Below are 122,420 nucleotides of genomic sequence, written 5' to 3' on the forward strand. Positions count from 1 at the left end.
ATAGGCAGAACAGAGAAGTCAGGTAAGGTAGCTGAAGAGCTGAGGGCCCAGCGCCAAGTCCTAGAGGTGACTTTTGGAAGAAAGATGAGCAGAAGGTGGCTGTGCTGGTGGCATTAGACTGATGCCCCAAGTCAGAAGCCTGGAGCTCAGAGAGCCGTCTGGGGATTGAGAACAACCTCCACGGTGAAGGGGTGAGGGCAGAGTGTAGGTGTACACAGAATCTTACAGCTGGGAGACCTTTCAATGTCATTTAGTTCAACCTCCCACCCCACGAGATCTTTCAGTCTTCCAGAGCCCACCTGATGGTACCCAACTCTACTTGGACACCTCAAGGTAGGGGGAGCTCACTCTCTTCTAGGCAGCACATCTGATAGAGGTGCTTGAGCCTCTGGGGAAGCCTGGAGGAGGCTGGCGCGCCGACCTTGGCCCTGTTGAAACGACTGGACGCCACTCCGGCGGCGGCACCTGGCTGGGGATTGCGGCTCGGACGGGCCAGCGCTGCTGTCCCCAGCCCCAGTGCTGAGGCAGGCAGAGTGCAGTGGGCTCTGGTGGAGGTCGGGAGAACTGCAGGGCGAAGGCCGCCGGGGGCTCAGTGGGCTGCGGTGTGGGGGGGGGGGAGGCACTTGACACCGGCCCGGGAGAGGAGGGGCCGCTGTCCCTGCGGCCAGTGCTGGATGCGGGGACCCAGCGCAGAAGCAGCGCCAGGTAGCGGGGCGCTCTGCGGGGGGAGGCTGCAGCAAGGCCCTGGGCTCAGCTCCTACCCAAGGGGCCCTGAGTGGTCGCGAGCGCGTCAGTGGCGGGGTGCTCAGGCCCGGCGCACCGTCGAAGCGATGCGGGGTTTGGCCCTCGGTCTCGTAGCGTGCGGGGACCCCGGTGGGGCCGCAGAGGCCAGCAAGTCAGACTGAGGGCGCTAGGACCGGCCGCGCGCCCAGGCCGCTCCCGCCGCGGCGCCCCGGGGCCCCCCAGCCGACGCTGCCTCCCGGGCCGGCTCCGCAGTGCCGGGGCCCGGGCCAGCGCGGCCGCGGGGGGCGAGTGGCGGGCGGAGGCCTGGGCCCGCGGGCGGCCGGAGGGAGGGAAGGAGGAAGGCGGAGAGAAGGGGTGGGAGGGGGGGACCCGGCGGAGGAGGCGGAGAGAGGGAGCGCGACAGCGAGCGGAGGGAGGGAGCGAGCGAGCGAGCGAGGCAGGCAGGCAGGCGGGCCGGGAGGGAGGAGGGCGCGCGGGCGGCGGCGGCGGCGGCGAGAGCAGAGGACGAGCCGGGACGCGGCGCCGCGGCACCAGGGCGCGCAGCCGGGCCGGCCCGACCCGACCGGCCACACGGTAATGAGCGCCGCTGGTGGCGGCCCGGGAGGTCGGCCCGGAGGCGGGCTGGGAAGAGGGAGGCCGGGCGAGGGACGCGGCGGCGGGCAGTGCCCGGCTCGGGGCACGCTCCTGGACCCCTGCAACTCGGCACCGGGCGCCGGAGGGGCCAGAGCTGCGGGCGGGGACGGCGGGCCAGGCTGGCCGGGGCGGCGCGGGGGATTTGAGGGTTTGTTTATGTCCCCGCGGGCTCGGCAGGCGCCCCCTCCCGTCCTGCCCGCTCCCGGCGCGGACCCCCCTCCCCGCCCCCGCCCGGCTCCGGGCTCAAGTTCAAGTCTATACAATGCTGCGGGGGGCCCTCTCCACCGCGGGCCTCAGCCGCGGTGCCCGGCTCCGCGCTGCCGTAGGGGCCCCGGCCCGACCGCCCCCGCCTTCCGGGCTCTGCCCCCGCCCCGGGGCCCTGCTTAGGGCCTGAGTCCAGGGCGCTGGAGGGCGCGGACCCCGACCCGGAATAATCGGCCCCCGCCGCGGCCCACAGGGAGTGAGGGAGGGGGCGGGGGCCGGGCCCCGCGCAGGCTCCGCGGCGGCGGCAGAAAATGGCAGCCTGGCACGACCCGGCCCCCCGCCCCTCCCCCCGGCTCCCGGCCCTCCTCGGCCCGGCGGGGCGGGGGACCCGGGAGGCCCCCGGAGGCGGGCCGGGGGGCGATCCGGGGGCCGGGCCGGGGAGTGCTGCGCAGCGATCCTCCTCTGGCCACCTGTGGCTGGGGGTGCGGGGCTCCAGGAGATCTGGGAGGGGCAGCGAGGGTGGGGAGAGTGCCCATTCGGGGGGCACACCTTCCAGCCGAGGGCCGGGCGGCGCGGAGTGGGGGGCGTCGTGGCTGGCTCCTCCCTGCCCCCGCTGCGGGCCGTGGGAGCCGGGGCGGCGGTGGTGGCGGCGCCGCAGTGTGGGGGCGGGGCGGGGGCGGGCGAGGATCCCGGGGCCGGCCGCGGGGGCCGGAAAACGCGGGGGTGGGAGCATCGGGGCTGGGAACCGCGCGGGTGGGGACGCCGGGGTCGCCCCCTGCAGCAGCCCCCCCGCACACACTCACAGGCACGCGGACACACTCACGCACACGCACCCCCGCCGGGCCGGTGCAGACTGTCCTTGAAAGCTTCGCATCTGTACAGTGAAGGACGAGGCCTCACCGAGGCTGCGGATCGGGGTCTTTGGCCCCACGTCCCCGGGCCCCGGGAGACCCCGAGCTCCAAGCCGCAGGCGGCCGCGGTCCGTGTCCCGCCCTCACCCCGGCTCCGCTCCCCAGGCCGCCCTGCCCTCCCTCCCCTTCGGCGCGGTCTAAGCTGGCCGGTGTCCAGGACCCGCCCCCGGCCTCCCCCAGCCCCTCAACGCTGGGGCCCGCGGTCCTCTGGCTGCCAAACTGCATTTTGCTTTCCTGCAGCCTGCCTTGTTGGGGGCACCCACTCCCTTCCCTCCCCACCTCTGCTGTTTTCCCCCTTCTCACAATCCCCTCCGTCCTTCCTTCTCTCTCGCTGCTTCAAAGCCAGGGTGCAAGGTGTGGGCACCCTGGGTAGAAGTAGGGGGCGGCTAGTTCTCAGGGGCTCTCTCCCAGGCTCCCAAGTGTAGCCCCCTGTGGCTGCACCTTGACCCAAGATGGCGTTCAGCACCCAGTTGGGCAGCTCAGGCCTGCGTCAGGCAGGAGCGGAAGGGCTGGAGACGGGAGCCACCACGTAACTGCCTCCTCTCAAACTAGCAGGAACAGGAGACTTTGGGGAGAAGCACCCTCTGCCCTGTGACCCAGCTTGCCCCTCACTGCCCTGCCCAGAGACTGCCATCAGCATCCCTGGGGACAGTTCAGTCTTCATGTTTCACCCTGGGCTGCCAGAGGCTGAACCGCCTCCTGGGCAGGCTGTGAAGGGATCCTGGGATCAGGTGCTGCTCCAGTGTGCCTCCTCCCTCCAGGCAGATGTGACAGCTGCAGCCTAGGGAACTATTCTCCCTGAGTGGTTGGGATGTTAGTACTGGCCTGTGGGATTTGGGGAGCCCAGCTGTCAGGCAGACCCTCTTTGGGCTATCCCCTCTGCTGGCAGGGGCTGCTTGCCTTTGGAGAGTTAGGTTGCTAGAGTTCCTGCTGCGTTTCTGGGGCAAGATGGCCCCCTCTGCTTCTCTAGGCTCCACTGAGGCGCTGGTGGGACTGTTGACAGGCAATTCTGTCACAATGTGTGCATGTGGAGGTGTGCAGGGGGACTCCAGGCTAAGCCAAGCAGCCAGTGTGCCACCTGTTTGCTCCCTTTCCTTGGCTCCCTTCTACTCTGGGCCTGAAGTTCCCTCCAGCCTCTCTTCCTGCTCCTTGGCGCTTGTGTTCAGCTCCTCATCAAATACGCAGCTGCCCACGGCTTGCTTTCTTATCCCATGGAGGCTCCAGTGCCTTCAGTGAGAGGCTGACCTCAAGGGAGGTGAATTCCTTCTAGACTCAAGGAGTGACCCGGCCACAGTGCAAGGGCTGCCCTTCCAGGACTGGAGGAGCTTAGGGGAGGCCGCCAGTGGCCATCTGTCAGGGTGTCTGCGGACAGGATTCCTCTGTGGGGTGGGGGTTGGACTGGAGCTTGGAGGCCCATTCCAACTTTGAAATTCTATGGCTCTGATTTTGGCGGTGGAATTTCAAACCCAGAATGGGGGTGGAGTGGTCTGTTTTTCACCACAGATGTAGTCAGGGTAGACTTCCTGGAGAGGAGGTATAAGAGAGAGAGCAGGACCTCCCAGGGGGTGGGCCTTGGAAAGGAGGGTTGCTGCAGGGAAGTTCTGCAGGGAGACAGGTTTGTCACATCCGACTCTGCAGAGGGTGTGAGAGTGCAGCTTCATTAAGACCTCATATGTGTGTGTCCTTCTGTAGGCTCCTGTGGAAATCTGCGTGTGGGTGATGTCTGAAATTCCTTCCTTCCTGAGTCCAATTTACTGTAAGCCCCTCAGTCCATGAAGGATATTTTACTATCACTTTCATACCTCTCTGCCGTTGGTCCTCTTAAAAGCCAGCCAGGAAGACAGGATGAGCCATGAGACCCTGGCTTGCACTCTGGGCGACCAAGGCTGCCCCAACCACAGCTGTGTCCTGGGCTGCCACTGTGGGTCCAGGTCCCCTATCAGTTTGAGAAGGCATCTTGCCTGGTCGATCTGAGTCTCCTGTTGGACATTTAGTGTAGCCTCCCTGGGTGTTCTGCGAATGAAAAGAAGCTTACTTGAAGTCCCTGCCCTCTCTCAGGAGGCAGGTTTATGGTCAACTCTCTTTTGCCTACTGTTGCTGTCCTTGTGTCCAGTGGCCATCACCTACTTATAGGTCAGTTCCTTAGGTTTCCTGAGAGACCCCAGCTCTTCCCATGCTCCTTTAGAGGCTCCTCCGCAGGGAACCAAGTAGAAAAGGGAATCTGAGAGCAGCCTTGCTGTCTCTAAAGGGTAGATTGAAAATGGATCTTGTCTCTCCACCCTTGGGTTCTGAGCTGTTACGTTAAGATTCTAGGCCTTAGAGTTTGGGATTGAACTGTAAGCCCTGACAACACTCAGACCTGGTTGAGGACTGTGGGGAGGGTCAGGCCCAGTTCTTCCTACAGTTGGTACAGAGCCTGAGTCAGAAGAGCCACTTGAGTACCATGACATGCTCCTGCCCCTCACCACTTCTGCGGCCTTTAGCTTGCTGGCCTGAGGTCCCCTCCACCCTGCATGTACTGCTGATAGTTGAGCATGTGTCTGGCTTTTAGCAGGTACGGACAGGGCACTGCTCTTGGGAGTCGCGTCCACTTCCATCTTGGTGTCTAGTAGGTGTCAGAGGCCGTTGGCCTGCCTGTCAAGACTGGGTTTCTACTGGGACTGTGTTGCTCCGAAGTGGGCTTTAATTGTAAATAAAGAGTGCGGATTCCTTTCCTCTTCAACTTGGAGGGCTTATTGTCAGTTGTTTGACTTTTTGACTACAGTATGTCTACCTTAAAAACTACCAAATCTCAGATCAGTTTTCAACCTGAGATTTGTGTTTGTGTCTGAGCTGTCTCCACTTGGTGAAGTGTGGGTGCACATGGGTCTGTGCAGATCTGTGTTCTTGTGGTGTATGGCTGCTTGTGGACAGACAGGACTTGCTTCAACATGAGCTGGTTTCAAAGCAATGTTAAGGGAGAGCCCTGAAGTCAGAAGGAGCTGAACTTCCCAGCTTCAGCATGGGAGCAGGTTGTGACCACTTTCTTCCTTTGGGCAGTAGGCAGGGACTGACACCATGGGAAGTCTCCTAGAAGTCCTGTCTGCCCTTTTGCCTCTTTTGCAAAGTCTTGGTCAGATATGCCAAATATTGATTCTGATTGAAAATCTGGAGGGATGGGAGCCTCCCCAGGGCCACTTAGCAACCTGTTCCAGGGTCTATATATATATATATATATGTTGTAGATGGACACAATACCTCTTTTATTTTTGTGTGGTGCTAAGAATCGAACCTGGTGCCTCACATGTGCTGAGTGCTTTACCACTCAGCCCCAGCCCCAGCCCCTCTTATTTTGTCTTGAAGTCAATACTATCCCCCCCACATTTGCTTCCTTTTTTCAGAGGTTTGCTGAGCATTTCCTGTGAGCAAGCCCTGTGCTGGCTTTGAGGGAACATTGAGCTGAATATGTACCCAACTAATTAATGCTGCAGTATGAGCATCTTGGGAGAAGTGAAGTGCTCAAAGGAGAGGGAGGCCATAAATAGCCGAGGGGGTCAAGGAAGGCTTCTTGGAGGAGGGGACACTTCAGAAGGGTCTCAGAGCTCCGAAGGGCCGGGGGAAGAGTATCATCTGAAGCAGCCACAGTGTGGGGACAGTGGCTGGGGAAGTGGCTGGGGCCTGGGGTATGCTGGAGGTCAGATTGAGGCCCTGAATTGGTTTGGAGAGAAGGTTCCTGGGACTCCTAAAGTCTGTGTGGCCCCTGGAGCAGCTCTGAACAGCTTGCATCTGAGGGTGGGGGCAGGGTGGAGAGAAGGCAGAACAGAAGGGGGCAGCTGGAGGGGCTGACTGAGCTGCTCTTTGGGAATAGGATATTGATTCTTTATATTCCATAGACAAGAGCCCAAGAGTTCAGACTTGGAGAGGAGCTGAGCAGGCTTGAAGTGCACAGCCCCAGGGGGTCATGGCCACTGAATGCCAGGGCAAGTGCTAGTGTCCATGTCTGCGATGGCAATCACAGTGTGGTTGGAGGCAGAGGGTCCCTCCTCTGGTCTTTCAAAGGTTTCCATATCCCCCACTGATCACTCTCCAGATCTAGATACCCCAGCATCCAGGACATTCCTACGAAGGGTAGGAGGGAAATGGGATTGGAATGGCAGATTCGAGCCTCTACATGCAGACTCCCCTTGCCCTCTTCTACCTCCCCCACACTCTGAAGAGCTCAGCTGCCTACTCAGAGGGGAGGGGCCTGGGCAGGCAACAGTGCCCCCAGGTGTGGGGGCAGGTACCTAGCAACCTTTGGTGAGGACAGTCCATGGACAGGGCCCACTGTCCAGCCAGGCCACATTTCCCTTGCTGATCACATCCATGGCCACTGCCTGTCTGGAGGACAGAGGTTGGGGAGGAGATGCAGATGCCTGGAGGTTTCCTGGCCAAGTCCTGGTGGGGAGTGGATTAATTTTCTAGCAGCAGAGGTGTCTGCAGGCCCCCCTCCTATTCTGCTCTGCTCCTCTCTGACCCCTAAGCCTTCCCGACCTTATTTAGATATACGACCAGGTTCCTATTTTCTCTTTCCTGCGGTCATCTGTATTGATCCTGCTCCTCTGTTTCTGTTTCAAATGTCAAGGTCATATTTAATTCTCAGCCTGTTGTTAGCACCCCATTTGGGTGCAAAGAGGGGATGGACGGAGGACCATCTTTTCTAGCCAGCAACAGGGAAGCTGGGATTCAAGTCTCCTGGGTCCTAGATCAGTGTTCTTGTTATAGATTAGTTGGGGGTCAGTACAGAAAATGCTCCAGACCTACTCAGCTAGATCACAGCGTTCCAATGACCCTTACTTGAAAGTGTTAAAAAAGATGCTTAGAGTGAAGATTATGGGATTGAGGGGTTAGATTTGTGGTTGACTGAGCTATTGGCAGGACATGAACCGTGTCATCGTGATGTCTGCAAGGCCCTGGAGTGTGCCTCCCTTCAATTCCCCAGAGGACCCTGGGAGGCACAGGGGAGTGTGCCCCAACTTGTGCCAGACCAGGAATCCTCCAACACGCTAGCAAGCAGCATCTTGGAAAGGAGGCTTCTTGAAGGGATGGTCTTGTGTGATTAATTTTATAGATTCTGGAAGGCTAAATAAATTTATAGATAAAGGGGAATCTAAATAGATCCTCCAGAACCTTTTAAATGAGGTAGGAAGGGTGTCTATTCTGACTTGTTAAATGCCCATGAATTGGTATTGGTTTACCCAAAAAGCAGCATGCATAGTATATTCTCATTTTTGTAAAACTCCTTTAAAATAAATACAAATATTAACATGTATGCGTGGACCAGTATGCACATAAAAAAGTTGTCCTGGAAGGATATACACCCAATCTGTCAGCAAGGATTTTGCCTTCTTACTTTATACATTTTTGTATTCTTTGAAAAAATGTAAATGAACATGTGTTTGTTTCTTAATGATAACAACAAAAATAAAACTATACCTTAAAAAAAAATAAAAGCGGTTAAAAACAGATTTTATTTGGGAACTTTTGCAGCAGGGGGAAAGAGTCCATAGTGTAGAACTGGGCTCCATTCTGAATAGCCTGAACCAGTGTCGATTCTTAGCCAGGAGCAGGGCTAGAGGTCAGGATAAGATAGGGAGCCTGGCAAAGAGACATAATAGGATTCTTGCTAAAGGCAGCCAGGGTGATTGGATACCAAGGATGGGAATGAGAAATTTGATGAGTTATTGACAATGATCAGATATCAAGGGAAAAAAATCACATATATTGAAAGTTTATGGATATTATTGTGAAAAAGAATTTTAAGTCATCCTAGTGGGGAGAACAAAACTGTTTTTCATAACGGATAAGAAATTGATCTACAGACAAGTCAAGGTTACTGGAGTAAACTAAACCTTTGCAGGGAGTATCTTTTCTAGAAAGTTTTCAGGGCAAAGACCTGGACTGGCAGGGACTACAAGTAGAAAATAGGCAGCTGCCTGAACTCTGTCCCCCAGGGACAGTGGACAGAGTTAGCTTTCTAGAATGGTGACTCAAAACTGTTCCTACCCAGGGTGAGAAACACATCATTGAGGATCTTCCTGAAAGACATCAGTTTGGTGCACTGTTGAGGCCCAGATGTTCTCCAGGAGCTGAAGACACGACTGTGGCCTGGCCCAGGCGTTCATGCAGGTGATCCAGCCCAGGCATAGAGATATCAGACCACTCCCCTTCTACAGTCTTCTCTCCTCCCCAGCCATAGGTGTGTCTTAGAGCTCCCGTCCTCTCTAAAGCTCCCCGTGTTAAACAGCACAAGAAAGGGTCTTTGCCAGCCTCCTCTGGAAGAAGGCAGAAGGAGAAATGAATGGCTCCCAGCAGGGAGGCAAGCAGAGCCAGTCCCTGGTCTCTCTGCAGAACAGTCCCTTAGTTCTAGGCTGGTAGGGACAGATGTGCAGGGCAAAAAAGGAACTGGGTAGTGGGACAGACCTCCCCTACCAGGGGATTATCATATTGTATTAGGCTCAGTTGCTGGAGCCCTGAACAGCTGTGAGATGCAGGGTTTTCATCTGTAGCTCAGGGAGAAGGGTGTCCTCATCTTACCAGAGTTGAACAAAATGCAGACGCTGATGGAAACAGCCCGAATGTAGTGAGCTGCCAAGGAGGTACGCACCTCTTCAAGTAGGGGTAGTTCCTGGGTGGCAAAGAGTGAGGACAACCCCTGTGAAGGCTCTGGTGCAAAGGTGACCTGTCCTCATCACCCTTAGGTGAAAGGAAGAGAGAGTCACGATGAGAATGATCCCCAAGCCCACAGTGGATTCTGGGCTGGAGGGAGAGCCGTGGCATGGACAGAGAAAGATATCTCTATCCACCAGCTTTCATTGTCTGACCCAGGTCCCTTTTCCCAGTGCCAACAAGGAGTTTGACCTTTCTGGACCTCCATTTCTTCCTCCACAAAGCCAGGATTTGACTGTATAGAGACCCCTGCCCACATAGTATCTGCAACCCCTGGGCACTCTTTCCCTCCCTGTCCCCTGGTCTCCTTGGGGCCAGACAGGCCTCTGCTCTGGGTTCTGGGTCTGCTGGCAGGCTGGCTGTGCCACGGCCTGGAGGCATGGGAGGGTCTAGACCACAGCGGCCTGGCAGCTGCACTCAGCAATGGCTCCTAATGGTTTTATTACCGGCAACAATGCGCTGCTTGTTGCCATGCACTCGCGGCCTCACTTCCCAGCCTGACTGGTGGTGGCCTGAGGGCCCTGCCTGGTACTGAAAGCTCAGCTGCAAAGCCCACTGGGGCTGGGTAGTTGCCTCTCAGTCTTCTTCTGTCAACACCCTCCCAGCAGCCTAGCATCTGAGAGCTAGTGGCAGGCCTGACGGCTCCTGAGCTGCTTCTCTGGAAGTCCCTTGCCTCAGACCACAGAGGGCATTTATGAGGAACCTCTGGGTACTGGGCATTGGCCACACAGAGGAGAGACCCAAGGAGCCAGTGGCTTAGGTGGGAGTGTGGCGAGGCCAGTCACAGTGCGGGCAGCTGGGAGAAGCCCTGACTGGATCTCAGAGGGGAGTGAAGGTCCGGAAGAGCTTTCTGAAGGATGTGACACTTGAGCTGAGTTGAAGAGCAGGGAGCAATTAGTTAGGTGGTCAAGGGCATGTTCTGGCCCGATGTGGCTGGAGTGTAGGGAATGCCAGGATAGAAAGCCCGAGGCTGGGCTGGGCCAGGCCACCGGGGCTGGGATGTTATCCATGAGGGATGTTGGGCCAGGAGCTTCGTGTTTATATGTGAGAAAGATCATTTGGGGACATCAAGGTGGAGAACTGGGACAGGTAAGTTTGGTGACTGGGAGCCCAGGTGGAAGGCTGATGCAGGAGCAGGGGCAGTGGTGTGGGCTTAGAGGAGGGCATGCTTTGAGGGACACTCAGGAAGCAGAGGCAGGAAGGGCTGCTCATTGATGGGAGTGGGGGCAGCTCAGCCAGCTGCGTGGGGGAGAGGTGGGGTGCTTCCCAGGGAAGCAGCATTGAAGTTGGGGCTGGAGGGTGGGTGGGATTTCCTCAGAGGAGCCTGGACAGGGGCCAGGCTTGCAGAAGGAGGAGAGAGCCTGAATCACAGGCCTGGAGGGGGCGTCCAGTGGGATGGCTGAGAAAGGGGCATGTGGTTCGTCACTGGTAGGCAGCCCTGCAGATGCTTTAGGGAGGCAGTGACTTAACCAGGCACTTGCTGATGTTGGGGACCTGTGCTGGGGCTTCTGCTTCTCTGTGGTTCCCTCCAGAGATGAGCAGCAAGGCCTAGACCCTGTCACTCCACTCTCTGGCTGCGTGTATAGGTAAGTCCCACCACCCTGTGAGAATTATGTGTAGACTGGAAATTGAGGTAAAGCTGTCGGGCCTTCCAGCCACTGTCCATGGAGAGGCTGTTTGGCCAAGATAGGAGGGGACAAGCTGGGGACAGCATTTTTGCTAAGCGAACAGAGAAGATATGAAAACTGTTTCTTTCAAATAGAAATGAGTCTTTTGTGTGTCACATGTAGAATAATCTGAAAGCTGTTTCCAAAGAGTTTCTAGAAAAATGACCTGAGCCACATCAGCAGCACCGAAGCCAGGCAGAGGCAAGGGCCAGCGTGGCATCATGCTGGTGCCATCAGTCTCGGGCTGGACAGGCAGTGGTATCACCTTCCCTGTGCCGCCTCCCAGCCGTGTATCCTTGGGCAGACCTCTTAACCTCTGTGGGCCTTGGTGGTGCCATCTTTGGAGCGGATGTAACATCACAGATTTGTGTGTGTGTTTGTTTGTTTGCTCGAATGTTGCATCTTGTGCTAAACCTGGATATTTTATTTCACTCATCTTTTAAAAGAATTCTTATCCAGTTGGCCTCACAGGTGTAAGAAGATTAACATTCTGCCATGTAGGTTCCCTGTTTAGCAGAGGCGGTATATACGCCCCTCCCTCCCCCTCCCTCCCCTCTATCTAGCTGAGTCTCCTCTGGTGCTTTGCCTCCCAAGAGGCCTGTCCCCCTCCCCCCCCATCCCCGGTCCCATAGTCATAGTCAGTTTTGAGCTCCCTGTTCCTGCAAAGATCCTTTTGTGAGGTCCCAGTGACTCTTATTCCCAGTTCTTTTCCTTCGACTTGAGTCACCCTGGTGTGTGAGGAGCTTCTGCTGAGCATGGGAAAGGGAGTCAGCTCCTTTCTCGTTTTAATAACTGAGAGGGAGCGTGGGTGCCGAGCTGCCTAGGGCTGTGTGGAGAGCAGAGGGTTCAGGGGAGTCAGGGCGGATAGTCACAAGATTCAGTGGGACCACCTCTGGGACCTCCTCCTGCAGCTGGCTCAGTGTGCCAGGGGAAAGGGGTGAGAGCCCTGGTGGGGTTGGGGAGGTGAGATTGGGGGTGACTTGGCCTGGACTTGGGGTGGGCTGTCCTGCTTGTGCAGCCAGATCTCAGGAAACAGTGGGGCCAGAATCCTCTGTGAGGGACACACATGGTGGCTCTTTGCCATGTTGTGGACCTGTGATCTGCAGCTACTCTGGTGGGGGAGATCTTTGAAGCATCCCTGCGTTCCAGAGGTTTGGGTTTGGGGGGGGTGGCTTTTCAGCAGGGGCTCTTGTGCTGGTGATGTGGGCCAGGAGGCCTGGCAAGTATCAGGCTGTCTCTGGCTAGGGCTGCGACCTGGGTGGGGACTGCTGCTTACTTGAGTGTGGAATCCATTTTTCTCTGGTTTGAACAGAGAGGACCCAGGCCTTAGCCTGCCCCTCTGGAGGCTGGGCCTATCTGAACCCAGGGTGTGGTGCTGTAATCAAATGAAATGTACAGCGTAATTAATCTGGCATACCCTTAATGATATGCATAATTGTGCTGCATGGTAATTAGGTGTAAATGGTAAGCAGTTCACATAAATGTTTTTGTAATTGGTATTAATTTTGCAGAGGCAAACCAAGTTTATGTGGTTTTTCTCTTCTTGCTCTGTTAGTTTTCTGGTACAGGCAATTCCCAGCTTTTGGAGGAATTCGATTGCAAATGTTTGTTTATAGGGCAATGTTTTGTATTTTCTCTCAGAACAATGTTATGAATGGTTATGAGCTTCCCAAGCTGGTTTCCAAATGCCTCTTTGGCCCATACAGTAGGTGAAATGTGCAAGCATGTGCCTGTGTGGGGGTGGCCACCAGCCCCCTGCTCCAGGTGCCCCCAGGCTTGCGGCTCCAGGGGGGTGCGTGCCTTTGTGGGTTGCTCTCAGCGTGTGCACGTGCATCTGCGTGTGTCTGCGGGTGTTGTGTGTCTCTGTAGCTGGGTGCACATGTGCTTGTGCTCATGTGTCTGTTTCTGTGTATCTCTGCGTGCTCATCTGTGTCTGTGTTTGTATCTGTGTCTGTCTCTGTGTGCATCTGTGTCTGTGTGTTTATGGCTGGGTATTTGTCTGTCTGTGTGCTTGTGTGTGTATGTGAGTCTGTGTGGCTGCGAGAGACTCCTAAGGCCACAATGATGGGTGGAAAGTCATCGCTCTGGGTGAAGCCACAGCTTTTATTCTAGGAGCACGTGCCAGCACCCTTGGATGGAGTATTAAGCAGGAGTCTAGGTTTCCTGAGAACCATACTGGCTTTTCTTTCTGAGCCATGTAACGTCTTAAATGAACATTTACTGAGTGCCTACCACATGCCAGCACTGTGCCTGTTTTACAGATTGGGAAACTGAGGTCCACACTTCTGAGTGACAGAGCCAGAGTGGGGTCTGGCTGAGCCACCTGAGGGTGGAAGGGTGGGTGGGCTGCAGCAGGGGTCTGGGGGAGGGGCTGGTGGTTCTGGGACTTGCTGCTCAGAATCCTGGAGCTCTTCCTCCTTGCTTGATCCCCTCCACAAATGGCTGGGGTGGAGGGTGAGGGGAAAGCAGCTTAGGGTGCCATGGATAGTTCTGAGAGCAGCAGCTCCGTTCTGCCTTAGTGGGTGGGGAGAGGCTGAGCCCCAATAGCAGCTTCCAGTCCCTGAAGACCCTTGGGGACCTCCTAGTTTTGACCTTGGAGTGGGTCAGCTGGGTGATTGAGGGTATCACTTAGCCTAGGGAGTTGATGACACAATCGGGGTCGGGGAAGCGTGTCCGTGGGTACTTTTGGACAGGGAGGTCACAGGAGAAAGGGACTCACCTGCCCTCTGTTTCCTGTGGATCACTGGCACCCTGGAACCATCATGACCCCCTTCGGCTTTGCATCTGGGGACAGGAGAACCTGTACCCCCCTTGCCAGGTGTCAGTTCTGTCCTTGGGGTTCCTGAAAATGGCCTTTCCATTGGTACAGTGCCTGGGGGCCCTGCCAAGTGACCCCTAGAATGGGGATTGTGGGGGGTCACTCTAGGCACCGCAGCACTGTGCTGGGGATGTTGCAGCTGCCTGGGAGTGACTTCACACAGTCCTCTCCGCCTCAAGGGTCACCCGGAATTGGGGGGGCAGGAGCAGCCCCAACTATGGGCTGCAGGGTGAGGAGAAGGCACCAGGAAAGGGCAAGACATGAATTCTGACCTCATCTATTTGGGAAAATAGAAACATCCACATACACGTGACATATTGAGCAACCCCCCACAGAAGCTGATTAAAGACCCCAGGTGGGTAGACAAGGAGAAGGGGGCAAATGGAGGAAAGAGAGATGTCAGACTGAGGGTCAGGGAGAGAGGAACTGGGGGACTTCTGGGAGGAGCCCCATTTTGGAGGAGAGAGTGGTGTGGGCAGACACTGTGTGGAGCAGGGGATGTCAGCTGAGAACTATGACTAGACATGGAATGGGGGGGTTGGCTGGGAGAGATGGAGGGTGAGGCCAGAGGTGGAGGCCGAGGTCTTTCTGTAGCCACCCACTGGTGTAAGACAAGACCAGAGTTTAGATCTTACCGTGTGTGGAAAATATTGGCATCACAGAGTTCAAATAAATAGAGATGGAGAGCTAGAGATATGTATCAACTTTATTAATATATAATCCGTGCCGGGTGTGGTGGTGCACACCTGTAATCCCAGTGACTCGGGAGCCGGAGGCAGAAGGATCACAAGTTCAAAGTCAGCCTTGACAATTTAGTGAGACCCTCTCAAAACGAAATTTAAAAACAGGGTTGGGGATGTGGCTCAGAAGTAGAACACCCCTGGGTTAAATTCCTAATACCACAAAAAAGAAAAAGATATTATTCACTGACTCTATCAGTGAGGGCCCATTCAGGAGACAAAAACTACATGGGATTTTGCACAAGGAAAGTTTAATATAAAGAATGATCAGCTACACCAGGGGATTGGAATAATGAGGGATTGGCCAGTGCCAAGAACTCTGAAGAGTACAGAAATAGAAGCTATAAGAACATTCCATACGAATCACCCATGTATATGTACAATTGGATGGTCTTAGTACACAAACAGAATTGTGTGGCCATTGTCAAAGTCAATTTTAGAAACTTCTCATTAGGCATCAGGTGTTTGGTTGAGGAAGCTGCATGTGAACTGTCTGCGCTGAGCGGCTGGGGAAGAGGGGGAGACACCAAAGGAGGGTGGAGGGAAGGGGGAGGAGGAGGCCACTGGCTTGTGAGCTTCCAGAAGCAGGGGTCCCTTGTTCACCCCCGGCCGACACAGCAGTGGCACTGGATATCTGATTGGTGAGCAAGTGCTTGAAGCAGGGCGTCATTAGCTACCAGGGCTCCTGAATTGAGCTCAAGGACCACAAGGATAGAAAAAAGCCCTGGGAGGCTGTGGGTGACTTCAGCGAAGGCCCACACAGGAGACAGAAACCACATGGTGTTTTGAACAAGGAAAGTTTAAAGAATGGTCAGTGGTACCAGGGGATTGGGATAATGAGAGATTGGTTAGTGCCAGGAACTCCAAAGAATACAGAAATAGACGATATAAAAATAGCCACTACCACTACCATTGCCATAGAGTGCCCAAGAAAGAGGCCCCCAGGGCTCAGGTTCAGACCAGGATGGAGAGGGCATGCTGTGGCTCCCTGGATGGCAGAAAAGTCATTGGAGCCATGTTGGTGGAACTTTCTAGAAATCTGCACTCTGGGACTTATTGGAAGTGCATCCTTTGGGTCCCAAGGGAAGTTGTTCAAGGGGAAGGATCTTACTAGAGGCACTGCTCCTAAACTCCCCAGGTGAGTGCTGGGTGAAGCTGCTGGCTGTGGGGTGCTGCTGGTTAGCCCGCACTGCTAAAATCAGGTGTTGGAGAAGCTGGGCTGTGGGAACCAGGTGCCAGAGCAGCTGCAACGGTAGAGCTGGGTGCTGGGAGCTCACCTCCTGCAAGAACCTAATGCTGGAAAGCATCCAGGCTGCAGGATCTGGCTGCTGGAGGAGTTGTGTACAATGTGGAAGCCCTCCAGGAGAGCAGACTGGGTCTGGGAAGGAAATCTCCTTCCTCCTTCAATGTCTCTGCAGTGCCCCCCACTGACAAAGTTAATGTTGTGCCAGCCAGGAAAGGGGAAAAGTATTTAAAGGGCTATGTAGCCACCCCTTTGGCTACATAGCTTCCCTCTGCACCCCTTACACTCATCCAAACTCCTGTGCAGCAGCAAAATGACTAGATATCTACTGTCAAGACATAGTTATCCTTGTGACATTCTCATCCTCTTGCCCAAGTAGAGTCCCAATAATCTGTGTACCAACCCCTGGCTACAGAAATAACTTCTCAAACTCAGCCAGAGTCCCCTGACTCTTGTTACCTAACAAGTAAATTAAAAAGTTAACCGCTAACAATTTACATAGAAAACAGTGGGAAGAAGAAAAAAAGAGGAAGACAATTGGTAACTATATATGCAAATGAATACACATCCCAGTAAATAGGAAATATGCACAAATGCCTCAGTCCCCATTTCTGCCTTTGTTCACAAGGCCACACTGGCTGTCCGGTTTCCCTCTCCCATTCCCATTCTGCATCTCTGCTCTCAGCCAGTGTCTCAGCAAGTCATGCTGCATTAACTTAATGGAGTGACCCAAACCTCCATTCCTGAAGGATCTGAGCCGTTGTCTTGATTCTGTTGTTACTGTAGTTTTCCATGAATCCCTACTTTAGAGCACAGAAGTTCTAAGAGTCACGTGGGAGAACCTCCCAGGTTCCAGACTTAGCCTTCTTTGGCTTTACCGAGTATCAGCAATCAGTTTCTCCTTGGTAATCGTCACTCCCCACAGTAGAGTAACTCCTTTATCTGTGGTTTCAATGGCCAGGGGGTCCAAAAACAAAACCCAGGAAGATATCTCACTTTCCAGTGGAACCATTTTGGAATTCCCTGGTGGAAGCATTTTTCCTCTGGGGGTTGAAGGCAGTCTGTGTCCCCACAGGGTTTCCGAGGTATGGGGTAGGGAGCAGGGGCCAAACCCAGGGAACTAAGGGGAGAATTCATGAAGAGGGTCTGGAGTTGGCAGGTGTGGAACATTCTTTACACCAGAGAGGCACACGGGGTGGCTCTTGGGCCACACCTCCTGGGGAGGATAAGGTCAGATTGGCACTCATGACTGCCACGAAGCCTGCCAGCGACCACATGACTGATTTTTCACATGGACTTTCAGCCCCTGATGCCTGAGCCGTGGAAACCCACCTGACCGCCACAGCACACATGGCCCCTTGTGGGTACACCCTTGGCAATGGAGACTCCTTTATGGAAATCTCTGGTGGCTCATTTTGGCTCCTGAGAACAATTCCAACTCCTTAACAGCATCTATTTTGGGTATAAACTTCCCCCCACACACACTTTTGGGGCTGTGTCATGGTAACCATTAGCGTGAGCAGAGGAGTCTGACTCAGACTCAGCCCGCCCCGTGGCGGCCATCCTGGCTGCAGGTGTGGAGTTGTCGTAAATGCTCCTGCAGGCAGTACCTGTGCAGGCACAGTGACCTGGCCTCCAGGGGTGTGCGAGAGCCAAAGTCACCTTATTGTGACTCCCAAGCCAGACTAATGGGCTCCAAAATTGGGACAGGCTGGCAGGACTATTAACCTGTCACCGGTGACTTTTGGTGTTCCGTGGGCAGTGGGTGGGTGGATACAAGTGGTATTTCTGAAAGAGCAATGGGTGATGATGTCATCTCACTCTAAAGTGGCACTGAGCCTCCCCTTGCCCCTCCTCCTTACCCAGCCTGACTCAAGACGCAGAGAGGCTATACTTGAAGGAAGGGGGTTAGCAGATAGACATCTCCCTCTAGAAGTCCGTGGGGTCCCCTTCAGCCTTCTGTTGGCCCCCAGTTTACAGCAACCCAGAGCCTGTCACTGCTCTGGGAGACGATGGGACAGGTAGGGGGAGGGGACTCACGATGCTTTCCTGCCTTTCATCACCCACTGGACCCATTTGTACCTCTTCCCAGCTCAATAGAAAGCTCTGTTATGAGGCTGTTATTTGTGAGCTGGGGTCACCCCAGGGGCACAGAGCACTGTGGAAGTGGCTTTGAGGTCTGTGCTTAACGTCCCCATCTGAGAGCCGCTGTGTTTGCAAGGGCTCCAGGTTGGATGGACCTGGATTCATAATCTCGCCCTGGAACTCTCTAGCTGTGCTGTCTTAGAGAGGTAATAAACCTCTTCATTTCCTCTTCTGTAAGATGGGAATAACGATGGGACGTACTTCCTAGGCTTCATAGGATTGGTATGAGGATTAAATGGGACAGCGTGTCCTGGAGCACTGTGCCTGGCAGACGGTAGGTGTTCAGTGAATAGTTGAATGAATAAATGTTTGGGGCTGGGGATATAGCTCAGTTGGTAGAGTGCTTGCCTTGCATGCACAGGCCCTGGGTTCAATCCCCAGCACCGCCAAAAACAAACAAACAAACTAAACCTTTCACTGGCTTAGAAGGGTTTTGTGATTAGAAGGTGGCAAGCCCACCGCCACCTGCTTCCCTGCCCCAGTGCACACCAGCCTAACCAGAAGGGGGCTGGCTGGAAACTGTTCTGACCAACCATGCCCACAGTCACTTGGCAGTCACGAGGGACTAAGATGGAGGGGAGAACTGGCTTCTGAACAGTATAGGCCTGGGTCTGGGTTTGGACCGCCTCTTACTGTGTTCAAAAAAACAGTTTTTATGAACCTTTCTGTACCTTATTTTTCTCATCTGGGAAATGGGGATAAAAATAGCACCCACTTCAGAGGGCACCAGTGAGGCGTAAGTAAGCTGTTGGCATCGCAGAGCACGGCTCACGCCTGGCACAACCAGGAGCATAATACACACACGCTCCGGCTTGAGCGACGTCCACTTACAGGCACTCCAGGGATTTCGAGAAAAGAGAGGAATCTGTGGGTGGATGAGTCAGGCACTAATAATCGTTAAGCTTTATGGGGTTCTTTCTCTGTGCCAGGTGCTCTCATGAGCACTCCCAGTGCATTTTGAGCTGACCCTCCCCATGACCCTGTGAGGCAGTGCTATTATGCCCCCACTTTACAGCTGAGAACACTGCACACTCCAAGGTGGTGATCAGCCCCAGTCAGGCCCGTGTCCGCTCACTACCGAGTGTGAGAGTTAGGACACCCACAGCCGGGAGCTCAGGGATGGCCACCACAGGTACAGCCAGGTGCAGCGCCCCCCGTGCCTGCCACCTTTGATCCCTGTCTTCACCTCTTTGCTCTTTGTCCTCAGCCCAAATTGCCCTCGCGGCCACAGGAAGTCTGCTGGTAGCCCCTGGCTCACGTGCCACCCTATTAGCATCTTTCATAGCATCAGTGAAGAAGTTCCAGGGAGGCCTCTGATTGGCTGCGCCTGGACAGGCCCTGACTCTGCAATGGGGTGGCGTGGGCTCAGCGGGGCACAGCCAAACCCCCAGAGAATGTCCTCACCTGCCTTCCCATAGAGGCCTGGAGATGGGGAGGAGGCTCTTAGGATGATGCCATTGGGATTTTTTTTGGTGGAGCGAAGCTTTTGGCCTGTGGGCACTGATGGATTTGACGGTGGTGCCAAGGGCTGCTGTGAGGGGCAACCTAGCTGGAGCTGGTTGAAGCAAGGAAGAGCTGAGGCCGGGGATGGTCAGCTTGCCTGTGCTGGGGAGACTGGGGTAGGTGAGGAAGGTGGCTGACCTTGGGGACAGTGGGTGGGTGCTGACTCTTTGAGTGGGACAGTCCTGAGGTGGGGGGTGGGGGACATTGAATTGCGGGTCCTTGGCCTGAGGCAGGCTGGTGAGGGAGCCAGTTTGTGGTTGGAACTTCGCAGCCCTGACACCGAGTTTGGGAGGAACGGAAAGGAGGTGCTCAGCATGGGCTGCCCTGGGGAAGTGATGTCACTGGAGGGGTGAATATTTCATGAGGGGGCGGGGTGGGGGCGGAGGGAGGCACCGCTCCTGTAGCTGGTGATGGAACTCTGCGTAGGCTGAGGAGCTGGTGAGGTGCCTCTGTGGGATGTGCTGGTTTCACTGAGCCACGGAGGGGCGATGGCCGTGGCCACTTTCGTATTGATAGGGGAGGAAGCGGAGGCAAATGCCACCGTGGCTGGGTGGGGTGAAGCGTTTTCCCATCCCCATTCCCTCTTTCCAAAAATTAGTTTGTATTTACAGCAGCACAGAGCGCGATCTAAGGAGTCCAGTGGTGCTCACTGCCCTAACAAAACGCAGCTCCTCTGCCCCTCCTCAGGGCGGCCACTCTCAACCCTGGGAGCCCGCTCTGCCTGCAGTTTTACGTCTCCTGTTTGTTTGCCTTTCTTTATCTCTTTTCCTTCTTCCTTCATGTTGGGGGCTGAACACAGGACACTCTACCACTGAGTTACACCCCTACCCCTTTTTATTTTGAGATCTGGTCTCACTAAGTTGCCAAGGTTGGCCTTGAACTTGTGATTTTCCTGCCTCAGCCTCCAGAGTAACTGGGAGGCTGTCACTATTTTCATAAGTGGTGGCCTGGCTACATCTCATTTCTGAGTAATTTGCACATTTTCAATTAATCTATGTAGATGTTTTCCTTTGATTTCCTATTTGATAGATTCTCTGACATGGCCAATCTTTCTCTCCTCCAGCCATCCTCCTAAATAGCTTTTTTTTGTGTGTGTGTGCTAGGCTTACTCCTATAGTCTCATTCCAATATTCTTTCAAAAATGAGTATGCATATGTTGATGTATATATGTGTAAACATGTAATAGGCAGAATAAGAGCCCCTCAAAGATGGCTACATCTTGATCCCCCGAGCCTGTGAATATGTTGCCTTACATGGCCAAAAGGCCTTTGCAGATGTGATTAAATCAGGGCCCTTGAGACGGAGAGGTTATCCTGGATTATCTGGGTGAGTCAGTGGAGCCACAGGGTCCTTAAAAATGAAAGATAAAGAAGCCAGGCACCGTGGTGGTCTATGCCTGTAATTCCTGTGGCTCTGAAGGCTGAAGCAAGAGGATTACAAGTTCAAAACCAGCCTCAGCAACTTAGCAAGACACAGTCTCAAGATTAAAAAATAAAAAGGGACAGGGATGTAGTTCAGTGGTGAGTTGCCCCTGGGTTCAATCCCCTGAAGCAAAAAGAAAGAAAGACATGAAACATAAAGAAAGTCAGAAAGAAGTAACAAACGCAGAGACAGAGTGGCATGATGGGAGAGAGAATGTCCATCAGTGACTTTAGAGATGGGAGGGGCCATAAATCAAGGAACAGGGACGGCCTCTAGAAGCTGGGAAAGTCAGGAAAATGGATTCTTCCTAGAGCTTCCAGAAAAGAACACCTGGACGTTCACCTGGCCAGGAGAACCACTGAGAACCGCTGTACCTCCCACGTGCAGGATAATTGCAAGATAATCAACTTGTCTTGAATTAAGCCATTAATTTGGTGGCACATGCAACATGTATGTGTGTGTACATATACACACACATGTGTACACACGTTTGCTAGATCAGCACAGTGTGTCCACTATCGTGTTGGTACGAGCACTGTTCTCAGCGGAGCCTCCTGGTGTAGTAGGGTGGTTTCTGGTCTTTCCGTTGCCTTCTACCCCCTGAAGTTAATCGTTACCTTGTTTGTTCCCCTGCCTTGTTTTCTTTGTACCTGTTGCTAATTCCTCCCACACCTAAGAGCCTCAGTCTGGTGGTCCACAAGGACAGCCACAGCAGCTAAGAAAACATGTTTCAGTTCTAGGTTTCACTCTTTCTCTCCGGCCAGCCGCTCTAGGCACGTGCCATGTGGTAGCTGCTGTTCTGTGACTTCCTGTTTTGTGCCTGGGTTCAGACTGCGGAGTCAAGCTGTGAGCTGTCCCTGTGCTTTGCCAGGTTCTGCAGCAGAGGGAATGGTGATGGTCGCACCCCACAGGCCTCAGACTGGTCACACCGCTTAGGTGGGCGTGGCATCGCCTGCGGCTTGTGGGCTTGTGCGGGTGCACCAGGCAGCCTCCTCACCTTCTTCCCCAGATGCACTTCCTTCTCCTCTGTGCTGTGTCTCCTGTGGCTCAGAGGACATCTTCCCTGGCTTCCAGAGAGAAGGGCTTGAGACCTAATTCCACTCGCACTTAAAGATAATTTGTCAGGGGGAAGAATTTTTTTTAATTTTTTTAATATTTATTTTTCAGTTTTCAGCGGACACAACATCTTTGTTGGTATGTGGTGCTGAGGATCGAACCCGGGCCGCACGCATGCCAGGCGAGCACGCTACCGCTTGAGCCACATCCCCAGCCCCAGGGGGAAGAATTTTAACTGGAGAATTAAGGTTTGTTTCATCTTTAAGAATTTTTGAGGGGGCTGGGGTTATGGCTCAGTGGCAGAGCGCTCGCCTCACACGTGCGAGACCTTAGGTTCCATCCTCAGCACCACATAAAGATAAATAAGTGAAATAAAGGTATTTTGTCCAACTACAACTAAAAAGTAAATATTTTTGTTTTTAAAGTTTTTGAAGGGAGCCGGGCATGGTGGCACATGCCTATAATCCCAGCTCTCAGGAGGCTAAGACAGGAGGATCGCAAGTTCAAAGCCAGCCTCAGCAAAAGCGAGGTGGTAAGCAACTCAGTGAGACACTGTCTCTAAAATAAAATACAAACCAGGGCTGGGGATGTGGCTCAATGGTCGAGTGCCCCTAAGTTTAATTCCCAGTACCCACCCACCCCCCAAAAAAAGAGTTTAAGGGGAGGGCTTTATCATCTTGTTTTCAAGATTGCTATTGAGCAATCTGAAGCCATTCTAATTCCTGACCCATTTTATATCACTTTTCTCCCTCTCTGGTAAGGGGTATGCTCTTCTCTCTGTCTCAGTGTTCTGAAAGTTCACAGTGTGGCTTTGGTGTGGGGCTGTGTTCATCTGTGTGTTGGACAATTAGGCTTTTCAAGGGAGCAACTCCCATCTTTCAGTTTTGGGAAATTCTTTACAGTTATTTTATTTCATTGGTGATTTTCCCCCCACTATTCTTTCTTTCTGTAACTCCTGTTTTCAGATGTGAAAAATTTCTCACTAAGTTGCCCAGGCTGGCTTTGAAATTGTGATCTTCCTGCAGATTACAGGTGTGCACCACTGCACCCAACTGTCTACTCGGTACTTCTATGAAATCAACATTTTTAGCTTTTACATATAAATGAAAACATGGTATTTTTCTTCCTATTCTTGGCTTATTTCACTTAACATAAAGTCCCCTAGGCTTTTCCATGTTGCTACAAATGACAGGCTTTTGTTCTTTGTATGATAAAATAATATTCCATTGTGTATCTACATTGTGTATTTATCCATTGGTAGACACCTAGGTTGATTCCATATCTTGGCTATTATGAATAGTGCTGCAATAAACACAGGAGTGCAGATATATCTTTGACATACTGATTTCATTTTCTTTGGCTATATACCCAGTAGTGGAATTGCTAGATCATATGGTAGTTCTATTTCCAGTCTTCTTTTGAGTCTTATATTTCTATTAGTATGATTTTTATTTCTAGGGGTTCTTTTTTAGTTATCTGACTATTCTTTTTTAGTAGCATCCCATTCTTGTTTCATGGATATAGTATCTTCTCTGTGCATAAAGTCTGTTTCCTCCAAATGGTTTTTGTTATTGTTGTGTTTGGTTTGGGCTTAGTCTTGGTTTATCTGTTCTGGTCTCTATCTTCTACTTCCCTTGAATGTCTGGTAGTCCTTGGTTGTCCTTTCTGGGTTAAGAATAAGGAACTGAAAAAAGCTGATTGTAAGCTCTCAGCACGATGGTGGGACTTGTCAATTTTGAAATCCACATTGGTTGACCTGAGCAAGACATTTGGAGCCCATTTTGATACTGATGTTAGTATTGGCATCCTTAGCCCTTTCTCTCTTGGTCAGTTTAGATTCTCCAGAGGAGAAGGTCAGGGTCAGGCTCCCACTGCTCTCCAGCCCAGCCTGGGAACAGCCTGAGGGATCCTACATCAGCATTTCCATTAACCTTCTTTTCTTTGGCTTCATATACCATCTTTGCTCTCTGTTCTGCCAGTCAACTGTCTGTGCCAAGGCCCCCTGTTTTATTATACTCCCTAGACCTTCAGACTTCTCAGGGGTGGGGAGGGATTTCACTTATTTCATTGACCCTTTATTTTCACACACGCATCCCTTCACCCGAGTCCCAGAGTACCTGGTGTGATCACGTCACATATCTGTTGAGGACTCTGTGTTCTAGACTGGCTTTCACTCTCCTGCTCCAAATTTCACTGTCACAGGTCTGCTTTCTAGATCCCCAGATTTTGTTAGTAGTGTCTCTTCTCTCTTTCAGCCCAATCTTTTGATTTTTTACGTCTTCTTAAAAAACCTTTCTACGAGGTTGGACAGAAGAAGGTGGTGAAGTGTGTATCTTCAGAATCCCGGATCTTGGGGGGGGTGCGGCTGTGGCACAGTGGTGGAGCGCTTGTCTATCGTGTGTGAAGCACTGGGTTCGAACCTTAGCACCACATAAATAAACAAAATAAAGATGTTGTATCCATCTACAAAAAAATATATATATATATTTTTAAAAAAAATCCCGGATCTTTTGGCAGAGCTGCTTTGTAACTGAAGCGGTGCTGAAGGTGACTGGGCTAGTGGCATTGCTGAGATGTTTCCATGATGGGATTCTTTATACTTCTTTTAAGTCATCGTCATAAACATTAATAGGGTCACCGTAGAAATGGAAAGTACCAGAGAGAAAGTGAAAGCTGCTGGCTGTGGCGGCAGGGGTCTTAGCAAGGACTTTTTTTGTGGTGGTGGTTTTTGTGGTGTAGCTCTTGGCCTAGGGGAGGCGCATGCTCTGGTGCTGGGGGCAGCAGGGCCGTGAAGCATGGGGGACACGGGCTGCTGGGCTGGGACAGTGGCCCCGGAGCTCCCTGCAACCAGACTGCCTGGGAGAAGATTGCTCCCAAGATCTGAGTGCTGCGTGAAGGCTTGGGACCTGGGCCACCCAGGGGCCCCTCGATTGTGCAGTACAAGCCTGGTCTGGTCACATGCTGGGTGATTTTGAGAGCCCCCTTTGGTCACGGCTGGTCCATTGAGTAACACAAAGAGACTGAGTCTGACCCAGTCAAACTGCATTTTCTGTGAGGACAATTTATGCAGCTCAGATGTCAGAGACTGGGGTGGAGGAAGATGAGGAGGAAGAAATATCTTCTTCCCTTCCGGGATGTCTCCCTCGGGGTCAGTGCCCTGTGATGCTCTGCGTTCCCATCTGCGTTCCTCCTCGCCACTGGGGACAGAGGTTCTCTGAAAGGGCTTCTCTCACTGCACCTCTGGTGTCACAGGCCCTCACTCCCTCGTGTCTCTGGGCCCCAGAGCAGTATTGAGACTAACTCCTATTTGTTTACTTTGTGCCTGGGTCTCCCTGTCTCCATTTTGGGGCTCCCAAGGTGCCTGGCCTTGCCTGCCTCGCACCTGTGCTCCTTGTTGCCCGTGGGGCCTCCACAGTGTGACAGGTCAGGGTTAGAAGAGGTCCTGGAGGTCAGCCAGACTAGTTTCCCCATCTCACTGACAAAGATCTGAGGGCCAGAGGAGAAGCCCAGGCAGAACCGGGCTCTGATCTGCTGGCTTTGGGCTAAATGTTCCTTCTAGCCAGACTCTGCATCCTTTGAAGTTTTTGACTTGGGGGTGATTGGAGATGATTGCTTGAGGACTAATCAATGACCGAGGACCTATCAATGACTGATAATGGCTGAAGACTCGGGGTGCTCGGGGTTGGGTGAGCTCTCCACTGGACTCTGCAGTTGCTTCTGTGGGGTGGTGTGAGTTGGGGGATGTAGCTTCCCAGAGAAACCCGCCCCTCGGAACACAGGAGTCAAGAGATCTGCCTCCTGCCTCCTGCCTCCTGCCACCCATTGCTGTTTTGAGCCTTAGATTCCACATAGACCAGGAGGTACTGGCAGCTGCCCACATGAGGAACGCCGTCCTGGGCTTAGCACAGGATCTGGGGGCGGGGGGCGGACCACTCGTGGTTGCCATCCATACTCTCAGGGATCCAGCAGCTGACCCTCATGGAGCCCAGCAAGGTGCCGAGCTCCCGGATGTGGGAGATAGGGTGCATTGCCCCCCCCCCCAGGCCTCCTGGAGGGCACAGCTGCCCATCCACCCTACACCCAGGCTTTCCATCCTGTCTGGGTTTGTAACTGAGGGACCCTTCCTGTCCTTGCCCCAAGAAGGCTCCTCCCACCTGCGGCTTGCTCAGGCTACCCCAGGGCAGAGCTGGACAGGAGGCACCCACCTCCCAGGCTTTGCACCCAGACCCCTGAAGAAGCTGGGCCCATGGGAGAGCCCAGGCTGTGCTGTCTCCAGCTCCTGGTTTTCCAGGGAGCCCTGGCTGGAGGGGGAAGGGAGGAAAAGCCCAAGAGGGAGGAGAGCTGGGAAGCAGAGCCGGGAACTGGAAGGGGAAGGGTGTGGATGGCCCCGATCCAGCCTGCCTCCCACTTTCCTGCTGTTGCCAGTCCCCTCCCGCGGGCCAGCACTCGAGGCAGGGGCTTGGCGCTGTCTCCGGGGGTGGGAGCGGAGACCTCTGCTCCCTGCGGGGGGGGGGGGGGGTTGACACAGCACCCCTACCCAGCTGTGGCCCAGGCACCAGGCTTTGTTATTTCACTGGCTTGAAGCCCACACCTGGAACAGGGAGGAAGAAAAGCCCCTAAAATTCAGCCTGGGGCTCGCTGGAGCCCACCAGTTCTGCACGCAGATGGGGCCTGTCCCTGGGCGGCCAGCGGGCAGCCCGCACCCTCCCTGGACCGCGCCTCGCCCCGCGGGGCGCCCCCTGGACCGCCAGCCCGGCCTGCGCCAGGCCCCCGCTTTCCCCGGCCCAGGCGCTGGCCCAGGCGCTAGCCCCCGACGTGAGGTGACATTCATTTCACTACATCCTGTGACTGCCACTCACTTCCTCCACGTGGCAGGAGCCGTGGGGGTGGGGTCGGGTGAGGACAGAGGAGAAGGGAAAGGCAGGGCCGGGGGCCTGGGGAGGCTGGGGTTTCCCAGGGCTGTCGCAGTGGGAGGGGGTGCGGGAAGCTTTCAAAGGGAAGGACGGATGTGAGAGCAGAGGAGGAGGAGGCAGGAGGCCTCTGGAAGTCCCAGAAGTGGCACCCACGGCCACAGCAGCCTGGAGGCCACCCTGGTGGGGAGGTGCCCGAGGGGCACAGGTGCTGGCCAGCCAATCGGCCTCGGTGTCCCTGCGTCTGAGGTGCTGGTGAGGCTTCGAGGGGAGAGCAGGGCCAGGGGGTCGCAGGCCCGGCTGGCCCTGGGGCTCAGGTGGGAGCGGGCCTGGTGCGCCACCCTGCTGACGCTCTCTTCCCCCCACAGGTGGAGGCACAGAGGCCCAGACCCACACGCCAACTGAGGCCGCGTCTCCCCGAGGCTCCAGCTGGGCTCTATGCTGAGTCTCAACTCTCGCTGACCAAGGCCACGATAATTCCCTCCCCGAAGCCCGGCAGCCCCCCAGCCCCGCGCAGCCCCAGCCTGCCTCCCACCGCCCAGCTGCCCGCAATGCCCTCCAGCGGCCCCGGGGACACCAGCAGCTCCGCTCCGGAGCGGGAGGAAGACCGGAAGGTGAGCAAGTGGCTCTCCAGGACACCCTCTGGCTGGTGCCTGGGGAGCAGGAGGACCCTGTCCCCACAGAGTGACCATTCGGCTGTGCTGAGCACTGCTCCTGTGCGGTCAGGCCGGCAGTTCGCTTGGTTCTCCTCCGCAGGGTGGTCTGGACCCTTGACCCCCTGTTTTGGTGATGAGGAAGCTGAGGGTTGGAGAGGTGAAGATCTGGGGGTGGGACAGGAATTTGGACCCAGTAGCCTGGCTCCAGGGCCCCAGCTTTCAGCTGCCATGGTGATGGGCACAGACTCAAACCCCCAGTCCCAGCAGCTCTAAAGGGAGTCCCACAGCCCGATCCCCTTTTAGAATCTGCCTTTTATTGCTGTGAGTCCTCAGGTGAGTCACTCCACCTCTTTGTTTTAGCTGCCTGCTTCCCAGGGTGCTCAGTGACTTCCCGAGGGCCATCACCCACACAGGCACACTGCTATGTTCAGATACTAAGTGGCTGGGGACAGCAGCATCCCTTAGAGGTGGTGTTTCCTCACCCACCACCCGGGCTCCGAGAGAGTGTCACTGCATGATCTTTGATGTAGCTTCTGGCCATGGAGCTGGTGGCCCCCCTGTTTTCAGAGTCCCACGAGGGTAACCTCATCATTCTTCTGCTGAACTCCAGGTTTAGCCTGAATCGGTTGAAGGGGCTTTCATCAGAATTCACAGGCCACCTTGGGACCTCCTAAGCTGTGACCACCCATGGGAAAAATGACTTCTGACTCCAACAGTGGGACCTATTTTCCCTCTGTCAGCGGGTAGTCAACTCCATGGTCATCCTCCAAGGGAGCCACAGTGGCCCTTCCTGGCCTGTCTCCACAGTTCCCTCTGCCTTCTGAAGGGTTGGGATGCTGGGTGGTGTCTAGCAGTGGCAGGGCCTGTTCTTGGGGGCAGCAATTTGTTCTTCTGGCACAGGGTGGACCCCTGGCACCAGGTATGGGGGGCCCCCGAGTAGGCATCCTGGGCACCCATCCCAAGGAGGGCAGCTCTGCCTACCTTGCATGCCATGCTGAGAAATCTCTCACATGCTCACCTCTTTCCTGGACTTGCTTGTTCTTAGAGTGTGTTTCTGGGTTTGGGTGGTTTCCATCCATTGTTCCATTTGTCCTCAGGGACAACCTTTGAAACAAGCAGGGCACGACAGATGGCCCTGATGTCCAGATAGGGACACTGAGCCCAGCTAGTCAGCGGTGGGTCCAAATGAGAGCCTGGTCTCCTGCCCCACCAGATCTGAGCCCTTCCAAGGCCACCTGCATGGTTCCTGCTGTGGGGACACACACACACACATACACACACACACACACGTGCACATGAGGCCAGGAATTCCTAGCCTGGAACCCTGCTGAGTCCCAGGGGTGTGTGGGCACAGTCAGGCAGAGCATGCAGGGGCGTCAGTGTGTGCTGTGGCCCTGTGCAGGGCCCTTGGAACTACAGGTCCATTCCCTTCTTTCTAATCCCACAAGCAAAGAACTGACAGTCCAGGTGGTCCTACAGACCTTTCGGGGTACCCTTCCTTTCTCTTTTGTTAGTTGAACCCAGGGGTGCTCTGGCACTGAGCTACATCCCTGACCCTTTTTATTTTCTGAGACAGGGTCTTGCTAAGTTCCCGGGCTGGCCTGAAACTTGTAATCCTCCTGCCTCAGCCTCTGTAGTCACTGGGTTACAGACAAGTACCACCCACCTGGCTCCCCAGGGTGCTCCTGCTCAGGACTCAGGCAGCACAGACACCTGGAGCTTGCAGCCGCAAAGTCAGGGACCTGGGTCCACCTCTGCTCAGGGCTGGCTGTGGCTCTGGATGATTCCTTCCCCTCCTGGGGTCTGGTTTCATTTCCCTAGTGGATTGGGTGGCTCTGAGCCTCCTCCTACCCTGAATCCCATGTTCTGACAGATGTTAGCACACCTTCATACCAGTGCTCCTGCAGTTACTGGCCAGCCATCCCCCACAGGTGGACAGACTCCTCCTGTGACCGGACCACAGAGCTCTCCGCCCCCATCCCCCCAAACAACAGCAGATCAGCTCTGCGTTGTGACAGTTATGGATAGAGAAGGAGCACCGCCCCAGGAGTCAAAAGTCCCCTGCCCAATCCCAAGTCTGCCACTTACGGGAGAAGTGACTTCAGGCCATCTGGGCTTGTGTTTGCTCAGCTGGAAAATGGGGATAGTAACTCTAGCCTCGCCTGTCTTACAGGGTGGTTGTGGAAGTCAGATGAGGTCATGGGCATGGAAGTGCCCTGCAGACAGCAAAGTCTGGTCCAATTATGAAGGATTACGATTGCTATTATTATCTACCCATAGTAACTGCTCTGGCTCCAATGGCAACAAACACACCCCAGCTCCAGATGCTGGTGCTGATAAAGCAGGCGCACTCACAGGCAGCAGGGCAGGTGATCATGCCAAAAGATGGCAGTGATCCAGGTAGACAAGCGCCGGGGCACTGTGTGCCTCCTCCCCACCACCATGCTGGCTCACCTGGCACACCTCCATGGCACCTCTGGGCTGGCTCCAGCAGAGCCAGGGAGCTGCCTGGGGCGGGAGGATAGAGACACTGCCAGCTGCCGTTAAAGCCAGCCCTGGGGCAGGGTGCTGCAGAGGGGAGACATGGGTTGGTCTGTAGCCCAAGAGCCTGGTGAAGCTTTCGGGGGCACCTGGCACAAAGGAGTTCTTTGGTGAGCCAGAGAGAAGGGGTGTGGCTGTCCACTGGCCCCCTCCATCACCGGCTCCACCTGCCCTTCCAGCCTGTCCCAGTCCCGCCTCCAGATACCACTTGAGTGCTTCCTGGGTGCCAGGCCTTTGTTCACGCTGTCCCCTCTGCCTTCGGGCCTTGTCCGGATCTTGACTGCCCTGGAGCCCTGGCTTCCATCTGCCCTGGATTACAGCTTGTGGTGGACAGCCATGATCAAAATGTGATGCCCTGACCAGCCTCATCCACACCACCTGGAGGGTGTTGAAGATGACATTCAGGCCCCACCCCTGGCCTGCTGAGCCAGGAACTCTGACTGTCCAGGTTTTAAGCAGCCTGCAGGGGGTCTGTGGCCACCAACAGTTGAAGATGACTGGTGTGGGTAATGTCTGGTGCCCCTGGGGAGTGGGGTCTCAGCCCTTTCTTCTGTAGGAGTCCCCAGGGCCCACAGTAGCCCACGGTGTGTGCTCAGGAAGTGTTTTATGGATACGATGGAAAGAAAAATGAGAGTGGCTAAGACCCCGCCACAGGGGAGTCATTACCTAGGGCCGAGGGTCAGGAAGGTGGGGTGAGGAGCCAAAGTGGACACACTGGCTGGGGGTGCACGGGCAGGTCCAGGCATATAAGTGCCCCCCAGCACCTGCCAGCCCAACCCCTGCCATCCACGGGTGGGCAGGGGGAGCAGGCTGAGGGGGCAATCTCTGGGGTTGGGGTCAGGGTGAGTCTGTTGGTAAATGTAACAGGGCAGAGGGAAGGAGCCTGGCCTTGAGGGGAATGGGACAGGAAGCAAGAAGTAGAGGCCAATAGCTTAGAGGGGACCTGGAGGTAGAGGGCCAGCCCTGTGTGGAAGAGAGTGCAAGGAGCAAGTGGAGCAGGAGAGGGGACCGAGAACATTTCGGGGATCTCTTCAGATCCCCACAGACGCATCGGAGCTGGCCGGAGTGCAGATCCCCTGGCCGTCCCCAAGTCTTAGGCCCTCTTCTTTCCTCTACCTCAGAAACAATGGCCAAGATGCACTGAGCACTGACCGCTAGGTATTCTGTATGTTCTGTATGTGCATTTCCTTATTTAATTTTCTTTCTTTCTTTCTTTCTTTTTTTTTTTTTTTTTTTTTTTTTTGGTACTAGGGATTAAACCCAGAGGGACTTAGCCACTGAGCTACATTCCCAGCCCTTTTTTGTATTTTATTTAGAGGCAGGGTCTCACTGAGTTGCTTAGGACCCCTCTAAGTTGCTGAGGCTGGCTTTGAACTCGAAATCCTCCTGACTCAGCCTCCTGAGCTACTGGGATTATAGGCGTGTGCCATGGCGCCCAGCCTCTTATTTAATTCTTATAATTGCCCAATAAGGTAGGCACTATTATTTTTATTATTCTTTCTTACGAAGGACTAAACTGAGTCTCAGAGAGGTTAAGTCACTTGCCTAAAGTCAAACAGCTATAGGAGGTAGTACAGAGGTTGGAACCCAGCAGCCTTGCTGTTGGTTTCTGTGCCCTTCTGGTTGCCTCTTGTATGAAAGGGAATGGCATGGACAGTGCCACTCCTCTGTGATGCACCATAGTCCTGCTCGGGTTTCTGGTGCTACAGGTTCAAGGGTATTTGTTTAGACTGAAAGGGTGTTCAGAGAAGCCTGTCTCTGTGCAGCATGCTCTTGCCCTGGGGTGGGGTGGAGGAGGACATTGAGGGCACTTCGCCTGCAGCAGGAGCTCATATATTCAGGCTCATGTGCAGGATTGCACGTGTCTGCACATGTGCATATCTGCTCCCCATAGGTTCTTTTGATTGAACACCTTGGACACAGTGCTTCTTACCATTCCTCCCTCCATTCCTCTCTTCTCTTTTCCTCTCTCCCTCCCTCTTTTTTCCTTCAGACTCAGATGCCTTTCCAGGGAAAGGGATAGTAGGCTCCACAGATCGACGGTGGACTGATGAGCACTCTCAGAGGGCCTTGCAAAGGACAAGGGCTAGGAAGATACCAAGACAGCTGGGCCATGCAGCAGTGGGCAGGGACTCTGGGGCATTTGCCCCACGACACACACCCGTGCCCTGTCCTGCTGTGTAGAGAGGCAGCAGGGCTGTGTCCTTGTGCTGGGAGCATGCAGGAGCGCCTGCGTGCCTGTCTACACATACTGCACGCGTGCATTCAGCCTGGGGCTAGAGCTCCTTCCTTCCCTTCCCCGTCAAAGTCCAGCCCAGAGGGCTGGCAAGCATTGGTTTCCCTTGGGCCCTGAGCACTTCCTTGCCCTGGTACCCAAGCTCAAGGGCGTCCCTGGGTAGGGTTTCCACCAGCTCCAATCTCAGGGGTTCTTGCAGGTCCACAGGTCTGCAGGAAAGCAGTCTTCCCGGGCAGGATCTGGCTTTACTGCGTTCAGATGCCCCTGCATAGTCACCTGGGGCTGGCTAGTCACTGGAGTCTTTTAAAAGACTTCCCCCTGCCAGGCGCAGTGGCCCACACCCGTAACCCCAGCTACTCGGGAGGCTGAGGCAGGAGGATCGAAAGTTCCAGGCCAGCCTAAACAACTTAGCAAGTCCCTGTCTCAAAATTTAAGAAAACAGCTAGGGCTGAAACTCTGTGGCTTGCCTAGTGTGTGCGAGGAGGCCCTGAGGACTGCAGGACTGAAAAAAAAAAAAAAAAGAAAGCAAACCTTGGGGACATTTAAATAGAAAAAGCCACTTTCCCCTTCAGGAGCACAGCACGTGGACAGTGATGTGTACATTTTACTCATGCAGTTATTAGGTGCCAGGTACATCCAACAGGTCTGTGATGTATACTGACCACTTGTGACCTGCCCAGGACCTACATTTTGGGTTTCAGATTGTCTAGACATTTCTTGAAACAGACCTTATTGAATGTCACCTGCAGTTAGCCTTGCAGTTGGTACGGTCTTGGTGGGTCAGTGGGGCTCTGGAGACAGACCCGTGTTTGAGTCTGGCCTCCGGTGCCTGACTCAGCAGCGCCAGCGCCGGGCAGGGAGAGGGCTCCTCGCTGGCCTGAGGTGTTTAGGTAGATGGTGTCTGTGAGCGAGCTGTTAACGCAAGGAGCTGGTATATATATATTAAGTTAGCCTTATACTTTATTTTGGATGACTTTCACTTTATCTGTCCATCTGTCTGTCTGCCTGCCTACCCCTTTGTGGTGTGGGGAAGCTCAAGGAACCAGATAGACATGTCACTGTTGTGGGTTTGGAGTCCCTTGTGAGCTCTGCACATGGAGGGAAGCTCCTCTTGCTAGGTCTACAGGTACGAGAGGGCTGAGGTCCTTTTGCCCATTGAACAGAAGCAAAACCAAGGTAAGTGGCAGTGAGACCCACCTTCTGATGACAGGAGCTGTGGATACCTTCAGAGATCCAGGTGAGGGGCCAGGGCTAAGTCCACAGTCACTTGATTCCTCCTTCTCTTAACGTGCAGGCTAGGGTCAGAGCATGTTCTGCTGAGAAGGTGGGTCCTCTAGGGACAGAGTGGGAAAGGTTGGACTCAGATGTGCAGAGGGGAAGGGGGGGACCCAACTGGAGCAGGTGTCCCTGGACCACAGGGAATGGCCCTTGATTTCTAGCAATTGGGCTGGGCCCAGGAGGCCTGATTCTGCCCTGTAACTGCCTCTCTGAGCCACAGGCCATGGGAAAGGGCTCATAAAGGAGTCTCCTTTGCACCGCAATTAACTTTATTTAATGTTCATAGTCCCTCCGGAGGCACCTGCTGTCGTTATCCCATTTTACAGGTGAGCAAGAGAGGCTTAGCCAGGTTAGCATACTTGGAAAGTGTCTCAAAAAACGAGGTAGTTTTTTTCTGGTCTGCCTCTGTAGAGCAAGGCCAGCACAGAGTCTGGGTGGGCTGTTGAAGGAGTGGACGGGAACGGGCCGGGTGCCCATGGAGTTGGCTGCCAGCAAGCAGTGGGCACGCTCCCCTCTGGCCCTCAGCATGGCTCAGCTGGGTCTTGTTTAGTATTGTCTCTCCCTCTAGACTGAGTTCCGTTTGTTTCCTTACCTTTTTATCCAGTACACATTAGGCACTCAATGATTTTTTTTGAGCACACCCCTGTGTCTGGCCTCTTGGGGGGGGGGAGTGAGGCCCTGCCCACTCTGTGTTTATTTTCTTTCCAAAATAATGTGAGGGCCCCCACCCCACGTGCATTGTATTTGCTGCAGAACAATATAGGTAAACACTGTAAACTATTCTAATGCTGTAACAAAGGCTGAAAATATTCAGGCGTTCACTCAGCAACTTTGTACATTTATTGTCCAGGTAGTCAATAAAACAAGACGGGATGATGTTTTAACAAAGGCAAGGAGGCAACTTGTGAGGGAGTTGGGGTGCCTCCAAGCAAGTTGGGGTGCCTCCAAGCAAGGAGGCAGCTGTGGAAGGAGGTAGGGTGACCTGTGGAAGTCAGCAGGCATGACCATTTTCAATCATTTAGCATTTATAAGGCACCTGCTGTGTGCATGTACTTAGAAGCTCTGAGGGACTCAAAGGGTCTACTAAGACATGATCCCTGCCTTCCAGGACTGTGGCCTTCGGGCCATTGGTAGTTATAATATGAAGCCAATGAATCTTTGCTGAATTTTTTAATACCATCATCATCAGAATTTTATGTTTTTGTAGTGCTGGGAACTGAACCAGGGGTGTGTGCGTGCATGCTAGGCAATGCGTTCCACGAGTGAGCTGCATTCTGGGCCTTTGTTAATTGTTGAGGCTGGCCTTATACTTGACCCTCCTTCCTCAAACTCCTGAGTAGCTGGGATTACAGCTGTTGGCCACCACCCTTGGCATGTTTGCTGAATTTATTGAGTAATTGAAATAAAGGCCTGATGAGCTTTGGGGGTGACTGAGGTCAGGTAAAGCAAGGGTTTAGAGGGCTGTGGAAGTGAGCTTTCTCCAGCGATTCCTAATTCAACCACTACAGCCTCTGCCCTTGGCCTCTCTAGCCAGAGCCACCTCTGCAGTGTGGGCCTGGGCACGCCTGTATGTGAGTGTTTGCCCATGTCCCACGTGCTTTATGTGAGTCCAAGATCCCGAGGGGGTGGCTCCTGCAACTTGGTGCTCAGGCAGCCCAGGGCTCCATGAGCTGCAGAAGCCAATTCGTTTCGCTGAATTCCACAACCACAGACAGTCTCTGGGAGGCCAGCCAGCCAGCTGGCAGAGGCTGTACGTGCTTCTTGTCCCAGGGGACCCCGGGCAAGTGGCTGACTAGATCCGGCAAGTTCATCCCCTCGACTCGAACACCAACTTGAGACATCTGCTCAGTGGATGCCGGGTCAGTAGCATCCGGTTTAAATATTGAAGGGAGCACACATGTCTCTCCGACTGTCTCTGGGCAAAGATCCTGAGGGACATATATCTCTTAAGGGAGGGGACTGGCATGATGGGCCTGGTGGCTGCCCTCCCCTTGCATTCCCTGCATGTTTGTGTCTTCCGTGTGTGTATGTGTGTGTGTAACACAGCACGGTGGGTTGTAGTGACACGTTTTGTAGTTTTCAAGGCCGAGCCCTGAAAAGATTTGAATTTTGGTTCTGAAGACCTCCTAGGCCTCTGATCTCTCAGAGTCAGATAACCTCTCTGGGCTTCATTTCCCATTTATGTAATGGAAAAAAGTAATACCACCTCTGCTTGCTGTAAAGCATAAGAATAAAATGAAACAACATACGTGGAAATGCTTTGTTAATTACCCTATACTGTACGAATGTGAGAGATTATTATCATCATAGCCCAGCTCATCAGAATGTGAAGTTGTATGTGGCTTAAAATAATCCATCCAGTGAGCTGCGCTGAAATGTAGGTCAGATCATAGCCTCAGAAGTTTAGAGAGAGGCTGATGGGAACCACCTCATCTAAGAGGCACCCAAATGTGAAGGTGCTTTGAAAGCCATAAAGAATTACATAAATGTAAAGTGACAATTGCATTTAAGCCTAGAAAGTGCGCGTTAGTCATCCCGTTTCCTGATTCTGGAGATGTAAAGCTCTGAGTAGCGCCGGCAAATCAGGCACACTGTATTTGCTTGGGTTTGTGTACTTGTTCATGTTCCTCATCTGTGTGTACAGACTCAGTTATTTATTGAGCACCTACTCTGCGACAGCCACTCATCCAGTGTTTTGGACTGTCTGTCTCATGCTGCATGCATCAGACGGGGCAGTGTGGATGCCGTGTGAAGGCCTGTCACCTCTGTGGAGGAGCTCATGGCCTGGCCAGCGCAGTGCTGAGATGGAATGCAGGATGGGGTGCTTGGGGAGAGGAGCAGTTTATCAGGCCAGTCTAGCTAGGGGATGGGGAAGGGGGTGCAGGGGAAGGGATGCAAGGCTGGAAAGGGGAGTCTGGGTTTGCTGGGAAGCCTGAGGGGAAGGTGGCAGAGGAAACAGTCGGCCCACGGGCCAGGGGGAGCAGCTGCTTTTGCACCCGCTGCAGTCTGTTGGGCCCGCTTGGAGAGGAGGCCCAGGTGATCCAGACGTCCTGGGGAGCTTCCTGCACAAGGGCTGAGGAGTGGGCCTGACTTGCAGGCCCTGGGGTCCCCCTTGGGTTAACACTGTGTTTAGTGACATAATCAGCGTTTTATTTTGGAAAGATCAGGCGTCCCAGTGCGCGGAGTATCTTATCGCCATGGCACCAGCCAGATGTTGGGCTGGGTCTGAGCCTTGAGTGATGGCTGCACATGCAACCAGCTGGGATTGCAAGAGGCAGGGAGGGACCCAGAGGAGGGTGGGAGTGCCATGCTTGTGTGAAATGTTCTAGTCAGCCGCGTGGAGCAGGGAGGAAGTGAGCAGCTCTGAGTGACTGTCACGTGCGAGCTTTTGATTGATTACCTCCGTTCGTACGTATCCCACTGCTGTGAAGTATCATTACCCCCAACTTATGGATGAAGAAAACAAGGCACAGAGAGAAGAAGGAGCTTGAAGTGACTAGTAAGGAGAGGGCAGAGCAGAAATCCCCGCCCACCTGTCTCTAGTCCTCCTCCTTCACTGCTGCTGGAAGGGCTAATTCAGTCCCTTACTTGACAGACGAGGAAACCAACCTGGCCCCAAATCTGTTCCCGCTAAACGCGTTGCTGCTTCCCAGCTGCTCAAGTTGCTGTGGATCAGATTCTTCTATTTCACAGTATTAGTGATGCCTCTTAACTCAGTACTACTTGCAGATTTGATAAGCATATTTTACATTCCTTTGCTCAACCCATCAGCAAAGATATTGAATAAAACAGACCCCGTGACAGATGTGAAAATAAACCAGTTGATACGCCTCCGTGGAGCCGTTGAGGGCATGGCCCCGGCCATCTGCTTACCCTGCTCGGAGCATCAGCCCCTGCCCGGCAGCGTGAACCACAGCAGGCCCAGAGCCCGAAGCTCTCCTTCCACTTTGCCCTGTGCTTGGGCTCCATCATGGAAGAATGACGTGTTGGCAGAAGATAATGTGCTTTTCATAAAGCTGTGCTTCAGGGCCAAATGCAAAGGGCAAGGGCCAGACCTGGCTGTGAATTCTGAGCAAGGGTCCCATGGAGACTTGGTTTCCTCGAGTCTAACCCAGAGGTGCACATGACCTGAGTGCACCTTGCCTCATGCTGGGCACACAGCACCCTGCCTGGTGTTCTCCACCTCTCTGGACAGGGCGGGACCCTGGAGAGGTGGCCTGGCATGGGGACTCCGCCCCTTCTTCCTGGGTTGGATTGCCCTGAATTGAATCCAACAGGGGAAAAAATGTGCTGAGCACCGCCAGCCTGCCTGGACAGCGTGCGTGACAGACAGAGGTGCTGTGAGGACCGGCAGTGGGTGCTCATGGTGTGGGGTTGCCGGTCAGAGACCCCAAAGGTTTTGCCCTTGTGCCTGGTGGGAGCTGGGGCTTGCCCGTCCTGAAACATCAAGTGTACTTGTTTTTAGTCCTTGCCATGTGGTGACCGTGGTTTCTTTTTGCTGATCAGAGTTTCCAATTGGCTTTCACATCTCTGATTAGTTCAGAATAAAAGTGTGAGAGAGTCAAATAAGGCCCTTTGTAATAAGTGTTGTTTGTTTTAAAAATAGTTCAAAGCCCAGAATTTCTGGACAGTAGGAGTTCTTCCAGAATCTATCCTCGGCTCAGGGGATTCAGCAGGAAACAAAACAACTCAGGGACAAACCATTTATTTCCTGAGAAACCTGGGAAGCAGGCAGAATGGACACCTTTGTCTCCCCATTTCCCCCTTTTTGGTACAGGGGTGCTTTACTTCTGTCTTAAATATTTTTTTTACTTGTAGATGGACACAATACCTTTATTTTTTAATTTTTAAGTGGTGCTGAGGATCAAACCAGTGCCTCACACGTGCAAATGCTCTGCCACTGAGCCCCAACCCAGCCCCCCCAGCCCCCCCTGGCCCTTTTTTAATTTTTGTTTTGAGACAGGGTCTCACTGAGTCGCCCGGCTGGCCTTGAATTTGCCATCCTCCTGCCTCAGCCTCCCAAGTAGCTGGGATGGGAGGTGTGCACCACCGTGCACGATCCTTTCTTAGCGGGCTGTCTGTGGGATCTTGGGGGGCGGCTCACATCCAGCCGCCTGGCCTCCCGCAGGCACATGCCCTCGGACCTCCAGTGGCTTGGGCCTTCCCGGCCCTAAAAAGCTCCCTTTCCAGCTGGTTGCCTCCCCTGGGCCTTGCTGTCGCACTGCTCCTCTGCTGTGCTTTCCTGAAGAGAACCCCTCAAGGACCTCTGCCCCTCGGGCCGCCTCTCCCTCCACACTGGACCCCGACAGTACAGGCCCTTCTATCCTCTGGCTTCCTCCCCTTCTGGGCTGAGCTCCTTAAATCGTCCTCTCCAGCCCTCTCCAGGCCCTCTGTGCTCATTGCCGTGTCATTCTGGTGACAGTGCTCCTGAAGGCCAGCATTATGAGCTCTGGCCCCATCTCTGTCCTGACATCATTATATCAGCCGACTTTGGTTCCTGGTGGCAGCTGTCACCTTTCTTGTTCCCACAGTGCATGGGTGACCGTTCTCCATCTCTTTTAAGAGCATGGCCTTCTCTCCAGCATGACCGTTGCCACCGCTGGGTGCCAAGGCCTGGAGCCTCTGTCACCCTCCCCGGCCTGTCTTTGGAGGCCCCCAGGACTTGAGCTGCGATGGTCTGTCTCATGGACATGCCTTGAATGGATGGGGACAGGTAGAGGGGCCAGCGAGACTCTTCCCCTGGGCTTGGTGTCTGCAGTTGGTGGCAGGAGGTTTTCATTCTCATGTCCCTTCATTACCTGAACATTAATGTGGCAAACCACAAGCTATTTTGAAATCACAGGAAATGAAAGTTGAGTGGGAAGCCGAGGGCCATCTCAACTGGATCTCCAAGAAACCCGGGCGCCCTGCTCTTCTCTCCTGCGGTGCTGTCTCTCTGGCTGGTTGTTCCCCGGGAGAGCCCTGAACTCAGCTCCACAGCGTGCAGGGCCCTGGAGCAGCCTGCTGCCCTTCCGCTGGGCAGGGGTCTCTCTCTCCTTCCTCAACCTTATTTCTGGTGGTGATTAGTCATGCCAGAGCCTGGCTGAGTCAGAAGGGACTTGTGGGTGGTTTGTGGCCAGACTGGAGCAGTGAGGCAGGACTTTCTAGGTTTATGTCTCTGCCCCAGGAGACTTAGCAAGAGGGCCTGGCCCTGCACAGGTACTGTTGCCAGGGGGGAGGATGACAAAAGGGTCACGAAAAAAGAGGCAAGATGTGGTCCGCGAGACACTCCCCGGGTGCCTCGCACGTGCAGTTCCAGTGCCACGTGGCCCAGCTCCAGGGCAGGGGTATTGTCAGCAGCTATAAAAGTCCTGCATCCTGTACAGTAGCCCTCACTTCAAGTATTGTGTGCATTATAAACAGGCACCACTCAATTTAACTTCTCGTGTGATTTTATACTTTTCAGGAGATTCATTAAATAGGTTACTCATTGACTTTTTGTACTTGCATAAGATTTGTTTTTCATATAAATAAGCTCCTGATTCAGAAACAAATCCTTTATCAATGCATGTGTTATGATCTCGTGGTTGAGAAATTGTGATCACAAGAGGGAATAGTGCTTTGCTGAGACAGCGAGGTCCCCTGAAAATCCCCCCAGATACATTTAACTGTGGCATGCAGGGTGGCACCAGCTTTGCCAGACCGCCAGAGGTGGCGCTCACCCTGTGGGGGCAGGCAGCAGGGCACAGCCCTGGGAGTGTGGCTGTCATGGGGATGGGATAGGAGGAGGCCAGAGCCAGCCCAGATGGTTCTGGAAGGAAGTGCCTCTTAGATTAGCTCTGGCTCACTGGCTGTGTCGTCTGTGCCCACAGGAGGGAGAAGACCAGGAGGAGCCTCGTGGCAAGGAGGAGCGCCAGGAGCCCAGTGCCACAGCCCGGAAGGTGGGGAGGCCTGGCCGGAAGCGGAAGCACCCACCTGTGAGTGTCCTGTCCCACGCATCCCCCAACACACACACACACACACATGACCTGGGTAGCAGTGATGTACATCCTGCAAGGACCCTCGGATGTTAAGTGAGCTCCAGAGCTCGCTCACATTCCCCATTCTTTCAATCCCACAGCCACCCGCACAGTTCCCTATTTAGTATTGAGAACTGGAGGTCCCACAAGGCCAGGGAGCTTGGCTGGTGGGTGTTGGAGCTGGGATTTCAAACAGGCCCCCGATTCCCAGCCTCCCTCTGGAAGAGCAGCAAAGAGTCTGATGGATTCCCCGGACTGGACTGAGCCCCTGGCCTGGCTGCTCGGGCCCTCCCTATGATCCACACACCCACCCTGGGCCTCAGACTCCAACAGGAGGACTCCAAGTGGGACCTGAGATTGGGCATCTGTTCAGGGAGAGGAGAGGACCCAGGCTGAGCTCCTCTCTTTGTAAGAGGAGCTCCGGGGTGCTGTTGAAGTCCCGCAGGGGTGGAGGCTGCAAGGCTGCCCTGCAAGCACCAGGCTCCGCTGAGGTATGGGGGAGTGCTGGGGTTGCCAAGATGAAGGGAGCTCGGAGGGCAAGGCTGTGGGCTGGAGGGTCTGCCTCCCTGAGGGCTTAAACTCAGAGGTGGATAATTATTTCCCAGCACCAAAGACAGCTGGTTCCTTTCTTTTAGTCCCTTCTAGCTGAGAATGGTAAACTTGGAGCAAGAAGGTGAGGGGGAGTCAGGGGCTCTGGCTGTGTAACTCAGCCCTTCAAGGAAATGCTCTCAGCAGGGCCGGGAGCCCAGGAGAGCACAGCAGAGTTGGGGAGGTAGGTTCTTAGACGTGGGAGATTTGGGCACCTGCCACGCGATAGAGTGCACCACTACCAATCTGCTCGAGTGGGCAAGAGGGGTAGAATTAAGCACCTGTAAACACTTTAACGTTAAACCAACATGGGTGTTGTATGGCTTGGAATGAAAAGTTCACATGGCAATGAAAGATAAACTGGGACTTCCAAGGAATTCCCAGTTGCAGCGGGCAATACTGGCCAATTCCTGGGAGGCTGCTGCACACTCTTCTGCCACAGGGCACCTTGGAGGAGAAGGTGGGTGGGTGCGTGGGGAGCCAGGCTGGAGTCAGAGTCCGCACCTGGCTCCCCGTGGGCCCTGCCTGCCTCCTGAGGCTCAGCTGAGACCTGCAGAGCTAACTTCCTTTTCCCTATCTAGTTGCTGGGAACAAGAGCCACCACCTGTATCAAATAAACACCCAGCAACCCTTTGACTCCAATTTGTAAGTCTCTGAAATCAGAGGGAAGGCATCACTGAGAAGGGTCAGAGGGCACAGGAAATGGCCCACAGATGGACAACGAGGGGGAAGAAGAGTGGGTTCCAGCACAGGAGAGACACCATCTTTGGCGTCCAGCAGGGTTCAAACCCGAGCTCCACAGCTCTCTACCTGTGACCATGAAGGAGGTCCAAATCTCAGGTTCTTCTGTGAAAAAGAGGGGTGATAAGGATGCATTCCTTGTAGACTACAGTGACAATGAAATGGGCTGAAGCACTACCCAGCTGGTGCTCAGCAATGCCAGGCCTGCCCTTGACCAGCCTTTCCTCTTTAAGAGGCCACAGAAATCAGTTTCACAGAAGAAACAGCACTTGAATTTACTGCTTCCCAGCTGCGTAACCTTGAGCAAGTTACTTAACCTCTCTGAGCTGCTTCCTCATTGGTAAAAAAGGGCTGCAAATAATACTTGCCGTGTCTGCCTACGGGGGTACTTTGCAAACAGTAAAGCTGCATGCACAAGGCCCTGGGTTCGATCCCCAGCACCAAAAACCAAAACAAACAAGCAAACAGTAAAGCTGATTCCAAATACGCTAAGCTGGCAGTGCAATGAGTCCCTGCACCACGGCAGGGACCAGTGTCCACAGACTGGGGTGCAGGCCTTGGAGGGGGGCCCAGCTTTAGCCCCTGAGCAGCCGCCACAGGAGGCGATGTGCATCCTGCGAGTCCTGGTGAGATGTGGTCCAGCCATGTCCTAGGTGAGACGTGCAGCTGCCAGGACTCAGGAAAGGCTCTGGGCAGGGGCGTTCCTGGGAGACAGTGGCTGGAGAGGACATCTGCACACTCGGGAATGGAGGAACCACAGCCAGGGAACACTGGCAGCACCTCTCTCCCTGGGAGCCTGCAGGGGAAATTCTTCCTGCAGCCAGGGGGCAGCCTTTGGCCCATGTCTGGCCTGCTGGGTCCTGACTAGGGCCTCAGCACACAGCACCTGGGAGGGCAGGTGCTGCTCTGGGCCTCCTCCCCTCCCCAGGAGCGCAGCAGGGGGAGTGTCGCTGGGTCCTGGTGCAGCTATGGCCCTGAGAATAGCTTTGCCAGGGACTATTACAGTAGCTGATTAGGACTAAGCCCAGAGAGAGCAGGGAGCTCAGCTAGCCCTGATGGGGTCAGCAGGGGGGTCCTTTGTGTAGACTTTGTACTGTCCACGCTGGACAGGGAGGGACAAGGCATATCACCAGCATCCTCTCCAGCCCCAAGGCTGAGAAGTCTTGGACTGCTCCTCCTTTTGCTCCCAAGGCCTGTCTGTGCCTTCAGCAGGATGCTACTATGGGTGCTGCTGTACTGGCCTTCTAGCTACACCCTCTCCCAAACCAGCTCCACCTGTCCCTGGGGTGCCCAGGACAGCATGCTTTCTAGAACCCCCCACCCATTCTTTCCCCTCACAAGGAACACTTTGCACTTACTGAGCACCTACCACAAGGTAGGGGAGAAACCCAGAAAAAGATTTATCTTCCCAGCAGGGTCCTGTGGCACACACCTATTAGCTACTCAGGAGGCTGAGGCAGGAGGATCACAAGTTGGAGACCAGCCTCAGCAATTTAGTGAGGCCCTTAAGCAACTTAGTGAGACCCTATCTCAAAATAAAAAAACAAAAGGGGCTGTTGGTGTATCTCTAGCTCAGTGTTAAATGTCCTTAGGCCCCTGGGCTCAATCTCTAGTACAAAAAAAAAAAGATTTATCTTCCAATCTATTGTGCTAGAAAGAAGAGGCCACATATAGTCATATTAAATATCTTGCCCAGCATATCTCTGTTCACAGGTCCTAGGGACTTTCTTATGGGACAAGATCTGGAATATTCCGTCTGGCATTGCAGCTCATTATTATCGGATCTCTCCTGACCCCCCACCACCCTCACCAGTGCCCAATACCTCCTCTTTGGCCACAGAAACCACATCTTCTTGCTGAACGCGCCTGGCTCACTTCCCCTGCTGCCCCTCCTGTTCTGAGCCTTCCCTGGTCTCAGCCTGCCCCAGAGCCATCACCCGCCAAAGCCTGGCTCGAAAATGAAGCCCCGTTCAGCCACTGTCACCCACTCTGGCCTCTCCCTTCTTGCCCTGTCTGTAAGTTAGTACAAATAAACTGCTGAGGAATCAAAGACAAGTGACAAGTCCAGGGACTGGGTGCTGGCAGCAGTGGTCTAGACCTCATGTTGAGAAGTGCTGTTTGGTTGGTTACCTGTCCGTACAGAACTCAAGAATGAGTATATAAGAGTTTGGTTTTGGGGGTACTGGGGATGAAGTCAGGACCCGTGCAGCTGGGAAAGCGTCCCACCACTGAGCCAACTGCAGCCCCAGGAGCTTTCTTAATCAGTTTGCCCTTGTTGCCACATCCCTGTGCCTGACTTTGATTTTACAAAAAGTCTAACTTCTCAGTGGCTAGAGAATTTTTAAAAATCTAAAACCAAAACCTGGCCTTTTACCTCAGAGAATCTGAAAGGCAGGTGGAGAGAGCTTGTGCCTTCTGCTAGTTTTGACTCTTGGTGTCGTGCCCTTTGCCTAGTCACCCCCCTGAGGACACAGATCATGAATGAAGGCTTATGGGATCTCCATCATTACCATCCCAACATTCGGATGAAGAGGCTGAGGTTCAGAGAGGATTCAGGACTTGAATTCCATGCCTCCCAACTGCGGGGCTCACAGTGCTCTCTCCTCTTTACCACTACAGCCACTCAGCCTGGCTGACTGGGTTCCCAAAGGGTAAGTTAGTGTACAAATGCAAGGAGGTTTAAAAAAAAGTGCACAGAACTGTGCATACCAAGAAAAATATAGGTGACCAGACCACATGCCAGGAAGCCCGTGTTTAAGTGGGGAAGGCTGCAGTGGCCTGAGGACTGAGAGTGGGCCTCCTAACTCCTAACCCCAGGCAGCGCCCGGCTTGCCGGCAGCTCTGGCTGCAGAGCCAGGATGTTGCCGACAACAGGAAACAGGAAGCCAGCTGCTTCAAGGCTGGGCGGGGCTTAGGAAGAGAACTGGCACCTGGGCCAGGGACTGCAGGCTGGCCAGTGCCCATGAAGAGGAGGAGGGGACCGGCCTGCATGTGTCAGCGTGGGCAGGAAGGGGCATCTTCTTATCCAGCAGCGCCCGAGATGTTGCAGGGTGACAAGTGAAGCTGTCAGAGGCCGGTTCCTGCCTGGTCACAAGCCCAGACAGCACTTCAAAACCTTTTGTCCTTCATAGGTGGTTCCAGCTGGAGCTTATGAGGGACAGTTTCTGCCCTTGACCACAGACCCTGGGGAGCGACCTGCCTTGCTCACTAGCTGTACGCGTTTTGTCATTGAAGATTTATACCCACCAACTTCCTCTAGGGTTATTTTTGCTTGGAGGGAGCATTCTGAGGTCACCTCTTGCTAAGAATAGCCCAGAAAGGGCAGGAGGGGACTGGGAGCTGGCGCTGAGCTCAGCTGAGCTGGGGTTCCTTACTCCACCTCCCACCCTCTAGCACACCAGGAGGAGGGGAGTCTGCCAGGGCAAAACTGACCCCTGTCAGGGCAGAAGACTCAGAAGCCAACTGCTGGAGGCTTGGGAACCCGTGAGCTCCCACTTAGGTCAGCTCAGCAGTTCACTCAACTTTTAAGAGTCTATAGTACGGGCTTGGTGTGTTGACGCACTCCTGTAATCCCAGCAGCTCAGGAGGCTGAGGCAGGAGGATCTCAAGTTCAAGGCCAGTCTGGGCAACTTAGTGAGAACATGGCTCGAAATAAAAAGGGCTGGGGATGTGGCTCATTGGTTAAGCACCCATGGATTCAATCCCTGGTACAGAAAAAAAAAGTTTATAGTATGGGCAAATTTTCTTTCTTTTTTTTTTTTAATTTTTATTTTTTAGTTTTTGGCAGACACAACATCTTTGTTTGTATGTGGTGCTGAGGATCGAACCCGGGCTGCACGCATGCCAGGCGAGCGCGCTACCGCTTGAGCCACATCCCCAGCCCTAGGCAAATTTTCTAACCTAATAGGACCTTTTAATTCTTCTCCAGGTTAACACAGAGCTCAAATCCCCTTCTTTCCAGAATTGCTTCTGCACTAACCTGTTCAATTGTGACTTTTTAACTTGGAACCCCCTTGTTTTTAGGCCCCAAACTTCTTTTTTAGTATATGTGCTGCCGAAGCGAGCACAGGCCCCAAACTTCTTAAGACAGGTTCTCTCGTGGCAGAAGGGTCAGTTCACTGCTGCCTTCTCTCCTGTCTTCTCATATTGTGGAAGGTGTGAAGAAACTGTAGCTCATGAGGGTCAAGACTTCGCACTCTTCCCTGCAGATTCCCCAGCCTGAGCAGTCAAGTCTACCCCCACCACTGGGATCCAGTACCAAGGGCCTTAAAAGAGGGTGGTGGGCTGTAATCCCAGTGATTTAGGAGGTTGAGGCAAGAGGATCACAAGTTCAAGGCCAGTCTGGGCAACTTAGTGAGAACTTAGCTCAAAATAAAAAGGGCTTGGGATGGGGCTGGGGTTGTGGCTCAGCGGTAGAGCACTCCCCTAGCACGGGCAAGGCCCTGGGTTCCATCTTCAGCACCACATAAAAATAAATAAGTAAAATAAAGGTATTGCGTCCAACTACAACTAAAAAATAATTTTCTTTTTCTTTCTTTTTTTTTAAAGGGCTTGGGATGTAGCTCAGAGGTTTAAAAAAAAAAAAGAGTGTGGCAGTTAAGGGGGGAAGTGACAGACACTTGCTGTGACCTTGCTGAGCAAGGTGTGAGGAAGGAGTGCATGTGGGCTGGTGCATTGTGGGGAGGCCAGAGGCAGGCACGGAGAGCTGACAGGCCTGGCCATCCCGGTGCACTGGGGGTTATTTTTTTAACACTGTGTCCAGTCCAGGTTAAAAAGGGAGTTAGCCGGCAGTCTGAGTTTCACTCTTCTTATTCTTTCAGAAGCGCGTGTCTATCAGGAAGGTTAGGAGGGGCTGTGGAGCCGTGTGGGGGTGTCTGGGGAGGCATCCAGGAGCCCAGTGGAGCTCATGCAGCCAGAGCATGGAAGAGAGGGTGGGGGACCCCCAAAACAACCCCAGGGTCTCAAGGGAATGGCAGTGGAGGTTCAGATTGGCAAGGCCTGTGCTGCTGGCCACTGGGAATGAGGAGAGAAAGGAAGGGAAGGCGATGCCACGGGCCCCAGTGATGGCACCACAGGATCGGTGCCAGGGCTGTTGTCAGACACTGAGGCTCCTGAAAGGGAGCAGCTGGAGGCCACCCTGGCTAGCTGCTTACGGGGACATTCCAGTGAGTTCTCAGAACCGACATTTTGCTTTTCAAAAAAATCCCTCTATCCACTTGTGTCCCTCCCTGACTCCTTCCCCAGCGTCACATGCTCTTGGGCCACCTCCAGTAAGCCCTTCGTACCCACAGGTTTTGGCCTCTTAGAAGCCAGTGGCACCTGCATCTCCTGCTGCTGCGCAGGCCTTGCCTGACCAGTGTCAACCCCAGTGCCCTGTCCTCCTCTCATCTGGAAAGCTCCCGCACTTGGGCTCTCCACCTCAGGAAGGACCTAAGTGAGCTGGGGAAGCTCCAGAGAAGGGCAGCTAAAGTGACCCAGGGAAGGCGAGGCCTCCAAGAGAGGAGGGCTCTCCAGTCTGCAGGCACAGGGGCTGAGCAAGTGGGGATGAGATCCTGGCTAGGAAGCCCTGTCAGGTGGGGCAGGACCATCACAGCCCTTGACACTTCAGAAGAAAGTACCATTCGCCGTGGTGGATTCCCTTCTTACCAAATCGGTCGCCTCCAGGATGGTGGCGGTATAGAGACTGACTATGGTGGATCTCTTGTACATGTGAGCTCTTCAGCTCACCCCGAAACCCTCTGAGGTTGACTTCAAAGAGCACAGCCAGGCCCACATTCAGGTGGACAGGTGTCCCTGCTGGAGATGGAACCCAGTGGGCTGAGTCACTCATGTGCCACTCACTGGGCAGTTTGTTCTCGCAGCCATTTGCCATAGCTAGGGGCAGCCTGGCCAGGGCTTCCCAAGCCTGGAGCGCTGGCCCTGATACTCACAGGTGGAGAGATCTCTGGGGAGGAGGAGGCAGCTCCCAGCAAAGTGGTAAGAGGGACCAGGTGGGACTGAGTTGCCCTGGCTGGGACCAGAGTTTCCAGAGTAGCCATCTTTGGCAACTGGTCCTGCTGTTCCCTTACCCCTCGGGTGGCCCTTTAAGCTGCTCCACTGGGAAAAAAGAAAAGTGGAGGAGTCACAGCGTCCTAGTTCCCAAGTGTTGGAGCCTCGCTGCACTGACTCCGGGAGTAGCAAAGCAGGTGAGCCTCTGGAACCTCTCTTGGGAGCAGGGCGGTGGTTCTTTCTGGCTCCCCCTGCTGCCACAGGCCACTTCCAGCTGCAAGATCTCTGGGGGAGGGCTGCCAGGGGAAGGGGCTGCAGGCAGGATGGGGGGCAGTGCTGGCCCTGGGGCAGTGCTTCAGGGGCGGGGCTGCCCGGCTTGGACGTGTGGCTGTTTCCTGAAACTGGAGTCAACCTGGAAAAATCCAGGCTGGGTGGGGGCTGCTGGTGCTGGGGCAGCCCAGGAGTGGAGGGAGCAAGGGGCAGCAGTGCGCAAGGGGGTGCTCGAGGGGGGTTCTGTTTCCTTGCTCCTCGGCCTTCACTTGAGCATCCTGCCTGCCAGCATAGTCGGTCCGGTGTGTGTTGTTGGCCAGGCCGGGGTGAGCGCCGTGTGTGTCTGTGCATGATTGTGTGTCAAGAGCCCATGGCTGGCCAGATGCCAGGGTTCCCGGATGGCTGAACCCTGCCAACGCCTTAAAGGCACAATCGCCATCCTGGAGAAGGTGGGAGGGGTTCCTGGTGGCTCTTGGTGGTCCTGTGTGTGTGACAGCTGCCCAGCCTCCCCACCTCCGACACTGGTCCTCCGTCGCTTGGGCCCCAGCTCCCTTGTCCCTCGCCTCTTGTGTGCCTGGTTTTTAGGTTTTGCGTGCAAACAGTAAATTAGAATAAAGACGGTCTCAATATCATTCCCCCATTAGGATCCTGAGCACTCTGCCCTTCCTTGGGACACATGGCCGCACCTGGAGAAAGAGAGGTCAGGAGTTCTGGCATCTGGCCAGCGTCCGGCCGACCGTGAGCAGGAGTGGAGGAGGCGGTGGCGCGGGGCATTGGTCTGGGTCTGGCTGGGTTCCCTCAGAGGCTCCTTCCTGCCTCGCCCTGCTTTTCCTCCAGACAGAGGCTATCTTCTGGGGCACATTGGAGATGCCTTTCCTTCTTGGAACCCTTGCGATTTGCTTGGGCTTTTCCTAGGACCCAGCCCAGGGGCTTCAAAAGCCTGTCTTGGTCATCAGAGGAGGTGTGCGCCCCAAGGCGAGCCCTGGAGACTTTCTCCTCAGAAAAGTGAGGACAACACTGGCTGCCTCAGGGTCATAGTGATCATTAACTTTATTAATTTTATAAGCATAGGGACGCCAGGTCCTGTGCTGGATGCTGGAGAGCTGTAGGTGGAGAGAAATAAAAAAGATAAATAAGGCAAAGTTCACGGTCTAGCAGGAGACATACGGTAAACAAATAATTAGGTGCAGCGTGATGAGCGGTGTAATGAGATCGGGTGAGAAAGCGCTTTGCAAACAAGCGTGCGTGCTGTGGGCTGGGGACGGGAGTGCCTGCTGCATGGACTTCACCCCATCCTTCAGGGGAAGCTGGGACCAGCAGCTGTTCACACTTGCCAGCTACGTGGCGGGGGCTTTGGGAACCGAGGATGTGGGTAAGGCTGGGGCTGCCAGGACAGGAGGCCCAGCACAAGCCCCCAGTGATGGGAGAGATTGAAATGTTCCTTAGAGAACAGAAGATAGAGTGGTGGTCACTAAGGAAGGGGAGAACTGGGCAGGGGTTGCTGTTTAATGGGTGCAGAATTTCTGCTCCAGATGACAAAATCATTTTGGAGATAGATGGTAGTGAGGGTTGTATAATAATGTGAAAGAACTTCATGTATACTTGGAAATGGTTAAAACAATAAATTTTGTGTATTCTTGGCAGTCCCCAGTCATTTCCCCTAGCCTCAGCTCAGGATTTTTCAAAGACACTTTGACACTGGGGTAGTATAATCCTTTGTCAAAAAGGCTGTCCTACACCTATAGGGTGCGGAGCAGCACCCTGGCCTCCTACTCACTAGATGCCAGCAGCCACTTGATAATAAAAAATGTCTCCAGTCAAGTGCAGTGGCACATGCCTGTAATCCCAGTGGCTCAGAAGGCTGAGGCAGGAGGATCACAACTTGGAGGCCAGCTTAACAAGGCCCTAAACAACTTAGTGAGACCCTGTCTCAAAATAAAAAATAAGAAGGCCTGGGGATGTGGCTCAGTGGTAATGTGTCACTGGGTTCAATCCCCAGGACTCCTTTCCCCCTGCCAAAATGTCTCCAGACATTACCAAATATCCTGGGGTGGAGGTGGCAAAGTCACCCCCAGTTGAGAACCATCAGCCTGGTGTATTGGAATGAGCTGTTCACAGGACAGGCCTGAGGAGGAGCTGGTGGGCAACGGGGAACAGTAGGGGTGGGGCTTGCCTGGCAGGAAGACAAAGACCAGCGAACTCTGAGGGACCTCTGGAGGTGACAGGCAGTGTTTGAATACCCAAAATGAGGCACGCCTGGTGGGGGAGGCAGGCACTGGACAACAGGACCAGCTTCACTCAGATCTGGGATACTAGTGTCATGACCTGCAGTGGTCCCTGAACAGTGGACACTGCCACTGTTCCCATTCTGAAGCCATCATCTGCAACTGCTGTGGGTGCCATCTGAGATGGCATTCTCAGGGGTGTGCTGTGTCTCCTTCTAGGGCACTGTCAAAATAAAAGCAAACAGGACTGGGCGTAGCTCCATGGCAGAGCACTAGCTAAGCAGGGGCAAGGCCCTGGGTTCAGTCCCCAGGACGGCAAGGATGGCGGCTGGAGCAAACAATTCCAGCTCTTCCATCTGGCATAGTAATGGGACTGAAGCTCCCTCCAAGATCATGAGCAGGGTGTTCACACTTTTAACCTTGTCTTTGCCATCAATGAATCAGTTGTGAATATTTATTGAGCACCTGCCAGATGCCCTGCTCCACACTAAATCTGGCTGGATTAAGCAGAGGCACTGAGCTCCAGGAGTCCACAAACTAGAAGGGTGGGGAAGAGGAGAAGAGAGGTGGGAACAGCCAAGCAGGCATGGAGGTGGCTGCAGAAGAGTCCGGGCCTGGCTGGGTGGGTGAGTCCCCCAGGCTTCTTACCTGAGTAAGCACCCAGCTCCTACCCAGACTTGGAAAACTGCTTCAGGTCATGTGCTCTCACCTCCCTTCCTTTCCCTCAGTGGTTTCCTCTGTTGGATTTGCCCTGCCCAGTTAGACTGGGCTCCAAAGAGCCTCAGTGAGGGGCCACATAAAGCCCAGGGGTTTTTTTTTTGTTGTTGTTGTTGTTGTTGTTTGTTTGTTTTTTCTTCAGTACTGGGGATTGAACCCAGGACCTCACTGAGCTACTTCCCCAGCCCTTTTTAAGTTTTTATTTTGAGACAGACCTCATTAAGTTGCAGAGGCTGCTCTTGAACTTGGGATCCTCCTGCCTCCAGCCTCCTGAGTAGCTGGGATTACAGGTTGTCACTCATTGGAGCAGCCCAGGGCATTCTTGATGGGTTCCAGAACACATCCGGTTGACCATGCAGGAACCAGCAATTTGCCCTAATCTGAAAGCTCTGGCTGACTCAGGACTCATCAAATCCAGAGACAGTGGACTGAAGGATGGGACCTTGTGGACCAGCAGGACGAGGTGGAGGGGCCAGCTGCTGAGCTAACTCTAGGCCTGAAGCTGTGCAGAGTCCCTCTCCTCATGTGCCCAGTGTGCCAGCTTCAGACTGGGGTCCTCCTGGCAAGGCAGAGGCAGTGCCTACTCAGTGTCCCTGAATGACCCAGAAGGTCGGGCCCTGGGCTGGGTCTCAGAGCTGGCACTCCTGGGTCCCTATGCTATGTGGCTGTCAGTCAATAGGAAGTGAGTCCCAGGGTAAGAGGAGGTCTTGTGATCCCAAAGCAGGAAGTGACAGTGGAGTGGCCTCCAGCAGTTCTGTGGGGCAGCAGGTGGCTAAAGGAAAAGAAGACACAGTCACAGTGAGAAATTAGCTCTGACCAGGAGGGACCCACAGCCACTGCCCTGTAGTGCTGTGTTGGGGACCTTGTGGTGCCTGGCATAGCTGGACCACAGAAGGTGGCTACTGGGGCAGCAGTGTGTGCCCCTTTCCTGGCTGTGTGGGCAGTATGACTTCCTCACTCATGTGACTGAGCTTGCAGGGTGACAGAATTTACACTAGGGAGGTGCATTCTAGACTGGAGTTGAGAGACAGGCTGGGTCCTGGGCAGGGAGGGACACAGGATGTCGTGCTGCCTAGGCCGTGGACAGGGGTCTGCGTGCTCTGCCATCACTCTATGTCTGGCTGCCCTGCTCTGCTGGCCCGGCCCCTGCCGAGCCCCGAGGAGCCTTCTCTCCTACCAGGTGCTTGCTCTTCCGCTTGCTGCAGCCTCCTGGGCTTGCAGCAGCACAGCTTCCAGGGGGCTTCTCTCTTCCCAGAGGCAGGTCTACCCCAGCTCTCTGAGCAGCTTAGGAAAGAGCTCACCTAGGGAGCTGGGTCAGGGGAGGAGCTAGACCTGGGAGGACCCTGGTTTTGCTTTTTTTTTCTTTCCAAGGCCCTGGCCCCTATTTGCCTCCTCTGAGAGTTCCTCACCAGATAGCAGTGGGCTCAGAGGCTAAGTCCTAGACCTGCACTGCAGAAGCTGCCATGCAGGGGAGGGGCTGGAGTCACTCCTCTCAGGCTGTGCTCTCCTCAAGACAAGACGACCTTCTCAAGGGAACTTGGCCATTCTCCTCGCACTTAGACAGGCATGCCCTTAACCCTGCCAGTCCACTCCTGGGATTCTGTCCTCAGACACAAACACATTTAAGGAGCCGCAAGTGCCAGGGTGCTCACTGCAGCAGAAAGCAAATGGGCCCAAGTGTCCACCTGGAACACAAATCCTGGAGCGCCCATTAAACAGGAGGCAGATCCATAAGCACTGTGTGGAGAAACGCCCACTGTTTATTAAGGGAAAAGTGAGTTGCAAAACATTACAAGTCGCACCCTTTGATACAAACATGATTCGGAATCTGGATACACTGTGAATATGTATGGTTAAACGTGTGACTTACACACGACCATAAAAAGTCTAAAAAGGATGCTTGCCCAACTCTTAGTAATGGTTCACCTTGTAGGGAGTGATTGGGGCATGGGGAGTTATATTAGGAGGTTGCTTAACCTCATTCATTTTTGTGAAGTTTGAATTTTTTTTTAAAGAGAGAGAGAGGAGAGATAGAATTTTTTAATATTTATTTTTCAGTTTTCAGTGGACACAACATCTTTATTTTTTTTATTTTATGTGGTTCTGAGGATCGAACCCAGTGCCCCCGCATGCCAGGCGAGCACATTACCGCTTGAGCCACATCCCTAGCCCCAAAATTTTATAATATATGTCTTTTTATTACTAATTTTTTTCAGTTGATACATAAAAATTATACACATTATGGGTACAGTGGTGCTTGCCTAAAATCTCAGCAACTTTGGAGGCTGAGGTGGGAGGATCACAAATGCAAGGCCAGCCTTGGCAACTAAATGAGGACCTTTCTCAAAATTAAAAATAAAGTCAGGTGTGGTGGCACACACCTGTAATCCCAACAACTCAAAGGCTGAGTCAGAAGGATTGCAATTTCAAGGTCAGCTTCAGCAATTTAGCGAGACCCTGTTTCAAAAAATAAAAAAGGCTGGGGATGTAGCTCAGTGACAGAGCACCTCTGGGTTTAATCCCTAGTATTGCAATTAATTAATTAAAGTAAAATAATAAAAAATAAAAAGGGCTGAGGATATAACTCAGTGGTAGAGAACCCCTGAGTCCAGAAAGAAAGTTATACATATTAATGGGGTACCATGTGATATCTCGATAAATGTATATATTATGTTTAAATCAGATTAAACATACTTCTGTCCTTAAACATTTATCGTTTCTTTATGCTAAAAACATACAAAATTCTTTCTTCTTTTTGACACATATGGTACCATATCTATCATCACGCTACCGTGCAACAGCACACCATAGCTTCTTACTTCTAACTATAAATTAGTTCCCTTCCATCAACTATCCCCAGCCAAGTCCCTATCCATGGCCCAGGACTCAGGACTATAATGGGGGGGGGGAGACTTAAACAAAGCTCCCATTGGTTGAGACTAGTCATCTCACCTCACAGGTGAGGAAACCAACGCACCTGCTGAGAGCAGTGCCTTCCTGGAGGCTTGCTGAGCCCATTCTGCCCCTTCCTTCTACTTCCTGGGCCCAGGCATCCTGTAATGGAGGGCTGCTGAGTACAACCTGGTGCCCAGGAGGGTGGCAGAGCAGTGAGTGCAGGGACCCTGGCATTTTTCTGCCCTAAGCTGACCACTAGCATTCTTCCCAAGATGTCCTGACCTCTTCCCTTCAGCTGGCCGAGGACATAGCATGCATGCACAGAGCACGAAGGATACTGGCTTTTCTGCACTTGTTCTGTCTTTACAAATTAAGTGACTTTAAAGAAGTCATAAAATTCTCCCAGAGTCTTGGGCTCCTCACCCGCTTCCCAGGGAGACTGAGAGTCTGTAATGGGGCGTGCGAGGGCCATTAGGATGACTCCATACTTGGTTTCTATTAGCTGGAACCTGAGCAAACTCAGTCCTCAGGTTTCATGGGATGAAGCATGGCATTGCCTTTTGAGGGGGCAGTGAGACTCCCATGCTCAGGAGTGGCTGCTGCAAAGGCTGCAGATTGCTTGCTGGGGCCTGGGCTCTCCCAGAACCCCTGGGGGCCTAATCTGAGGGGCAGAGAGCTGTACTGGGCTTTGGCCCAGGAAATGCTTCTTTGAGAGGCCTCCTTTGACTCTCAAGCTTGGAGACACCAGGAGGAAAGCTGCGGGTGCTCTCTGGGGTTCCCAGAACTGATCTGGAGGCACTGGAATCTTCTAGGGAAGGGTCCTGGTTGGATGACAAATAACATGAAAAGCATTTTTTTTTTTTTGAAAAGGGACTGCAGAGAAGGCTTGGAAGCCCTAGGAACCTTAGTGAATTGGGGCCCACAGGGGTGCCAGCAGGACCAGGCTGGCCAACTGCTTTGCATCTTACCCTCTGTCTCACACTGGAGTCCACAGACCCCTTAATGTGGGGGTCAGGCCACAGACCCTCTGATGTCGAAAGCAAACAATGTGTCTGCTTGTCAGTTCTTGGACTGAGGGTGCATAACTTCCACGAGAATGTCAGAGGGTCTGTGACCCAAAAGAGGCTGAGGTCCTGGCCTAACCCTTCCCTGTGCATCTTCCTTTGTTTCTAGGTGGAAAGCAGTGACACACCCAAGGACTCTGCGGCCACTTCCAAGTCCCTGTCCATGGCCCAGGACTCCGGCCCTGCAGAGTTGTTACCCAATGGGGACTTGGAGAAGCGGAGTGAGCCCCAGCCTGAGGAAGGGAGCCCCGCTGGTGGACAGAAGGGCGGGGCCCCAGCCGAGGGAGAGGGTGCAGCTGAGTCCCCGCCCGAAGCCTCCAGAGCAGTGGAGAATGGCTGCTGTGCACCCAAGGAGGGCCGGGGAGCCTCTGCAGAAGAGGGTGAGTCTGTTCTGGGCCCACTGATCCCCCGAGGGCCAAGACCAGTTCCCTGGCAGATAGGTCCCCGCAGGATGGGCCAGGGTGGGAGCTGGGGCTCTGCTTGCCAAGCTGTGGCCTGCAGACTGCTGGCTGAATGCAGCGGCCACACATGGCTTATTTGGCCCACACAGTGCTTCAAACATTTAAAAAATTAGTTACCAGTATTTAAAAATCAAGAAACTTCACATAAAAATCTGGAGTTTTGGCTTTTCATGGGAAGGAAAAAAAAACTAGATTTGGCATCAGTGGGTTTGCACAATGCCAAGGGTGGCTAGACGAGAATAATGGGCATCCCCCTTCCTGCTCGGTTGGCCAGGTGCCTCAGTTTCCCTTAGCTCCCACCTGGCCTGCTTACTCTTCCACATGACTGGCAGCTCTTGGGGACTGCCATGTGTGTGTGTATCAGCCCTGACCTGAGAATGTGAGTGCAACAGATAGCCTATTTGCCTCCCCCAGCACAGAGCTCCTGATCCGCACCCCACCCCCACCCGGACACTACCACAGTCTGGTTGATTCCATTGGAAAATTGGTTGTGGCAATGGGGCGTGGGAGAGGGCGGGGTGGGGGAGGGGTGGCTCTGTGCACTGCCCAGCCAGCCTAGGCTTCTTCATCTGGGGACTTTCTGGCCTCGTCCTGGATTTCTGGAATGTTGCCCACTTTTCTCTTTCAGGTTAAGCCAGAGATTTCAGGGCCAACCGAGCTGTAAACAAGTTAGTAATGAGGACAACTAGCATTTGTGTGGGGCTTCACAGCTTACACTGCACTTCCTCAGACATTATCACATTTGCTCCTCCCAGGGCCCTGCCAGGTTGTTTTGCATATGTGCATTTTAATTTCAAAAAGTCTTCCTTCCAAGTGTGTCTGATGAAATGAGTAAATTGATTAATTGGCTTAACTTACTTTGCATGCATCCAAACCTAATATTTATGCAGAATGGAGAACATTTCCAGAAAAGAGATTTCCAAACTTATTTTAAAATATCTTTCATTTGCTATTCAACAAATATTTATGATGCTCCACTGTGTGCAAGGCACTTTCTGAGGCACTTTGCGTTTGTTGTTTTATTTACTGCTCCAAACAGTTTCATTCAAGAGGTATTATTATCCCCATCCTAAGGGGGAAAATTGTGGCTGATAAAGTGCCTTGTTCGTGGCCCCCACGCCTGAGAGTGGCAGAGCCAGGATTTGCCGACTCTTGCTATTCTGCTTCCCGTTCTCTGCTGTTCTGGAATGGGGCTTGTCATAGGTGGTTCCCACACTGCCCAGGCCTCCCAGTGTCTATCTCATACTTTGTGGGAGGGTTGGGGGAGCCTGGGGAGAGTGAAATAGAGGGAAGGGAGAAAGAAACCCTTTCTCCGGTTCTCAGTGCAGAGGTGCAGGAGGAGACAGCCAGAAGCCCTTCCCAAGCAGATGTGGTGGCTCCACTTCTAGGTCACTGGGATCACACCAGGATGGGCGGCATGCTGCTGCCCAGGGCTGGGCCAGCCCCTCCTGCCAGCGATGAGATAGAGCTCCAAGACTGCTCTTTAGCCTTGAGGGTTTGTCTTCACTTTGGGGTCTCCCTGTTGGCATTTCTAGTTCTTCTCTGGAGCTCCTTCAGTCAGCCAACAGGTGTTCATTAAACTGTTTAGAATGTACCAGGACCTGTGCTGGTCGGGGAAGCTATCATGAACAAAAGCCTGGTTCTTGTCCCCAAGGACATCACAGTGGGCCAAGGGACTACACCCTTTAAAATGTGTGGAAAGCAATGTTGTAAGGGTAAGGAAACCTGGTGCCCTGAGGAGCTATGACAAAGGAATCTAAACTGGCCCAGGTTGTCCTGTCTAAGCTGAAGGATGAGCTAGAGTCCAACGGGCGAGGGCTGATAGAGTCAGAGAGTGAGAGCATCCCTGTTCCCAGGTGCACTCCCAGGTGGGAAGAAGCAGGGCACCCCAGGATCTGACAGAAGCCACCAGTCTGGAGTGGACAGAGCCAGGGGAAAGAGTAAGAGGTAGTGGGCCGCAGATGTCAGACTAGGCAGGCCTCTCAGGAGTGACCCAAGAGGCTCTGCAGTTTGAAAAGATCACTTTGCTGCCTGGACCCCCAGTGGAGGGAAGTGGCTGGGAAGGAGGTTAGGAGGCAGCTGCAGGCATTGAAGGGAAGCTGTCTGGCTCTGATGAGAGAGGGAGGAGGTGATGAAAGCCAGTGATGTGAGGGGTGAGGGAATATTAAGGACTATTCCTTATTCCTAGGCTGGGGCTTTCAGACATGGAGGATCTTCATCAGAATCTTAATGCTAGAATGGATGGTGGCACAAGTGCTGGACATCTCCACCTCCAAAATTTGACCTTGGGGCACTTCTGAGTGGCTTCAGCTATCCAGGAAGTGGAAATGTTGGTAGGGATCAGCCATGGCATCCCCAAAGGCCACTGCAGAGCAGCCAGAATGCTGAGATTGGTGAGGCATTACCAAGAGGGGTAGGAAGTGGCGTCCTGGAGGCTCTGCCAGGGGGCATTGGGTGTGCAGGCCTCCCCTGGTCCAGCAGTCAGATGACCCAGAGCACACTCAGCTGGTAGGTTCAGATGAGGAAGGAGATTAAGGCCCCAGGGAGGAAGTGACTCAGCCACGGTCTCCTTTCAGTTCCCCTCGTTCCAGGAGTCCCACCCATCTCTCCTGGTACCCCTTTTATTAGTTCCTATACAGCAAAAAACGGAAGACTTTAGGCAGTATTCCAGCAGATCCCGAGAGCAAGGATCATGGATCCTGAGAGTAAGGCCAGGAGAAAGAATCGGGAAGAGGTGAAATGATGAGATGAGCAATGAGGTCAAGAGCCTGCCACCCGCAGGCCCTGTGACTGTACCTGCACTCCTGGCATTAATGCCACAGAGGATCCTAATGACAAGGGAACATGCTGTCCATCACCAAGCTCTATATGTTGATGTGCTTTGCTACACAACCAGCAGTGTCAGCATTGCTTGGGGAGCTAAAATGAAGGATCTCACGCTCTACCTCAGACCTACTAAAGCAGGCTCTACATCTGAAGAGATCCTCAGATTTATGCATAGTAAAGTCTGAGAAGCCCTGATTTTTTTCTTTGCAGTATTGGGGATAGAACCCAGGGCCTCATGCATGCTAGGCAAACACTCTACCACTGAGCTGTATCCCCATTCCTTTTTAAATTTTTATTTTATTTTGAGCCAGGGTCACTAAGTTGCCCAAGCTGGTTGACTTGCAATCCTCCTGCCTCAGCCTCTGAGTAGCTGGGATTACAGGCATGTGCCAGCACCCTATTCTTATATTGTATTTTTGTGAGCATGTTGGAAGATTCTTATTATCCACATTTTACAGACTAAGGGGTTCAGAAAAGTTAAAATGCCCAAGATTATGTAACTATAAAAGGACCAGATTAGGGTCAGCACAAAGCTTCTCTCTGGTCAGAGCATGAGGCCCAATACTGGCCTAGGGACTGCCCTCTGAGTAAACCTGGGCTCAGCCCTGTCATGGGGATTTGGGTTCATTTCAAAGAGAACTTAGGGTGACCAGGCTGAGCATAGCCTCAGAAACAACAGGTAAGTATTAGAAGCCCCTGGCCTCCCCGGCTCCCGGGACCTGAGATGCCCGGTGGTGGTGGGGGTCATGTTCCAGTCTGCCAGGGCCACCCTGGAAGGCGCACAGCCACCTGCCCTGCCTGGGACCCTGGGACTGGGCCAGGAGCAGATGGGCTGCAGAGGGAGTGCTGGGAGAGCAGCCGACTGCCTGCCTCACCACAAGTGCCGCATTCTGAGGCAGCCGGGTGGTTGTTTGCTAGGCCAGGCTGGAAAGTGTGTGTGTGTGTGTGTGTGTGTGTGTGTGTGAGAGAGAGAGAGAGAGAGAGAGAGAGAGAGAAGAGAGAGAGAGAGAGAGAGAGAGAGAGAGAGAGAGAGAAAGCGCTTGCTGAGAGAGCGAGGGAGAGAGGGAGAGAGGAAGAGAGGGAGAGGAGAGAGGGAGGGAGAGAGAGGCATGCCGGGGAGATCAGTCAAGTGGGCATGCGCAGTCTGTCAGGGAGAAAATTCCAGAAAGAAGCCAGTTGGAAACTGCATAAGGAAAAGTCATTCTGTTTGGGGGAACTTGTGGACTGGAAATCAGGAAGGGGGTACCTCAAGAAATAAAATTAGTGGTTCATTGGAAAGGGAACTGGTTTAGGAGTTAGGAACCCTGAAATCTGACCACAGCTCTGGCTGTAAGTCGCTCCACTTCCCAGGCCTCAGTTTCTTATTTCTTCATTTAAAAATTTAGGGGTTGGACTCAAACATCTCTACAATTCATTTCAGCCCTGATTTTCTTCCATTCTGATGAATAAATGTTTCTCCGTAAATGTAATCGCAAGCCATGGAGGGTCCCAGGTAGGAAATGTTTAGGGCCAAAGGGAGGCTGGGAGAGAATGCAGCAGAGGGCCTCGACTTCTGGGTCCCAGGGCCAGAGCGGGGGTCCCCACTACCAGCCCCCAGCAGCAGGGCTGACGCGGTGACTGCGGTTGCGGCTCCACCTGGAGCCCGGTGGCTGGGCTGCTGCCGATCTAGAGCAGGCGCCCCCTGCTGGCATCCCAGGGCCTGGCCGACAGAGCGCGGAGGTCCGAGGGGGGCGGGGCGTTAGCCGGAGAGGAGGGGGCCCTGGGCTGGCGGAAGGGGAACCCCGCAAAAAGTTGGGGGGCTGGTTGTGGTGGGAGCCAGGACGTAAAGGAGGCAGGGAGGAAGAGACAGAGACGTGACGGATGAGACATACCTTAAAAGGCCGGTCACGTACTCAGCGCCGCGAGTGCGCGCTCGCCCACCCACACACGTGCCGTGACAGACGCGGCTCTCCTCCCCCGCGCCGCCTCCACGCGCGCCGAGTGACAGGCGCCGCCGGGCCGCGGGCCCACGGGGCGGCAGGGTGGGCTGGCCCTTCCTGCCTCCCCCAGCTGTCACCCAGAAGAGAGCCCCTGGGGACAGACATGGCTGTCCTGGGCTCCGTGGGGCAGGTGCAGGGTGAGCCCTAGGCCTCTGGTGAGAGGGAGGGAAGCACCCCCGGGCTGAGGATCCAGAGCCTTAAACGCGGCGGGCTTCCGCTCCAGCGGGGATGAAGCAGGGGCTGTTTTTTCCGTTTGGGGCCCTTTGTCTCCTTCCACCACGCCCCCGGCCCGACAGCCTGTTTTAGTGACCTTCCTGCTTTGGCCCCAGCTCAACAGTCTCTTGGCTTTAGAGGAAGGAGTTCAGGGGCCCGGGCAACAGGAGGGCTCCCTCCCGGCCCCACTTCCCGCAGGAAGCTAGGGAAGGCTGTCACCCAAACCCACAGCCAGACCCCCTAAAACTGCCTGCTGTGCTGACCCTGAAAGGGCCTCTGAGGGGCGAGGACTGTGGCAGAAGTGCAGGCGGCTGCCCTCTTCTGTGGCCTGGAGGGGCCCTGAAGAAGGGAGGATCCTTCTAAAGACAGGTGTGCAGGGGGCTTCTGCCCCCTCTGCCAGATGTCCCTTCAAAGAACTGGAATCAAGGCCCAGAACAGCCAGGGGTAGAGAAGCAGGGAGATGCTGTGTGCCAGGGAATGTCTTAGGGAAGGGGAACAACATTCACAGATTGAACACCTACTATATACCAAGCTGGGCTCTAGGCTCGAGTTTCACTAAATTAATCATGTTAGAATGGTCAGAAGGTTATCCACTTTTTTTTTTTTTTTTTCAGTGAAACTGGTCAGGAGAGGTTAGGGAGGTCACACTGGGAAAGTTGAAATCTAAAACCAAGAGTTGTAGATTACAAACTGAGCTCAGGGAACCCAGAATGGGAGGCAATGAAGACACAGGTAGATATTAATAACAGCACCACCATAGCTAGAACTCAGGGAGATCTTGGAAATCATCTCCAGCATCATTATGCTCCAGATGAGGAGACAGAATCACAGACACAAGTTGCTTCACCAGGTCACATGTCCTCCTACCTGCAGGCACCTCTTCCTACTCTACACAGAGAAGCAGACTCTCCCTTGCAGGGCCTCAGAAGGCAACCAGTCTGGGGCCCTCTCTACCTTCCTGTTCCCTGCTCTGGAAGGGAACTCTGTTGAATGTGAGCTGCACAGTGGAGATATTTTTAGGCCCCTTCTGTGTACCTGAGGCGGAATCAATGGGCCAGAAATCACAGACCCAGCTTTTGTCTTTTATTTCTCAGTTCTGGGTAGTGAATGCAGGGGCTCATGCTAGTCTAGCACTTCACCATGAGCTACATTCCCAACTCTTTTTATTTTAAGACAGGGTCTCACTAAGTTACCTAATTTGGCCTCAAATGTGAGAGATCCTCCTGCCTCAGCCTCCCAAGTAGCTACATACATGTGCCACTACACCTGGCAATTTCTATTATTTCTGTATACTTTGTCCTTGAACTGGCCCCAGTTCTCTTTCTGTGCTCTAGGCCTTCCTCTGAGTCTGTGGGGCCAACATGGTTAACACCTGAATGACCAAATGCTATTCTCTGTGGCAGGCAGTGACCCCGGCTCTAGGTGCAACCTCTGAGCTACCCCTGTAACTCTGCCGACAGTCCCCTTGTTCTTCCCTTTCCACAGGCAAAGAACAGAAGGAGACCAACATCGAATCCATGAAAATGGAGGCAAGTGTTTTCCTCACCCCCAGGGGCTCTGTGGATCCTGATTCTAGAAGAAAGCCACCACTCTGAGCGACTGTAGCGAGTGTGTGTGAGGGGATCCTGAGGGTGGGCCCCTGCTCTTTCTTTGACATCCCCCTGTGAGGAGGAGAGGAAATGGGGGTGGCAGCTGGAGGTTCCCCAGACATGCAGCCAGCACACCCTCCCCCTGTGGAGGAGCACTCTCCCTGTGGCCTTGTCTCTATGCCCCACCTCCCACATCCCTCACTCTCTGGCCCAGACGGGGCTGCCCCGGCACTCCCTGGTTGCCCCCTCTGGCCAGCAGCCAGAATTCTCATATTCTGTTTGAGGTGAGTGCCCCCTCAGTTCCTCTTCCAGGAGGGGCCCACAGGGGCAACAGTGCCCACCTTAATGCCTGTCTGTCTCTCTGCCGTCTCTCTGTCCTAGGGCTCCCGGGGCCGGCTGCGGGGTGGCTTGGGCTGGGAGTCCAGCCTCCGCCAGCGGCCCATGCCGCGGCTCACCTTCCAGGCTGGGGACCCCTACTACATCAGCAAGCGCAAGCGGGACGAGTGGCTGGCACGCTGGAAAAGGGAGGTGAGGTGCCTTCTGGCCTGAGCCCCCACCTGTCCCATGTACCTGTCCCCACTCTCTGGTCAAGCCTCCTTCCTCCTCAAGTTACCCCTAGAATTTCCAGGGAACTACTTGATCTCTAGGTAGTGACTGATTCATTTGTTCTTTGGACTAACGGTTATTAAGCATTTATGGTATACCAGGCAGTGTACTAGGCTCTGTGTGCGTATATGGTTTCTGCCTTCATGGAGTTGACATTCTGATGGGGGGGGGGGACAAGGTAACAAACAAGGGGCTCAAACAAGATAACAGAGGCCTGCTCTAGGTGGGGTGACCTCAGAGGAGGTTGCTTTTCACTTCAGCTCTAAAGGAACTGAAGAGTTGGGTCTGTGGGAAGTGGGGTGGGGGAGAATGTTCTGGACAGAGGAAATGGTACAAACGAGGAGGTGCTGGCTTTTTGGCAAACTGTTTGCCCAGAGGTGAGCAAGTGGGACAATGGGGCCAGATGAGACTGGAGATGAGCAGGCTCCAGTCATCCAGGCCTTGCAGATCCCACCAAAAGCTGATGACCGACTGAACTGGGGAGTCATAGAAGGAACCTGTGCAGAGGAGTGAGTCGATGTGGATTCAAGTGGCAGCACTGGAGACAGAGGACAGACAGCTTTAGGTTGTTTTTTGGAACAGAATCAGTAGGGCTTGTTGACTTAAGGGAGGAGTGGGGAACCGACCTGCAAGGCCACCTCTGGGGTCTGGCCCACAGGCATGGCCGTGGTTATGCCAGTTACTCTGGTAGGAGCACTAGGGGAGGAAGAGGTGTTGGCAGGTGGGATTTAGGGGTTCAGCATGAGTTGTGAGGTGCCTGAAAGCTGGGCTTAGGAAAGCACAGGCTGCAGGTATCGAGGAGGTGGAGTCAAAAGAAACCTGGCATTTTAATCCATAGGAACCAAGGAGCTCACCTAGCAGAGAGGAGAGAAAGCGCCAGAATCCTGTCCAGGAACAGCAACCTCTGTGGGCTGTGCAGAGAGGGGGAGGCGCCCAGGCAGAGGCCTGAGGGAGGGCTAGTGGTGAAGAGCAGGAAGGCCTGTGTCAGAAAGCAGAAGGCTCCTGGGGGAGTGGCTGGCCGCCCTTGACACTCAGCTCCTGGAGACTTGCCCACGCATGGGAAAGCTAAGGGAGCTGGTCTAAGAGCAGCTTCTGTGGGGGAAGGTAGGAGGGTGTGGGGAGCGCACGAGGGCTTCAACCAGGAGAGCAGGTGAGGAAGTGGAGACCAGAAGCCAAGGAGGGAAGTCAGCCCGCCAAGCACAATTTGTTGCCTGGTTGCCTCCTGTGTTTGATGAGAAGAGAAAGTACAAAAAGAAAGGGCTGTGGGGTTGCTGAGAGGAAACTGCCACCACGTGGGGCATTTCACCTTAGCTCACCATCATCTTGACCCCAGGCCATTTGCCATTGTGTGAGAGTTGGCTCTGGAGAAAGTTCCAAACAATGGGAAGGGGGGCCTGGCTCCTCAATTGTTCCCAATTCCTTCGGGATTCAGGAAGGCAGGAATTACTCCCCTGAAAGAGCCTGGGAAAAGGGCAGCAGCCTGCACCAGGTGGAGGAGAGGAGAGCGGCTCTGGGATGGGGATTCAGGAAGTAGACTCTCTTCCTCAGCTCTGGCTTCGCTCCTGGGACCCTGGGACTCAAACACAGGGGCTTTGGTTCTTGACCCATTTTCTGCATTTTTTTTTTCTGTTCTCACTGAGCCCTGAGGCAGGAAACATAGAGATTAAGACTTTTAGACTTGGAAGAGCTTCTCAAACTGGGCTCCCTCAGTTACAATAATGAAAGGGTTTTTCTCAGCTCACAGGAATAAGGATAAATATATATATTTAAATTATAAGTTTTCTACTAAAAGTTAACACTTTTTTTCTTTTTCTTTCCTTTTTTTATTAAGAACATTTGCTGGGCTGGGCACAGTGGCCTACACCTGTGATCCCAGTGTCTCAGGAAACTGAGGCAGAAGGATCACAAGTTCAAGGCCTCTGCAATTTAGCAAGGCCCAGTTTCAAAATTGAAAAGGGATGGGATGTAGCTCGGCAGTAGAGTGCCCCTGAGTTCCATTCCCAGTACCACCAAAAAATAAATAGGTTTTGAAATAATAAATTTTTAAAAGCTCTACCACTATAGCTTAGTGGTAGAGCATCCCTGGCTTCAATCCCCAGTAACACCCCCCAAAAAATTATTTTTCTAGTAAATCTGCTAAATTTTAGTATCTATTTTAACACGACAACCAATAAAGGTAACAATGAGCTTTAATCAAAAGTTTTACAAGTTCTTTAATTAATTAATTAATTAATTAATTTTGTGGTACTGTGTATTGAATCCAGGGCTTCATGCTTCACTCTACCACTGAGCTACATCCCCAGCCCTTTTTAATTTTTTATTTTGAGACATGGTCTTGCTAAGTTGCCCACGTTAGCCTTAAACTTGTGATCATCCTGCCTCAGCCTCCCTAGTAGCTGAGATAAAGGTATACACAATTTAAAATAATACAGGTCTCTGGGCTGGGGTTATTGCTTGCCTAGAATGTGCAAGGCCCTGGGTTCAATCCTCAGCACCACGTATAAATAAATAAATAGAATAAAGATAATGCGTTCAACTACAACTAAAAAAATATTTAAAAAAATAAATATTTAAAAACATAAATATTAAAAATAATACTACAGGTCTTATAATGTGAGATCTCCAAACAAAATATGTTTTCTGCCAGTAAAATTGTTCTTTATTCCTATGCTATAATTAAAGATGTCATAAAGAATGCTGTAGTTTCCAGTCAGGTTCTAAAACTATTGATCCCCTCATTTTCAGATTAGGGTACTGGGCCAGATAGTTATATGACTGGCCACAGCTCACATAGCAAATGGGGATTGGGGTTGGCATGGAATTAGCATTTAGGTTTCCTGTTTCTTTGTGGGCCCAGCTCTGAATCCCAAACTGTCTTCCTGGGCTATCCAGGGGGCAGGGTAGGGTCAGCTGCAGGTAGCAAGAATGTCGGGGAAACACAGGTAGATTTAGGATGCTCAAACACCTCCCCCATCCTACGTACTCTGCCACACTAAAGAGCAATTAACTGTTACTATCAGACCTGATTTCTAGGTGGTGCAGAAATCCATCTTCTTAGTCTCATTTTAGCTCTTCAGCATTTGACCCTTTCTTCTGAAACTGCCTTCCTGAGGACCCTGCAGGTTCCTACCTCTTGGCAGCTACAGTTCCCAGTAGCATCCTCTGTACTTCCTAAACCACAGCAACCCAGACCTCTATCCCACCCTCTGCCAGTCTTTTTTTTTTAATATTTTATTTACATTTTAGTTTTCGGCAGATACAACATCTTTGTATGTGATGTGAGGCTGCACCCACACCAGGCAAGCGCGCTACTGCTTGAGCCACATCCCCAGCCCCAAAGTCTTGATCCACTTACCACTCATCTGGTCTCAGAGATCCAAATACCTACGCCTTCCCCAGAAAGATATCTCCCCTCCTGAGAAAACCCCCAGGCTCCAGGACTTAGCTACACCTATTTCTCTGGCACTGCCACTTTAAGGTGCAACCAGCATTTCCTAACCAGGGAGTGTAATACCACTTTTCAAAACTTCGGATGCCTGTAATTCCAGTGACTTTGGAGGCTGAGGCAGGAGGATTGCAAATTCAAGACCAGCCTCAGCAATTTAGCAAGACCCTATCTCAAAATAAAAAGGACTGGGGATGTAGCTCCCCACTAGTGGTAAAGTGCCCCTGGGTCCAATTCCTAATACAAAAACAAACCAAACAAACAAAACTTCCTTCAGGCATCTTTACTGAACCCATTCCCAGAACTCTTCCTGTCTGAGCACCATGTAAAATACTGGAAGTGTTAGGAGGAGGGCTCAGGGTACCTGCAGAAAGTGTATTGTACTGAACAGGGGCTTTGACTGATTCTTCCAAGGGTCATCATGCATCAAAAAGAGACAGCTTTAGACTTTTTAAAGGATGAAACTGGGCTGGCCTAGTGGCAGTAATCCCAAAGACTTGGGAGGCCAAGGCAGGAGGACTGCAAGTTCAAGAGCAGCCTCAGCTATTTAGTGAGACCCTGTCTTAAAATGAAAAATTTTAAAAGTCCTGGGGCTGGCGATGTGGCTCAAGCGGTAGCGCGCTCGCCTAGCGTGCGTGCGGCCCGGGTTCGATCCTCAGCACCACATACAAACGAAGATGTTGTGTCCACCGAGAACTAAGAATAAATAAATGTTAAAATTCTCTCTCTCTCTGTCCCCCTCTCTCTCACTCTCTCTTTAAAAAAAAAAAAAAAAAAAGTCCTGGGGAAGGACTGGGGATATAACTCCATGGTAGAGCACCCCTGAGTTCTATCCCTAGTACCAAAAAAAAAAAAAAAAAAAAGTAAAAAGTATAGGGTGAACTGGAATTTGGGGAGTGGAGAGGAAAGGCATATCAGAAGAAGGTAAGCAGCAGGTGCAAAGGTCCCAAGGCTTCTAAGAGTGGAAGTTTGTTGTTGGAGGTTTGTGTTGGAATTCAGGGGGTGCTGGTGGAGCCCAACTGGGAATGTGGGAGCAGGTCAGGCCTGAAGGGCTTGTGTGCCCTGCTGGGGAGCTTCTACCAGACCCCAGCCTGCCTGTTCCCCTGGTCAGAATGCCACACCTGGGAGGCCCTCACTCAAAATCTCCCCTCCCCTCCCCTCTAGTTTAATTTCCTTTTCCCTTGACCTCCCTTGTCAATCAGACCACAGTTACTGAGCAAGGCTTACTCCTTTCTCTTCAGTCTACCCAAGCCAACCTACCACCCAAGGCTTAAAAAACACTTAGAATACCACAAAATAAATCATGAAATTTAAAATAAGTAGGTGAGGAAAATATGACATTTTCTCCATCCCTCAGGCTGACGTGGGGATTCATGCAGGAACTAGGAAGCTGATGTCCTCTGCCTGTCCCATGTCCTATTCCCTCCATCTGTTTACTAATCCTCTGCTTTAATCATGACCAGGGCCTTCCTAGAACCCACAATGGCTCCCCATTGTGTCCACCATCCTGTCAGATAGCCTCTGACTATTTCTCATATTTTCTTTTTTTTTTTTTTAAAGAAAGAGAGAATTTTTAATATTTATTTTTTAGTTCTCGGCGGATACAACATCTTTGTTGGTATGTGGTGCTGAGGATCGAACCCGGGCCGCACGCATGCCAGGCGAGCGCGCTACCCCTTGAGCCACATCCCCAGCCCTATTTCTCATATTTTCAACCCAGTTACTTCCACCATTAACCCAGTGGTTTTAGCACTCCATTATAGCCTGTGGATGTTGTAACTCTCTAATCTCTTTACCCCAACCAAGTTATCAATTACTTCAAGGCAGGGGTACCGTGTCCTACCGCTCTAAGACCTAGTCTGTTTCCTGGTTTCCAACCTGAAGGTCGTGACCCTCAACTCATGCATCCTTATGATAATTAGAAGCTTAATAAACACTGAATATATTAATATATTAATAAATACTGGATATAGCTCAGTTGGTAGAGTGCTTGCCTTGCATGCACAAGGCCATGGGTTCAATGCCCAGCACCACAAAAATAAATACCAAATAGTGAAGAAAATGAATCATCTGTGGCCCAAATATCGTAGTTTCTCCTCCTCTTTCCCCACCTACTACCTTCAGACACAATCCTGCCCTTATCCCAGACTGTCCAGCAAGGAGCAAAGTTTTGCAGGGTGCTGTTCACTATGGCCTCTGGGGGCAAGTTCAAATGCTGGCTTCCTGGTCGTGAGACCTTAGACATCACTGTAACTCACCACTAAATTAAAGTCCCTCTGTGGATAGACTTGGCCAAGTGCTGCTCTTCTGCGTAGATCTCAACTCCATGGGAGCAGCACTCAACAGTTTGTTTACTGCCTCTACCCAACCACAGTTTGTTAAGTGCAGGTCCTCTGGGCACCTCTGTCCCCAGGGCTGGCAGGCGGGAGTTACCAGGAGGGCAAAGATGTCCTGCAGGTGTGTGCATTAAAGAGGAAACAACCCTTAATTAACACTCCTAGCACAGAGCTAGCATGTAATAGGAGATTGATAAGTTTCTTAAAAGTATTTTAGGGTCTGGGGATATAGCTCAGTTGGTAGAGTGCTTTCCTTGCATGCATAAGGCCCTGGGTTCAATTTCCAGCACTGCCAAAGAAACAAAACAAACAAAAAAAGTATTTTAAATTACATAAGTATTATACAATCTCTTTATAAATACATGTTATGAGAACTCTGTCCCCCACACCCCAATTTTAACTTAATACTTTAGGGGGCTGGGGTTGTGGCTCAGTGGTGGAGTGGTTGCCTAGCAAGTGTGAGGCCCTGGGTTCAATCCTCAGTACCACATAAAAATAAATAAATAAAATAAAGGTATTCTGTCTAACTACAACTAAAAAATAAATATTAAAAAATATATACTGGGCTGGGGATGTGGCTCAAGCGGTAGCGCGCTTGTCTGGCATGCGTGCGACCCGGGTTCGATCCTCAGCACCACATACAAACAAAGATGTTGTGTCTGCCAAGAAGTAAAAAATAAATATTAAAAATTCTCTCTCTCAGGGCTGGGAATGTGGCTCAAGCGGTATCGCGCTTGTCTGGCATGCGTGCGGCCCGGGTTCGATCCTCAGCACCACATACAAACAAAGATGTTGTGTCCGCCGAGAACTAAAAAATAAATATTAAAAACTCTCTCTCTCTCTCTCTCCTCTCTCACTCTCTCTTTAAAAAAAAAAAAATCTCTCTCCCCCCCCCCACTCTCTCTTTAAAAAAAAAAAAAAAATATATATATATATATATATATATATATATATATATATATATATATATATACTTTAGGTGCTGGGCATGGTGGCACTCACCTGTAATGCCAGCTATTTGAGAGGCTGAAGCAGGAGGACTGCCAACCTTTTTTTTGGTGAAAAAAAAAAAAGAGGGGAGGGGGCTGGGGATATAGCTGAGTGGTAGAGTGCCCCTGAGTTCAATCTTCAGTACTACGATGAAGGAAAAAAAAAAAACCCACAAATTTTAAAGGGCTTCATGCTATTGGGTTGGTGTACAAATGTCACAATTATTCCTATCCATCTAGATTTACATGCAAATACATAATTTTTCTTCACAGATTTTTTTTTCTTTTATATAAATGGAACCACACTAATTCCATTTTACAGCTTGGTTTTTCATTTACAATAAGCCTGGCCAGTCTAATCATGTAATTCCTATTTCATTCCACCATTTAGATCACTATGATTTTATTCACCCAGCCTCTTATTAGTGGTCATTTATGTTGTGCACAATATTTTTCTGTCTAGTTATTGCAGCAGTGAACATCCTAGATCCTGATTCTTTCTGCATCTGCGTCTCTATGAGACAGATACCTAGAAAGAGAAACTGCTACTCAAAGGGAATGTGCAGTTTGCATTTTATAAAATTTGGCAAGTTGCCCTCTAAAAAGGGCAGCACCAATTTATGCTCCAAGAACAGAGTAGAGATGACTTCTGCCTTTGCCAACATCAATACTTTGCTAATCAAATGGGAGGGGAATGGTTTTTGATTATGAATATAATCGGCATTTCCCAGATTAAAAAGCAAGGTTGAACATCTTTTCATATGTTTATTGGCCATTTGTGGTGCTGCTGCTTTGGTAAGCTTAGCAAATGTTACTTCCTCTTGCTTTACAACCTGTGGTCCCAAAAGACCGCTCTTCCTTTCTGCCCTGGGAAGATCAGCCTTCTAGAGAGAAAGTCTAGAGGACTACCTCCTGCTGGGCCATATTCCATTTAATAAGCAATTGTTCAGTGCCCCTGTGTAGGCGTCTGTGCAAGGGGCTATGGGAAGAGAAGGTGACCGAGGTGTGATCTCCTGGGCTTTTGCAAAGTAGATCAATAAGGGCTACAACCAAATTAGGAGCCAAGGTGGGCATTTGAGGCAGACATTCCTCACAATACTGCGTTACCTGCAAAAGTGCCTCCAAACGAACATCACCCTTTGAGGAGCCAGTGACAGTTGAAGCAGGCATAACAAGTATACTTTACCAAAAGGCTGGCCACCTTTTAAAGGTGCTCCTGTGACAGCCCATAATCAAGAGTGGCTTCCAGGGCTGACCTTTGTGTTAAGCTGTGAAAACTGCCACAAAGGAACTCTCCAGTATCCTTTAAGTGGATGAGCTGTTTGCACAATGGAGAATTCACTTCTGGGGGCACAGAGAGAATAGCTCTCTGAACAACCCCCACTTTTTAGTAGTGAGAAAATAAGTATATGGGGGTTAGTAATATATCCATAACGTATCCAGCATCCAATGGCCTGCCACCGCAAAGCCCAAGCTGGGGGGTGGAGGGCAGACTATATTGAGCACCAGCACATTCTTACACCCAGAGTATTAGCTTTTACCATACCCCTAAAACATATTTTCCCCAATTACTATACATTTGTTTTTCATTTTTTGTTTTTGTGTTTTTGGTACTGGGGACTAAAACTAGGTCTTTCTACCTCATGCATGATTAGCACATGCTTAGGACATGCTCCTGGTGAGCTACGCCCCCAGTCCTATAAAAAGCACTTCATCCCTGTTTTTTACCACTGGGAAACTAAGATTTCCCGAGGTAAGTAGGTGAGAGCCAGATGAATATCCCAGTGGAGAGGCCTCTGGGCAAAACCAGACTCCAGATCTCAGACTTCTGTTCTGCACGCAGGTAGTTTTCCTGATTTGCAGTTGTGGGTTGTCATGAATTCAAGCAGGTTTAGAAGAGACCCTCCAGCGCTGCCTGACTCTGTGAGGCTCAGGTCCTTTTAGCTCTTGTGACCTGTCCCTCCCAGCTCCACTTGGTTCCTTGCCCTGCCCTTGACTTGCTGTTTTCTCCTGACTGTCTGACATTGTGAAATTGGATTAAGACAATGTTGGAATGAGATTCAGGAGGCCTGGTTTCTGGTCTTAGCTTGTGCCTCTGATTAGTTGATCAATTTGAGGAGCTCTTTCTCCTCTCTGCACTTGAGTTCCCTGGACAGAATTAGACTCTATGACTCCAGGGATTCTAAAATGTGGTGAAGAGGACTAAATCATGACCTGTAGCTCGCTTTGTTACCCCTACTACCTTGTACAAAAACTCCAAACATCAGCAAATTCTGAGACCTCTCCCATAGGCTTTTCCTAGAGGCACATTATGCAAAGCATCCTTATAAGGACTCTGATAAAACAATGTTCATAAAATTTGTTTTTGGGGTTGGGCACAGTGGTGTGGAGGATTGCAAGTTCAAGCTCGCCTAGGCAATTTAGTGAGACCTTGTTTCAAAATAAAGTAAAAAAGGATGGGGGTATAGGTAAATGATAGAGCACTTGCCTAGCCTGTGTGAAGCCCTGGATTCAATCCCCAATACTGCAAAAAATTAAGGGAAGGAAAGGTAGAACAGTGTGCTTTAAGACTTCTTGGACAGCTAGAAGACTAAGGTCTACTAAGCCCCCTTCTCACCCATCTGTGGAGTCCTTCCTAAGGTCTGTCCCTTACCCTCAACTGTCACTTTTTTTTTTTTTTTTTGGTGGTGCTGGAGATTGAACCCAGGGCCTTGTGCATGTGAGCCAGGCACTCTACCAGCTGAGCCATATCCCCAGCCCTCTCATCAGTCACTGGTCACTTTGCACTTGCTCCACACCACCTGCCCACCTTACCATTTTTCTGACGTAGCTATTCTTCATGTCAACACTTTACAGATAACATGGCTCTTCCCTTCTTCCACTTTAACAATGAAGAGTAGGCAGTACGAATATTTATATTTTCACTTCCAGCTCAGATGGATTGAACAAAAATATGAATAACCGTTGAGACTCCCTGTATTTGAATCTTGGTGGTGTTTGAAAGGCACCTTTGTGAGGCAAAAATCAGAAAATGAAAATTGAGTTAGACCTGCTTTCTATACACACCGAAGATGAAGGTGTTACTAGAATTCAGTGTTCCCTGGAGGTGGGTTTGTTTTTCACCCCTCAGAATCACCTGGGCAATGTATCCAAAGACAGGTCCCCTTTCTGAGCCACTGCAGCAGGATCTCAGGGCATTGCTTGACGGGTCTGGATATCAACCAGTTCCCCACAAGGTTCCAGGGGTTTCTAAAGTCTGAGAACCACCAAGCTTCAGATGCTTAGAATTAAACCAAACCTGAAGAAATTCCCTGAAATATTGTATAACCTGCATCTGGGACCTCTGCACAGTAGGGTCACCTGGGAATTTTGTTTAAACTGTACAACCTGCCTGGATTAATCACACCGGGAATTTAGTGGCAGCCAGCTCAAGTCATTGCTAAAGGTCTCCAGGTCATTCTGATGTAGGCCCAGATGCAGGCTCTTGGATCTGGAAGGACCAGCAGAGGAAAAAAGATGGGCTTGGAGGCAGGCACTTTGTAAGCTTGGGCAGGGTTGTGGGGGAAGACTGGAAAAGGGCTGGGTACAGGAATTTAAATTTTCCCTTTCTGATGGAGATGGCCATGTTTGTCCCCAGGATCTGCTAGGTCTTCTTTCTCTTTGGACTCTGAAACTTGAGAGAGTTTGCATGCCTGAATCTGAATGGTGGTCCCTTAGCCCCTCCAATTGGCCCCCAGATTCTGGAATACAGGGTGGGGGAAGGGTGGTGGTTAAGGTGTACCAGTTCCTTTGCCCCTCCTCCCAGTATAGAATTAGCACTTCTCCCCGGGATTGGCTTCTAAAACAAAGTAAAAACATCCACATGTTCTAAAGCAAACTTGTCATAAGGTTTTTCTGCTTTCCAAGTATTGCCCACTCTGATTTCCTTTGAATTTTTTAAAAATATTTTTTAGTTGTCAATGGATCTTTTATTTTATTTATTTATTTCTATGAGGTGCTAAGGATCCAACCCAGGGCCTCACGCATGCCAGGCAAGCGCTCTACCACTGAGCCACAACTCCAGCCCTCCTTTGATCTTATTTGTAATATTTGGCAGATATTTATAGTCCTGTTGGCTGGCTAAGAAACGGGTCCAGAGAAGCTAGGTGGTGAGGTAAGGTCTTGTATCAGCTACACCTTGCCCAGTCCAGACTATACCTCTCCCCCCACCACCTGCCCCCCACCCTTAATTCTCATGTTAAGGAGCATGTAAGTCCTGGGGACAGTGCAGCTTTCTACACCTCACCCCTGTAATGTCATCTCTGCTGCCTGCCCAGGTCCCCAGGCTCAGGTGGAGCAGTGCAGACCCAGCAGTTCTTTGTTAGTGGACAAAAGTGACAGGACAGGAGGATCAGCCCTGGAGCTTCAGGAAAGAGAATGCAGGTGGGCAGAGGGAGGCAGGAGGTCTAGCTGCAGACCTGGTCCCTCTGGCTTCTAAGCATAAGCCATTAGGGAAGCATAGGGCTGAGTGAGGAGGGCTGAGGGCTGCTTGGGAGAGAGCTGGGGTGGCAGGGAGGGGAGGGGGGTCAGTGAGAAGGGAAGGACTGGCTTTCTGGCAGGGCCTCTACCCTGCATCTTATTTACTTATTTTTGTGGTGTTTGGGATGGAACCAAGGGCCTCTATCTTTCTTTCTTATTTGCGGGGGGGGGGGGGGGGGGTGTTGGGTGTGGGGGTGGGGGGGAGATGGTGGTGTGCGTTTGGGAAGTTACCAGGATTGAACTCAGGGGCACTTGACCACTGAGCCACATCCCTAGCCCTATTTTGTATTTTATTACAGACAGGGTCTTACTGAGTTGCTCAGTGCCTCTGCTAACTTGCTGAGGCTAGCTCTGAACTCGCAATCCTCCTGCCTCAGCCTCCTGAGCCACTGGGATTACAGGCTTGCACCATTGAGCCCGGGTAGAGCAGGTCCCATGCTTCAGCCCCTCTTACCAGTGACTTACTAGTGACTGTGCCTGTGTTTGTTTCTTCCCCTCATCTGCTGGGGCTAATGCAGCAGTAGGTGACTCCCAAATCTGGCCATTCCTGCCTGAAAAGTGAGAGGGTATGCCCATTCTGGTACACCCTTTCTTGTCTTCCCTTGAATCTTCCTGCCTTTGCTGATCCCTGAGTGTCTGATTTCCCTGGGCACATGTAGGAAGCATTGCTACCACGTAATTTGCCATCTAATTGTAGGCTGTCTTGAACGTGGGCTGTGGTTTATGTGTGGCGGGTCTGCGATACACAATTAGGCTGTGAGTAACAGAAGGTGGAGGCCCATCTCTCCCACTTCTCTTTCCCTTCCTCAGGGCCTGCCAACCCAGCAGGTGCCTGGGACTCACCCTGGGGCCATATTGGGCCTAGGTGTGTTTCAGGCAGGCTCACTGAGGTTGGTTTCAGGAAATTAATCTGGTAAGTGAGGGTGGGGGTGTCCCTGTCCGGTGGCTCTCACTCAAGTGCTGTGCCTCTCCTGAACTGCAGGGAGGATATTCTGCTTCAGGGCCCAGGTTTGGGCTTGTGGCATGGAGCCCAACTAGTCCAGCACACTGCAGTTGCCATGGTGACCCTTTTGCTTTTCTTCAGGAGGAGGGGGAGGATGGATTTCTCTTTTCAGTCCAAATCATCTGCCTGGACTGCCACCATTCTGTACACTCTGGGAACCAGACTCCCAGCCTACTGCCTTCTGCTTTCTTCCATAGGGCAAAGCTAGTCCAGCCCTGCGGTTTTAAATCATGACCAAATATCAGGCAATAAAGGATATGACCAGAAAGGGAGCAGAAGGGAAAGGCCTCGGAGGTGAAGTGGCTGGCCTGGGACAAGTGGCTGAAGTGTGGCATGGGCACACATCTTCGCATGTCCTCCTTCCTACAGTCTTCTCTCCACCCCACTTCCTCTTCAGTTAGTGATTCTGGCTCTTCAGGTGGGCGCAGTCCTTTCTAGGCCTCAGTTTCCTCATTTGTAACAAAGAATCTCTGGTTCTCACACCTGGCTGGCATCAGCATTACCTAGACAGGTTTTACTAGAGTCCTGGGCCCCTCCCCAAGGGTGCTGCTGATAGGTAAGGCCCAAGAATCTCTATTTTTAAAATCCTCCTTGGGTGATCCTAATCGCATTTAAACCCAGTAAGTTTTGGGGTTCTCCTGGCAGGATGACCTGCAGAGGCCTCGTGGAAAGAAAAGGAAGTTCTACCTGGGGCTGAGGACTGACTGGCCTTTCTAGGCTCCCAGGAGCTTCTGGAACCCCTGGCAGGTTAGTTGTGCCAGGAAGCTAGTGTTTCCTGGTCATGCTGGCTAAGCCAAGTCTGGCCCCCACCTCTTCCCTCAGGAGAAGCCAGGAGAGAGAGAATGACAGGAAGGAGGGGATGTTGCCATAACAACCAGCTCCAGGCAGAGGCCTCCCTTCCAGGGGCTGGTACTTCACCCAAGTCATGGTGGTTTCCATGGAGATGAGGTACTGAGGGATGCAAGGGGGGGGCATTTGCCCCACTTAGAGCATTAGTCAGAAGCTGCTAGAAGGCTGCACATCCCTAGGTGGGAGCCCTGGACCCCTGTCAACTTAAAGTCCCCCAGCATGGCCTCTGCTCTCTGGGTGCACGTCTGACACCTTCTCCAGCTTAGTTGCTCTCTCTACGGCCGTCTCCTTAGCAACAAGTCCTGCTAACTCCATGCTGTTGGCTCTGTGGCTATTTTTAGCTTCACTGCCAGCAGCCCAGTCCTGGTCATTTGCTTGCAACCCCCCATGGATTGCAGGGGAATAGGAAAATGAAGGTTCTTGGCTGCTTTGGGGAGCCTAGACCCGGACCCTCGGCAACCATTGGAATTTCTACAGTGGAAAGTTATCTGTCCCCCAACCTGGAACTTGGGTGGCTTAGGATAAAGTTTCTGAGACAATGTTGCCTTCAGTTCAGGAACCAATGTTTGAGTCTTCCATTAAGGTGCCTTGTCCACAGGGCTTCCAAATCAAACTGAATTAAGATCCAGTTCTGGCCTTCTGATATTTATCTCCCAGAGAAAAGGAGTATACACAGCTGCCTTCCTGTAAGACCATCAGATCTAAGGGAGGGTTACACATGGTAGGGAGGAGGAGGAGGAGCAGGAGAAGGAAGAGACAAGGTAGTAGATAAGGGACTATAGGGGAAGGTAGGGATAATAGCAGGAGCAAGGGTAAAGGGCCAGAGCAGCCCTGTCCAAAAGAACTTTCTGTGGGGAGGGAACTGTTCTATAATCTGTGCTATCCAGTACAGTAGCCCCCATTCACTTGTGGTTCTCTTGGATACTCAGAATGTGGCTAGTGCAAAAAACAACCATATTTAATTTTTATTTATTTTCAATAGCTATATGCAGCTAGAAGCTACTTTAGTGGAAAGCACAGGGCTAGAGAAATTTCCCTGGTGGAGGTAACTGGTGAGCTGGCGTAGACGGATGGGCAGGATCTGGGCTGGTGGAAGTTGAAGGGGAAGAGCATTCCAAGATGAGCAGCATGAGGAGTGGCAAGTGGGTGGCAGAGCATGGGCTGCGTGAGATGTCACAGAAGCCTCCAGATTTGTGGGGGCCTTAAGTGTTGTGCAAAGAGTATTGATCACCTGGCACTGAGGCCTTTAAGCTGGGGGCAGGAGGACAGGTTTGAACACCCATCCTGACCTCACGGTCTTTTGTTTGGTAGGGTCAGTGAGGACAGGAAGAAAATATTCAGTGACTCCCCAGTGTGTTGCTTTGCAGATGGCTTTTAGGGTCGTGGCTTCTCTGATTTTGAGTAAAGGGACGCAGATGTTAAGTGTCCTGTTGGTTATGGCAACAAATAGACTGCCTTCACCCTGCCAGCAGGGCACTTTAAGACATGCTACAGAACACTGAACTTGAGCTAAAACAAGGCAAGTAGGAGTGGCCATTGCAGCTTGGACCTCCAGGCATTACTGCTCTTTGGTTCAATATCCTGGCCTAGGGTCTCATCTCAGTTCTCTGGGCCTGAAAGTCCTTTTTTTTTTTTTTTTTTTTTTTTTTTTTGTACCAGGGATTTGAGAACTCAGGACACTCAACCATTGAGCCACATCCCCAGCCCTATTTTGTATTTTATTAAGAAACAGGGTCTCAGTGAGTTTCTAAGTGCCTTGCTTTGCTGAGACTGACTTTGAACTTGCGATCCTCCTGCCTCAGCCTCTCCAGCCACTGGCATCATAGGCAGGCGCCTGGCAAGGGTACACTCTTATGACAATGTTCTTCAAAGACCCCAGAGAGTGACATATACCAGAAGAGTATATTTAGCAATTTAGAATAGGACATGTCCTGGTCACATAGATCATAATACTTGTCCTATGGTTTTCTGGCAACATAAAAGGTATGAGCGCCACTGGAAAATGTAATTAAAGTTAGGAGTTTGCTTGATGAATATAGCATAGGGCTGAGAGTCAGGTGTCCCCAAGAGGTTTTCATCATCTCTGTGGCCCGTTGAGTCACTGCTGCCTTTGCCTGCCAGAGAGGAAATGTGCTCTGTCTTTGAGGTCACCTCTCTGTTGGGCCAGGGTGGATCCTTCCTCTCTAGCACCTCTTTTAGGCTCTTGACATCCACCACACTTCTCCTTTCAACATACTTTGATGATAATTCCAAGGACAGGGCTTATTTTACATTAAGCTGCTATTTTAAGTTGACTATCTTTATCTCAATCAAAAGACCTATCTCAGGAATTACCCGGAAGGTCAAAGGCATATGTGACGTGAGGTTCCTTAAAGGCTACCCTGTTATTTTTTTTTAATATCTGACCTTTTTCCAAAATCACCTCTTACTTATCCTAGATCTTGGGGTCTCTTCTGCCTTGGGGTCTGATTCTTGTCTACTGATCCTAAAGAAGACACATGCCTGGTTACATGACTCAGTCTGTAAAAGGGCAGTGTTTCTTGTCTGCATGGCCTCAGGAAAGGAAGATGCCCTCATTTTGTTAGGGGATACTTTTGAGTCTGGTCTTCCTTTTTCTTAAGTTGGGAAGCTGTGTGGAAGAGCTAATATTTGACTTGAATTAAATTAAAATTAACTTTGTGGCATTGGGTATTGAATCCTGGACCTTATACTTGCTAAGCAAGTGTTCAACTACTGAGCTACATTCCCAGCCCTTTTTTCAATTTTATTTTATTTATTTATATTAAAAATAGTTTTAGTTATAGATGAACACAATACATTTATTTATCTATTTTTATGTGCTACTGAGGATTGAACCCCAGTGCCTCAACTGCTAGGCAACACTCTACCACCAAGCTACAACTCCAGGCCCTCAGTTTTATTTTGAGACAGGGTCTCAGTAAGTTGCAGAGGCTAGCCTCAAACTTATAATCCTCCTGCCTCAGCCTCCAGAGTAGCTAATATTACAGGTGTCCATAACCACATCTGGCTTGACTTGAATTTTAAAGGAAGAAAATAAATAAGTTTGACAGCTAGGGGAGAGTGGCTACTTTCTTTGTGGGCCATTTGAGAAAAGCAAATGGTCAGTTCTGACACTTTTCAATCTTGGCTGCTTATTACTGTCTGGAGAAGTCCTAGGACCACAGAACAGACTGAGGTGTTCAGTTGTATTATGATGGAAAAGGAGGTATCACAGATGAGATAGGATATATGAAAAGAAGAGCCAAGCCAGAAATCAAAAACTTCCTTTTGAGAGGAGGCCTGGGGTGAAGGTCTAAGGTGGTTGTTGACAGGGCCCAGATGCTAAGAAGGCAGCAGAAGGGCAAGCACCTAAGCAAATCATTTCACATTCCTTAAATTTCAGGGGCAGGCAAGAGGGGTAAATTCAGGGCAAACCCAGGGCCTTTTTCATGCTAGGAACAGGCTTTACCACTGACCTACACACCTAGCCCCAAATTCTGGGCTTCTCATGATGGCTGGAGCATCTCCTGAAAAGATGTCTCAAGCAGATAACTTGATTAGGTTGAAAGATAGATTGGGATGAAAGAGGACTTTTTTGTTGCTGATGGAACTGGTTTTTCCTTGTGAACAAGTTTAGTGTTGAGAGGGAAGCTTGTAATCCAAGTCCTATATGCAGAAGGTCCTCTGATATGGAGACCTCCGTTCTTTTCAGGGCTTATTGTTCTGATGGCCCTGGGAAGGATGAGCTGAGACCCTGAAGAGATGTGGGCTGTCCTTAACAGTGCATTTCTTGTCCTCATTATTCTGATACCTGTTCCAGCTGGTATGTCGCAGTTGACTATGGCTGGGGGCCAGGCACCTGGGGAGTTATCTCATTGTCCTTAGGATGCTGGTCTTCGAAGCTTGAGAGAGCTGATGTCATCTCTCTTGTTTTGCAGATGAGAAAACAGACTTCTTGGGGTTAAGTGGCTCACATCAAGGTCATGGTGGTGGCATCAGAATTCAAGTCCAGGTTTCTGCCAATTTTGCAGCCAGACAGCCCTCTCCTGCTGGGAGCATTCACCTTCAGTTTGCTGTCCTTTTTTTTTTAACTTTTATTTATTTTTATGTGGTGCTGAGGATCGAACCCAGGGCCTTGCACATGCAAGGCAAGTGCTCTACCGCTAAGCCCACAACCCCAGCCCCAGTTTGCTGTCCTTTTTAATTCATCTTGCAGACTGAAAATAGGACTAATTTTTCTAAAATACCCATTTATCTTGTCAGAATATATCCTTCACTGTTACAGAATATATCCATTGACATGCCTGACCCTTCTTACAATCTATCCTTATATTTTTCTTCCTCTTAGCTTTAGTGGAACTGGGAGGGTGGAGGTGAGCATGGTTCTCTCTCCTTCATTTGCCTAATATCTCTATCTCTTATCCTGCCTGGCTGACCTCATTCCAAATCCCATTCATCCTCTGACCTCTGTAACCTCATTCATCATTCCTACCACCCATTTTCGTTGTCTTGTGAGGCATCTGCTTGGGATCTGTGGTACAGTTATCTTACATACACTTGTTTTTCAGTGGATTTTCCGGTCTCCCCAAGACTAGTGGAATCTGGCAGCTCCCTGAGGGCAGGGCCAAGTGTCTGTTCCTGGATCTGATGCTACAGCCCATCTAATGGAGGGCTCTGGGTGGAGACTTTGTGTCACCTTGGGGGTAGGTGCCCCTGCTTAGGAGGGAGCTTGAAATGGCGGAGGCTACGCCTGGAGGTTCCTGGCGACAATAATGTCGTCTTAAGCTACACATGGCTTGGCTGGGAACGGAGGCATTGCTCTACTTTACAACTCAACATTACAAATAGGAAAATGAGCCATCCGGGGGCTCCCGGGACTTGGCCAGTTAGAGGCTCACAATGTCCGAATCTATCAACCACTCTTTGTAAGCACCCTTTCTGTCCACCTGTAGCGTGAAGGGGGAGCAGTTCTCGTCTTGGAGCGCGCAGTTTCCTTGCGGCTGCCTTCTGTCCCTCCATCTGTATTCGGAGTTTCCCTAAACTGCCTGGGACTCGCTTATCTGTGAGCTTTTTCTTTCTTTTTCCGGTCGTGCTTCTGCGAAACTCACTTTCTACAACTTTCTCCCGGCTCTTCCAGACCGTCCGAAAGCTCCGCTCCCGTCCCGCCGGGACTCCACCAGGTTCCCCGAGGGCCCGCGGCCAGCGCACACCGCCCCTCCCAGCGGCCCTCCTTCCCCGCTCCAGCGGCTCCCCGCCGGGCCGGCTCCGCTAATCTCCTCCCGGGAGGGGGCCGCGGGGGCAGGGCGGGCCGGCCGGAGGAGGGGCGCGCTCGGCCGGCCGGGGCGGGGCCCTGGGAACGGGCGCGGGCCGGCCTCGCCCCCAGGCCCCCGCGCCCCCCAGACCCCGGAGAGGGGCTGGCCCACGGCCAGCGTCGGAGGCCGGCCCCCTCCCCCGGCCCGCCAGCAGCCAACCAGGCACTCCAGCGGGGCCCACGTGACCTGGAGTTCTAGACAAAGAAAATGTTCCCTCCCTCCCCCCCACCGCCCCCTCCCCCTCACTCTGGCCCCCTCCGCCCCCAGCCCCATCGCCCCCTTCCCCTCCCCCCAGACGGGCAGCTACTTACAGAGCTTCAGGGCTGGGGCTCACACCTGAGCTGGACCGCAGAGGGGCTACACCTGGCCTTATGGGTAGGTTCCTGGACGGAGCCCTGGGGAGACTGGGGGCGGGGAGGCGGCAGGCCGGTGGGAGGATCCCCGCAGCCCTCTGTGTTTGAAAAGAGTCAAGTATGCCTCCCCGGCCCGCAGCTGCCGCGGCGTCCCCGGCCCGCTAGAGTTCTGGAGATGCTGACTTAGTGCCGTCCCTCCCACTCCAGTTCAGGAGCCCCAAGGCCCCACTCTTCACCAGGCTCTAGTGGCACCTGGCGCCCTCAGGGGACAGGAAGATCACCCCGGGCAGTGGTAACTGCAGGCTGGGGGAGCAGGCGGCCTGGCCAAGGGCAGCTGTGACCAGGAGTTGGGTTGGAAGCAGCCTGGGCTGAGCTGCTGGCAGATGGTGCCTGGCGATTTCTCGTTGACCTCTGTGCCGGGTTGGGGGATCACATTGCCCTCAGGGACCTTCTAGCTGTGGCCTCTTGAGGGATAGTTTTCCTCCCCATGAAGTTCCTGGGAGCCACAGGGCAGGCTGCCAGAAGAAGGGGCGGGGATCAATACAACCCTGACGGGCTGTGGGAGCAGCCTGATGCCCTGTGACACAGGGATAGCCCGAGACCTCGTGGGCTTGGGAGTAGAGGCGCTAAGACCTCTGACCTTTGGACTGGGAATTGCAGGAGGAGTTGGAGGCAGAAAGCTGCCCTAGGAAATGGACCTGGGCCGGGAGGCTGTAGTCAGTGGAATTACCAGTGGCTTTCCCCAGGCTGGACAGACTCCTGGCCAAGTGATTTCCTTGAGTCAGGGGTAGTGGGGGATGGCGTAGTGTCCCTCTTAGGACCCTGCCCAGACTCTCGGCCTCCTCTCTGTGAGAGGAGCCTTCAGCCCAAAGTCGAGAGCCCCAAGTTAACCCTTCCCTCTCCTATTGTTCCCCTGGGGAGAAGGCCTGGGGTGGTGAAGGAGGACTGGAGGTTGGTTCTCTTGCCCTGGGCTGACTATTCTAATGAGGCCCCTCCCCCACCGGCTGCTCCAGCCCTCCTTCCCCTTTCCTCTGGCCTCCTGCTGGTAACCCCCCTCCTCTGCAGCCTGGTCCTGGTGGAGGCCCCCTTCCTCCTCTGCCAGCATCTACCGTACTGGGCGCCTGTTCTGCACCGAGTGGGTTGGGGATGCGGAGCAGCTATCAGCCGCTGCATCTGACAAGCTGAGGGAAGTTGTGGGGGAAGAAGAATTTTCAGGAACTGCTGTAGAGGGGGTGAGGAGGGAGACAAAGGGGCTGTGGGGGAGTACTGAGGGTGGTGGCAGGCACGACTTCTAGACCTGGGAACCTGGTGGGGAGCTGGCATCCACTGGCTGTTGCCTACTGTGGATGTTAGAGGGGGTCCCTTCCCCTCCTGTCCTGCCACCTGCTTGCCTTATGCTGGCTGACGGGCCTCTCATTCCTACAAACTGGGTCTTTGGGACTTCCCAGGCAAACTCCCAATCTAGGTCAGTCGTCCCTGCCTGAAGGTCAAGAAAACACAGTAGAGGGAGCAGTCACCAGGGTGGGAGGTGGGGGGAGGACAGGATGGTTATTTGGAGTAACTAGCTGGTGATTCCAGGAAAAGAAGTGGCTTTCCTAGAGATCTAGCCTGGGTACCTCTTCTTGGGGGAGGAGGTGATAGCTCATTGATTTGGAAGGAAGTTCCAGGTGAGGTTGGGGCCGGTGGGTTGAGCAATTACTCTGCATTCCTCCACCCCCGCCAGGCCACCTTGAGCTCATTTTCCCAGCTGTTTGTGGGCTGGGGGCAGAGGATACCTTATCTCATTTTAGAATTTGTTGAGAGAGAGAGAGCTATGACTAACATCATCCGTGTTCTAGGAGTCGCCACAAGAAAAAGATTTGATTTGTTGCCGTGAGGCAAAAACTTGAAGATTGAACAAAATAAAGTGAACCTACCAGTCAGTGCACTAGATCTTTGACCTTAAAACAGAGGTTCTTAACCTGGGACCCTTGGATGTGGGGTTCATTGAGAGGCTTTGGAAGAGTCCTTGGAATCCTTGATATGTGTGTACATCAAGATTCTTAAACAGGTGGCCAGAAACCCTGCAGTTCAAATGCCCTTTCAGGTTGGGCAACTCTGTAAAGAAGGGACTCTGGCCGTTCAGCTACTAATGAGCTGCCAGGCTAAGGCAGGAATGGATTATTCCGATTTCTGGTTTAGTTCTCTTATTCTCCAGCTTGCTTTCTGATTACTTGAAAACTTGAGGGTGGGTTTGCACTAGCAACTTCAGGCTCTTAGGGGAAAGCTGTGTTGAAAATGGAATTTCGACCGAGCAGCGCATGCCTCTAATCAACTGCTCCAGAGGCTGAGGCAGGGGATTGAGAATTCAAAGCCAGCCTCAGCAAAAGCCAGGTGCTAAGCAACTCGAGAGACCCTATCTCTAAGTAAAAGATAAAATAGAGTTTGGATATGGCTCAGTGGTTGAGTGCCTGTTACTCCCTTCTAAAAGGAACTCAGTAGTAGAACATGTGTTTAGCATGTGCAAGGACCTACACACACGCACACACACACAGAAATGGGATTTTTTCCCCTCTGAATCTAGTGTGCTGGAAAATGGTTGCAGAGTCTTGAAGTTTGAGTTCCGGGTGTGCTAGATTCAGTAGTGGGGGTGAGATTAAGTTGAATGGTTCGCAGAACTAAGTATCAAGGATTTCATTCTCCTTTATAGGGCTCCTGGAGCAGGTTTTGAGAAGGAATGGGCGTGTGGATCGTAGCCTCAAAGACGAGTGTGATACGGTGAAAGATTGGAGACTGTTCAATGGGAAAATAACTGGGGTTTGGATTATTAATTTGTTGGTGGGATGGCAGAGAATGCCTGATCTGTGTGCTCAGCAAATAATAGAATGAATCAATGTATTTACGGTTATGAAAGGTGCACATAGAAGGTAACAGCATACAGTATGTTAGCTGTGAAGTCTGAGCATGGGAGCAGGCAGGCTCTTGAGCATTCTATAGACTTGGAGCAGATTTTGGGGGGAGATGTGCTCTATAAATAATCTGTAGGCATCACAGAACTATAACTGTGATGTGGAAACTAGGAAACTAGGAAAAGAAGGGATGGTGGCCAAGGGAAATTGTGGAGAAAAAGATGAGAGATCCCCTTCTTGATTGGAAAGGAGAGATTGGAGCCAATATCTGTGCCTGAACAATGGTGCATAATTAATATTTGAATAGAATCATCCTTTCCAGATCAGAGGGTGGGCAACTAATGAGCTGGCCAGGGCGAGGATTAGGCCATGGAGGGAGGTTTCCTGAGAGGCAGAAAAAAAGGCTGGAATGGAATCGAGTTATTTGAGTTCACCTCCCAACTTCAGCTGTTTCCATTTCCATGGTGAGCCAGTTGGGTTGATAAGGGAAGAGCTGTTCTCTCTGGCCCCTTACCTCCCGTCACTGTCTCCAGACCACAGACGGGAAGAGCCCCTCCATCTCACGTTGCTTTGCTAATTCCTGGAGGGGTCAAGGTGACTTGCTCTTTGTTTCCTCAGGCTGAGAAGAAAGCCAAGGTCATTGCAGTAATGAATGCTGTGGAAGAGAACCAGGGCTCCGGGGAGGCTCAGAAGGTGGAGGAGGCCAGCCCTCCTGCTGTGCAGCAGCCCACTGACCCAGCATCTCCCACTGTGGCCACCACACCGGAGCCCGTGGGGGCTGATGCTGGGGACAAGAATGCCACCAAATCAGCCGATGATGAGCCAGAGTATGAGGTGAGCGGCTTGCTACTTCACCAGCCTAGTCCAGCTCTTTCCTGGGGCCTTCTCCTCCCATCCTGCTCTCCATCTCCCTCTGGCCGCTCACTCTCTACCTGACCCCGGGCCCCGATTTTGCTGTCTCCCTCCTTTCATGTGGAGCTTTCTCCTGGCTGTCTTGCCCCCAGATGGCCAGGGCTAGGGTTGCCATGGGGGGATCAGGGTGGCAGGGCATCATGACCGCCGTGTAATTATTTCTGCTCCTTGGGGCTCCAGGACGGCCGGGGCTTTGGCATTGGGGAGCTGGTGTGGGGGAAACTGCGGGGCTTCTCCTGGTGGCCAGGCCGTATTGTGTCTTGGTGGATGACGGGCCGGAGCCGTGCAGCTGAAGGCACCCGCTGGGTCATGTGGTTCGGAGACGGCAAGTTCTCAGTGGTGAGTGTGGGGTTGGCTGGAGTGTGTTGGGGGGTCGCAGACCCGGGGCCTGTAGTTGTAGCAGTTTATCTAGAATTGGGGTGGTGGAAGTAGGCTCTTTTTACCTGCATGTGGTGAATGGAAGAAACCCTGGAGATGACTAAGTGGCACCCCTGGCTCAGATTGTGGGTGCTTCTGCCAGACTGTTAGCTGCCAGGAGTCCCTTCGCAGGAATTTCTTTCCCGGCCTTCAGGTGGTCTTCCCGCTTTTGCTCATTTGTCATTAATTGTCAATACTTCAGGCCCTATAGGCCCAGACTGACTCTGGTACTCCCAGCCCTGATAATTGCGAGGCATTCGGAGGGGGCTTGGGAGTGGGAGAGGAACAAACGGTCTGCTCATCCCCAGGTGTGTGTAGAGAAGCTGATGCCACTGAGCTCGTTCTGCAGCGCCTTCCACCAGGCCACGTACAACAAGCAGCCCATGTACCGCAAAGCCATCTACGAAGTCCTCCAGGTGAGCGGTGCCTCCAGGGGCGCAGAGGAGGGAGCTTAGCCAGTGGGGCCACCAGGAGGCCTGGAAGCTGCCGTGAAATTGGGCATTGCTTAAGACCCTTTGGCGGGGACTTCTTTCCTTCTGAGCTTACTTACCCACCTCCCGCTTCTAGGCTCTGCCTCTTCAGATGGTCTCCCATCCCCACCCCTGCCCATCTTCACTGCTCTTGGAGTCCGCCCTTGAGTAGGCCTCACCTGCCATCCAGCCTGTGCTGACCCATGCTCCCATATGTTGCCCTCCAGGTGGCCAGTAGCCGTGCCGGGAAGCTGTTTCCAGCCTGCCATGACAGTGACGAGAGTGACACTGCCAAGGCTGTGGAGGTGCAGAACAAGCAGATGATTGAATGGGCCCTCGGGGGGTTCCAGCCCTCTGGCCCGAAGGGCCTAGAGCCACCAGAAGGTAAATGGGTACTCAGCCCAGCCTTTTGGCACCCCTACCAGCCAGATTCCTGCCAAGGCTGGGAGAGCCATTGTTGGGGAGAGCTGTCAAGGTCCCACAGAGGGGCCCAGAGGAGTGGCCATGGCCTTCCTCGCCTGGATTCAGGGTTGTGTTGGAAATTGAGAATAATCTGCTCTGCACTGGCTTGCCTGACCCTGAGAATTGGGAAGTAGGAATCAGTTGAGGACCAGGCTACACCCCACGTAGGTGGCATGGCAAGGGAGTTGGGGTTCCACGTCAGCCTGTAACTGACCTGGTCACCTTCCTTCCTGGTGCAGAGGAGAAAAATCCCTACAAGGAAGTTTACACAGACATGTGGGTTGAACCCGAGGCAGCTGCCTATGCACCACCCCCACCAGCCAAAAAGCCACGAAAGAGCACAACTGAGAAGCCCAAGGTCAAGGAGATTATTGATGAACGCACAAGAGGTGGGTGGCCTCCCTCAGGAGGGTGGCCTGCCATGGGGCAGTCATAGCCTGGGTGGCCTCTTCTTATGCAGCCTTCTCTCCCCTCTGCAGAGCGGCTGGTGTATGAGGTGCGGCAGAAATGCCGGAACATTGAGGGTGAGTCTGTCTCTTGGGGTCAGGGTACTCCTTGCACAGGCAGGAGACTCTGGCTGATTGTGTAGCATGGGCACACAGTGGCGTTGGCACAGGTTTTTGGAAAGGTTGGAATACCATGGGTCCCATGACATCAGCACTCAATGTGGAGGCCTGTCTGCTTGTCCTGCCACCGCCAGCCTGCTTCACATGCCATCTGTCATCCTGGTGCCATGAATTTGCTTTCCTGTCAATGGCATGGTCTGGCTTTTGGGATTTGTGATACCCTAGTGAGTCAGAAGTGAGGCCTTGGTGGATTTGATTGAATGTGGTCTAAGGATGGCCTTTAATCCTTCCCTGCCTATCATCCCAATCCATCTCCTTGCCATAATGATAGTGACCTTGATGGTAGCCCTGGAAGGACTGGGGTCAGGGACCAGGCTGCCCCTGGAATAATTCCAGAACAATAAAGCCAGGAAAAGAACCTCTTCTCACGAGTGGGTTTTCCTCCACATTACCCTGTTGCTGGATGGTGGCATTGCTGCTCTATAGGGTGGGGGCTTCTGGCTTCTTTCTGCCTGCCTTTTTGGCTACTGCCCTAATAACCCTTTTTGTGGAATGTCTCTTGGGCTGGGCCTTGCTCTGGTGAGGGGCTTTAGAGTTGCTCACAAAACATGCTGCTTTGCAGATATTTGCATCTCTTGTGGGAGCCTCAATGTCACCCTGGAGCATCCTCTGTTCATTGGTGGAATGTGCCAGAACTGCAAGGTAGGAGAGCCTGCCTGCCTTTCTGGCTCTTGGGGGCTAGCATCTAGTAGGGGGGGTGTGCTGTAGACTCTGGGTGATTCCAGGAACAGAGTCCTGAGTGAAGGGACTCTTGGGCTCCAAGCTCTGGCTTGTTGTTGTTTCTGTCTTCAGAGATCCTCTCAAGCCCCATTCTAGGCCTGAGATGTGGGCATGGCGGGGGGATGGAGGGGCTTAAGTGGCAGTTACTAGTTTGAAGGGGTAGGCAGCAGAGAGGTGGGGTCTAGCAGGCTGACCTGGTGGGTTGCTGTGTCCTTAGGAGCCCTGGGAGGAAAGCTGTAGGATGGAGCAGGGTGGTGGGCAGCCCTCTTTTGCCCCCGGCCTTGCTCTTAAGCCTTCTGTGGTCTGTCTCCTGTGGTATGTGGGGAGACGAGCCTTCCCATTCCTAGTTCTGGGATTCAGGCCTGACCCTGGGTGGCAGGTTTCTGTCTCTAGGGCTGAGTCAAGGCTCCAAGAGGCCAGGTTCATGGCCTGCCTTGACCCTGGCTGTGCTGGGCCGTACCATGGTGGTCTCTGACTCCCTGCATTGCTTCCTAGAACTGCTTCCTGGAGTGTGCGTACCAGTATGACGATGACGGTTATCAGTCCTATTGCACCATCTGCTGTGGGGGCCGTGAGGTGCTCATGTGTGGGAACAACAACTGCTGTAGGTGAGGCTCCCCACTTCAGACATACAGGGTCCTCCCTCCTTGCCTGGGACCTGAGCTGTCCTGCTGTGCTCCAACAGCCACGCTCTGGACTGTGTGTGTCCATTCCAGGTCACACATTTTGGTCTCCTGGGCTGGGACTGAGAGGCCCCACCTGCTCACTGGGTTTCCTTTCAGGTGTTTTTGTGTGGAGTGTGTGGATCTCTTGGTGGGGCCGGGGGCTGCCCAAGCAGCCATTAAGGAAGACCCCTGGAACTGCTACATGTGCGGGCACAAGGGCACTTATGGGCTGCTGCGGCGGCGGGACGACTGGCCCTCACGGCTTCAGATGTTCTTCGCCAATAACCACGACCAGGAATTTGTGAGTGCTGGACCTAAAATGTAGTCTCAAATGCTCTTAGCTGACCCAGGCAGAGCACTTCAGTGGGTAGCAGGGCCCCTGGACAGTGAGCAGAAGTGGTCAAGTGACGCATAGGGTGTTCAGACCTATAAGACCTAGTGGGTTAATCATCAACTGGGAAGGCCAGCCCAGGGTGGGGGTCTGTGGGATGGTTGTGGGTATAGACCTGACCACCAAATTCACTGCTTAGGATCCTCCGAAGGTTTACCCACCTGTCCCAGCCGAGAAAAGGAAGCCCATCCGGGTGCTGTCTCTCTTTGATGGAATTGCTACAGGTGAGTGGCATAGGTTCCAAAAGGTGCTGGCTTCTTTGTCCTTTGACAGGAGAGACATCTAAGTGTGTTGACATTAGAGCTATGAAAATGTTATCCTAGGGGCTGGGGAGGTGGCTCAAGCGGTAGCGCGCTCGCCTGGCATGCGTGCGGCCCGGGTTCAATCCTCAGCACCACATACAGACAAAAGATGTTGTGTCCGCCGAGAACTAGAAAATAAATATGAAAAATTCTCTCTCTCTCTCTCTCTCTCTCTCCTCTCTCACTCTCTCTTTAAAAAAAAAAAAAAAAAGAAAAAGAAAAAAGAAAATGTTATCCTAGCCCGGGCATGGCACATACCTGTAATCCCAGGGACTCGGGAGGCTAAGGCAGGAGAACTGCGAGTTCAGCAATGGCGAGGCACTAAGCCAACTCAATGAGACCCTGTTGCTAAATAAAATACAAAAAGGGCTGGGGATGTGGCCCAGTGGTTGAGTGCCCCTGAGTTCAATCCCCAGTACAAAAATAAAAAAAGAAAAAGAAAGATTATAAAATGTTATCCTACACTAGCCAGTCGCAGTGGCACATACCTGTAAGCCCAGCTTCTGGGAGGCTGAGGCAAGAGAGTCAGCAGTTAAGGCTAGCCTGTGCAACTTGGCAAGACCCTATCTCAAATTTTTGAAAAAAGGGCTGGGGATGTAGCCCAGTGCTGCCCCATGGTTCAATCCCCGGTACTGCAGGGAGAATTATCCTAAAGAGGAAACTTTGATTTAGCCAAAACTAAAAAGTAAAATAAGACAAACCAACCTGCCCAGTGGTGCTTCCCCTAAGAAAAGAGATCCTGCAGTGGAGTAAGGAGTGACTGCTATAACAAAAAGTCAATTCCAGCAACTCAAGAGGCTGAGACGGGAGGATCCCAAGTTCAAGGCCAATCTTAGCAACTTAGTGAGACCCTGTCTCAAAATAAAAAATAAAGGGCTGGGGATGTAGCTCAGTGGTAAAAGTGCTCTTGGACTAAATCCCTAATACCAAAACAAAGAAATTAAATAAATAAAACAGGATAAACTAGGTGATTTATAGAAGGCCATTTAAATTACCCATAATTCTTTAACATTTTTGGTGTATGTCCTTTTAGAATTGTTTTTTTGTGCATGTGTATGTTTATGTAATCATGCCTCTCTAGTTACATTAAGATTGTCAACGCGTGCTGTTTTGTAGCTTGGCTTGTCATTTCTTATAACTCCTTTTCACGTCAGCCGATGTAGAGCTATATTCATTAGTGCTATGTAGGATTTCCTCAAATGAAAGCACTATAATTTTGACTCAGGAGGCGGAGGTAGGAGTGATTACAAGTTCAAGGCTAGTCTCAGCAACTCAACCAGACCCTGGCTCATACAAGGACTGGGAATGTAGCTCAGTGATAAAGTGTCCTTGGGTTCAATCCCCAGTGCAGGGAAAAAAATAAAATTATTGCAGTTTATTAACTAATCCCCATTAGGTTATTTCCTGTTTTTTTTTTTTTTCATTATTATAAGCAGTGCTGTGACAAACTTCCTTATAAATATATTCTTTGTTTTTTGGTACCAGAGATTGAACCCCGGGGCATTTAGCCACTAAGCCATATCTCCAGTCCTTTTTATTTTTTGAGACAGACTCATTCCTGAGTCTGGCTTTGAACTTGTGATTTCCTGCCTCAATCTTCTGGGTTGCTGGGGTGATAGACCTGTACCACTGTGCCCAGATTAATATATCTTTATACACTTAAGCCATAATCTTCTTAGGAGAAATTCTTAGGGAACACTGGGTCTTGGTCAGGCAGCATCATCATCATCATCATTTTTATGCAGCTCTTGATGCCCACCGAAAACTCTCCTAAAAGGTCGACATATATATAGCCACCCCTACCCTCTCCCCAGGCTGAGGGCCTCTCTGTTTCTAAGAATGTAATTGCTGGGCTTGGGATGCAACTCAGTGCTAGAGAGCTTGCTTTGCATGCACAAGGCCCTGGGTCAACCCTTAGAATTTGTGTCTAAATGTGATTGGAGGGTGGTACAGGTGGTCTAAGCATGAGGGCCTTGGCCAAAGGGTGAGGTGGGAGTGACATCCCACCCAGATGTTTGTCTTCTGTTCTCAGCTCACTGCTGGTATCCTACAAATCTAGAGAAATTCACATGCAATTTGAGTTTCCCAGGCTAGACCCTCGGGAATTTCCAAAATTATGTCACAACCAAGAAGCTATAAAAGCTCCTTGGAGAGACCTGTCGGAAGCAGTAGAAATGGTGTCACTGTCCTCCATTTCTCCTGAAGCTCTTGGGGTCTGTTCTTATTGTTTCCTCATCTCAGCATTGACAGGGATTGTTGTCAGGAAATTAGCTCAGGAGGAGGTACAGCATGTGAACCCTTTTACTTGGCTCGGACATTTGCAGTCCAAGAGAGGGACCAAATTAGAAAAATACTCTAATGAGATTGAAGGATAGAAAGTGCTAGGGTATTCCAGATGAGGGGCAGGTGATTCCAGGGGACTCTTGATGAGATGGGCATTAGAGGATTTCCTCAAATGAAAGTACTGTAATTTTGACTCAGGAGGTGGAGTCAAAAAACCTCTGTAGACCAGGTGGCCTCCTGTTGAGTCTTGAAGGGTGGGATAGAATTTCAGGTGGTGATGCTACAGGGGTGAGGAAGGACAAGGATCTAAATGTAGAAACTATTAGAAGGCCACCAAAAACTAAATGGTTCTCCCAGGATCCCCAAACCAACTATTGTCTGACCACCTTCCTAGTAGGCCAAACTAGGTATAAAATAGAACTACCACACCCTTGGTTGAGAAAGGATTTCAGACAGGTGCATAGGTAGGGCAGAGATGGGCCTGCAGCTGACCCCTTTTGTCTGGCTGGCACAGGGCTCCTGGTGCTGAAGGACTTGGGCATCCAGGTGGACCGCTACATAGCTTCGGAGGTGTGTGAGGACTCCATCACAGTGGGCATGGTGCGACATCAGGGGAAGATCATGTACGTCGGGGACGTCCGCAGTGTCACACAGAAGCATGTACGTCAGTGCTGCGGGGCACATCCCCCCTTCTCTGCCCCTGCACATTCAGCTCCTGGAGGCAGCCCCCCGTCCTCCCTTTTCCTTCTCTTCATCTGCTGTTTCCCTTTCACCCTTCCCCAGCCTCCTTATCTTCCAGTTTTGTCTTTGACTTGCAAAGGAAATAGGCAAATTGAAAATGGGAACTTGGGGCTGAAGGTGTAGCTCAGTGGTGCACCCCTTGCTGGCATGCAAGAGGCCCTGGCTTCTATCCCTAGCACTAAGAAGGTGTAGGAATGGAATTTGGAAGCTTATATTTTGGGGCTCACTTGCTCCCTGGGTTGATTTCTTGGCCCTTTATGGTAAAGCACTTCAAATCGAAGAGGAGGGTTCCCATCTTCTGAGTACTTTGGGCAGATAGCTTTACCACCTTCCACTTCCGGGAGAGCTCAGCAGGATCTTGGCGTAAGATCCTCTGTTCTGCCAGTTTTCTGGGTCTACCTCAGGAATCCTCTGGAGGGCACTCATATGGCACAGACACCCTGCCCAGCTTCCTGGAGCTCCTGCCCACTGAGGGGCTGCTTCACTTGCTTGGCACAGCCTGCTCTGCTGGCCTCAGGGATGGTCCCAGTTTGGTCTGCTTACCCAGAGATCCTCTATGACTACTGCATCCACAGATCGTTCCTCTGCCTCTGTCCCTGGGCAGCAGACCCATCATGTTGCCTTTGTCTTCCCAGATCCAGGAGTGGGGCCCATTCGATCTGGTGATTGGGGGCAGTCCCTGCAATGATCTCTCAATCGTCAATCCTGCCCGCAAGGGACTCTACGGTAGGTGTTGTCCTTACCCCGCTACCTTTTGAGCTGGTGCTTTCGCACTTAGGTTTCCTCGTTAGATATTTCTACCCTGGGACAGCTCCTCCCGATGACCCTGTCTTCCCTTGCCCTCCCCATGCCCAAGCCATACCACTGTCTGATGCAGACAGCTCCAGCTGATGGCTTTTTCTTCCGACCTCTCAGAGGGCACTGGCCGGCTCTTCTTTGAGTTCTACCGCCTCCTGCATGATGCGCGGCCCAAGGAGGGAGATGACCGCCCCTTCTTCTGGCTCTTTGAGAATGTGGTGGCCATGGGCGTTAGTGACAAGAGGGACATCTCGCGATTTCTCGAGGTATAGCCAGCAACCTTGGTTTGGCCAGCTCACTAATGGCTTCTACCTTGGACTGCTGCTTCATCCCTGTCTCATCTGCATTGTGGAGCTGGGGACTGGTGACTTCACTTTGCAAGGGACCTGTTTAGGAAGCTCTGGGCTTCCCAAGTAGAAAGGGAGGCTCCCCACCCCCACCTTGCGTGAAGGAGTGGGTACGCTTGCTCTAGAAGGTGGTAGCGTGGACATGGACCTCTGGTTGAAGGACCTGTCTCTAAATCTGGTGAGGTAGCAGACTCCTGGGGTTAGGGATTCTGTGTGATGCTAACACTTAGGAGACCTTCGAGATGCACATGTGATTTTCTGTGACCAAAACGGCTTGTCCTTATTCCCTGGCACCATGATGGGTGCTTTATGGCATCTGGGAAAAAAACATGGCTTACTCTTTTATTTCCTATGATGTGAGTCCCAGTTAAGCTCTGAGCCAAGCATGAGCCACACACAGGATTTCCATAGCCAGACGCATCTTGTGGTTGGGCCCTCTGGGAGCTTGAGTCCACATTCCCAAATCTTGGGCCAGAAACACCTCCAACTGCTGTTGCCACTTTAAATGTGAGCGGGCATCTACTTGGCTTATCAAGTGGACACAGCGAACACATCCACGCTCATTGGAGCTTGCTCTTTGCCTCTGGGTGGTCAGGAGCGGCCTTGTCCAATATCTGCCATGGGTGGCCATTTACGTTGACATGAGAATTCTCAGTTCTCCCATCACAGTGGCCTCATTTCAAGTACAAAGTGAACATCTATAGCTAGTAGACCAGTGGCTATGGCAGTGAATAATGCAGATAGAGGGTAATTCCCATCCTTGCAGAAAGTTCAGGCGGACAATGCCAGCCTGGAATAATCCAGCAAAAGCATGTGGACTGTGGCTAGGTTTAATTCCAGCTTTTCCTAGGGGCTTCAGGCTATTCCAGTGTATGGCCTCCTCAGAGAGTCATAAGAGGCTTTGAGGCCTTAAGGCTCTCGACCAGCAAAATTACCCAGAGCTATTTAATTTTCCTCCTTTGCTCATCTTTAAACTATCTTCTATTTTGTAGTCCAACCCTGTGATGATTGATGCCAAAGAAGTGTCAGCTGCACATAGGGCCCGCTACTTCTGGGGTAACCTTCCCGGTATGAACAGGTTGGTGAGCGCTCCTGGGCCCAGGGAGCTGTGGGAGGGTGTCTGCAAGGTGAGGTTAGTGAGGGTCCTTCCCAGGCCAGCCTTCTCTGCTGAATGCCTGCTGTTCTGCCATGTTCTTTATTCCTTGAGCAAAAAAGGAAATCTGGATATAGAAAATACGTTGCCTTGAGAAACTAGCAGCCAGGCATGGTGGTACATACCTGTAATCTCAGTGACTTAGGAGGCTGCGGTGGGAGGGTCGCAAGTTGAAGGCCAACCTCAGCAACTAACAAGACCCTGTCTCAAAAAATAAAAGGGTTGGGGGTTGTGGCTCAGTGGTAGAGTGCCCCTTGATTCAATCCCTAGTAACAGACAAATAAACAGAACCTAAAAAGTCCCAGAAAAAAGCCAGCAACCAGCGGCCCAAGACCTTTAAAGGTACATTTTTAATACAAAAAGAGTCCTGTGCTGCAGAGTTCTAGTTGGTTTGCCCTCATCTATGTGTGCAGAGCCAGCTGTCCCTTAGGTCCTGAGGAAAAGCCACGGATGATGGGGTGGACGTGGAGGGGAGAGGGGATCTGGAGCAGCACCCTTCCCGTTTGAGGATTCTGTGTTCCTCATACTTGGTTGGCTGCAGGCCCCTTATTGGAAGAACTTTCTACTCTTGGGTCTCCCGGATGAGAGGAAATTTCATTTCTTCAGGTGTCATGGTTGCATTATAGAAAGGCCTTGGAGAAGAAAGGAACTGTTCCAGCTTTTGCAGTTGAAAAGCAAAACCATGAACACCTGCTCTCAAGGCCCAGTCTAGGGGGATATGTTGTCCAGAATGTTTGAGTCAGGGATTTTAAATCTATAAATAAAAAATATCATTTGGCTTGGCTTTAGTCATCTAAGGTCCTTCTTTGCCATTCTTGTGAAGTTGTAGGGCCTTTCCTATTTCATACCAGTTTTGCAAAGCTGCTATCTTTTGCAAGGGTTTGCTGAGGAGGAGATGGGTGAGGAGGCAGCTTACCTGAAACTGCCCCTGCAGGGCCCCCAAGATATGTGTGTGTGTTAGAAAAGTGTGGATTTAAATGGTCCAGTGTTTCTCTGTCTCTGTTTTTTTTCCCCCCTTGTCCTGAAGATTGAACCCAGGGGTACTCTACCACTGAGCCACCTCCAGCCCTTTTTATATTTTTATTTTGAGATGGGATCTTGCTAAATTGCCAAGCCTGTCCCAGAATTTGTGATCCCCCTGCCTTGGGCTCCTGATATCCCTGGGATTACAGGTGTGTGACACCACACCCGGCTTCTGGTCCATTGTTTCTCTAGAACCACTCCTAGCTGACCTTAGTTCTATGGGATTATTTGCACCTGCTTCTTACAACTATAAAATACAGAACTCTTGAGGTGTTCTGGAAGGAACAAAGGCATCATGGATGGTACATCCCTAACAGAGGCATCTGGTTTGACCTCAAGCCCCCTGTTTCCCTACTTAGATTCTGTAGTATTCTGGGAAACCTTCGTGAAATACTCAGAAAATAATCAGAAAAGGACAGCACTAAAGGTGATCTTTAGTCATCAACCTACCTGCTGAGAAGTGACATATTCAGTGTCAGAGTATTTTAGTTTTTCAAGGCCTGTGTAGAACCTGAAGTCTTTGGTGCATACCTGTAATCTCAGAAACTAGAGTCCTAGGCTGAGGCAGGAGGATCACAGGTATGAAGCCAGACCTGGCAATTTAGCAAGACCCTATCTCAAATTGAAAAAATAAGAAAGATAAAATGGTTGGGTGCAGCAGCGCATACCCTTGGTATGATCCCAGTGACTCAGAAGGTGGAGGCAAGGGCATTATAAGTTCAATGCTAACCTCAGCAATTTAGCAAGACCCTCATCAACTTAGTGAGATAAATAAAACAGGCTGGGTGCAGTGGCACATACCTATAATCCCAGAGACTTGGCAGACTGAGGCAGGAGGATCTCAAGTTTGAGGTCACTCTGAGCAATTTAGCAAGACTAGACCTGGGAATGTGGCTCACTGGTAGGTAGAGTGCCCCTGGGTTCTACTCCCCAGAACTGCAATAAATAATAATGAAAAAATTAATTAGTTAAAACAGGACCAGAGACATAGCTCAATGGTAAAGTACCACTGGGATGAATTTCCAATACAAAAAATAAACAAATAGGGTGTAGGCTTGTGGACCAGTGGTAGAGCACAAGACCCTGGGTTCAATCCCCAGTGCCAGAAAAGGGGAGTAAGGGCAGGAGATGTGGTTCAGTGGTAGAGTGCTTGCCTGGCATGGATGAAGCTCTGGGTCAGATACCCAGGACCACAAATAATAACAACAATAATTAATCTTTCACTGTACATTAAAGCGTACAGTCCAATGGATTTCATCTTATGTCCACACCCCATATAATCATCACCACAAGTAAGATCAGAATATTCTGTCATCCCCAAAACCTGTGGTAGGATTCTGAAAACTTGGCATATTTTTAAATAACCGATTAAAAAAAAAGAAAGGTGCTGCTGGGCATGGTGGCGCATGCCCGTCATCTCTCAGCTTCGGAGGCTGAGGCAGGAGGATCATGAGTTCAAAGCCAGCTTCAGCAAAAGTGAAGCCCTAAGCAACTCACTGAGACCCTAAATAAAATACAAAATAGAGCTGGGGATGTGGCTCAGTGGCCTGGTGCCCCTGAGTTCAGTCCCCCTTTTGGCTAGGTATTTGTCTACTGTAAACTTGAGACCACTTTTGAATTTGCCTGTTGGATGAAGGCTCAGTTGATTTGTGTATGTGGATGGCCATTGTGTGTGTGTGGGGAGGGGTTGGGAAATTTGAAGAGGGTTACAGTGTGTGTGCACACATGATGAGGATGTGGGCTTTGTATCTGCCTTTTAGTCAGTTGCTGCTGGGGGTTAGAACCTTACTGGGGACCTTCCTGCTATTCTCCAGGTCTCTGATGTCACATGCTCTCTTCTGCCCCCTAGGCCATTGGCATCCACTGTGAATGATAAGCTGGAGCTGCAGGAGTGTCTGGAACATGGCAGAATAGCCAAGGTCAGCCCCCACCCAGGCCCTCCACTGTGCTCCAGGGAGAGGGGCAGGGGGCAGGGGCAGGTGGGACAGTGGCAGGGCTGTCTCCTTCCCTCTGTCTGCCCCTCAGGGCACAGCCAGTGTGGAGAACGCAGTTTAGGAGATGGTGCAGGGTCACATAGCCTGTCAGCCCCGGATGGCCCAAAGCTACTGACCTTTAGCCCTTCATCCCTAGAGAGTACCTCCCACCTTCTCTTGGGAGTGACACACTAAGGATCTTTACAAGATTCTGGGACCTGCTGTGTGTGTTCTTTTAAAAAATTGTATTTAGTTGAAACCTACTACAAGAGCCTTCACAGCAGAGGGGTATGTCCTATAATGTGGATTTCTCTGGGAAATCTTGTGTGAGTGGGTGAGGTTCCAGTGCCAGCAGCTTCCAACACTTAGGACTGTTGACACCCAGAGCCCAACTTTGGTCATGTGGGTCATATGATATGCTTTTCCCTGTAAATTACTATATCTCTAGAGAATCCATTCTTTGGAGGATTTAGAGAGTATAGTAGCCAGAGCTGTTGCCTCTTAAATCTGACTAGCTAGATTGGACCCAGGGTGGCCAGGTGACATCAAGGTGGGAAGAGAAGAAGGGCCATGGGGATGGGGAGGTTCTTCCCTGCAGAGCCAGCCAGGACCCAGGCTAGCCTTCCTAGCTAGTGTTTGGTGCGGGCGATGTGTGCTTATTCCTCTTTTCTCTCCATCTTCTAGTTCAGCAAAGTGAGGACCATTACTACTAGGTCAAACTCCATAAAACAGGGCAAAGACCAGCATTTCCCCGTCTTCATGAATGAGAAAGAGGACATCCTATGGTGCACTGAAATGGAAAGGTACTGTGTTGGCCTCTGAGTGAGGCATCCTGACTGCTGTGCTTGAGGGAAGGGTCTTCACTTTTCCTACCAGGCTGCTGTTTCCCACAGATTCAGTGTGAGGGAGGGCCTTGCTGGGCATTTCTAATATAGCAGGACCCTGGGGAGGGAGTGACTGGCTGGTCACAACTCAGGAGGGGTCTAGGAATCAGCTCTTAATGCCTGGGCTCCCAGAGAGCCTGCTGCACCCTCCAGAAATGCTGCAACCCTGGAGGCTTCCTTAACTTATACTGTGGGTAAATCAGCACAGCATCTGGGACCTTGTGGGCTGCACAGCCTCTGTACCCTGGTTGGGTGAAAACTGGGATCAAGGCAAGGGGCTGAATCAGTTCCTCATTCTCTGGGTATAACTAGAATTTAGCCAGGCAGAGAGAACATTTTCACAAACAGGAAATCCTTGAACTTGTGAAGTCGGGCAGGAGTTCAGCTCCTTTTGGAATTCCTGTCTCTTTCAGGGGAGAATCAAGAAGTGGAGTGTGTTACATTCAGACGTGTCCACCCTGTACCTAGATCTCATGTGCAGGGGAACTATATAGTGTGTCTAGGAGGCATTTTGGGGGTGTTCTTTGAAAGACTTGTTTTTTGGGGGGGCGGTCTGGGGATGGAAGCCAGGGCTTTGCGCGTGCCAGGCCAGTGTTCTACTGCTGAGCTACACCCCTGGCACCCTGGCTTTGTTTCTGCTGTGTAAAGCTCACGGCAGGGACGACAGTAACTACTTGACTAGCACAGTGCAAGGCACACAGTTGGTGACCCATCCAAATGTTGGAATTGGTTACAGAGAACAAAGGAGTCAACAGAACAGGCACCATCAGGAGTGTTTGGGTGACACATCGACCCCTCCCAGGTGCTGTGGACAGCTTCTGGTCATGTGTTCCTGGCATGTATGTGGTCAGATGGCTTTGGGGCAGCTTGATCTTGTCCCTGCTCACCCTGCCTTTTCTGTGCCTCCTCTTCCCCAGGGTTTTTGGCTTCCCTGTCCACTATACTGACGTCTCCAACATGAGCCGCTTGGCGAGGCAGAGACTGCTGGGCCGGTCGTGGAGCGTGCCAGTCATCCGCCACCTCTTCGCTCCGCTGAAGGAATATTTTGCTTGTGTGTAAGGGACATGGGGGCAAACTGAGGTAGTGACACAAAGTTAAACAAACAAAAAAACACAAAACACAATAAAACACCAAGAACGTGAGGATGGAGAGAAGTATCAGCACCCAGAAGAGAAAAAGGAATTTAAAACAAAACCACAGAGGCGGAAATACCGGAGGGCTTTGCCTTGCGAAAAGGGTTGGACATCATCTCCTGATTTTTCAATGTTAATCTTCAGTCCTATTTAAAAAAAGAAAACACAAAACAAACCAAGTCCCCTCCCCTCCCCCTTCTTTTTTTTTTTTTTTAAACCTTTTGTTTTCTACTCTTTCCAGAGGGGTTTTGTTTGTTTGGGTTTTTGTTTCTTGCTGTGACTGAAACAAGAGGGTTATTACAGCAAAAATCAGTGACAAAAAAAAATAGTAACAATACCTTGCAGAGGAAAGGTGGAAGAGAGGGGAAAAAGGAAATAGAAATCTATATATTGGGTATATATATTTTTTTTAAATCTTTTTTTTGTTGTTGTTGTCTCTAGCCTGGTCAGATAGGAGCACAAGCGGGGACAGAAAAGAGACACTCAGGTGGCAGAATTCTCTCCCAGCCCCTGAGCTGTCTTACCAGCACCATTCCTGGTCATGCAGACAGAACCCAGCTAGCAGCAGGGAGACCGAACACCACATAAGATACTTTTCTACAGTATTTCAGGTGCCTACACACAGGAAACCTTGAAGAATACCAGTTTCTAGAAGCCGCTGTTACCTCTTGTTTACAGTTTATATATATATGATAGATATGAGATATATATATAAAAGGTACTGTTAACTACTGTACAACCTGACTTCATAATGGTGCTTTAAAACAGCGAGATGAGTAAAAACATCAGCTTCCACCTGGCCTTATGTGCAAAGGGTTTTAAACAAGGATGGAGAAAGGGATTCAGCTCGAAGATGGCGCTTTGTCTGGTGGGGTTTCCCCTTGATTTTAACAAGATGAAGGAGGAGAACTAGTGTGTCATTCTCCCACTTCTCCCTGCCAAAATGGGGGTCAGCTTAGGTGGTTGGGATCCTGGGAGGCTGAGCATGGAGTCCATCCAGACTCAGGCAATAACTTGAATTTTTTCTAAAAAGAGACTCCCTTAGCAAGATGGCAGGGTAAGGAGTCTTCCTTCCTGATTGCTCATGTTAGTGGAGTTGAGGGCTCCTTGTGGGATCAGAAATAGTCCAGAGTGTGGGAAATTGACAGTTAAAAACCCCACCTGGAGCAAATAAAAAAACATACAAAACGTACTGGTGCTTTCCTGTCTAAGTCGCCTTTTGTGTGTTCTTTTATGAGGCCCTCACCATCCTCCCCTCTGTGCACAAGGCGGCTCTGGGCCCCTGGAATGTGATGTTTTTGGTCATCTCCAAAGGCTGCAGTTTTATACTGGGAGGCTGATGACACCTTTTATTATAATTATTCTTATGGTTCTGGTTATAATTATGTTGTTTTAAGATTTTCTTTAAGAAAACAAAACCCAACACCCTTTAGGTTTCAAACCAAGGTGCGGGAGCAGGGTGCTTCTAAGTTAGCGGTGGCTCTGGTGCCCTGGCTCCCTTCCCTCTGGGCCAGGTGGGCCACTGGGCAGTGCGGTGACAAGCTGGACGGCCAGGGAGTCCCCCAGGCCTGCCCTCCGGGCTGGTCGCTCTTGCTCTTCTCTTCTACTTCCCCTCCTCTGAGTCAGGTGTGTCAGGGCCGGGGGAGGCCTGCGGTCTCTCTCCTGTGTGTGTGCTTGGAGTGGTGTGCGTTTCTTTTCTAGTGTTTGGTCTGATGATAGCTGTGCTCTTGCCTCAAGTCAGCAGCGCCTGGGGCCCCACATGCTCGCACTTTGTTCTGCTTCCTAGGGGCAGCTGGCCTGGCCTGGCCTGGCCTGGCGTTGGCGGTGGGAAGGGATGGCGTTGCTGGCTCCAGGGTGAGGGCCCAACGGGCAGAGCTTGCCTGGATGGATGGGGTGTAGATATGTGGCATATAGAGATATATATTTTATAATGGGAGGGGGGGCGGCACCTCCTGGGACCGGCAGAGCTGGGAGGTGTGCCGTCAAGCACATGGTCCCAAGTCCGCATCCCTAGAAAAGATGGGGCCTATGGTGATAGGCGCTATATAAATACATAGATAGGGTCATGTATAAGAAATATTATGTAGTGGGGAGTGGGGGGAAACGGGCTCGGTGTGCTGAGCCTGGGTCCCTACTGCAGGCATAAACCCCACACCAATCAGTCTCACATGCACAGGAACCTACTTCTATTTGGATGCATAGCGAGTCACTCACCAGGGAGCTCCCATTACTCTTCTCCCCAGGATTCAGGACTTTGTGGAGTCAGCCCGAGCAGCTCTTTACCTCTGTTGCCCTGGTTGCAGGTAGACTGTCGATCCCAGAAGTTGCTAGGTGCTGAAGGTAGGAAGAGGAGGTGGTTTGATCGGAGAAGGTGCTTCCTCTAGCAGGTCGTGTTCTATCCCTTTTGCCCCTGGTGATGTCAAAGATTCTTCTGTTAGCAACCTGTGATACTGACCTGCAACTCTAGGCACCAGTCAAGTCAGCCCTCTACTCCCCCTACCTATTCTCCCCAAACAAAATCAAATTGACATCCCTGTCTGTCTTGGCCACAGGGCTTCCATTGAGAAAAAAGTAATAATGATGGGACAGTGAACTTCACCTTTTCAATAAAGCAAATTAGTAATTAGTGACAAAACTACACCAAGGCTTTGAACCTGTTGCTCATTGCTCAGGAGTAGAGCTCACAGCTGTGGCCGCTCGCTCCTTGCTGGGGCAGGTAGTCCTGGCCCCAGTCTACTCAGTTCCTTGTTAGATGGATTTCATAAGATCACACCCAGTTGCTCCCTGCCACTTCCCTGACATGGCAGGTGGTAACTGGAGCAGCTAGGAGAGGGGGAGGCCTGCCCCTGCCCAGCAGAGTCCCTCCTTGCTTCTGCAGGGCTCCCTCCTGGCCTGGAGTCTACCAGCACTGCTCCAGAGGGCTGAGGGGAGGAGGGCTGCCCCAAGCAGTCCAAGGTGCTCCCTCCCCTGCTGGCCAACACCAAGGTCTTCCCAGATCTGCATCAGGACAGTCTCGGAGGGCTTTCCCCTTCCAACACTGCTGGCTGTCCTGAGCCTCTGTCCACTGCTTATATGAAGGAGTCAGCCTTTTCCAGTGGCCCCAGCTCCACCCTAGCTGGGGCTGGTGCTCCCCCAAAGGTTGGCGTGGGGACTCAGGAAGAACCTGTGAATGGCAAGAGCCAGGGGCCAGCACATGCTGGCCAGCTTGTTCTGAGAGAGTGCTGGGCACAGAGGCCTGTGGCTGACTACTTAGCACCTGTTTCTCCCACTTAGTAACCTGCCAAGGCCCCCAAAATGGACATGGTGCCCCCATACAGGGACAGGAGTTAATCACCAGCTTTTCTTCCAGCCCTTCCTGTGGGCTTGGTCTTACAGTAGAATTTGGTAGGGTGAAGGGGACTTGGGGAATGTGCCAACTTGGTCCAAGTGGTGTTCCTTTCATCCACCTCCATCCCTGTGGGGGACTTCTGAGGACAGGTATTTGGTACCTTACAAAGGGGCCTCAGCCGGGTGGGCCATGGGAGGGTTAGGTGTGGGGAGTGTTGAGCTTGCTGTAGAAGAAGCCAAGGGCGGGGGCAGTGGATCTGGAGAAACCAGAAGGGCCTGGGGAGAATCCCCAAGGGTGTTCCCTATGGGATTTCCTTTCCAAAGAGCAGGCCCATCTTCTTAAAACCAGGGTGCTAGGAGCCCAGGTGACAGCCTCCCTCCTGAGGGTGCCAAGTGGAGCATGGTGCCAAAGATCCATGGCCCTTGCATGGGGGAGGCAGCTGGGTGCTAGTGCCAGGGTCACAAGCCTTGGCCTCTCGCCTAAGGAGGCACTCAATCCCAGCAGATGGCTGCGAGCCTAAGGGCCTCAGGCTGGCTGGTGCTAACCCCTTTCCTGCGGGACCGACTGGAACAGTGGGCTAGTGGGGAGCCCGCAGGTGAAGATCAGGGGGCTCTTGAAGTCTGCTCTCTGGCCTCAGAGCCTCCTTGCTGTTTGACATCCTATCAGAAAGAAACTTCCCCAAAGAACATCCAGGACCTCTTAGCCTTTGAAAGGTCTGGGCATGGTTGGCAGGTGGAGATGAAGGTTTTGGTGAGTGGCTGGGGTGTGGTCCGGAAAGGCAGACCCCAGCAGGAAGGCAGGCTGATGCTGACAGTCTCTAACTAGTCAGCTGGCTCCCCTCACCTGCTTGCTGGCCCCAGGCCACAGCTGCTCTGGGGGAGCCTCTGAGCATTGCCATCTCTAGCACAGGGAAGTCCATAGGAGGAGCAAGGGAGTGTGGTTCAGCTGAGCCTGCTTGGAGACGTGCTAACAGGAAAACTGCAATCATTAGTGTTCATATTTTTTATTATGTAAGTCTATATCAGTAGGTCTTGAATTCCTCTTGCTGTTCTGTGTGGCGCAGAGTTGCTGTGACTAGTGTCTTTGGAGCTGTCATTTCATAGGAGCCCTGTGAGCTATAGGCTGGGCCTGTGGGGCTTGCCTGGCGCCTCTGAAGAGGCTGCTGCTGCTGCTTGCTCTGGTCAGGGGAACCTGAGAGATGTGATTCTGGAGAGCTGTTTGCAGGCAGGGCCACAGCTTGATCCTGGGAAGGGAACAATCTGCATTCATCTTTTTCTAGTCTGCGTGCTCCCAGTGCTTGTGACTAGAATGTGATACTGAGTTGTCCCTCTTGGCAGGGAGCCGCTGCGCCTCCCACTCCCCCCAGCACAGGGAAGGGGTTACCGAGGGATGGCTGGAGTTGGAGTGGCCCTCTGGGGTTAACTACAGGTGGCCAGGCCTTGTGCTGGGGTCAGGAGGACTGGAGAGGAAAGGACATAGATGAACCCCATTGTTCTAGTGTAAGCTCTTGGATCTTTACGTTTTGGTAAAGAAGGGCTGGGGTCTTTGAGAAGTGAGGATCTTGCCCCTTTGGGTTTCAGAGACCCGGCTAAGGTGGGCCTTTGGTTGGGGACCTGTCTCCGACTCTAGGCAGTAGAGTTTGGGCAGTGGGAAAGCAAGCAGGTCAGAGTAGGGAGGGGAAGGAGGCCTTGCTGGGGGGACTCCCTCCCTAACTTCCCAGAGGCCCCCTGGGCGTCTGCAACTCCAGCAACTGGAAAGCTCCAGGGATCTGCTCCCTTGAGGGCACAGAGGGGGACTCCCCAGACACCTGGCTCCAGCCTGTGCCTGAGGACGTGAGCAGCGGTCTAAAGCGTCACTGTAGTCCCATTCACTAACAGACCGATTTGGTTGCACAGCCCTAGAATCCAACAGACGACAAAAATGCCGAAATTCCTTAGAATACGCAGAGGGAGGAGGTGACTCAACAAGGTGCTAAAACATTTTATTAAAAATATATATTGTTAAATTAAGTCTGCTGTCTGGACAATGACTGTTTGTTTTGTTTTCTTGTAGTGGAGTTTAAAAGAGACTATTATTTTACTCTGATATATTATTATTAAAAAGGCATTTTAACTTTGTACTTGAAAACTAAGTGAGCGATTTCACGTGTTTTAGCTGAGGCATTGAAGTAGCGGGTGCTTACTTATTTGTGGGAAATCATGTATTCATACTGAAGAATAAACTCCGTAGCTGATTTGGTAATAACTTTTACTGTTACAGACGATTGCGCTTTGACCCCGGTGGCAGAGCACTTCTACTCCACATTCCACGCAGCTAAATGCAGGACTTTCCAGATTCTTCCCTCCCTGGCCCTCCTTCCTTTCTCTTAAGTTCCTCTCTTTTCCTTTGTTTTGTTTTTGTTTTTCCTGGTTCCAGCATCCTTTTCACCACTGTATTTTTTTTAGGGTTGCTTCTCTATTTATTGACAATAATAATGTACATTTCACAGTCTGGTTCTGGGACAGCCGGGAGGGGTGCAGGGGGGTTCCGCAGGGCCCCGCCGCCCGCTCGGCGTTCTGTTGTATCTCTGTGTACGTGATTGCTCGTGACATAGCTGTTTATGAAATAATTAAAGAGGTCAATGCGTACAGCAGATGTAGAAAGTCTGTCAGTTCCGCCTTCATCACATTTTTTTTGTGCCCAGAAGAATATAATAAAGCTCCTTTCTAATGTACTTGTGCTGGAGAACACTTGAATAAATGGACTGTTTTTGTGCAAAAAGAAAAACGGAAAAAGCACCGATAATGTCCTTTTGTCTTGCGTCTCCTTTTCCCTGACGTGGCTGTTCACAGCCCTTCTCCAGAGGGCTTAAGTACCTCAGTGGGAGGTGCCGCATTGGGTCCAGACAACTCTTTATAAATCACCCCCTGCCTGGGTGTCACAGAGGCCCGGGCCCCATGTGGCAGAGGCCTGTGGATCTGAAGCTCAGAGATAACTAGAGGGAGAGAGTGGAGCAATCGGAGTTGGAAAACCAGAGCAGAGAGGAGACAGTATCTTGCTCAGATGGCGGTGGGGGAGGACCCCTGGTCACCAGCAGCAGTGCCCTCTCAACAGGGTTTTGTCAACAAACCAGAGTCCAGAGGGGAGTAGCCAGAGGTAGACAGTCTGGATTGGGGAGGATTCCTGGAAGGAACCCAGCCATTTGTCTTAGGAGCCAGCATTGGGAGAACATATTTGCAGACACCCGCAGGGCTGGGCCACACTGCTGGTGGCCAGTGTGAGCTCAGCGTAAGGCAGACCTCGGTCCCCTGGGCCCACAGTGCAGGAGGTGCCTTGGGTGCAGAGGAGCCCTGGCTAGGGAGAGGAACTGGGTGGCCCTCTGAGGGGTTGCCAGTCTCCCTTCAGACCCACGTCTGGGTTCCCCTGCTGCCTGGCCCTCAGAACCGACTTGCAAGTGGCCAGTGCTGTGTGGCCTGCAGAGCCCCTACATGTGCTTTGACCTTGTGACTCTGCTTCAGTCTCTAGGCCCCTACCCTAGCCGTCTAAAGTGACAGTCTGAATACTGTAAGGACTGGGACTGTTCCCTCACACTTAGCCCCAGGACCTCGGCCACTCTGTGCTGGGCTTTGTCTCCCAAGTGCCCCGTGGGCCCAGCCATGGTTGGGCTCCTGAGGAGGGCAGCTTGAGGTTCTTTCTACACCAGACTCGTGGGAGGTTCAGGACGGCAGCGCTCTCCCGGCAGCAAACACGTCATTAGGGGAAAGTTTGACAAAAGAGGGGACCCCGACCAGACTAACCGGCTTTGTCATGGGCACCTTTTCTCTCCGTTTTTTCCTTACAAAGTTGTAAGTGTACATTTAACTTTTATCCTACTTTTTTCTCAATATTTTTCAATGTTGATGTAGAACTTTTTTTTGTTTTTGTTTTTTCAAATGGCTGCATGGTGTTTTCCTGTTGAATGTTTGTTTCTATATAAATATATATATATATAATTTTATTTTAGCTATAAATAGAGCTTCAATAAATGTCTTTATGTTTTGGCTTTCCCCCCTATATTTTGTATTTTTTTTTCTTTTAAAATGGATTCCCAGAAATGAGACCAAATGGAGAAAAATAGATGGATATTTTGATTGGTTCCTGACATTTACTTGATTTCTTCCAAGAGGTTAGCAGACAGGCAGTATAGCTTCAGCTCTGAGGGTCTCCATTCAGAAACAAACCTGGTCTTTAGTTTCACCAATTCAGAAATGTATTGTCTTAGTCTGTTTTCTGTTGCTGCAACAGAATACCTGAGGATGGGTAATTTATAAAGGAAAGAAATTTAGTCAGCTCATGGTTCTGGAGGCTGGAAGTCCAAGATCAGCAGCCACATCTGGTGAGGCCTTCATATTATCATAAAGTGTCCACATACAGAAGAGACAGAACAGGAGGGGCCAGACTCCGTGACAGTGAAGAGGAAGAAGCAACACAATTTAGTCACTGGATTTTGAAATCAGCTTACCTGGAGGAATCCTGGGGACAGAACTCAGACTGGATCTCCGAGATTAGTTCCAAGACTAAGGAGAGATGGGAGGGTGGAAAAAGGTGGGGATCGCCATGTATCTGAGCCAGGGGTGAGAGAAGTTATGGCGGGTGAGCAGCTGGGCCATTTGCTTAGTAAAAACCGTCTGGTGAAGCTTGTTTAAACAAGACAGCACTTGATGGCTGAGGGGTGGGGGGACAGGGTAAGGGTCAGCGCTGGCAGGAGTCAAGGTAGTCATGAAGTGATAGGTCCACAGAGACTGCCTAGGTGGGTCCCCCACCGCCCCAGCACTCTGTTTAGGTATGGCGGGGACCATGGCAGGGACCCCGCACACCCAAGCCTGGCTTAGGGTTCAGTAAGGCTGCCTGGGGGTCTAGTGGAACAGAGGTGGGAGGGTCACCAAGGGCTGCCTGGGAGAGGAGCCCAGCATGGGCAGGGGGTATAACTGCAGGGTGATGACAAGGGGCAGGGGGTGCTGTTAGATGAGCAGCTGCTGTGTTGCAGGTGAGGACACAGGAAAGTACCTCTAAGGGGGACAGGAGTCCTAGTGTACCCACAATGCTCCCTTATCTCCTTGGCTCCAGTGAACTTGGAAAGGATGCAGCCCAGACTGGGAATGTAGCTCAGTGGCAAAGCACTTGAGCCATATGGTCCAGGTCCTGAGTGAGGTTTCCCAAGCACCACCAAAAAAAAAAAAAAAAAAAAAAAAAAAGATGCAGCCCTTCCCCTGGTGACATTCTCCCTCCTGTTGGTTTGGGGGTTAAGTGGGGAGGTCTCCGAGGAATGGCAACTAAAATAGTAGCTTATAGAGACTCGAACTTCAGAGATCAACCTGGCCAGCCCCTAAATATTCAACCCCAGGGCCCAGGTGTCTGCATTACGTCCTGCATAAAAGACAGACCTCACATTTAGGCCCTCACTCTACCCCGTCTGAACCCTGTGACCCTGGGCCTCAGTCCTCTCAGAGGAAACTTGAGTTTTGTCTTCTTTCCCAAAGCATTTAGCCTGTGGTGGCTGTAACCCAGGATCTGGGGACGAGGTAGCACTGGAGCCTGTCTCCCTCAACCAAGGGCTCTGGTCCACTCTGGCAGACGTGGGTCAAGAGAGGGACTCAGAGCCTCCAGAGAAGCTTTGGCCCTGCTGGAATCACCTGCACGGCCGCCCTCCCCATCACCTATGAAAGGGGTGGCAGAGCGAAATACCCAGAAAGGCCACTTGCCTGGCACAGCAACAGGCCAGCTCTGGTCCCCCAGGTCCCCCAGGTCCTTATCTCCCTGTGCCTCCCCCTCCAAGCCCACCCGCCTGCTGTCTCCCCAGCTCTCTGCTCAGCTCAGCTCAGCTCTCCCTCCCTGGCTGCTTCTCAGGCGGCGGCTCCCTCTGTCTAATGCCATCATTTCTCTCCCGGGAGCACACCAGCCTGCCTTCATGCACGTGCACATGCACACGCACGCGGCCTCCCGATTGCCCTCTCCAGGCGCTGCCTAGTTCTCTGTTCCGCTTTTCAGCAAAACCTGACAGCACTCTGTTGATGGCGCTGAGGTCCTCCCCTCTGGGTGCCTTCCCCAGGCCCTGGGCCTCTCCTCCGCTCTCACCTGACTGCTCAGGCGCTGGGCCCTGCGCGACTTTCACCTCCCTGAAACCCCTGCTTCCCTGGGCTTCCTACCCCATGGTTCTTCTGTTCTCTAATGTGGGAGGGCTTTCAGGCCTGTCTTCCCCTGCCCTCCTCTGGAGGCCCCGGCTCACGGAACCCAAGGCCTGGGTGGCCTCTCGGTTCTCGTGTTGGGTGGGCATCTCAAAAGTGAACTGTCAAAACGGAAACGTTGGGTTCCTTCCCAACTTGCTCCCAGCCTTCAGTTCTTTTAGCAGCTTGTACTTAACTGGCATCAGGACCTTGGGTCTCATCCTTGATCCCCTCTTAATATCACAACCTACTTCTCGTCTACCAGCAGTACTCACCTGTAAATATATCCTTAGCTAGGTGTGGTGGCACACGCCTGTCATCCCAGAGCTCAGGAGGCTGAGGCAGGAGGATCATGAGTTCAAAGCCAGCCTCAGAAAAAGTGAGGCCCTAAGCAACTCAGTGGGACCCTGTCTCTAAATAAATACAAAATAGAGCTGGCAGTGGGGGCGGGGAGGGCTGTGGCTCAGCGGTAGAGCACTTGCCTAGCACGAGCAAGGCCCTGGGTTCGATCCTCAGCACCACATAAAAAGAAAATAAAGGTATTGTGTCCACCTACAACTAAAAAATAAATGTTTAAAAAAATTAGGGCTGGGGATGTGGCTCAGTGGCTGAGTGCCCCTGAGTTCAATCCCCGGTACCCCTCCTCCAAAAAAAAGGACTGTAAATATAGCTCAGTGGTAAAGCACCTCTGGGTTCTAACCCCTAATACTGAAATAAAGTCCCAATTCAGCCACTTTTCACTGTCTTCACTGATGCCACTTTGAACCAAGTCCCCTCCTCCCACAACAGGTCTCCTTCCTTCTTTTCCCATCCTTTCCAACCTGTTCAACACACACAATAATTTCATTAAAACCAAACCCTAGGGGCTGGGCTTGTGGCTCAGTGGTAGAGCGCTTGCCTGGCATGTGTGAGTCACTGGGTTCGATTCTCAGCACCACATATAAATAAATGAAATAAAGGTCCATTGACAGCTAAAAAATATTAATAAAAATAAAAAACAACCCCCCACCAAAACCCTCTGTTTGTTTCTTTGTTTTAGCTGAGTTGAGGCTAGAACCCAGGGCCTTGCACATGCAGGGCAAGTACACACTCAGCCTGAATCAAACCTTTTTTGAAAAAGCCTTTAGTTGTGTGCTATGGCAACAAGCGGAAGCCCTCCCACCTTGTCCCATGAAGCCCACTGTCCTCAACAACATTCCAGCCCCGTGGGCCTTCTTTCCTGTGAGCAGATCAAATTCTGCCATTGCAGGGCTTTAATGCACATGCTGGGCTCTCTGCCTGGAGGCCTTGCTCATCGCCCAGCTCTCCCTGGCTTGCCTCCTATCATCTAGTCTCAGTTCAGAGAGGTGCACTGTGTGTGTGTGTGTGTGTGTGCGCGCGCGCGTGTGTGTGTGCGCGTGCATGTGTGTGTGTGTGTGTGTGTGTGTGAGTGTGAGTTATTGGGGGATTGAACCCACTGGCTCTATCACTGAGCTACATTCCCAACCCCTCTTTCTTTTTTTAATTTGAGGCGGGATCCTGGGGATTGAGCACAGGGGTGGTGTACCACTGAGCCATCTCCCCAGCCCCTTTTATTTTGAGACAGTCTTGCTAAGTTGCTTAAGACCTCACTAAGTTGCTGAAGCTGGCCTTGCAATCCTCCTGCCTCTGCCCCCCAAGTCTCTGGGATTATAGGTGTGTACCATCTCATTTAGGTCTTTTTTATTTTGAAACAGGGTCTAAGTGCCTGAGGCTGATTTGGAACTTGTGATCCTCCTGTCTCAGCCTCGAAGTTGCTGGGATTACAGGTGAGTGCCACTGCGCCCAGCATGAAGGGTACTCCTTGGCTACTCCACATACTCTATGGCCACTGCTCTCTAGTCTATTTATTATTTTCATAACTGCCAACCTCAGAAATTCCTACTGATTATTATGCTTACTGTTTACAGTCTGCCTTCTCCATGTTTCCACAGTGTACCCAGGGCTGTCTGGGTCAGGTATGACTGTTATGCAGTCATCAGGTGCTCCGTGTGCACAGAAGCCATTCTGTATCAACTCATTTGTCACTGGAGGTCTGAAGGAGTTCCCAGACAGGGGACTCAAGACAAGTGGAGTCCTTGAAATACATGTTGGGAAAGAATTTCAGCACATGCCAATCAGAGAGAGACCGATGTACCTAAGGAAGCAGAGTTGCATTCAAGGGACAATGTGGGGGCTCTCTAGAGGTAGCAACGCAACCCTTTGGTGTGGAGCAGTAATATTTATAGAGGGAGGGTTGCTCAGGGCTAGACTAGAGGTGGAGCCAGGGAAAGTTGCACCAACTTGGTGCCAGTTCTCTAGGCTTGTGCATCAAAGTCAAGGGCGCAGGTGAAGGACTTGGGCTAGGTTACTCAGGAATGCTTGTTTTGCATTTCAAAGGTGCATGGGCATTTTCTGAATCTTAACTCCTCCTCTTTAAAAATTTTTTTTTTAGTAGTAAATGGACACAGTACCTTTGTTTTCTTCCTTCCTTTCTTCCTTCCTTCCTTCCTTTCTTTCTTTCTTTTTAATGTGGTGCTGGGGATTGAACCCAGTGCCTCACACGTACCAGGCAAGCGCTCTACCACTGAGCCACCACCCTAGCCCGTTTTAAGCTTCAGTCTATCTTTCCTTTTCTGTACCTCCAAATTCCTATCAACTTAATCATCTCCACCTTCTGCATTAGAAACACTTATCCCATTTTGCAGATTGATCTGAGCCCTGCTATGATCACAGGGTGCACAGGGAAAATGCCTGGATTTCAGAACTTGTCTGGGCACTGCAAATCACCCACCTGACTCTCCCTCTCACAATTTGGGGCTACTGTGCTCAGATTTGCTTAACGTCCAGGACCTCTGCATTCGTTCCCACTTAGCTGCAGAAATGCCTAGTTATGTCCTCAGCACACAAAGGCCAGGAGAAAGGAAGCAATAGCCGTCTGTCACTGCGCACCCACGGAGTACATGCCAGCTCCCCTGCAGCTTCCAGCAGCAGCTCCACTTCCCACGTCCAGACTTGTGCCAAGTCCTTTACAGGAATTATCCCATTTAATTCTCAGGAGAAGGCCAGTGCCTAGGCAATTAGGTCCATTCTGTAGATGAAACAATTGAGGACCATACAGTCTTTGTAACCCACCAGGTAGAAGCTGGCCAGAGGGCAGGACTTACCAGTCCACCAGGCTCCACCCACCCGGCTTCTGCCCACAGAGAGGGTAACTTGTGCGTTCAAGGCAACATCTATTATGAGAGTGAGCCATAGGCTTAAAAAAAAATCAATATACCATGAACTTTTGTTCCTGAACTTGAATTAAAAATCAACCTTGCCTTTAAGAGTTGGGGGTCTAGGGCTGGGGTTGTGGCTCAGCGGTAGAGCGCTTGCCTAGCACGTGTGAGGCCCTGGGTTCAATCCTCAGCATCACATAAAAATAAATAAAATAAACGTATTGTGCCCAATTACAACTAAAAAATAAACATTAAAAAAAAAAGAGTTGGGGTCTTAGCTCACTGGCCTCAAACTCGGAGGGGGGAGTGTTTAATGATTACAGTAATTTAAAAACTACCCCAAAACAGAGGGCAGTAAGAGTCAAAGTCCCAACTCCTGGAGATACTCAGTTGGAATTTCTTCATTTAGATACATATACAACTTTACTCATTTAAAATCATATTAGGGGGGCTGGGGATGTGGCTCAAGCGGTAGTGCGCTCGCCTGGCATTTGTGGGGTGCTGGGTTCGATACTCAACACCACATAAAAATAAAAAATAAAGATATTGTGTCCACCTAAAAAAAAAACTAAAAAATAAATAAAATCATATTAGGGGCTGGGGTGTGGCTCAGTGGTGGAGTGCTTGCCTAGCATGCTTGAGGCACTGAGTTCGATCCTCAGCACTACATAAATGTAAAATAAAGATGTTGTGTCCACTTAAAACTAAAAAATAAATAAAATAAAATAAATAAAATCATATTAGTGAAGCCAGATTTAAAGTTAGGTAGTCAGTGTAGTTAGGTAAATCGGGTCTAATACCGAGTGAAATCTAAAATGGAGGCCATGCTGGGAATGACTCAGGGAAAACACAGGACAATTCATGGAATGATGACGAAGTCCCGAAAAGGCCCTAGGCCAAAGTCCACCTCAAAGAAGTGTTAATAAACAGCCCCCAGCAAACTTAAAGATAGCCCATCACAAAGAAGTGTCCCACCCCTCGGGCTCTCCAACCTACATTTCATCACCAAACCTATAAAAAGGGGAACACATCTGCCCGCCAACTGGATTCCATCTCTTGGGTCCCCTTCTTCCTCCGGGAGAAGTCTTTTCTGCTGTCCTTTAATAAACTTCTAATTTCTCCTCTGACCTTGCCTCGGCGTGCTTCTTTGGTGTTATTCTTCAACATCGGGGAAGCAAGGACTCGTCACCGGCCAACAGCGGTAACATTAGGGCCCAGGGTGTAGCTCAGTGGTAGAGCACTTGCTTAGTATTCGACCCAGGCCCTGGGTTCAGTCCTTAGCACCACTGTTGAAATAGAAAACTCTGTCCGTGTCCCTGATGCCCATCCAATAATGAGGATAGGGTTTGGAGAAAAAGGAAAAAGAAGGTTTATTGCTTTGCTAGCAAAGGAGCAACACAGGGGACTCCTGCCCCAGGAGCTGTGATTCTGTCCATCAGCTGGAACAGGTCTTTCTGAAGTTATAATTCGCTTGTTAATTTGGAAGATAGTCATTTCTGAGATCTTCTGGTACCATCCACAAAGTCTGGGTTACTTGTTCCTATAGTGGGTGTGTACTCAAGGACAGAGACTGCCTAGGAGGGGGAAGGAAGATAACCTGGTTTCCCGAGATTAGTGAGGGAGAAAGGTTAGGGAGGAGCAGGAAGAGAGGAAGGGAAAGAGACATGTCCACTTGAAAAATAAGTTGCAATGGCAGAGCAGCAAGGGTTATATTCAAAGCATAAAGTGGACCACTCTTATACCTCCATGAAAATAATTAATTAAATAAAATCATATTGTTTATTGATTTTTGTTAATTAATATTTTGCTTTGCAATGATTACTCGCATGCCAGATATTATTTTCATGTGTATTTTATTATGAACTTTCCCCCCTGCATTAAATCTCTAAAAAAAAGTTTATGGTGTTGTTAAAAGATTTTTTAGGGGATGCGATGAAAACATTTTAATGGCTGCATACTACTCTATTGCTTAGAAGGACTACAATTTAAGACATTTAGGTTTTTTTGTCTATTCCTTGGAAGGCGCCATTAGCTGTTGGAGTGGGCATTCTAGCATGTTCCTTCACTGATCTACATTCACTTACATATATTTTTGTAAAAAACAAAACGAAGAAAAAAAAAAAAGAAACCTCCCAGCATAGTTGGAAGAAAAGCAGCAAAGGGTGGTAGAAAAGCAGCAAAGGGTGGTGCTGGGATCCTCGATGTCACACGACTAAGGGACAGGTCGCCTGCGCAGTCCACGGGACTCCTCTGGCCCGCTCGCACGCACGCGCGCCAGCCTCCGCCGGAATGGAGCCTCGGGGTTAGCAGCGCCGGTTCCTCCTCTCAGCCAACTGGGCTCTCCGCAGGCTCAGGAAGGTCCCTCCCCACCTGGGCGGGCCCTGCACACCGACGTGGCCTTTCAGCCCTGTGCAGCTGAGGTCTCCTGGTGGGCGGTACCTAAAGGAGCTACTACTTGGTGTCCCTACCAGAGCATTGTAGCATAAACGTCTGAGGTGTCACTGCAGGTCCCAGGGCTCAGGACCCACAGCAGTAAACCGCCCCTGGAAGACAGTCAGAGATTTTGGCTGCGGGGCCTGCCCATGGCTTGCCCGTGCTCTTTAATGCAGGCAGAGGGCCTGCATTAAAGAGCACACAGGCTAGTTGGGGACTCAGATTTGTGAACAAAAGTCAATAGAAAGTACTAGTTACTGGCTGGCTAGCCTCAGACCTTTTTGAGACTTCTCAGCTTTTGGAAAAATTAGAACACGAACATTGACGTCCCAACTCTACAACTGATAAGCTCACATTTCCAAGACTGCAGCAGCTAGAGGAATTGAACCTAGGAGTATGGATCTTAATCAGGGATAGGAATATAGTGTAGCCAAGCAGAAAAAAACAGACCCGAGTTCAAATCCTAGCTCTTGCCTGTGACAATCAACCTTTTTCAAGACTCAGTTTTTTCATCTATGAAATGTGCACAACCAAATGTGCACAACCCCAGGGTTGTTGTGAGGCTTAAGATCTGTATATTAGAGCCAGACACAATAATGCACACCTGTAATCAAAGCTGCTCTGGAGGATGAGGCAGGAAGATAGTAAGTTCAAGGCCAGCCTGGACAATTTACAACCAGTCTTAAAATAAAATAAAAAGGGAGGCGGATGTGGCTCAGAGACAGAGCATTTGCCTAGTATATATGAGGCCTTGGGTTCAATCCCCAATCCTTCAACAAACAAACAAAAACATAAAATCTCTTTATCAGGTGTTTAATATATCAGGTGTTCAGTGAGATGGCTAGAACCCAGCCCCAGCTCCCTGCCTCTTTACCAAGGGATTCTTTCTTCCCAGAAGTCACTCAGATGCTTCCTTTGGGCAGAAGTAAGGAAGCCCTGCAGAAGGCCGGTGGCCTTCTGGGGTGGAGAAGATACTCTGAGGGCATGCTTGGGCTTAGTCCTTCCCGCCTGCTTTGTGAGCCTTCGGGTTTGGCTGTGAGGCCCAGAAGGCCGGGAAAGATGGGAGATGCCAAAGGGCCCCCTCTAGTGTCCTATGTTCTGGTTGGTGGAAGATGTCCGTGAGTTGGTCCAAGTTAGTGAGTTAACTGTGCTGCCGGCGGAGATGATGGCCGCTGCCTGAGCTTGGCCAATAAGACTTCACAGTAACCCTGTTAGGTAGAGCCACCGGACTGGGGGACACTGCAGCCCAGGGGGTGTGCCCTGATTTGCCCAAATCACACAGGCAGGCCTGGAGTGGCTGGGAGGGCACCTGGGCCTTCCCCACAATGCACTAGGGACCCCTCCTCTCTTCTCGCTGCCTTGGATTGCTCAACCTTCCCTCCATTGACAACATAGAAACATTATAAAGAAAATCTCTCAAATACCACCAGGTTAATCCTTCCTTCCTCCCTCCCTCCCTGTCTTCCTTTCTCTTCTTGTGCAGTACTGGAACCTGGGAGCACTCTGCTACTGAGCTGCATCCCCAGTCCTTTTTATTTTTTTATTTTTTGAGACAGGGTCTTGTTACATTGCCCAGGCTGGTCTTGAACTTGTGATCCTCCTGACTCAGGCTCTTGAGTCGCTGGGATTCTGGGTGTGTGGGATGCTGTGCCTGGTTTATGTTATTCCTTATAAATGCATGTGAATCTACACTGATCTAATTTGTTTTCAATTGAAAGGAAAACCGTTTCTGAAGGAGTTGTGATCCCCAAATGTGTGTCATTTCATATTAAACAATTTTCCAGGAAGATTATATTACAAACAAGTTTCGGCAGCCCTTAGATATGGCGTAGTGGTGGCTTGGCATTCCATCTTGAGGGTGTGAAATGGTTTACTTAGCCAGTTTCCTTCCCTCAGTTGTTAGGTTGTTTCTAGTTTTAGCTATGCCAATAATGCCATATGAACATGATTATGCATATAGCATTTTTATTCTTTTCAACTATTTGTTTAGGATAAACTCACAGGCAGTGGGGTTATTGGGCATAAGGTTTGGACCTTTACCTAAGTGTTCCTTTATTTTGCATTATTGACTTCATACCATGCCACCTTTATTAATGCTTTTTCCAAGTGAGCAAAATTCTCCGCAGTGCCTTTTCGAATTCAGATTTGTGGAGAAAATACAAGGACACCCCCCACCCCTTCTACCTACACAGTGTCATGCTTAGGCTTTGAGTGGCAGTGACGGGGCAGCCAAGTACAGCTGGAGGAGCTGTCACCTGCGTCACCCTCCCCCGGGGCCCTGGCAGGCATCCTGGGGTCCTCCGGGACACAATTCCTGAAGGTGGCACCTGAGATTTTCTCCCCAGCAAGGCGAAAGCAGCAAGGGCCGGCGAGGGACCTTCTTTGCTTCCTCAGGCCTCCTCGGGGAGCAGAGGGCCGAAGCTCGAACACAGTGGTTGTGCAGCCACTGTAACTGGCAGGTCCTGCACTTAAAAAAAAAAAAAATATATATATATATACACACACACACACACACACACACACACACACACACATATTAGTTGTCAATGGATCTTTTATTTTATTTATATGTGGTGCTGGGGATCGAACTCAGGGCCTCCCACATGCCAGGCAAGTGCTCTGCCCCTGAGTCCCTACTCCAGTCCCCAGGTCCTACATTTTTACTTGCTAACCCTGGCAGCCCCATTTGCGATGGAGGGCCTGGCTTGGAGGGAATCTGGTGCAGAACCCTAATATCTGCCCTAGGGAAAGATCGTGGTCCTTATGGAACAGAAGGGAGGGGTATGCAGGAAAGGTGGCAGGAGGTGTCTCCTAGTATTGCCACACTGGCCTGAGGAGCCCCGCTGAACACAGCTGGCCTTCAGAACCTTCTCCTACAGGGGCTGAGCTTCCTGAGGACAAGATAGTAGCAGCCATTATAGGCTGTGGCCTCTGCCTCTTGGATTCTCTCAACCACAGCTGGCTCACAGCCTCTGAAATGCCTCCTGGGTCCTAATCCCATGAGTACCAAACTCTGAGGGAAAGACTCAACTCTGCCACGGTGGGATCTGGACAAGTCTCTGGCCTCAGTTTCTCTATATGTGGAATGGGGTCGGTGTCTGGGTTACATGAGATAAGTGGTGTGAGAGGACCTGCTGAACCTCGAAGCACAGATGCTTGACTATACACATATCCTCTGCCTGGTCAGCTTCATTGGGGCATATTCACAAAGGGTGACGTGAACCAATTTTAAGTATATAACTCAATGAATGTTGATCTGTGTTTACAGATGTGTGACCACCACAATTGCAAATATCTGGGCTTTTTTTTTTTTTTTTTTAGGTCAAGAAACATTTGTTGAGCATCTGCTATATACCCAATGCCCTGGTGTGAGCCAGGCACGCTGGGTGCAGGGCCGCAGCCCATCCTTGAGGAACTCAGAGCCTGGTAGAGAAGCTGGGCCTCCCGTGGAGGTAGCCACACAACCTGTGTGAGCAGTGGTTGTGGTGGGAGGGGCAGGGGGTGGAGTTTCCCTCGAGCCTGGAGCACCCAGGAACACCGCACAGCCTGGCCGCCTCTAACCCAGCCCCACCAAGCCCTCAGCGCATGCCCTTTTTTCTTGTTTTTATCTGGAAGAAACTCATTTCTCTTCTTGCTTCAAGGCCCAGCTCAGATGTTGCCTCCTCTGAGAAGCCCTTGTGACTTTCTCAGGTGGTTCTGGGACAGATCTGTGGCTCCTGATCATTGATTTGGGGCCTACAGGTACTAAGGATTAGAGGGAGGCAGGGCTTAAGAAAGGCCCGGTGGGAAAGGCTGTGATGAAGGCCAGAGAAGGCCCACTTCCTGGAGACTGGAGGTGCACAGGGCGGGAGAAGGAAAACTTGTGGGACTGGGCCAGGCAGGGAGTGTGGGCTGGGGTCAAGGAGGCAGGGGGGCGTGAGCTGCCTCTTGAACCTCGTGCATGCGGTCAGGAGAGCCTGTCAATGCTGGGCAGGGAGAGCTGAGGTGTGTGCAGGTGGGTGCTGCACCTGCTGGTGCTTGGCATCTTGCAAGTGCCAAGGAGGCTCCAACCTGGGGCTGCGGCCTGCACCTGTGAGGGGTGCGTGGGGCCGACCGAGCCAGCTCAAGCCCCACAGTACCTTCCTCGCAGCGGTCTCCACTTTGTAGCTCTGAGCTCATGGGATGGCACTTATCATGGGGCAGAGAGGGGGATGGAAGAGTGGCCACGGGAGCCGAGAATGGTGATGCTTTTAAGTCCTTTCCGATTGTTTACCCTTTAAGTAAATCTGGAATCCGTTCCTTTCTTTTCAGCCCTCATGGTCCCCATTCCAGCTGTGCCCTGTCCTATCTGAATGGCCATCCGTATCTGTATCTCCTCACCAAGAGGTCCCTGGGGTGAGTTGACGCCACTGCAGCCTGAGTGATCTTAAGATGCCAGCAGTGGCAGTAAGACAACACACTTTGGTCCCGTGACAAGGAGCCGGATGTTCTCACAGTGGGAGTTCAGAGAGCGGGGGGAGGATATTAGGTGAGAACCAAAGGTAGAGGCCTCTCCCCCTTCCCCTGGTCCTCAGGCTGCAGGCCGACTGTCCAGCAGCACCCATTTTCTCCTGTATGCCTTCCCAGTTTTTTAAAAGCATATAAATGCTCCTATGTGTAAGTGTGGATAATGTAATTGCACGTGCACGTATAACTGTATATGTATGTATGCACTAGCCCTTGCAAAAGCACCAACCACAGCTACACGTGCACGCCTGTAATACCAGTGACTCAAGAGGGGAGGCAGGAGGAGTCCAAGTTCGAGACCAGTCTCAGCAATGGAGCAAGATCCTCAGCAACTTATCAAGATCCTGTCACAAAATAAAAATAAAAGGGCTGTGGACATGGCTTGGTGGTGAAGTGCCCCTGGGTTCAGACCCCTGTCCACACACAAAAGGTAGACTTGCTGCGGTTAGAATACTGAGAGCTTTTGCCAAATTACCAGTTTGCCAAAATGGCTTTAACGCATTTCTCTTTCCACAAACGATCTGATGCCTTCAGCCAGGCGTGGTGGCACAACACGTGTAATTGGGAGGTTGAGGCAGGAGGATCGTGAGTTCAAAGCCAGCCTCAGCAGTGGTGAGGGGCTTAGCAACCCAGTGAGACCCTGTCTCTAAATCAAATACAAAATAGGGCTGGGGATGTGGCTCAGTGGCTGAGTGCCCCTGAGTTCAATCCCCGGTACCCCCCCTCCAAAAAAAAATACTACCCGGTAAGATTACTTTTTAGAGATTTACTGGCTATTTTCATTTAGCTATTTCCCAATCCCTTTTAGTGTTAACAGGTGAGGGGGAAGGCAGCCTGTCACACACCTTTCAAAAGAATTTAATCACATTATCATCTGAGCTATGGGAGGAAAGTCCTAGCAGTGGGAGAGGGGCTTTTGAGAAGATGACTTCTGAATTGTTGTACCACTGAGCCACACCCCCCGCCCTGAGACATACATGTCTTGATAAATGTACTTCTAAACAGTTGTTCTTTGTGTGACTCTTATGAATGGACTCTTTTCTTCCATTGTGTTCTCTAACTGGTTATGTTTGTTACGGGGATCTTTCTAAAAGACAAGTTCTGCTCAAATGCCCCAAGCCCTGCAGTGGCTTCCTGTTGCACTGGGGATACACCCTGCGCTTCCCAGGGGCTTGTGTGATCTGTGTCCTCCTCCCTCTTCCTGCACTGTTGGTGCTCCAGGTGCCCACACTCTCACCACCAGGCCTGAGGATGCATCCTCTAGTTCTTAGCTTAAAGGAGACATCTCAGGGCTGGGTGTAGGGGTGCACACGTGTAATCCCAGCTGCCTGGGAGACTGAGGCAGGAGGATCACAAGTTCCAGGCCAGCTTCAGCAGTTTAGCATGACCCTGTCTCAAAAAATAAATAGGGCTGGAATGTAGCTCATGGTAGTGCAGCCCTGGGATCAATCCCCAGTACTGCCCCCTGCAAAAGAAGAGCCAGCCTCCCTCAGGGAGGTGGTCCCTTGGCTTCAGTTGGGGCTCCTGTTCCATACTTTGATGCATGATTGTGTTTTTGTTTTTGAGGTGGGGTTTCACGGTATTGACCAGACTAGCCTTGAACACTTGGGCCCAGGTGATTCTCCTGCCTCAGCCCTCCCGAGTGACTGGGACTCCAGGCATGTGCCACCAGGCTCAGCTCATACAGGAACATGTAATGAGAATTATTTTTGTGACTGTATTTCACACTGACGTTATCCCAGGAAGGCGCAGGGCTCTGCCTGTCTTTTTCACTGCTCTACCCCCAGCCCCTAAATGGTACCCCGGCAGGTGGTAGTTGCTGAGTACACCCAGGGCATGTTGGTGTCCGGACTTTCAGGCTAGAGCTTCCAGGCCTCAGGGACCGAGGACATGGAGACAATTAAAAAGTCCTGTTGTGGTGTATTGAGGCCACTCAGCCAGCTTCAACTTGCTTTTCCAAAGAGACTAAAATCTTCTACAGATCAGAAGAAGCCACATGTAAGAGGCTGCATTAGACAAAAACCTGAAGACGTTCATTCAATGCGCTGTTGCGTAGCCATCAGCACTGATTTTCTGAAGGTTGTGTGGCAACATAGGCTATGACATGGAGTGAAGATTTGGGGTAGAAAAGTGCAGAATGGGGGCTGGGGTTGTGGCTCAGTGGTAGAGCACTCAGCTAGCATATGTGAGGCCCTGGGTTCAATCCTCAGCACCACATAAAAATAAATAAATAAGATAAAGGTATCGTGTCCAACTACAACTAAAATATAAATATTAAAAAAAAAAAGAAAAGAAAAGTGCAGAATGGTTACAGCCAGAAGATAAGCTATGGGAGCACTGTGATTTTTATTTTTATCCTGGCTGATGCTTGGGACACATTGGTGCTCTGTAAATACTTCATTGAGTGAATGAACTGGGGATGAAACATTGGAAACTCAAGTAGCATCAATATTATTAAGGTGATGTTATTATTTTTTATTTCTGTATGTTATATCTTTTTTTGGGGGGTACCAGGTATTGAACCTAGGGGCATTTAACCACTGAGCCACATCCCCAGCCCTGTGTGTTATATTTTCCAAGGTGTCTTTAAGGGTTTTAGTAACTTATAGAAAGAAATCAAAAAATTTCCCCCAAGTTTTTTTCAAGCATTCCTGTGAGTCACTTTGCAGAATGGCCACCAGAGGGCAGGGCAGCCCTACTGTCAGAGAGGGTAGCCACCAGACCACGTTGTAAATGAGGTTTCAAGTAATGCAGAGGTTTCCTTAGAGGGCAGGGAGCCACCTCCCTGGGGACCTTCATGATGGGCCAAAGCATCTCTTTCTGGCTCTGTGTGAAGAACACAGCCTCTCTGAAGCCACCATTCCGTGAGTGCTTTGGCCCTTCCCAGTACTCTCCCTGGGATCCTCAGTGACCAGGACAGGGTTCCTACCCTCAGGGAGCTTGTCCCAGGCTGGCTAACCTGGGGCAGCAAGACACCCTGTCATCGTGAACCTCACAGTTAGGGTGTGGTGGCAGGATGGTAATGTGGAGGTGGTGACAAAGGTCGCGAGAACCAAGCAGGATTCGTGATAGGCAGGGAGGGCTGCTTCTATAAAGTAGTCTGGGAATTTTTTGGTGGTGCTGGGCATTGAACCCAGGGCCTTGTGCATGCGAGGCAAGCACTCTACCACCTGAGCTACATCCCCAGCCCAAGTCAGGGAAATTGTCTCTGATGAGACCTCAATGAA

At 51.6% G+C, this 122,420-nt stretch overlaps 1 protein-coding gene and 2 long non-coding RNA genes across 12 annotated transcripts; 2 read left to right on the forward strand and 1 right to left on the reverse strand.

Moving 5' to 3' along the window:
* Positions 1-554: 554 nt before the first annotated feature.
* On the forward strand, positions 555-105,357 carry DNMT3A (DNA methyltransferase 3 alpha). 9 transcript variants are annotated; one of them, XM_081265077.1, is made up of 24 exons: positions 1,181-1,317; positions 8,521-8,709; positions 27,052-27,297; positions 40,246-40,350; positions 54,990-55,260; positions 61,845-61,888; positions 62,330-62,476; positions 84,866-85,081; positions 85,340-85,498; positions 85,885-85,992; positions 86,274-86,430; positions 86,748-86,897; positions 86,988-87,032; positions 87,697-87,776; positions 88,350-88,462; positions 88,637-88,820; positions 89,050-89,134; positions 92,010-92,155; positions 92,872-92,962; positions 93,152-93,300; positions 94,374-94,459; positions 97,407-97,476; positions 98,215-98,333; positions 99,332-105,357. In XM_081265077.1, exons 3-24 carry the CDS (start codon positions 27,235-27,237, stop codon positions 99,471-99,473), a joined length of 2,730 nt encoding a protein of 909 aa, XP_081121203.1. In that variant the 5' UTR covers positions 1,181-1,317; positions 8,521-8,709; positions 27,052-27,234; the 3' UTR covers positions 99,474-105,357. The 9 variants fall into 9 exon arrangements, with proteins under 9 accessions (XP_081121204.1, XP_081121202.1, XP_081121203.1 ...); XM_081265075.1 differs by having other exon boundaries at positions 8,521-8,639; XM_081265078.1 differs by lacking the exons at positions 1,181-1,317; positions 8,521-8,709 and adding an exon at positions 555-705.
* LOC308632742 lies at positions 27,306-29,527 on the reverse strand. 2 transcript variants are annotated; one of them, XR_014018637.1, is made up of 3 exons: positions 29,428-29,527; positions 28,358-28,443; positions 27,306-27,956 (listed from the first exon to the last, which is right to left on the reverse strand). It is a non-coding gene; the product is annotated as an uncharacterized lncRNA (long non-coding RNA). The 2 variants fall into 2 exon arrangements; XR_014018638.1 differs by lacking the exon at positions 29,428-29,527 and adding an exon at positions 29,006-29,345.
* On the forward strand, positions 43,971-48,730 carry LOC308632743. The gene is made up of 3 exons (XR_014018639.1): positions 43,971-45,456; positions 45,608-47,906; positions 48,624-48,730. It is a non-coding gene; the product is annotated as an uncharacterized lncRNA (long non-coding RNA).
* Positions 105,358-122,420: the final 17,063 nt, after the last annotated feature.

This window comes from Spermophilus citellus (genome assembly GCF_964194105.1).
Source record: "Spermophilus citellus genome assembly, chromosome: 13".
Taxonomy (NCBI): domain Eukaryota; kingdom Metazoa; phylum Chordata; class Mammalia; order Rodentia; family Sciuridae; genus Spermophilus; species Spermophilus citellus.

What these genes read in the sequence shown, in the direction of transcription:
- DNMT3A (XM_081265075.1), top strand. An exon ending in GGGAGCCTCTGCAGAAGAGG is followed by an intron (nt 55,261 to 61,844) that starts GTGAGTCTGTTC and finishes CCCTTTCCACAG; the next exon opens with GCAAAGAACAGAAGGAGACC. An exon ending in TGGTGCACTGAAATGGAAAG is followed by an intron (nt 98,334 to 99,331) that starts GTACTGTGTTGG and finishes CCTCTTCCCCAG; the next exon opens with GGTTTTTGGCTTCCCTGTCC.